The 141,014-nt window shown below is 54.4% G+C and overlaps 7 protein-coding genes, 3 long non-coding RNA genes and 2 other non-coding genes across 19 annotated transcripts in view; 5 read left to right on the forward strand and 7 right to left on the reverse strand.

The window, feature by feature from the left end:
* The first annotated feature begins 2,401 nt into the window (after positions 1 to 2,401).
* Positions 2,402 to 10,888, forward strand: LOC143691933 (uncharacterized). The gene is made up of 10 exons (XM_077170996.1): positions 2,402 to 2,637; positions 2,684 to 2,705; positions 2,762 to 2,814; positions 3,897 to 3,954; positions 5,743 to 5,793; positions 5,910 to 6,071; positions 6,335 to 6,463; positions 6,957 to 7,045; positions 9,414 to 9,513; positions 10,704 to 10,888. The coding sequence occupies exons 4-10, from the start codon at positions 3,904 to 3,906 to the stop codon at positions 10,860 to 10,862; spliced, it is 741 nt and encodes a 246-aa protein (XP_077027111.1). The 5' UTR covers positions 2,402 to 2,637; positions 2,684 to 2,705; positions 2,762 to 2,814; positions 3,897 to 3,903; the 3' UTR covers positions 10,863 to 10,888.
* An 8,195-nt stretch (positions 10,889 to 19,083) lies between these two features.
* LOC129134010 (THAP domain-containing protein 7-like) lies at positions 19,084 to 28,944 on the forward strand. The gene is given in 6 exon segments (XM_077170944.1): positions 19,084 to 19,216; positions 19,544 to 19,623; positions 22,024 to 22,179; positions 24,146 to 24,280; positions 28,375 to 28,634; positions 28,637 to 28,944. Coding segments are annotated over 5 exon segments (876 nt in total). The 5' UTR covers positions 19,084 to 19,216; the 3' UTR covers positions 28,882 to 28,944.
* Positions 28,945 to 30,362: 1,418 nt separating this feature from the next.
* On the reverse strand, positions 30,363 to 51,554 carry SLC27A5 (solute carrier family 27 member 5). The gene is given in 13 exon segments (XM_077170943.1): positions 30,363 to 30,636; positions 31,413 to 31,495; positions 31,498 to 31,555; positions 31,935 to 31,981; positions 31,984 to 32,029; positions 32,854 to 32,857; positions 32,937 to 33,135; positions 34,958 to 35,048; positions 42,753 to 42,947; positions 43,042 to 43,166; positions 44,724 to 44,882; positions 45,879 to 46,088; positions 50,932 to 51,554. Coding segments are annotated over 13 exon segments (1,893 nt in total). The 5' UTR covers positions 51,422 to 51,554; the 3' UTR covers positions 30,363 to 30,450.
* A 1,416-nt stretch (positions 51,555 to 52,970) lies between these two features.
* TRNAQ-CUG (transfer RNA glutamine (anticodon CUG)) lies at positions 52,971 to 53,042 on the reverse strand. The gene has a single exon. It is a non-coding gene; the product is annotated as a tRNA-Gln (tRNA).
* A 180-nt stretch (positions 53,043 to 53,222) lies between these two features.
* TRNAK-UUU (transfer RNA lysine (anticodon UUU)) lies at positions 53,223 to 53,295 on the reverse strand. The gene has a single exon. It is a non-coding gene; the product is annotated as a tRNA-Lys (tRNA).
* A 5,305-nt stretch (positions 53,296 to 58,600) lies between these two features.
* On the reverse strand, positions 58,601 to 93,841 carry LOC129134007 (uncharacterized). The gene is made up of 16 exons (XM_077193255.1): positions 93,727 to 93,841; positions 93,548 to 93,628; positions 93,358 to 93,450; positions 92,300 to 92,423; positions 89,500 to 89,702; positions 86,635 to 87,378; positions 86,260 to 86,352; positions 85,629 to 86,118; positions 79,305 to 79,631; positions 74,258 to 74,284; positions 73,575 to 73,601; positions 71,818 to 71,844; positions 65,450 to 65,470; positions 65,265 to 65,291; positions 62,696 to 62,923; positions 58,601 to 61,519 (listed from the first exon to the last, which is right to left on the reverse strand). Exons 1-16 carry the CDS (start codon positions 93,802 to 93,804, stop codon positions 61,242 to 61,244), a joined length of 2,868 nt encoding a protein of 955 aa, XP_077049370.1. The 5' UTR covers positions 93,805 to 93,841; the 3' UTR covers positions 58,601 to 61,241.
* Positions 93,842 to 106,293: 12,452 nt separating this feature from the next.
* On the reverse strand, positions 106,294 to 112,445 carry LOC129134006 (uncharacterized). The gene is made up of 3 exons (XM_077193283.1): positions 111,974 to 112,445; positions 108,309 to 111,373; positions 106,294 to 107,585 (listed from the first exon to the last, which is right to left on the reverse strand). Exons 2-3 carry the CDS (start codon positions 111,363 to 111,365, stop codon positions 106,545 to 106,547), a joined length of 4,098 nt encoding a protein of 1,365 aa, XP_077049398.1. The 5' UTR covers positions 111,366 to 111,373; positions 111,974 to 112,445; the 3' UTR covers positions 106,294 to 106,544.
* Positions 112,446 to 114,738: 2,293 nt separating this feature from the next.
* On the forward strand, positions 114,739 to 125,872 carry ZBTB45 (zinc finger and BTB domain containing 45). Of its 5 annotated transcripts, none has more exons than XM_077193272.1 (5): positions 114,739 to 114,833; positions 115,069 to 118,126; positions 122,120 to 122,656; positions 123,670 to 124,652; positions 124,719 to 125,872. In XM_077193272.1, the coding sequence occupies exons 2-4, from the start codon at positions 117,040 to 117,042 to the stop codon at positions 123,741 to 123,743; spliced, it is 1,698 nt and encodes a 565-aa protein (XP_077049387.1). In that variant the 5' UTR covers positions 114,739 to 114,833; positions 115,069 to 117,039; the 3' UTR covers positions 123,744 to 124,652; positions 124,719 to 125,872. The 5 variants fall into 5 exon arrangements, with proteins under 5 accessions (XP_077049387.1, XP_077049388.1, XP_077049389.1 ...); XM_077193273.1 differs by having other exon boundaries at positions 123,670 to 124,541; positions 124,697 to 125,872; XM_077193274.1 differs by having other exon boundaries at positions 123,670 to 124,541; positions 124,728 to 125,872.
* A 1,595-nt stretch (positions 125,873 to 127,467) lies between these two features.
* Positions 127,468 to 130,367, reverse strand: LOC143696676 (uncharacterized). Of its 4 annotated transcripts, none has more exons than XR_013186041.1 (3): positions 130,177 to 130,367; positions 127,877 to 130,076; positions 127,468 to 127,784 (listed from the first exon to the last, which is right to left on the reverse strand). It is a non-coding gene; the product is annotated as an uncharacterized LOC143696676 (long non-coding RNA). The 4 variants fall into 4 exon arrangements; XR_013186040.1 differs by having other exon boundaries at positions 130,107 to 130,221; XR_013186039.1 differs by lacking the exon at positions 130,177 to 130,367 and having other exon boundaries at positions 127,900 to 130,170.
* A 2,371-nt stretch (positions 130,368 to 132,738) lies between these two features.
* Positions 132,739 to 136,279, reverse strand: LOC143696677 (uncharacterized). The gene is made up of 3 exons (XR_013186042.1): positions 135,915 to 136,279; positions 134,194 to 134,447; positions 132,739 to 133,230 (listed from the first exon to the last, which is right to left on the reverse strand). It is a non-coding gene; the product is annotated as an uncharacterized LOC143696677 (long non-coding RNA).
* A 280-nt stretch (positions 136,280 to 136,559) lies between these two features.
* On the forward strand, positions 136,560 to 138,623 carry LOC143696678 (uncharacterized). Its single transcript, XR_013186043.1, has 2 exons — positions 136,560 to 136,740; positions 136,852 to 138,623. It is a non-coding gene; the product is annotated as an uncharacterized LOC143696678 (long non-coding RNA).
* A 974-nt stretch (positions 138,624 to 139,597) lies between these two features.
* The window catches only part of TRIM28 (tripartite motif containing 28), a 39,398-nt gene continuing 37,981 nt past the window's right edge, over positions 139,598 to 141,014 (forward strand). Inside the window, 3 exon segments of the mRNA XM_077193256.1 lie at positions 139,598 to 139,836; positions 140,676 to 140,761; positions 140,841 to 140,973. Of these exon segments, the coding sequence (XP_077049371.1) occupies positions 139,638 to 139,836; positions 140,676 to 140,761; positions 140,841 to 140,973 (418 nt within the window). The 5' untranslated portion in view covers positions 139,598 to 139,637.

The raw sequence follows: 141,014 nt of genomic DNA on the forward strand, positions 1-141,014 counted from the left end.
CACCGGTGACGTCACCCGTGTCCCCTCAGGTGAGGGTGACACCCAAATTTTGGGGTCCCTGTGTCACCCCAGGTGAGGGTGACACCCAAATTTTGGGGTGTCCTGTGTCACCTGTGTCCCCTCAGGTGAGGGTGGCACCCAAATTTTGGGGTGTCACCTTTGTCACCTCAGGTGAGGGCGACACTGAAATTTTGGGGTGTCCCCTGTGTCCCCTCAGGTGAGGGCGGCACCCAAATTCTGCTCTGTGCCCCCAGGCGGGGACAGGGGTGGCACCCAAATTCCGGGGTGCCTGTGACACCTGTGTCCCCTCAGGTGAGGGTGGCACCCAAATTCCGGTGTCACCCACATTCCGGTGTCCGCTGGGTGTCACCCAAATTCCGGTGTCACTCCCATTCCGGTGTCACCTGGGTGTCCCCTCGGGTGTCACCTCCATTCTGGTGTCCCTTGGGGTGCGGGTGTCACCCCCATTCCGGTGTCCCCTGGGTGTCCCCCCCATTCCGGTGTCCCCCCCCCATTCCGGTGTCACCCCCATTCCAGTGCCCCCTCAGGTGTCCCGCCCATTCCGGTGTCACCCTCATTCTGGTGTCCCCTGGGGTGTCCCCCTCACTCCGATGTCCCTTGGGTGTCCCGCCCATTCCGGTGTCCCCTCAGGTGTCCCCTCAGATGTGGGTGTCCCCCCCATTCCGGTGTCCCTGAGGCTCGGGTGTCACCCTCATTCCGGTGTCCCTGGGTGTCCCCCCCTCATTCCGGTGTCCCTTGGGTGTCACCCACATTCCAGTGTCCCCTCAGGTGCGGGTGTCCCCCCCATTCTGGTGTCCCTTGGGTGTCACCCCCATTCCGGTGTCCCCCCCATTCCAGTGCCCCCTCAGGTGTCCCCCCCCCCCATTCCAGTGTCCCCTGAGGTGTCCCCCTCACTCCGGTGTCACCCTCATTCTGGTGTCACCTGGGTGTTCCCCCCATTCCGATGTCTCTTGGGGTGCGGGTGTCACCCCCATTCCGGTGTCCCCCCCATTCCGGTGTCCCTGGGGTGTCCCCCTCATTCCGGTGTCCCCTGGGGTGTCCCGCCCATTCCGGTGTCACCCACATTTCCGTGTCCCCTGGGGTGCTGGTGTCACCCTCATTCCGGTGTCCCTTGGGTGTCACCCACATTCCGGTGTCCCCTCAGGTGCGGGTGTCCCCCCCATCCCGGTGTCCCCTTGGGTGTCCCGCCCATTCCGGTGTTCTTGGGGTGCTGGTGTCACCCCCATTCCGGTGTCCCTCAGGTGTCCCCCCCTCATCCCGGTGTCCCCTCAGGTGTGGGTGTCACCCCCATTCCGCTGTCACCCCCCATTCCAGTGTCCCCTGGGTGTCACCCCCATCCCAGTGTCACCCACATTCTGGTGTCACCTGGGTGTCACCCACATTCCGGTGTCCCTTGGGTGCCACCTCCATTCCGGTGTCCCCTCAGGTGTCCCCCTCACTCTGCTGTCCCTCGGGTGTCACCCCCATCCCGGTGTCCCTTGGGGTGCGGGTGTCCCCCCCATTCCAGTGTCACCCCCATTCTGGTGTCCCTGGGGTGTCCCCTGGGTGTCTCCCCCATCCCGGTGTCCCCTGGGTGTCACCTCCATTCCGATGTCCCTTGGGGTGCGGGTGTCACCCACATTCCAGTGTCCCCCCCATTCCAGTGTCCCCTCGGGTGTCCCCCTCACTCCGGTGTCCCCTGGGGTGTCCCCCCCATTCCGGTGTCCCCTCAGGTGTGGGTGTCACCCCCATCCCGGTGTCCCCTGGGGTGTCCCCCCCGTTCCGGTGTCCCCTGGGTGTCCCCCCATTCCGGTGTCCTTGGGGTGCCGGTGTCACCCTCATTCCGGTGTCCCCTTGGGTGTCCCCCCCCCCATCCCGGTGTCCTTGGGGTGCTGGTGTCACCCTCATTCCGGTGTCCCTGGGGTGCTGGTGTCACCCCCATTCCGGTGTCCCCTCAGGTGTCCCCTCAGGTGTGGGTGTCCCCCCCATTCCGGTGTCCCTGGGGCTCGGGTGTCACCCGCATTCCGGTGCCACCCCCATTCCGGTGTCCCTGGGGTGTCACCCCCATCCCCGTGTCCCCTCAGGTGCGGGTGTCCCCCCCATTCCGGTGTAACCCCCATTCTGGTGTCACCCACATTCCAGTGTCCCCTGGGGTGTCACCCGCATTCCGATGTCCCCCCCATCCCGTTGTCCCCTCAGGTGTTCCCCCCATCCCGCTGTCCCCATCCCGGTGTCCCCTGGGTGTCCCCCCCATCCCGCTGTCCCCATCCCGGTGTCCCCTGGGTGTCCCGCCCATCCCGCTGTCCCCATCCCGGTGTCCCCCGGGTGTCCCCAACCCCTCCGGGTCCCCTCGGGCGGGGCCGGAGCCGCTGGAGCCGAACGGAGCCCGGGGGGAGGGGAGGGGCGGGACAGCCCCGGGGGGAGGGGCGCGGTGCCACCGACGGTGACAGTGACGGTGACAGCGACGGTGACAGTGACGGGGCCACTCTCGGGGCCACTCTCGGGGCCATCGGTGCCACTCTCGGTGCCACTTTCGGTGCCACTCGGGTGCCACTCAGGTGTCACTCAGGTGCCACTCTCGGGTGTCACTCAGGTGCCACTCTCGGGGCCATTGGTGCCACTCAGGTGTCACTGACGGTGCTACTCAGGTGTCACTCTCGGGTGCCACTCGGGTGTCACTCAGGTGCCACTCAGGTGCCACTCAGGTGTCACTGACGGTGTCACTCAGGTGCCACTCGGTGTCACTGACGGTGCCACTCAGGTGTCACTCAGGTGTCACTGACGCTGTCACACGGCCGGGACTCGGCAGCTCAGGTGAGTGACAGGTGAGGGACACGGTGAGGGCGGGGAGGGGGGTTCGGAACAGCCCGGGGTGGGGCAGGGGGCACAAAAACCCCAAAACCCCCCGAGGTGGAGCCCCAAAATCCCCAAATCCAGGGTGGGCAGGGGGCACAAAAACCCCAAAACCCCCCAAGGTGGAGCCCCAAAATCCCCAAATCCAGGGTGGGGAGGGGGCACAAAATCCCCAAACCCCCCAGGGTGGAGCCCCAAAATCCCCAAATCCAGGGTGGGCAGGGGGCACAAAAACCCCAAAACTCCCCAGGGTGGAACCCCAAAATCCCCAAATCCAGGGTGGGCAGGGGACACAAAAACCCCAAAACCCCCCAGGGTGGAGCCCCAAAATCCCCAAATCCAGGGTGGGCAGGGGGCTCCAAACCCCCCCAGTTTGGGTCGGGGGCTCCAAACCCCCCCAGTTTGGGTCCCCAAACCCCCTCAGGGTGGGCAGGGGGCTCCAAACCCCCCCAGGATGGCACCAAAATCCCCAAATCCCCCAAGGTGGAGCCCCAAAATCCCCAAATCCAGGGTGGGCAGGGGGCTCCAAAAATCCCATCCAGGGTGGGCAGGGGGCTCCAAACCCCCCCAGTTTGGGTCCCCAAATCCCCCCAGGATGGGGAGGGGGCTCCAAACCCCCCCAGGATGGCACCAAAATCCCAAAATCCCCCAAAGTGGAGCCCCAAAATCCCCCCAGGGTGGGCAGGGGGCACAAAATCCCCAAAACCCCCCAAGGTGGAGCCCCAAAATCCCCAAATCCAGGGTGGGGAGGGGGCACCAAAACCCCAAAACCCCCCAGGGTGGAACCCCAAAATCCCCAAATCCAGGGTGGGGAGGGGGCTTCGAACCCCCCCAGGATGGGGAGGGGGCTCAAAATCCCCCCAGTCTGGGTCCCCAAACCCCCCCAGGATGGGATCCGGGGACCCCCGACCCTTTCCCCCCCTCCCCAAAATAAAAAAGGACCCGGAGATTTTGGATTTTTGGGGGGTCGGGAGGGGTCGGGGGTGGCGGTGCTGATGCGGATTTTGGGGAGGGGTCTCTGGGGGTCTCTGCTGCTGCTCCAGAGCCGTGATGGACACGGGGGACAACGGGGGACAGAGGAGCCCCCCGGGGATGGCACAGGTGAGGGGGGGACCCCCAGATCAATGAGGGGACCCCCAGGTGAATGAGGGACCCCCAGGTAAATGAGGGGACCCCAAGGTGAGGGGGGATCCCCAGGGGACCCCCAGGTGAATGAGGGGACCCCGGGGACCCCCAGATCAATGAGGGGACCCCGAGGTGAGGGGAGGGACCCCCAGGTGAGGGGGAGGGACCCCCGGGGGACCCCCCGATCAATGAGGGGACCCCAAGGTGAGGTAGGGGACCCCGGGGGACCCCCAGATCAATGAGGGACCCCAAGGTGAACGAGGGACCCCAGGGGACCCCCAGATCAATGAGGGAACCCCCAGGTGAGGGTGAGGGACCCCCGGGGACCCCAAGGTGAGGGGAGGGACCCAGGGGACCCCCAGGTAAATGAGGGGACCCCCGATTAATGAGGGACCCCCAGGTGAATGAGGGGACCCCAGGGGACCCCCAGATCAATGAGGGGACCCCGAGGTGAGGGGAGGGACCCCCAGGGACCCCAAGGTGAACGAGGGACCCCAGGGGACCCCCAGGTGAGGGGAGGGACCCCCAGGGACCCCCCGATCAATGAGGGACCCCCAGATCAATGAGGGGACCCCAAGGTGAGGGAGGGACCCCAGGGACCCCCAGGACAATGAGGGGACCCCCAGATCAATGAGGGAACCCCAGGTGAGGGAGGGGAGGAGTCGGGGGAGGCTTTGGGGGGGCTCAGGTGACTTTGGGGGGGGTCCCGGGGGGTGGGGGAGGGGTCCCAGCCCCGCCCCTCCCGCCCCTCCCCCATCCCCCCAGTATTTGGCTCGGGACCCCCGGAGCCCCCAGGGTGGCCCCCGGGTGGAATTGGGACACGGGGCGGGGACAGCGACAGCGACAGCGACACAATGGGGACAGGGACAGGGAGGGGACAGCGACAGGGACAGGGACAGTGGCCCCTCCCCCCACCGTGGGAACGGACATATCCCCTCCCCCCATCCCCCCCCATGCCCAGATTTTGGGACCTCCTGGACATCCCGGGGACCCCCCCAAGATTTTGGGACCCACCCAAAAACCTGGGACCCCCCCCCCCCCCTTAATCTGGGATCCCCCAAACACCTGGGACCCCCCCCAAACACCTGGGACCCCCCCCAAAAAACCTGGGACCCCCCCCCCTTAATCTGGGATCCCCCAAACACCTGGGACCCCCCCCAAACACCTGGGACCCCCCCCCCAAAAAACCTGGGACCCCCCCAAAAAACCTGGGACCCCCCAAAGATCTGGGACCCCCCCCCAAACCTGAGACCCCCCCCAAACACCTGAGACCTCCCAAACTTTGGGGACCCCCCAGAACCTGGGACCCCCCCCCTTAATCTGGGATCCCCCAAAACCTGGGACCCCCCCCAAATACCTGAGCACCCCCAATACCTGGGACGCCCCAAAATTTGGGGACCCCCCAAAACCTGGGACCCCCAAAACCCGGAACCCCCTCAAAGACCCAGGACCCCCCAATACCTGGGCCCCCCCAAACACCTGGGATCCCCCAAATTTTTTGGGACCCCCCCAAACACCTGGGCCCCCCCAAATCTGGGATTCCCCCATAATTTTGGGCGCACCCAAATTTTGGGAGCCTCTGGACAACTCCGAATTCCCGGGGACACACGGGGGTCCCCGGAACCCCCCTGGATTTTGGGACCCCCCCGGATTTTGGGACCCCCCCAGATTTTTGGAATTTTTGGAATTTTTGGGGATTTTTTTTGATTTTTTGGGAATTTTTGGAATTTTGGGATCCCCCAAATTCCCCCCCTTGCCCCGCAGGCTCAGCACCGGCGGGACCTGGAGGCGGAGCTTCGTGACCTCAGCAGCCAGGTGGGCGGGGCTTGCAGAGGAGGGCGGGGCTAGCACCTGTCCGTCACACCCTGCCCCCGCCTCTCACTGAGCAAGGGGCGGGGCCTGCTGCTGTCAATCACCCCCTGCCCAATCAGGTGGCGGCGCTGGGGCGGAGCCTGGCGGCTGAGCGTGGGCGGAGCCTGATGGAGGGCGGGGCCCTGCGGGCGCTGGAGATCGCGGTGGGCGGAGCCAAGGCGCGGGTGGGCGGAGCCTGCCGGGCCCTGGACCGGGCCAAGGAGCGGCTGCGCCTGCAGCAGGTGGGCGGGGCCTGGGGCTGAGGGGGCGGGGCCTCTGAGGGGTGTGGGGGAATGGGGTGTGGTCAGGGGGGTGTGGCCTGTGAGGGGGCGGGGCTGGGTGGGGACATGGGGAGGGGCCTGATGGGGTGGAGCATCTGGAATGGGTGGGGTTAGAGTGGGTGTGGCTGTGATGAGGCTAAAGGGGGCGTGGTCTGAGGGTAGCGGGGAAGAGGGCGGGGCCAGGAGTATGGGCGTGGCCTGTGGCTGACCCCGCCCCTCTGCAGGAGGCGGGGCAGGTGCTGTGGGCGGAGCTGGAGGCCGCTCGCGCTGCCAAGCTGGGGGCGGAGCTCCGGGCTCGGGAGGCGGAGTCTCAGTGCCGGGCCCGGGGGGCGGAGCTGGAGCGGCTGCGACAGGTGGGCGGGGCTAAGGCGAGGGGCGGGGACATTGGCAATGGGCGGGGCTATAACAGCATGTGGGCGGGGCTAAGGTACAAAAGGCGTGGTTATTTTAATTGGGCGGGACTAAGAATCAGTGGGCGGGGCTATAACAACCTATGGGCGGGGCTAAGGACCAGTGGGCGTGGTCACTGTGCTTGGGGTGGGGCTAAGGGCCACTGGGCGGGGCTATAAGGAATGGTGGGCTTGGATAAGGACAAATGGGCGTGGCTATTGTAGTTGGGCGGGGCTAAGACTCAATGGGCAGGTCTATGACAGTGTGTGGGCGGGGCTAATGATAAATGGGCGTGGCCATTGCAGTTGGGGCGGGGCTAAGGACCAAAGGGCGGGGCCCTTGCCGCTGGTGGTGCTGCTATGGAATAATGGGCAGGGCTAAAGCAGCCGGTGGGCGTGGTTGTCGTGGTGGGCGTGGTTGTCGTGGTGGGCGTGTCCATTCTGGCCCCGCCCACAGGCGGTGCAGGCGGCCCAGCGTTCCCGGCGCCGGGCGGAGCAGGAGCGCGACCAGGTGGCGGCCAAGGTTGGCCACGCCCCCCCGCCCAGGTGAGCTCGGCCACGCCCCCTCCCCAGGCCGAGGGGTCCCAGGGGGTCCCCCATAGCCCCCATGTGTCCCCCATAGCCCCCGTAGGTCCCCCAGTGTCCCCCGCAGGTCCCCCAGTGTCCCCTGTAATGTCCCCTGTAATTGTCTCCTGTAATGTCCCCGGTGATGTCCCCCAATGTCCCCTGTAATGTCCCCAATGTCCCCCAATGTCCCCTGTAATTGTCCCCCAGTGTCCCCCAATGTCCCCTGTAATTGTCCCCCAATGTTCCCCAGTGTCCCCCAGTGTCCCCGGTGATGTTCCCCAATGTCCCCGGTAATGTCCCCCAACGCCCCCCAATGTCCCCCAATGTCCCCCTGTAATGTCCCTGGTGATGTCCCCCAATGTCCCCGGTAATGTCCCCCGTAATGGTCCCCAGTGTCCCCGGTAATGTCCCCCTGTAATGTCCCCGGTGATGTCCCCCATTGTCCCCTGTAATTGTCCCCCATTGTCCCCAGTAATGTCGCCCAATATCCCCAGTAATGTCGCCCAATGTCCCCCCGTGTCCCCCAATGTCCCTGGTAATGTCCCCGGTGATGTCCCCGGTGATGTCCCCAGTGATGTCCCCCTGTGTCCCCCTGTGTCCCCTGTAATGTCCCCTGTAATGTCCCCCAATGTCCCCCAATGTCCCCCAGTGTTCCCCAATGTCCCCCTGTAATGTCCCTGGTGATGTCCCCCAGTGTCCCTGGTAATGTCCCCCCAATGTCGCCCAATGTCCCCGGTGATGTCCCCGGTAATGTCCCCCAGTGTCCCCCAATGTCCTCCTGTAAGGTCCCCGGTGATGTCCCCCAGTGTCCCTATTGTCCCTTGTAATGTCCCCCAACGTCCCCCAGTGTCGCCCAATGTCCCCTGTAATGTTCCCAGTAATGTCCCCCAACGTCCCCCAATGTCCCCCAGTGTCCCCCAGTGTCCCCCAGTTCCCCCAATGTCCCCTGTAATTATCCCCCAATGTCGCCCAATGTCCCCGGTGATGCCCCCGGTGATGTCCCCCAATGTCCCCCTGTGTCCCCCAGTGTCCCCTGTAATGTCCCCTGTAATGTCCCCGGTAATGTCCCCCAATGTCCCCCTGTAATGTCCCCTGTAATGTCCCCTGTAATGTCCCCCAATGTCCCCCAATGTCCCCCTGTAATGTCCCCTGTAATGTCCCCGGTAATGTCCCCCAATGTCCCCCGTAATGTCCCCCAGTGTCCCCTGTAATGTCCCCCAATGTCTCCCAATGTCCCCCAGTGTCCCCTGTAATGTCCCCGGTAATGTCCCCTGTAATTATCCCCCAATGTCGCCCAATGTCCCCGGTGATGCCCCCGGTAATGTCCCCTGCAATGTCCCCCAATGTCCCCGGTAATGTCCCCTGTAATGTCCCCCAATGTCCCCAATGTCCCCCTGTAATATCCCCCAATGTCCCCCTGTAATTGTCCCCCAATGTCCCCCAAGTGTCCCCCAATGTCCCCTGTAATTTCCCTGGTGATGTCCCCTGTAATGTCCCCCGTAATGTCCCCCAATGTCCCCCTGTAATGTCCCCCTGTAATATCCCCCAATGTCCCCTGTACTGTCCCCCTGTAATGTCCCCGGTGATGTCCCCCAGTGTGCCCCCAATGTCCCCTGTAATTGTCCCCCAGTGTCCCCCCAGTGTCCCCGGTGATGTCCCCGGTAATGTCCCCTGTAATGTCCCCAGTGATGTCCCCAGTGATGTCCCCCTGTGTCCCCCAGTGTCCCCTGTAATGTCCCCAGTAATGTCCCCCAATGTCCCCCAATGTCCCCCAGTGTCCCCCTGTAATGTCCCCCAATGTCCCCTGTAATTGTCCCCTGTAATGTCCCCCAATGTCCCCGGTAATGTGCCCTGTAATGTCCCCAGTGATGTCCCCAGTGATGTCCCCCAGTGTCCCCCAATGTCCCCCTGTAATGTCCCTGGTGATGTCCCCCAGTGTCCCTGGTGATGTCCCCCCAATGTCGCCCAATGTCGCCCAATGTCCCCCAATGTCCCCAGTGATGTCCCCCAGTGTCCCCCAATGTCCTCCTGTAATGTCCCCCAATGTCCCCTGTAATGTTCCCAGTAATGTCCCCCAATGTCCCCCAATGTCCCCAGTAATGTCCCCCAGTGTCCCCTGTAATGTCCCCCAACGTCCCCCAATGTCGCCCAATGTCCCCGGTGATGTCCCCGGTGATGTCCCCCAATGTCCTCGGTAATGTCCCCCAGTGTCCCCAGTGTCCCCTGTAATGTCCCCCTGTAATGTCCCCAGTGATGTCCCCCAATGTCCCCTTGTAATGTCCCCTGTAATTGTCCCCCAATGTCCCCTGTAATGTCCCCTGTGATGTCCCCGGTGATGTCCCCGCAGCGCCCCCTGCGGTGACCCCGCGGCGCTGCAGGCGGCGCTGGAGGAGCTGCGGGAGCACAACCGGGACCTGCGGGAGCGGCTGCGGCAGCGCCTGGGACAGGTGGGGACACACCTGGGACACACCTGGGGGACATGGGGACACCTGGGGGGACCTGCGGGAGCGGCTGCGGCAGCGCCTGGGAGAGGTGGGGACACACCTGGGACACACCTGGGGGACATGGGGACACCTGAGACACACCTGGGACACACCTGGGGGACATGGGGACACCTGAGACAAACCTGGGACACACCTGGGGGACGTGGGGACACCTGGGGGGACCTGCGGGAGCGGCTGCGGCAGCGCCTGGGACAGGTGGGGACACCTGGGGACACCTGAGACAAACCTGGGGCACCTGGGGGACATGGGGACAGGTGGGGACACACCTGGGACACACCTGGGGGACGTGGGGACACCTGGGGGGACCTGCGGGAGCGGCTGCGGCAGCACCTGGGACATGGGGACACACCTGGGACACACCTGGGACACACCTGGGGGGACCTGCGGGAGCGGCTGCGGCAGCGCCTGGGACAGGTGGGGACACACCTGGGACACACCTGGGGGACATGGGGACACCTGGGGGGACCTGTGGGAGCGGCTGTGGCAGCGCCTGGGACAGGTGGGGACACACCTGGGACACACCTGGGACACACCTGGGGGACATGGGGACACCTGGGGGGACCTGCGGGAGTGGCTGCGGCAGCGCCTGGGACAGGTGGGGACACACCTGGGGACACCTGAGACAAACCAGGGACACCTGGGGGACATGGGGACAGGTGGGGACACCTGGGACACACCTGAGACAAACCGGGGACACCTCTGGGGACATGTGGGGACACCTGGGGGGACACGGGCACAAGTGTAGATGCACCTGTGAGTGCCATGGGCACAGGTGTGGGTGCCATGGGCACAGGTGTGGGTGCCATGGGTGCCAGACTCACCTGTCTCACCTGTGCCAGGTGGAGGAGCTGAGCTGGGCGCTGCTGGTTATGGGTGCCAGGTGTGCCATGGGTGCCATGGGTGCCATGGGTGCCACACTCACCTGTCTCACCTGTGCCAGGTGGAGGAGCTGCGCTGGGTGCTGCTGGTTATGGGTGCCAGGTGTGCCATGGGTGCCATGGGTGCCATGGGTGCCACACTCACCTGTCTCACCTGTGCCAGGTGGAGGAGCTGCGCTGGGCGCTGCTGGTTATGGGTGCCCACAGGTGTGGGTGCCATGGGTGCCACACTCACCTGTCTCACCTGTCTCGCAGGTGGAGGAGCTGCGCCGGGCTCTGGCAGCCGCGGGCTCGCGGGCTCAGGACGCGCAGGTGGCGCGGGCCCGGCTGGCGCAGGAGCAGCGGCGGCTCCGGGAGCGGCTGCGGGACCCCCCCCGGCACCCCCGGGACCACCGGGACCACCGGGACCATTGAGATCCTTGGGACCACCGGGACCCCCGGGACCACCGGGACCATTGAGACCCTCGGGACCCCCGGGACCACCGGGACCATTGAGACCCTTGGGACCACCGAGGCCCCCGAGACCCCTGAGACCCTCGGGATCATGGAGACCCCCGGGACCATCGGGACCATCGAGACCCTCGGGACCCTCGGGACCATCGGGACCCTCGGTGGCCTCGGTGTCCCCGGTGTCCCCGGGGGTCCCGGGGGTCCCGAGCCCGCCCTGCGCGCCCGCTGCGCGCACCTGCAGGAGCTGCTGCGGAGAGAGGCGGGGTCAGCGACAGCGGGGACAGCGCGGGGACAGGGGGGGACATCGGGGGGGACACTGGGGGGGACACTGGGGGGGACATCGGGGGGGACAGGGGGGACATGGGGGGGACATTGGGGGGGACACTGGGGGGGGACATTGGGGGGGACAGGGGGGACATTGGGGGGGACATGGGGGGACATTGGGGGGGACATTGGGGGGACACCGGGTACACGGGGGGGACACTGGGGGGGACATTGGGGGGGACATGGGGGGACATGGGGGGACATTGGGGGGGACATTGGAGGGGACAGGGGGGACATGGGGGGGACATTGCGGGGGACATTGGGGGACATTGGGGGGGACATTGGGGGGGACATGGGGGGACATGGGGGGACAGCGGACACAGGGACACTGGAGGGACATGGGGGGACATGGGGGGGACATTGGGGGGGACAGGGGACACGGGGGATGGGGGACATTGGGGCACGGGGGTGGCAGGGGGGGCACCAGGGACATGGGGGGCACCAGGGACAGGGCGGGACACGGGGGGACAGGGAGGGACACAGGGGACACCGGAGGGACACAGGAGGGGGGACAGAGGGATGGGGGGACATGGTGGCAATGGGGGACAGAGGGGACAGGGGGGACAGGGGGGACATAGGGACAGGGTGGGGACAGGGCGGGACATGGGGGGCATGGGGGGCATGGAGAGATAGGGGGGACACGGGGGGGACATTGGGGGACAGAGGGGACATGGGGGAACACAGGGACGGGGTGGGGGACAGGGCAGGACACGGGGGGACAGGGAGGGACACGGGGACACGGGGGGACATTGGGGGGGACGTGGGGGGGACATTGGGGGGGACAGGGGGGGACAGGGGGGACAGAGGGGGACATGGTGGCAATGGGGGACATGGGGGGACACGGGGACCAGGGGGACAGAGGGGACACAGGGTGGGGACAGGGCGGGGACAGGGGGGGACATGGGGGACATGAAGGGGGACACGGAGAGGGACACGAGGACATGGGGGGGACAGGGGGACATGGGGGGACAGAGGGGGACATTGGGGATCAGGGGGGACATGGGGGACAGGGGGGACACAGGGGGGACATTGGGTATGGGGGACGGGGTGGGGAGTGACATGAGTGACACAGGTGACACAGGTGACACTCAGGGTGACCCAGGTGACTGTGGGTGACACAGGTGACACACAGGTGACACACAGGTGACTCTGTGGGTGACCCAGGTGACTCTGTGGGTGACCCGGGTGACACTCAGGGTGACACAGGTGACTGTGGGTGACACAGGTGACTGTGGGTGACCCAGGTGACCCGGGTGACTCTGTGGGTGACCCAGGTGACCCTCAGGGTGACCCAGGTGCCACCCGGGTGACGGCGCTGTCCCCCGCAGGGCGCGGGTGGCGCTGTCGCGCTGTGCCCGCCTCACCGGGCGCCGCCTGCGGCTCCTGGCGGCCGAGGCCGAGGAGCAGCGGCTGCGGGGGGAGCGGTACCGGGAGCAGGTGAGCGCCACCTGTGGCACACCTGAGTGGCACCTGTGGCACACCTGAGTGGCACCTGTGTCACCTCAGTGTCACCTGTGTCACCTGTGGCACACCTGAGTGGCACCTGTGTCACACCTCAGTGTCACCTGAGTGTCACCTGTGTCACCTGAGTGTCACCTGTGTGTTATCTGTGTGTCACCTGTGTGTCACCTGAGCGCCACCTGTGGCACACCTGAGTGGCACCTGTGTCACCTCAGTGTCATCTGTGTGTCACCTGTGTCAGCTGAGTGTCATCTGTGTGTCACCTGTGTCACCTCAGTGTCATCTGTGTCACCTGTGACACCTGTGTGTGACCTGTGTGTTATCTGTGTGTCACCTGAGTGTCAGCTGTGTGTCACTGTGTGTCACCTGTGTCAGATGAGTGTCACCTGTGTATTACCTGTGTCACCTGAGTGTGACCTGAGTGTCATCTGTGTGTCACCTGTGTGTTATCTGTGTGTCACCTGTGTGTCACCTCAGTGTCACCTGTGTGTCATCAGTGTCACCTGTGGCACACCTGAGTGGCACCTGTGGCACACCTGAGTGGCACCTGTGTCACCTCAGTGTCACCTGAGTGGCACCTGTGTGTCACCTGTGTCACCTGTGTCATCTGTGTGTCACCTGAGTGTCACCTGTGTGTCACCTGAGTGTCACCTGTGTCATCTGTGTGTCACCTGAGTGGCACCTGTGTGTCACCTGAGTGTCACCTGTGTCACCTCAGTGTCACCTGTGTCATCTGTGTGTCACCTGAGTGGCACCTGTGTGTCACCTGTGTGTCACCTGAGTGTCACCTGTGTCACCTCACTGTCATCTGTGTGTCACCTGTGTCCCCTGTGTCACCTGAGCGCCACCTGTGTGTGACCTGTGTCACCTGTGTGTCACCTGTGTGTTATCTGTGTGTCACCTGAGTGTCACCTGTGTGTGACCTGTGTGTTACCTGTGTCACCTGTGCGTCACCTGTGTCAGCTGAGTGTGACCTGAGTGTCATCTGTGTCATCTGTGTGTCACCTGAGTGTCATCTGAGTGTCACCTAAGTGTCACCTGTGTCACCTGTGTGTCAGCTGTGTGTCAGCTGAGTGTCACCTGTGTCACACCTGAGTGTCACCTGTGTCACCTGTGTGTCACCTGTGTCAGATGAGTGTCATCTGTGTCACCTGAGTGTCATCTGTGTGTGACCTGTGTGTCACCTGTGTCACACCTGAGTGTCACCTGTGGCACACCTGAGTGGCACCTGTGTCACCTGAGCGTCATCTGTGTGTCACCTGAGTGTCACCTGTGTCAGCTGTGTGTCACCTGAGTGTCACCTGTGTCACCTGTGGCACACCTGAGTGTCACCTGTGTCACCTCAGTGTCATCTGTGTGTCACCCGTGTCACCTGTGTCACCTGTGTGTCACCTGTGTCACCTGAGCGTCATCTGTGTCACCTGAGTGTCACCTGTGTGTCACCTGTGTGTCACCTGTGTCACCTGTATCACCTGCTGTCACTTACTGTCACTTACTGTCACCTGTGTGTCACCTGCTGCCACCTGCTGTCATTAACTGTCACATTCTGTCACGAGCTGTCACTTCCTGTCACCTCCTGCCCCCTGCTGTGCTGTCCTGTCACTTCTGTCACCTCTGTCACCTCTGTCACCCGCTGTCACCTCCTGTCACCTGCTGTCACCTCTGTCACCCCGCTGTCCCCCACAGCCTCTGTGTCCCACGTGTCCTCCTTGTGTCCCCACGTGCCAACGTCCCCAATGTCCCCAATGTCCCCAATTCCCCCAGTGTCCCCAATGCATCCCCAATGTCCCCATTGTCCCCAGGCCCGTGTCGTGGACGCCGCTGCCCGCCTGGTGGCCCGGCAGGTGGCCCTGGTGTCCCCAATGTCCCCAATGTCCCCAATGTCCCCAATGTCCCCAGGCCCGTGTCGCGGACGCCGCTGCCCGCCTGGTGGCCCCAATGTGTCCCCAATGTGTCCCCAATGTGTCCCAATGTCCCCAATGTGTCCCCATTGTCCCCAGGCCCGTGTCGCGGACGCCGCTGCCCGCCTGGTGGCCCGGCAGGTGTCCCCAATGTGTCCCCAATGTCCCCAATGTGTCCCCAATGTGTCCCCAATGTCCCCAGGCCCGTGTCACCGACGCCACTGCCCACCTGGTGTCCCCAATGTCCCCCCAATGTCCCCAATGTCCCCATTGCTGTCCCCAGGCCCGTGTCACGGACGCCGCTGCCCGCCTGGTGGCCCGGCAGGTGTCCCCAATGTCCCCAATGTCCCCAGTGTCCCCAATGTCCCCAGGCCCGTGTCACCGACGCCGCTGCCCGCCTGGTGTCCCCAATGTCCCCAATGTGTCCCCAATGTCCCCAATGTCCCCAGGCCCGTGTCACCGACACCGCTGCCCGCCTGGTGGCCCGGCAGGTGTCCCCAATGTCCCCAATGTGTCCCCAATGTCCCCAATGTCCCCAATGTCCCCAGGCCCGTGTCGCGGACACCGCTGCCCGTTTGGTGGCCCGGCAGGTGGCCCTGGTGTCCCCAATGTCCCCAATGTCCCCAATGTGTCCCCAATGTCCCCAGGCCCGTGTCACCGACGCCGCTGCCCGCCTGGTGGCCCGGCAGGTGGCCCTGGTGTCCCCAATGTGTCCCCAATGTCCCCAATGTCCCCAGGCCCGTGTCACCGACGCCGCTGCCCGCCTGGTGGCCCGGCAGGTGGCCCTGGTGTCCCCAATGTGTCCCCAATGTCCCCAATGTCCCCAGGCCCGTGTCGCGGACGCCGCTGCCCGCCTGGTGGCCCGGCAGGTGGCCCTGGTGGCCGCGGGCACTGCCCGGCTGCTGGCCCAGGCCGCCTCCTGCGCCGGGAGCTCGAGGACGTCGGGGACGGCGCCCGCCGCCACCGCAGGAATCGCGAATGCGGCGCGGCTCAGGGCGCGGCTCAGGTGGGCGGCGGCCACACAGGGGACCCCATAGAGACCCCATAGAGACCCTATAGAGACCCTATAGACCCTATGGAGACCCTATGGGGTCTATGGACCCTATAGAGACCCTATAGAGACCATATGGGTCTATGGACCCTATAGAGACCCTATGGGGTCTATGGACCCTATAGAGACCCTATGGACCCTATAGAGACCTCATGGACCCTATGAGACCCTATGGGGGCTATGGACCCTATAGAGACCCTATAGAGACCCTATGGAGACCCTATAGAGACCCTATAGAGACCATATGGGGGCTATGGACCCTATAGAGACCCTATAGAGACCCTATAGAGACCCCATGGGCCCTATGGACCCTATGGGCACTATAGAGACCCTATAGACCCTACAGAGACTCCATGGGCCCTATAGAGACCCCATAGAGACCCCATGGACCCTATGGAGACCCTATAGAGATCCTATGGACCCTATAGAGACCATATGGGGGCTATGGACCCTATAGAGACCCTATGGACCCTATGGACCCTATAGAGACACTATGGAGACCCTATAGAGACCCCATAGAGACCCTATGGAGACCCCATAGAGACCCCATGGGCCCTATAGAGACCCCACAGGCCCTACGGACCCTATGGACCCTATAGAGACCCTATGGAGACCCCATGGGCCCTGTAGAGCCCCTATGGGCCCTATAGGGACTCTAGAGGGGCTATAGAGACCCTATGGGCCCTATGGACCCTATGGACCCTATAGAGACCCCATGGACCCTATGGAGACCCTATAGACCCTATAGTGACCATATGGACCCCATGGGCCCTATAGAGACCCTATGGGGGCTATGGACCCTATAGAGACCCTATGGAGACCCTATAGACCCTATTGACCCTATAGAGACCCAATGGGCCCTATGGACCCTATAGAGACCCTATAGAGACCCCATGGGGGCTATGGACCCTATAGAGACCCTATGGAGACCCTATAGACCCTATGGACCCTATAGAGACCCTATGGAGACCCTATAGACCCTATAGAGACCCCATGGACCTATAGAACCACTATGGACCCTACAGACCCTATAGAACCCTATGGGCCCTATGGTATCCGTGGGGTCCCTATGGGGTTTATGGGGTCCCTATGGGGTCTATGGGGTCTCTATGGGGTATTGGGGTCCCTATGGGGTATTGGGGTCCCTATGAGGTCCCTATGAGGTATTGGGGTCCCTCTGGGGTCTGTGGGGTGTCTGTGGGGTCTATGGGGTTTCTGTGGGGTTTCCATGGGATATTGGGGTCCCTATGGGGTCTGTGGGGTTTCCATGGGATATTGGGGTCCCTATGAGGTATTGGGGTCCCTATGGGGTCTGTGGGGTCCCTATGGGGTCCCTATGGGTCTGTGGGGTTTCCATGGGATATTGGGGTCCCTATGGGGTCTGTGGGGTCCCTATGGGGTCCCTATGGGTCTGTGGGGTTTCCATGGGATATTGGGGTCCCTATGGGGTCTGTGGGGTTTCCATGGGATCTATGGGGTTTCTGTGGGGTTTCCATGGGATATTGGGGTCCCTATGGGGTCTGTGGGGTCCCTATGGGGTCTGTGGGGTCCCTTATGGGGTCTATGGGGTTTCTGTGGGGTTTCCATGGGGTCTATGGGGTTTATGGATATTGGGGTTCTCTATGGGGTCTATGGGGTTTATGGGATATTGGGGTTCTCTATGGGGTTTCTGTGGGTCTGTGGGGTCCCTCTGGGGTCTGTGGGGTCCCTGTGGGGTCTGTGGGGTCCCTGTGGGGTCTATGGCGTCTCTGTGGGATATTGGGGCTCCCTATGGGGTCTGTGGGGTCTCTGTGGGGTTTCCATGGGATATTGGGGTCCCTGTGGGGTCTATGGGGTTTATGGATATTGGGGTCCCTATGGGGTCTGTGGGGTCTCTATGGGGTCTGTGAGGTTTATGGGGTCTCTATGGGATATTGGGGTCCCTATGGGGTTTATGGGGTGTCAGTGGGGTCTATGGGGTTTCCATGGGATATTGGGGTCCCTATGGGGTCCCTATGAGGTATTGGGGTCCCTATGGGGTCTGTGGGGTCCCCTATGGGGTCTATGGGGTTTCTGTGGGGTTTCCATGGGATATTGGGGTCCCTATGGGGTCTGTGGGGTTTATGGGATATTGGGGCTCCCTATGGGGTCTGTGGGATCTCTATGGGGTCTGTGAGGTTTATGGGGTCTCTATGGGATATGGGGGTCCTATGGGGTCCCTATGAGGTATTGGGGTCCCTATGGGGTCTGTGGGGTCCCCTATGGGATCTATGGGGTTTCTGTGGGTTTCCATGGGATATTGGGGTCCCTATGGGGTCTGTGGGGTTTCCATGGGATCTATGGGTTTCTGTGGGGTTTCCATGGGATATTGGGGTCCCTATGGGGTCTGTGGGGTCCCTATGGGGTCTGTGGGGTCCCTATGGGGTCTATGGGGTTTCTGTGGGTTTCCATGGGGTCTATGGGGTTTATGGGATATTGGGGTTCTCTATGGGGTCTATGGGGTTTATGGGATATTGGGGTTCTCTATGGGGTTTCTGTTGGTCTGTGGGGTCTCTGTGGGGTCTGTGGGTCCCTGTGGGGTCTATGGGGTCTCTGTGGGATATTGGGGCTCCCTATGGGGTCTGTGGGGTCTCTGTGGGGTTTCCATGGGATATTGGGGTTCTCTATGGGGTCTGTGGGGTTTATGGGATATTGGGGTCCCTATGGGTCTGTGGGGTCCCTCTGGGGTCTGTGGGGTCCCCTATGGGGTCTATGGGGTTTCTGTGGGGTTTCCATGGGATATTGGGGTCCCTATGGGGTCTGTGGGTCCCTCTGGAGTCTGTGGGGTCCCCTATGGGGTCTATGGGGTTTCTGTGGGGTTTCCATGGGATATTGGGGTCCCTATGGGGGTTGTAGGGTTTCTGTGGGATATTGGGGTTCTCTATGGGGTTTCTGTGGGTCTGTGGGTCTCTGTGGGTCTCACCCCGTCCCCCCGCCAGGTGTGACCCCATGAACCTGTCCCGCACGGTCCGGCGGATGCTGCGCGACAGCGACAGCGACAGCAGCGACAGCGACAGCGGCGACAGCGGCGACAGCGACAGCGGCGACAGCGACAGCGGCCACGCCCCCCCAGACCCCGCCCCCGGCGCTGGGGACACCCCTGAACCCAAACCCAATTGGGTTTTTTTTTAATCACAATTGGGGGTTGAAATCCCCCAAAACCCCCCAAAATCCCCCAAAATTTGGGGACACCCCAAAACTTTGTCCTCATTGTGGGGGCTGAAACCCCCCAATAAACCCCCACGATTCCAACAAATCCTCCCCAGTCTGTTCGGGGGGTGGGCGAGACCCTTTTTATCCCAGTTTAGGGGGTTAAATCTCCCCAAAAACCCCAAAAAGCCCCAAAATCTCCCAAAATCTGTCGGGAGGGGGCGCGGCGCGCCCGCGGGGGAGGGGGCGTGGCTCGCATAGCTAATGAGGCGGGGGCGCGGCTCGCCCGACCAATCACAACGCGGCATGCAAATGAGGCGCGGCCTCGGCGGGCGCCGTTCTCGCGGCCCCCGCGAGTTCTCGCGAGACTTCCGGGGAGGCCGCGGCGGCGGCGGCGGGATGGGAGCGCCGAGGTGGGGCCGGGAAAGGGGGGGCGAAAACGGGGCAAAAGCGGGGAAGAACGGGCAAAAAGCGGGAAAAAACGGCGGAACGGGACGGGAGGGGGTGTGGGGAGGCGGGTCAGGCCGTTCTGGGGGGATGTCAGGCCCGTTGAGCGGGGAGAGCGGGGCAGGCCCTGCGTGAGGGGGTGGGGGGGGGCAGGGCCGCGCTGAGGGAGGAGGGGCGGGGGTGACACTGAGGGGGTTTGGGGGTGACACTGAGGGGGTTTGGGGGTGACACTGAGGGGGTTTTGGGGGTGTCCAGGGGTTTTGGGGAGCCCAGTGACACCCCTGTACCCGCAGATGCCCCGGCACTGCTCCGCCGCCGGCTGCTGCACCCGCGACACCCGCGACACTCGCGGCAGAGGCATCTCCTTCCACCGGTGAGGGCAGCGAGGGGACACCCCCAGACCCCCGAGCCTCCCCCGCAACCGTGCCCGCCTTCCTGTCACCGCTGTCACCTCCGTGATCCCCCTCCTGTCACCGCTGTCACCTCGCCCTCTGCAATGGGCTGTCCCAGGTGTCACCTCCCCCCGCCCCAGCTCAGGAATGGGCTGTCCCAGGTGTCAGCCCCCCCCCCTTCCTTTAACAATGGGCTGTCCCAGGTGTCACCTGCCCTTAGCAACGGCTGGCACAGGTGTCACACCGCCCCCCTCAGGAATGGCCTGTCCCAGCTGTCACACCCCCCTTTAACAATGGGCTGTCCCAGGTGTCACCCCCTCCTCAGGAATGGGCTGTCCCAGGTGTGTCTGGGCTGTCCCAGGTGTGTCTGTCCCCCCCCATTTCAGCAATGGGCTGTCCCAGGTGGGTCTGGGCTGTCCCAGGTGTGTCTGTCCCCCCCCATTTCAGCAATGGGCTGTCCCAGGTGTGTCCCAGGTGTGTCTGCCCCCCCCCCCCCCGTTTGAGGGATGGTTCGGCCCTGTCCCCCTGTAAGGGCCCGGCTGGACTGTTCCATTCCCAGGTGCATGGGGGTGGGGGGGAAGGCTCAGTCCTCACGGCTCACCTGTGTCACCTGTGTCACCTACTGTCACCTGTGTGTCACCTACTGTCACCTGTGTCACCTGTGTCACCTGTGTGTCACCATGTCACCTGTGTGCCACCTGTGTGTGATCTGTGTGCCACCTGTGTGCCACCTGCGTCCTTCCTGTGTCTCCCGTGTCCCCATCCTCTTGTGTCCTCTCCCACTCCTGTGTCCCCCTGTCACCGGTGTCACCCCCAGGAATGGCCAGTCTCTGTCCATGTCCCCGTGTCCCCAATGTCCCCTCAGTGTCCCCAGTGTCCCCGTGTCCCCATGTCCCTGTTGCTGTCCCAATGTCCCCATTGATGTCCCCTCAATGTCCCCATTATTGTCCCCATTGGTGTCCCCAGGCTGCTGCAGCGTGACGACCCCTGTCGGGGACAGTCCCCAATGTCCCCATGACATGTCCCCATGCCATGTCCCCTCAGTGTCCCCAATGTCCCCATTGCTGTCCCCAGGCTGCCACAGCAGGACAACCCCCAGCAGGCTCAGTCCCTGATGTCCCCTCAGTGTCCCAGTTTCCCCATTGATGTCCCCGATGTCCCCAATGCTCTCAACATCCCCAATGTCCCCAATGTCCCCTCAGTGTCCCCACGTCCCCATTGATGTCCCCAATGTCCCCATTAATGTCCCCTGTTGTCCCAGGCTGCTGCGGTGGACAGCCCCCATCAGGCGCAGTCCCCGATGTCCCCGTACAATGTCCCCATGCAATGTCCCTGTCCCCATACAATGTCCCCAATGTCCCCTCCGTGTCCCCAATGTCCCCTCCGTGTCCCCAATGTCCCCTCAGTGTCCCCACTGTTGTCCCCAGGCTGCCCTGCCGTGACGACCCCTGTTGGGCGCAGTCCCCAATGTCCCCAATGTCCCCATTAATGTCCCCTCAATGTCCCCAATGTCACCATTAATGTCCTCATTAATGTCCCCATTGCTGTTCCCAATGTCCCCAGTGTCCCCTCAATGTCCCCATTAATGTCCCCATTGCTGTCCCCTCAATGTCCCCAGTGTCCCCTCAGTGTCCCCACTGTTGTCCCCAGGCTGCCCTGCCGTGACGACCCCTGTTGGGTGCAGTCCCCAATGTCCCTGTTGGTGTCCCCGTACAATGTCCCTGTCCCTGTACAGTGTCCCCAATGTCCCCAATGTCCCCATTAATGTCATTGTCCCCAGGCTGCCCCACCGTGATGACCCCCATCGTGTGCAGTGGTTGGAGAACAGCCGGGGGGCACAGTCCCCAATGTCCCCAATGTCCCCAATGTCCCTGTACAATGCCCCCAATGTCCCTAGGCTGCCCCGCCGTGACGACCCGCGCCGTGCTCAGTGGTTGGAGAACAGCCGGGGGTGCTGTCCCCAATGTCCCTGTACAATGTCCCCATTGCTGTCCCATTGCTGTCCCCATTGCTGTCCCAATGTCCCCAATGTCCCCAATGTCCCCATTGTCACTGTCCCCAGGTTACCCCGCCGTGACGATCCCCGCCGTGCCCAGTGGTTGGAGAACAGCCGGGGGGTGCTGTCCCCAATGTCCCTGTACAATGTCCCATTGCTGTCCCCAATGTCCCTGTCCCCAATGTCCCTGTCCCCATACAATGTCCCCAATGTCCCCAATGTCCCCAATGTCCCCAGGTTACCCCGCCGTGACGACCCCCGCCGCGCTCAGTGGTTGGAGAACAGCCGGGGGGCGCAGTCCCCAATGTCCCTGTACAATGTCCCCATTGCTGTCCCCAATGTCCCTGTCCCCATACAATGTCCCCAATGTCCCCATTGTCCCCAGGTTACCCCGCCGTGACGATCCCCGCCGTGCCCAGTGGTTGGAGAACAGCCGTCGCCGGGACCCGTCCGGGGGCGGGCGCTGGGACCCCAGCTCCAAGTACATCTACTTCTGCTCCCAGCACTTCGAGAGCACCTGCTTCGAGCTCGTGGGCTACAGGTGTGTGTGTGCAGGGGGGTACAGGGGTGTGTGTGTACAGGTGTGTGTGTGCGGGGGGGGTGTACAGGTGTGATAACGGGTGTGATAAGAGGTGTGTGTGTGCAGGTGTGTGTGTGCAGGGGGGTACAGGTGTGTTTACATGTGTGCACAGGTGTGTACAGGTGTGTCCCCCTGTTTTCCAGGTGTGTACAGGTGTGTACAGGTGTGTCACAGGTGTCTACAGGTGTGTGTCACAGGTGTGTACAGGTGTGTGTACAGGTGTGTACAGGTGTGTGTGCAGGGGGTGCAGGGGTGTACAGGTGCGTGTACAGGTGTGATAACAGCTGTTTGTGTGCAGGTGTGTGTGCAGCTGTGTACAGGTGTGTGCACAGTTGTGTCATAGGTGTGCACAGGTGTATACAGGTGTGCACAGGTGTGCACAGTTATGTCACAGGTATGTACAGGTGTGCTCGGTGTGCACAGGTCTGTACAGTTATGTCACAGGTGTGTACAGGTGTGATAACAGGTTTGTGCAGGTGTGTCATAGGTGTGCACAGGTGTGTACATGTGTGTACAGGTGTGTGTACAGGTGTGTACAGGTATGTACAGGTGTGCACAGGCGTGTACAGGTGTACAGGTGTGCACAGGTGTGCACAGGTGTGTACAGGTGTGTACAGGTGTGTACAGGTGTCACAGCTGAGTCCTGGGGTCACTGTTGTGTCCTGGGGGCTTCTGGTGAGTTTGGGGGGGCTCCAGGTGAATTTGGGGGGAGCTCCAGGTGAGTTTGGGGGGAGCTCCAGGTGAATTTGGGGGGGCTCCAGGTGAGTTTGGGGAGCTCCAGGTGAATTTGGGGGGGCCCCAGGTGGGGGAAACCCCCAGCGATTTCAGGTTCTCCCCCCAGGTGTTGGGGTCCCCCCCAGGTTTTTGGGGTTCCCCCCCAGGTTTTTGGGGTCCCCCCAGGTATTTTTGGGGTCCCCCCCAGGTTTTTGGGGTCCCCCCCAGGTATTCCAGGACCCCCCCAGGTATTTCAGGGTCTCCTTTAAAAGGTTTTGGGGTCCTCCCAGGTTTTTGGAGTCCTCCCCAGGTTTTTGGGGTCCCCCAGGTGTTGGATCCCCCCAGGTTTTTGGGATCCCCCCAGGTATTTTTGGGGTCCCCCCCAGGTTTTTGGGGTCCCCCCCAGGTATTTCAGGGTCTCCTTTAAAAGATATTGGGGTCCCCCCAGGTTTTTGGGGTCCCCCAGGTTTTTGGGGTCCCCCCAGGTTTTTGGGGTCCCCCCAGGTATTCCAGGACTCTCCCCAAGTATTTCATGGTCTCCCCCCATTTTTAGGAATCCCCTGACCCCCCCCAGGTTTTTGGGGTGCCCCTGATCCCCCATTTTGGGGTCCCCCCAGGTATTTTTGGGGTGTTTTGGGGTGTTTTGGGGTGCCCCTGACCCCGTTTTCCCCCATTTCCCAGTGGTTATCACCGCCTGAAAGAGGGGGCCGTGCCCACCGTGTTCGCCCCCCATTTTGGGGTCTCCCCAGGTATTTTGGGGTCCCCAGGTATTTTGGGGTCCCCCAGGTATTTTTGGGGTATTTTTGGGGTGTTTTGGGGTGCCCCTGACCCCGTTTTCCCCCCGTTTCCCAGTGGTTATCACCGCCTGAAGGAGGGGGCCGTGCCCACCGTGTTCACCCCCATTTTGGGGTCTCCCCAGGTATTTTGGGGTCTCCCCAGGTATTTTAGGGTCTCCCCAGGTATTTTGGGGTCCCCCCCGGTTTTTGGGGTGCCCCTGACCCCGTTTTCCCCCCGTTTCCCAGTGGTTATCACCGCCTGAAGGAGAGTTATCACCGCCTGAAGGAGGGGGCCGTGCCCACCGTGTTCACCCCCATTTTGGGGTCTCCCCAGGTATTTTGGGGTCTCCCCAGGTATTTTAGGGTCTCCCCAGGTATTTTGGGGTCCCCCCCGGTTTTTGGGGTGCCCCTGACCCCGTTTTCCCCCCGTTTCCCAGTGGTTATCACCGCCTGAAGGAGGGGGCCGTGCCCACCGTGTTCGCCCCCGGCCCCTCCCGGCCCCCCCGGCCCCCCAAGCCCCCCCCGGATCGGGACCCCCCGAGACCCCCGCGGGGCGCCCGCAGGTGGAGGTGATCGAGGGGGGGGGTTTTGGGGGGATTTTGGGTGGGATTTTGGGGGGATTTTGGGGAATTTTGGGGGGATTTGGGGAATTTTCGGGGGATTTTGGGAATTTTGGGGGATTTTGGGGGATTTTGGGGGGTTTGGGGCTCCCCCAGTTCATCCAGTACAGCCGGGCCCTGTGGGACCCCCGGACCCCCCCCTCATTTTCCTTGACCCCCCCCCAATTCCCCTTGGCCCCTCCCACCCCCGAGACCCCACCCCCAATTCCCCCTGGCCCCTCCCACCCCTGAGACCCCACCCCCAATTCCCCCTGGCTCCTCCCACTCCGGGACCCCCCATCCCCAATTCCCCCTGACCCCTCCACCACTGGGACCCACCCCCAATTCCCCCTGGCCCCACCCACCCTGAGACCCCACCCCCAATTCCCCCTGGCCCCTCCCACCCCTGAGACCCTCCCCAATTCCCTTGGCCCCTCCCACCCCTGAGACCCCACCCCCAATTCCCCCTGGCCCCTCCCACCCCTGAGACCCTCCCCCCAATTCCCCAACCCCTCCCACCCCTGAGACCCCACCCCCAATTCCCCCTGGCCCCTCCCACCCCTGGGACCCCTCCCCCAATTCCCCCTGGCCCCTCCCACTCCTGAGACCCCACCCCCAATTCCCTTTGGCCCCTTCATGACCCCCCCCCCCTTCCCCAGGACCCCCATTTCCCCCTGGCCCCTCCCACCCCTGAGACCCCTCCCACAATTCCCTTGGCCCCTCCCACCCCTGGGATGCCCCACCCCCAATTCCCCTTGGCCCCTCCCATCCCGGGACCCTCGGGACGCTCTGGGGATGTTTTGGGTCTCTCCAGGGGGATTTTGGGGTCTTTTCAGAGCTTTTTTGGGGTCTTTACGGGAATATTTTTGGGGTCTTTCTGGGGATAATTTTGGGGTCTCTCCAGGGATGTTTTTGGGGCTCTTTCCGTGGGTATTTTGGGGTCTCTCTGTGGCTATTTTGGGGTCTCTCTGGGAATAATTTTGGGGTGTCTCCAGGGCTATTTTGGGGTCTCTCTGGGACTATTTTTGGGGTCTCTCCAGGGTTATTTTGGGGTCTTTCCGGGGCTATTTTAGGGTCTCTCTGGGGATAATTTTGGGGTCTCTCCAGGGGTATTTTGGGGGTCTCTCTGGGGATATTTTGGGGGTCTCTCCAGGGAGATTTTGGGGTTTCTCCATGGGTATTTCGGGGTCTCTCTGGGGATAATTCTGGGGTCACTTCAGGGATGTTTTTGGGGGTGTCTCCGTGGGTATTTCGGGGCTCTCTCCATGGGGTATTTTGGGGTCTCTCCGGGGATATTTTGGGGTCTTTCTGGGGATATTTTTGGGTCTTTCCGGAGCTGTTTTGGGGTCTCTCCGGGGAATATTTTGGGGTCTTTCCGGGTATATTTTTGGGGTCTTTCCGGGGCTATTTTGGGGTCTCTCTGATGCTGTTTTGGGATCTCTCTGGAGCTATTTTGGGGTCTCCCCAGGGATGTTTTTGGGGCTCTCTCCGTGGGTATTTTGGGGTCTCTCTGGGGCTGTTTTTGGGGGGTTTCTCTGGGGCTTTTTGGGGTCTTTCCGGGGCTATTTTGGGGTCGCTCCAGGGATATTTTTGGGGTCTCTCTGGGGGCTATTTTGGGGGTCCTCTCTAGGGGGATTTTGGGGTTTCTCCGGGGCTATTTTGGGGTTTTTCCAGGAATATTTTTGGGGTTTCTCCGGGGGTATTTGGGTTGTCTCCGGAGCTGGTTTTGGGTCTCTCTGGGGCTATTTTGGGGTCTCTCTGGGGATAATTCTGGGGTCTCTCCAGGGGTATTTTGGGGTCTCTCCATGGGTATTTTGGGGTCTTTCTCTGGGGGTATTTTAGGGTCTCTCCGGGGATAATTTTGGGGTCTCTCCAGGGATGTTTTTGGGGGTGTCTCTGGGGCTTTTTTGGGGTCTCTCTCAGGCTATTTTGGGGTCTTTCCGGGAATATTTTTGGGGTCTCTCCGTGGCTATTTTAGGGCCTCTCCAGTGATAATTTGGGGTCTTTCTGGGGATAATTCTGGGGTCTCTCCCGGGATGTTTCTGGGGTGTCTCCAGGGCTATTTCGGGGGTCTCTCCACGGGTATTTTGGGGTCTTTTCAGAGCTTTTTTGGGGTCTTTCAGGAATATTTTGGGGTCTTTCCGGAGCTGTTTTGGGGTCTCTCCAGGGGGATTTTGGGGTCTCTCCGGGGCTATTTTGGGGTCTTTCTGGGAATATTTTTGGGGTCTTTCTGAGGATAATTTGGGGTCTCTCCGGGGATATTTTAGGGTCTCTCCGTGGGCATTTTGGGGTCTCTCTGGGGCTATTTTGGAGTCTCTCCGGAATTTTTTGGGGTCTTTCCGGAGCTGTTTTGGGGTCTCTCCGGTGATAATTTTGGGGTTTTTTCGGGCTATTTTAGGGTCTCTCTGGGGATAATTTTGGGGTCTTTCCAGAGCTATTTTGGGGTCTCTCCGTGGGTATTTTGGGTATTTTGGGGTCTCTCCGTGGGTGTTTTGGGGGGGGTTTCTCCGGGGCTTTTTTGGGGTCTCTCTGGGGCTGTTTTGGGGTCTCTCTGGGGATAATTTTGGGGGTGTCTCCAGGGCTATTTTGGGGTCTCTCTGGGGCTATTTTGGGGGTCTCTCCAGGGAGATTTTGGGGTTTCTCCATGGATATTTTGGGGTCTCTCTGGGGATAATTCTGGGGTCACTTCAGGGATGTTTTTGGGGTGTCTCCGTGGTATTTCGGGGCTCTCTCCGTGGGTATTTTGGGGTCTCTCTGGGGCTATTTTGGGGTCTTTCTGGGAATATTTTGGGGTCTTTCCGGGGCTATTTTGGAGTCTCTCTGATGCTATTTTGGGATCTCTCTGGGGCTATTTTGGGGGTCTCTCCAGGGATGTTTTTGGGGCTCTCTCCGTGGGTATTTTGTGGTCTCTCTGGGCTATTTTGGGGTCTCTCTAGGGCTGTTTTGGGGGGTTTCTCCGGGGCTTTTTTGGGGTCTCTTTGATGCTATTTTGGGGTCTTTCCGGGAATATTTTTGGGGTCTTTCCGGAGCTATTTTAGGGCCTCTCCAGTGATAATTTTGGGGTCTCTCTGGGGATAATTCTGGGGTCTCTCAGGGATGTTTTTGGGGGTCTCTCCACGGTATTTTGGGGTCTCTCCGGTGATAATTTTGGGGTCTCTCTGGGGCTGTTTTGGGGGTTTTCTCTGGGGCTTTTTTGGGGTCTTTCCGGGGCTATTTTGGGGTCTCTCCAGGGATATTTTTGGGGTCTCTCTGGGGCTATTTTGGGGGTCTCTCTAGGGGGATTTTGGGTTTCTCCGGGGCTATTTTGGGGTTTTTCCAGGAATATTTTTGGGGTTTCTCCGGGGGTATTTGGGTTGTCTCCGAGCTGGTTTTGGGTCTCTCTGGGGCTATTTTGGGGTCTCTCTGGGGGTATTTGGGGTCTCTCTGGGGATAATTCTGGGGTCACTTCAGCGATATTTTTGGGGTTGTCCCGGGGCTATTTTGGGGGTCTCTCCGGGAGTATTTTGGGGTCTTTTCAGAGCTTTTTGGGGTCTTTCCAGGAATATTTTTGGGGTCTTTCTGGAGCTTTTTTGGGGTCTCTCCAGGGGGATTTTGGGGTCTCTCCGGGGCTATTTTGGGGTCTTTCTGGGAATATTTTTGGGTCTTTCTGAGGATAATTTGGGGGTCTCTCCAGGGATATTTTAGGGTCTCTCCGTGGGCATTTTGGGGTCTCTCTGGGGCTATTTTGGGGTCTTTCTGGGAATATTTTTGGGGTCTTTCCAGAGCTGTTTTGGGTCTTTCCGGGAATATTTTTGGGGGCTCTCCGATGCTATTTTGGGGGTCTCTCTGATGGTATTTTGGGGGTGTCCCCGGGGCTATTTTGGGGTTTCTCCGGGGCTAATTTGAGAGTCTCTCTGATGGTATTTTTGGGGGTCTCTCCGATGCTATTTTGGGATCTCTCTCTGGGTTATTTGGGGTCTCTCCAGGATTATTTCGGGGCTATTTCCAGGGGCATTTTGGTGTCTCTCCGGGCTATTTTGGGGCTCTCTCTCCGGACTGACCCCCCTCTCCCCCCTCTCCCCACAGACGCGACCCCCCCCCAGCCCCCGCCGCCCCCCCGGTCCCCTCGACGTCTCCTGCTTCCCGCGAGACTCCAAAGACCCCGGCCCGCCCCCGGCCGGCACCCACGGCGGGGTCCCGGCCCTGCCCGGCCCCTCGGGCTCCATCCAGAGACCCCTCCTGGTGGCCAACGGGCGACGGAGCGGCCGCCACCACCCCGGCCCTGCCCGAGGGAGCGCCCCGACCCCCGCGGGACCCCCGGCACCGCCGGCGCCGCCGTCGCCGTCGCTGTCATGCTGCGGCTGCCGCCCCGGGCCGGCTCGTACATCCAGAGCGAGCACAGCTACCAGGTGGGCAGCGCCCTGCTCTGGAAGCGCCGCGCCGAGGCCGCGCTGGACGCGCTGGACAAAGCCCAGAGGCAGCTCCAGGCCGGGAAACGCCGCGAGCAGCGGCTGAGGCTGCGCCTGGCGGAGCTGCAGAGGGAGCGCAGGCCGGCCCCGAGCCGCGGAGGAGCTCCAAGGAGCGCCTGGAGGTGATCGGGGATGGAGGAGGAGGAGGAGGAGGAGTTGGAGGTTTGTAAATAAAGGATTTTACCCTGAGGGTGCGGCTGGTGGAGCTCCAGGGGGGAGGGGAGAGCGGAGGAGCTCCAAGGAGCCCGTGGAGCTCTGCAAGGAGAGGAGAGCAGAGGAGCTCCAAGGAGCCCGTGGAGCTCCAAGGAGCCGTGGAGCTCCGCAAGGAGAGGAGAGCAGAGGAGCTCCAAGGAGCCCGTGGAGCTCCACAAGGAGAAGAGAGCGGAGGAGCTCCAAGGAGCCCGTGGAGCTCCAGGGGGAAGGGAGAGCGGAGGAGCTTCCAAGGAGCCCGTGGGCTCCACAAGGAGAAGAGAGTGGAGGAGCTCCAAGGAGCGCCTGGAGCTCCACAAGGAGAGGAGAGCGAGGAGCTCCAAGGAGCCCGTGGAGCTCCGCAAGGAGACGAGAGTGGAAGAGCTCCAAGGAACCCGTGAGCTCCACAAGGAGATGAGAGCGGAGGAGCTCCAAGGGAGCACCCGGAGCTGCTTGGAGATGGAGGAGGAGGGCGGTGAGGAACTGGAGGAGCTCCGAGGCTCGGAGGCGGCGCGGAGGTTTGGAAATAAAAGATTTCGCCATGAGGGTGCGGGCTGGAGGAGCTCCAGGGGGAAGGGAGAGCGGGCACCGAGCCGTGGAGCTGCGGCCGGTGGAGCTCCACATGGAGGGGAGAGCGGAGGAGCTCCAAGGGCCCCGTGGAGCTGTGGCGTGGAGCTCCAGAGGGAGCACAGAGCCAGCCCCGAGCCGCGGAGGAGCTCTGAGGAGCCCGTGGAGCTCCACAGGGAGGGGGAGAGCGGAGGAGCTCCAAGGAGCAGAGAGGGGAGAGTGGACCCCAAACCACGGAGGAGCTCCAAGGAGCACCTGGAGCTGCTCGGGGATGCTGGAGGAGGAGGAGGAAGAGGAGGAGGAGGAGGAGGAGGGCGGTGAGGAGTTGGAGGTTTGTAATAAAGGATTTTGCCCTGGGGATTTTGCGGCTGGTGGAGCTCCAGAGGAAAGGGATTAAAAGGGATTAACCCTAATTAACCTTTGCTAATTACCCTGCGGCCGTCAGCACCGCAGAGCCACCAGAGGAGCCGCTACAACCCCAAAGAAAATTCAAAAATGGAATGAAGGGTTTAATTTCTATCAACTCTCAAGGTGCTCCAGACCTCCCCAAAGTCCCTAATTAATCCCTAATTAGTCTTTGCTAATTACCCAGGGGCCATCAGCGCCCTGGGGCCACCGCGGAGCCCCCCCCGAGGAGCCTCTGCAACCCCAAAAAGACTCAAAAATGGGAATTCAGGGTTCGGTTCCACCAACTCCGCGGTGCTCCAGACCTCCCCGAAGTGCTTTAATTAACCCCTAATTAACCTTTGCTAATTACCGTGGGGTCATCAGCGCCCTGGAACCACCATGGAGCCGCTACAATCCCCAAAAAGACCCAAATCCCAAAAATCCTCTTTGGCAGCCCGAAAACGGGCGATTCAGGGTTTAATTTCCACCGACTCCGAGGTTCTCCAGCCCCTCCCCGAAGTGCTTAATGAACCCCTAATTAGCCGTCGCTAATTACCGGGCCCTACAGCAGCAGCCTCCCTCCTGGATGTCGCGGAAGGCGGCGGCGCTCAGCGGGACGTAGGAGCGGCGCGCGGCGTCGCGCAGGAACAGCCGGTCCCTGACCAGGCCGGGGTCAAAGCCCTCCTGCACCAGGCGGTTCTTGCACTGCTTGAAGGTGCCCGTGACCTCCAGGGCCTCCTGGGGACAGCGACAGGGACACGCTGGTGGCACCAGGTGGTCACCGTTGGCGCCAGGTGGGCCACTGTTTGGGGCCAGGTGAGCCTGTTGGTGCCAGCTGACCCCCATTGGCACCAGGTGAGCCCTGTTGGATCCAGGTGGCCACCGTTGGGACCAGGTGGGTCACTGTTGGTGCCAGGTGGCCACTGTTGGCGCCAGGTGGTTCACTGGATGAGCTCTAAAGTCCCCTCCAACCCAAACCCTTCCATGATTCCATGAGTTCCAAAGTCCCTTCCAACCCAAACCATTCCATGATTCCACCAGGCCACGATGGAATTGGATAAACTCTAAAGTCTCCTCCAACCCAAACCCTTCCATGGACTCCATGAGTTCCACCATTCCATGAGTTCTAAAGTCCCCTTCAAACCAAACCATTCCATGATTCCATGAGTTCCACCATTCCATGAGTTCCAAAGTCCCCTCCAACCCAAACCATTCCATGATTCCACCTGGCCATGATGGAACTGGAAAAGTTCTGAAGACCCCTCCAACCCAAACTCTCCTGTGACTCCACCAGGCCATGATGGAACTGATAAACTCTAAACTCCCCTCCAACCCAAACCCTTCCATGACTCCACCAGGCCGTGATGGAACTGGATGAGCTCTGAAGTCTTTTCCAACCAAAACCATCCCGTGACTCCACCAGGCCGCGATTGGCCGTTCCAGCGCTGCCCCTCCCCCTCCCCAGTCCGACCCCACCCCCGGGAGCCGCCCCCGGGTGGGCGTGTCCTGCTGACCTGGATGCGGATGAAGCGGGGGGCGGCGTAGGCGGGCAGCGCCTCCTGTGTGAAGGCGAACAGTCGGTCACCGTCGAAGGCGGCCCGTCCTTGAGGCGCACGGCGGCCATGCCACAGCGGCCCTCGCACCCTGCCAACGTCACCTGCGGTCACCTGCGGCCACCTCATCTCCTTGGAGCCCCCTGGGATACTGGGGTGGCCAAACGCGTTTTGGGTGGGTTCGTCCCGCTTTTGGGACGGTGGTGGAGGCACCTCCCATGCCAGGCGCTCATTTTGGGGTGAAAGTTCCCAATTTTCGCCTCCTTTGCGGCCACATGGGCCCAACCCCGGCGCCTGACCCTCCCTCGGGGCAGCCAAGTCCCATCTTCACCATTTTGGGGGATGTTTGTGCTCAAAGCCACTCTGGGTGTCAAAAAAGTCATTTTTGAACCTTCTTGGTGGTGGCTGAGACCACCTGGGGACACCTCGCCCACCCCAAACCCCAAACCCCAGCCAGGTCCTCATTTTTGGTGGGACTCACACCGGCACGGCCACGCCGTAGACGTTGACCTCCTGGATGAAGCTCACCGAGCCAGCGTGGCCTCCACCTCCGTGGTGGCCACGTTCTCCCCCTTCACCTGGGGGAGGAGAAGGGACGGGGCCGTCAGGGGTGTCACGGGCGTTATTTTTGTGAAAAATCCTTTTGCTGGGATCTTTTCTCCTGAGAAGCTGAGAAGCTTCAGCTTCTCCATGTTCTGCTGCTTTGGAATGTGACCTTTGGAATCGTTTACCCCAGCTGTGAAATTGTTTTTGACTCGATGACCAATGACAGCCCCACCTGTGTCGAGGCCGTGAGCAGCCACAAGATTTTATGATCTTTCCTTTCCCTTTCCTTTCCTTTCCTTTCCTTTCCTTTCCTTTCCTTTCCTTTCCTTTCCTTTCCTTTCCTTTCCTTTCCTTTCCTTTCCTTTCCTTTCCTTTCCTTTCCTTTCCTTCCTTCCTTCCCTTCCCTTCCCTTCCCTTCCCTTCCTTCCCTTCCCTTCCTTCCCTTCCCTTCCCTTCCTTCCCTTCCCTTCCTTCCCTTCCCTTCCCTTCCCTTCCCTTCCCTTCCTTCCCTTCCTTCCTTCCCTTCTATTAGTATAATTTTAATATTTAATTTTCTTTTTAATATAATAGATATCATAATATATTCATTTTCTATTTCATTTTCTTTTAATATAATAGATCTCTTAATATATTAATTTTCTATTTCATTTTCTTTTAATATGATAGATATCATAATATATTCCTTTTCTATTTCATTTTCTTTTATATGATAGCTATCATAATATATTCATTTTCTATTTCATTTTCTTTTAATATATCTCATAATATATTCCTTTTCTATTTCATTTTCTTTTAATATATATCATAATATATTCATTTCTATTAATCTAACATCTATCATAAAATAATAAATCACCCATCTGGAACACGGAGCAAGGTTCTCATCCTCCCCTCATCCCATGGACGCCGCCCCGCCCCGACGGAAGGATCTGGAATTACCGGAAGGTGTCTCCGACGCGGTCCTGGAAGTAGACGAACCCCTCGGCGTCCATCACGAGGAGGTCGCCGCTGTTGAAGAAGGCGTCGCCCTTGGCCAGGACGTCCCTCAGGATCTTCTTCTGGGTCTTCTGCTCGTCGCCGGCGTAGCCGTGGAACGGCGCGGTCTTGGTGATCTTCACCACCAGCAGCCCCGTCTCACCTTGGCCGAGGAGGAGGAGGAGGAGGAGGAGGAGGAGGAGGAGGAGGAGGAGGAGAAGGAGGAGGAGGAGGAGGAGGAGGAGGAGGAGGAGGAGGAGGAGGAAGGTTGGAGGTGCCCAACCCCTCCTTTGGTTTCTCCAGGGGGTTCCTGGTGGGCTCCGTGGTGGGGCAGGGTGGTGGTTTGGGTGTGGCTCTGCCCGCCCTTAGGAGGAGGAGGAGGATGAGGATGAGGAGGACGAGGAGGAGGAGGAGGGACGAGGAGAAGGATGAGGAGGACGAGGAGGAGGAGGAGGAGGAGGACGAGGAGGACGAGGAGGACGAGAGGAGGACAGGACGAGGACGAGGAGGAGGAGGAGGAGGAGGACGAGGAGAAGGCATGAGGAGGAGGAGGAGGAGGACGAGGACGAGGAGGAGGAGGAGGACGAGGACGAGGAGGACGAGGAGGAGGACGAGGAGGACGAGGAGGAGGAGGGGGCTCCACCCGCCTGAGGAGGAGGACAAGGAGGACGAGGAGGAGGAGGCTCCGCCTGCCCTTAGGAGGAGGACGAGGAGGAGGACGAGGAGGATGAGGATGAGGAGGACAAGGAGGAGGACAAGGAGGAGGAGGACGAGGAGGATGAGGAGGACGAGGACGAGGAGGACGAGGAGGAGGCTCCACCCACCCTTAGGAGGAGGAGGAGGAGGAGGAGGAGGAGGAGGAGGAGGATGAGGACGAGGAGAAGGATGAGGAGGACGAGGATGAGGAGGACGAGGAGGAGGAGGCTCCACCCGCCCTGAGGAGGAGGAAGAGGAGGAGGACAAGGAGGACGAGGAGGAGGAGGCTCCGCCCGCCCTTAGGAGGAGGACGAGGAGGATGAGGAGGAGGACGAGGAGGATGAGGATGAGGAGGATGAGGAGGAGGACGAGGACGAGGAGGACGAGGACGAGGAGGATGAGGAGGACGAGGAGGACGAGGAGGAGGCTCCACCCGCCCTTAGGAGGAGGAGGAGGAGGAAGAGGAGGAGGAGGACAAGGAGGAGGAGGAGGAGGAGGAGGACAAGGAGGAGGAGGAGGAGGACGAGGAGGAGGAGGAGGAAGAGGAGGAGGAGGAGGAGGACAAGGAGGAGGAGGAGGAGGAGGAGGAGGAAGACGAGGAGGAGGACGAGGAGGAGGACGAGGAGGACGAGGAGGACGAGGAGGAGGACGAGGAGGACGAGGAGGAGGCTCTGCCCACCCTTAGGAGAACGAGGAGGACGAGTACGAGGAGGACGAGGACAAGGAGGACGAGGAGGATGAGGAGGACAAGGAGGACGAGGCTCCGCCCGCCCTTAGGAGGAGGACGAGGAGGGCGAGGAGGACGAGGAGGAGGAGGACGAGGATGAGGAGGACGAGGAGGACGAGGAGGACGAGGAGGAGGAGCAGGAGGAGGCTCCGCCCGCCCTTAGGAGGAGGAGGACGAGGAGGAGGAGGATGAGGACGAGGAAGAGGAGGACGAGGAAGAGGAGGACAAGGACGAGGAGGAGGATGAGGACGAGGAGGATGAGGACGAGGAGGAGGAGGCTCCGCCCGCCCTTAGGAGGAGGAGGAGGAGGAGGAGGAGGCTCCGCCCACCCTTAGGATGAGGACGAGGAGGAGGAGGAGGAGGAGGACGAGGAGGAGGAGGATGAGGACGAGGAGGAGGAGGCTCCGCCCGCCCTTAGGAGGAGGATGAGGAGGAGGAGGAGGAGGAGGAGGAGGCTCCGCCCGCCCTTAGGAGGAGGAGGAGGAGGAGGAGGAGGAGGAGGAGGCTCCGCCCGCCCTTAGGAGGAGGAGGAGGAGGAGGAGGAGGCTCCGCCCGCCCTTACCGGGTTTGGTGGGGACGCAGAGGCCCCGGTGGTCGCGCACGGGCTCCTCCAGCTCCACGTTGTACCTGATGAGCTCGAAGGGAGCGAAGAGCTGCAGGGGAGAGAGGGAGGGGCCCAGGGTGGAAACAGGAAGGAGGATTTCCCCTCCCCATGGAAAGTTCCGGAATTTCCCTCCCCGCGGAAATTTCCGGAATTTTTTACCCCGTTGGAATTTTCCTTCCCGTGGGAATGTCTGAAATTTCCTTCCCATGGAAATTTCCAGAATTTTTTACCCCGTGGAATTTTCCTTCCTGTGGGAATGTCCAAAATTTCCTTCCCGTGGAAATTTCCAGAATTTCCCTCTCGCGGAAATTTCCGGAATTTCTTTCCCTGTTGGAATTTCCCTCCCGTGGAAATTTCCAGAATTCCCTTCCCGCGGAAATTTCCGGAATTTCTTTCCCCGTTGAAATTTTCCTTCCCATGGAAATTTCCGGAATTTCTTTCCTCGTTGGAATTTTCCTTCCCGTGGAAATGTCCAGAATTTCTTTCCCTGTTGGAATTTCCCTCTCGCGGAAATTTCCGGAATTTCTTTCCCCATTGGAATTTTCCTTCCCGTGGAAATTTCCAGAATTTCTTTCCTGTGAGATTTTCCTTCCCGTGGAAATTTCCAGAATTTCCTTCCCGTGGAAATTTCCAGAATTCTCTTCCTGTGGAAATTTCCTTCCCATGGAAATTTCCAGAGTTCATTTCAGTGGAAATTTCCAGAATTTCTTTCCCTGTTGGAATTTTCCTTCCCATGGAAATTTCCAGAATTTCTTTCCCCGTTGGAATTTCCCTCCCATGGAAATTTCCAGAATCTCCCTCCCTGTGGAAATTTCCGGAATTTCCCTCTCGCGGAAATTTCCAGAATTTCTTTCCTGTGAGATTTTCCTTCCCATGGAAATTTCCGGAATTTCTTTCCCTGTTGGAATTTTCCTTCCTGTGGGAATGACTGAAATTTCCTTCCCGTGGAAATTTCTGGAATTCTCTTCCCATGGAAATTTCCAGAATTTCTTTCCCCATTGGAATTTCCCTCCCCATGGAAAGTTCCAGAATTTCTTTCCCCGTGGAATTTTCCTTCCCGTGGAAATATCCAAAATTTCCTTCCCGTGGAAATTTCCAGAATTTCATTCCTGTGGAAATTTCCTTCCCATGGAAATTTCCAGAATTTCTTTCCCCATTGGAATTTTCCTTCCTGTGGGAATGACTGAAATTTCCTTCCCGTGGAAATTTCTGGAATTTCCCTCCCTGCGGAAATTTCCAGAGTTCATTTCAGTGGAAATTTCCAGAATTTCTTTCCCCATTGGAATTTTCCTCCCCGTGGAAATGTCTGAAATTTCCTTCCCGTGGAAATTTCCAGAATTTCTTTCCCCGTTGGAATTTTCCTTCCTGTGGGAATGTGCAAAATTTCCTTCCCGTGGAATTTTCCAGAATTTCCCTTCCCATGGAATTTTCCAGAATTTCCCTCCCATTTCCGGGTGTGCTCTGATGTGATTGGTCGGTTCCAACCCGTGGGAACAACCCCCCCAATCCTGACATTCTGGGCATTAAAAACCGTTTGGTTTTAATTGTCTTTAATTTAATTTTTTTTTTTTTTTTTTTAGATTAAATGGCTAAAATTAAATCGGATTTAAAGTTATTTAAATAAGTTATTTAAATTAGTTATTTTAAATTAGTTATTTAAATTAGTTATTTAAATAAGTTATTTAAATTTGATCTGATCCAATCAAATGGTGAACGAACTCATTGGTGGCATCTTCCAAATCCAGGAGATGTGGGGACAACACGATGGGAAAAAAGGGGGAAAAATCGGATTTTTTAAGCTTTTCCTCCATTCCAGCTTTTGCTCCAAAATTTGATTTTTGAGCTTCTTCTCTCTCCCACTTTTTCCTCAAAAATCTGATTTTTGAGCTTTTGTTCAGTCCCAGCTTTTGCTCAAAAATCTGATTTTTGCAGGTTTTGCTCTTTCCCAGTTTTTGCTCCAAAATCTGATTTTTGTAGTTTTTGTTCTTTCCCAGCTTTTGCTCCAAAATCTGATTTTTGTAGTTTTTGCTCTTTCCCAGTTTTTGCTTAAAAATCTGATTTTTGAGCTTCTGCTCTCTCCCACTTTTTCCTTAAAAATCTGATTTTTGAGCTTTTGTTCCATCCCAGCTTTTGCTCCAAAATCTGATTTTTGAGCTTTTCTTCCGTCCCAGTTTTTGCTCAAAAATCTGATTTTTGTAGCTTTTGTTCCATTCCAGTTTTTGCTCCAAAATCTGATTTTTGAGCTTTTACTCTTTCCCAGCTTTTGCTCCAAAATCTGATTTTTTAAGCTTTTCCTCCATCCCAGCTTTTGCTCAAAAATCTGATTTTTGAGCTTCTGCTCTCTCCCACTTTTTCCTGCAAAATCTGATTTTTGAGCTTTTGTTCCATCCCAGTTTTTGCTCCAAAATCTGATTTTTGAGCTTCTGCTCTCTCCCACTTTTTCCTCAAAAATCTGATTTTTGAGCTTTTGTTCTGTCCCAGCTTTTGCTCCAAAATCTGATTTTTGTAGTTTTTGTTCCATCCCAGCTTTTGCTCCAAAATCTGATTTTTGTAGTTTTTGCTCTTTCCCAGTTTTTGCTCAAAAATCTGATTTTTGTAGTTTTTGCTCTTTCCCATTTTTTGCTCCAAAATCTGATTTTTGCAGCTTTTGCTCCACGGGAAGGAGAAGGCTGAGATGTGGCACCAAAAGAGCCACAGAGGTGACCGGAGATGTCCCCATGGACACCCCAAAACCCATCTGGACATCAACAATGTTGGGTCAGCGTTGGCCAACTCGGAGGGGACTCATTTTGGGTGGGAAAAGGGCGTTTTGGGGACTCTGGTGTTGTGGCAGCCCAAGGTGATGGATGGTGCTGGAGACATCTCTGGAGATGTCAATGTTTGCTCCACCAAAGAGCTTCAACCAAGGTTCAACCAAGAGTTTCATCCAAGGTTCATCCAAGGCTCAACCAAGACCCAACCAAGACTCAACCAAGATTCATCCAAGAGCTCCATCCAAGATTCATCCAAGACTCAACCAAGACCCAACCAAGACTCAACCAAGAGCTCCATCCAAGACTCAACCAAGACTCAACCAAGAGCTCCACACAAGACTCAACCAAGATTCACCCAAATGTTCACTCCACCACCAAGAGCTCCATCCAAGACTCAACCAAGATTCAACCAAGACTCAACCAAGAGCTCCATCCAAGGTTTGACCAAGAGCTCCATCCAAGACTCAACCAAGATTCACCCAAGATTCACCCAAATGTTCACTCCACCACCAAGAGCTTCATCCAAGACCCAACCAAGACCCAACCAAGACTCAACCAAGGTTTAACCAAGACTCAACCAAGATTCATCCAAATGTTCGCTCCACCACCAAGAGCTTCATCCAAGACTCAACCAAGATTCATCCAAGATTCACCCAAATGTTTGCGCCACCACCAAGAGCTTCATCCAAGACTCAACCAAGACTCAACCAAGAGCTTTATCCTAGACTCAACCAAGATTCATCCAAGAGCTCCATCCAAGACTCAACCAAGGTTCAACCAAGACTCAACCAAGAGCTCCATCCAAGACTTAACCAAGGTTCAACCAAGATTCATCCAAATGTTTGCTCCACCAAAGAGCTTCAACCAAGACCCAACCAAGGTTTAACCAAGGCTCAACCAAGACCCAACCAAGACTCATCCAAGATTCACCCAAATGTTCGCTCCACCACCAAGAGCTTCAACCAAGACCCAACCAAGGTTTAACTAAGGCTCAACCAAGAGCTCCATCCAAGACTCAACCAAGGTTCATCCAAGACTCAACCAAGATTCATCCAAGATTCACCCAAATGTTCACTCCACCACCAAGAGCTTCAACCAAGGTTCAACCAAGACTCAACCAAGATTCATCCAAATGTTTGCTCCACCACCAAGAGCTCCATCCAAGGCTCAACCAAGAGCTTTATCCTAGACTCAACCAAGGTTCATCCAAGACTCATCCAAGACTCAACCAAGGTTTAACCAAGACTCAATAAAGATTCAACCAAGATTCACCCAAATGTTCGCTCCACCACCAAGAGCTTCATCCAAGACTCAACCAAGACTCAACCAAGAGCTTCATCCAAGACTCAACCAAGATTCAACCAAGACTCAACCAAGATTCATCCAAGATTCACCCAAATTTTTGCTCCACCACCAAGAGCTTCATCCAAGACTCAACCAAGAGCTTTATCCAAGACTCAACAAAGACTCAACAAAGACTCAACCAAGACTCAACCAAGAGCTCCATCCAAGATTCATCCAAATGTTCACTCCACCACCAAGAGCTCCATCCAAGACTCAGCCAAGACTCAACCAAGACTCATCCAAGGTTCAACCAAGATTCATCCAAATGTTTGCTCCACCACCAAGAGCTTCATCCAAGGCTCAACCAAGATTCATCCAAGACTCAACCAAGAGCTCCATCCAAGATTCACCAAAATGTTCACTCTACCACCAAGAGCTTAATCCAAGACTCAACCAAGACTCAACCAAGAGCTTTATCCTAGACTCAACCAAGATTCATCCAAGACTCAACCAAGACTCATCCAAGATTCATCCAAATGTTTGCTCCACCACCAAGAGCTCCATCCAAGACTCAACAAAGATTCATCCAAGATTCACCAAAATGTTCGCTCCACCACCAAGAGCTTCATCCAAGGCTCAACCAAGATTCATCCAAGACTCAACCAAGCTTTAACCAAGATTCATCCAAATGTTCGCTCCACCACCAAGAGCTTCATCCTAGACTCAACCAAGGCTCAACCAAGAGCTTCATCCAAGAGCTCCATCCAAGGCTCAGCCAAGGTTCAACCAAGACTCAAACCAGGAGTTTCATCCAAGACCCAACCAAGACCCAACCAAGATTCAACCAAGATTCACCCAAATGTTCACTCCACCACCAAGAGCTCCATCCAAGACTCAACCAAGACTCAACCAAGACTCAAACCAGGAGCTTCAACCAAGACTCAACCAAGGTTCACTCCACCACCAAGAGTTTCATCCAAGACCCAACCAAGACCCAACCAAGACTCAACCAAGAGCTCCATCCAAGACTCAACCAAGACTCAACCAAGCTTTAACCAAGACTCAACCAAGATTCATCCAAAATTCACCCAAATGTTTGCTCCACCACCAAGAGCTCCATCCAAGACCCAACCGAGACACAACCAAGACTCAACCAAGAGTTTCATACAAGACTCAACCAAGGTTTAACCAAGACTCAACCAAGATTCATCCAAATGTTCGCTCCACCACCAAGAGCTTCATCCAAGACTCAACCAAGACTCAACCAAGAGCTTTATCCTAGACTCAACTAAGATTCATCCTAGACTCAACCAAGATTCAGCCAAGACTCAACCAAGAGCTCCATCCAAGATTCATCCAAATGTTCGCTCCACCACCAAGAGCTTCAACCAAGATTCATCCAAGGTTCAACCAAGACTCAACCAAGACTCAACCAAGAGCTTCATCCAAGACTCAACAAAGATTCATCCAAGATTCACCCAAATGTTCGCTCCACCACCAAGAGCTTCATCCAAGACTCAACCAAGATTCATCCAAGACTCAACCAAGGTTCAACCAAGACTCAACCAAGATTCATCCAAGATTCATCCAAATGTTTGCTCCACCACCAGAGCTCCATCCAAGACTCAACCAAGATTCATCCAAGACCCATCCAAGACCCAACCAAGAGCTCCATCCAAGATTCACCCAAATGTTCACTCCACCACCAAGAGCTTCATCCAAGACTCAACCAAGACTCAACCAAGACTCAACCAAGAGCTTTATCCTAGACTCAACCAAGATTCATCCAAGACTCAACCAAGACCCAACCAAGACTCAACCAAGATTCATCCAAGAGCTCCATCCAAGATTCATCCAAGACTCAACCAAGACCCAACCAAGACTCAACCAAGACTCAACCAAGACCCAACCAAGACTCAACCAAGACTCAACCAAGAGCTCCATCCAAGACTCAACCAAGGCTCAACCAAGAGCTTTATCCTAGACTCAACCAAGGTTCATCCAAGACTCATCCAAGACTCAACCAAGGTTTAACCAAGACTCAATAAAGATTCATCCAAGATTCACCCAAATGTTCGCTCCACCACCAAGAGCTCCATCCAAGACTCAACCAAGACTCAACCAAGAGCTCCATCCAAGACTCAACCAAGACTCAACCAAGAGCTCCATCCAAGACTCAACCAAGGTTTAACTAAAATTCATCCAAGATTCATCCAAATGTTTGCTCCACCACCAAGAGCTTCATCCAAGACTCAACCAAGATTGTCCCAAATATTCGCTCCACCACCAAGAGCTTCAACCAAGACCCAACCAAGGTTTAACCAAGGCTCAACCAAGGTTTAACCAAGACTCAACCAAGATTCACCCAAATGTTTGCGCCACCACCAAGAGCTTCATCCAAGACTCAACCAAGAGCTTCATCCAAGACTCAACCAAGATTCATCCAAGACTCAACCAAGATTCAACAAAGATTCATCCAAATGTTCGCTCCACCACCAAGAGCTTCATCCAAGGTTCAACCAAGACTCAACCAAGACTCAACCAAGATCTCCATCCAAGACTCAACCAAGATTGTCCCAAATGTTTGCTCCACCACCAAGAGCTCCATCCAAGGCTCAACCAAGAGCTCCATCCAAGAGCTTTATCCAAGACTCAACCAAGGTTTAACCAAGACTCAACCAAGGTACACTCCACCACCAAGAGTTTCATCCAAGACCCAACCAAGACTCAACCAAGAGCTCCATCCAAGACTCAAACCAAGGTTCATCCAAGACTCAACCAAGACTCATCCAAGATTCACCCAAATGTTCGCTCCACCACCAAGAGCTTCATCCAAGACTCAACCAAGACCCAACCAAGACTCAACCAAGAGCTCCATCCAAGACTCAACCAAGGTTTAACCAAGGTTCAACCAAGATTCATCCAAATGTTTGCTCCACCACCAAGAGCTTCATCCAAGACTCAACCAAGAACTCCATCCAAGATTCAACCAAGATTCATCCAAGATTCATCCAAGACTCAACCAAAATTCAACCAAGATTCAACCAAGAGCTCCATCCAAGACTCAACCAAGACTTAACCAAGGCTCAACCAAGGTTTAACCAAGATTCATCCAAGATTCAACCAAATGTTCACTCCACCACCAAGAGCTTCATCCAAGACTCAACCAAGACTCAACCAAGAGCTTCATCCTAGACTCAACCAAGAGCTTCATCCAAGACTCAACAAAGATTCATCCAAGATTCATCCAAGATTCACCCAAATGTTCGCTCTACCACCAAGAGCTTCATCCAAGACTCAACCAAGGCTCAACCAAGAGCTTTATCCTAGACTCAACCAAGATTCATCCAAGACTCATCCAAGACTCAAACAAGGTTTAACCAAGACTCAACCAAGATTCATCCAAGATTCACCCAAATGTTCACTCCACCACCAAGAGCTCCATCCAAGACTCAACCAAGACTCAACCAAGAGCTCCATCCAAGACTCAACCAAGATTCATCCAAATGTTCACTCCACCACCAAGAGTTTCATCCAAGACTCAACCAAGATTCAACCAAGAGCTCCATCCAAGATTCAACCAAGATTCATCCAAGATTCACCAAAATGTTCGCTCCACCACCAAGAGCTCCATCCAAGATTCACCCAAGCCTTTCCTTGGATGAAACCCAACTTGAGGCGCCACGCTGGTGTCACCCCGAGGAGGACGTGCTCACCTTGATGAACCTGTTGGCCCTGCCCACGGCGCCGACCTTGCCGGTGTAGTTGATGAAGCCGGCGTTGCCCTCGGTGGCCCCGTAGAACTCCCAGACGGCCACGGGCCCGAAGCGCCGCAGGAACTCCGCCCACACCTCGGCCCTCATGCCGTTGCCCAGGGCCATGCGCACGCCGTGCTCGCGGTCATCGGCGCGCTGGGGAGGGGACACGGGGACGGGGCCACCTCGGGGGGTGACCGGAGAGGTGGGGACACCTCAGGGGGGGGGTTTGGGGCGGGTGGGGACTCACCTGGGGCGTGTTGCACAGGTAGCGCATGAGCTCGCCCACGTATTGGATGACGGAGACGTTGTAGCGGCGGCAGTCGGGCCAGAACTGGGAGGCCGAGAACTTGGAGCGCAGGACGCAGGTGGCACCTGGGGACACGGCAGGGGGACGGTGACCACGCCCCTCCTCTCTTTACACCTGGCCTCCATCCATCCATGATCCATCATCCATGATCCATCATCCATGATCCATGATCCATCATCCATCATCCATGATCCATCATCCATCCATCCATCATCCATCATCCATCATCCATCCATCATCCATCATCCATCATCCATCATCCATCATCCATCATCCATCCATCCATCCATGATCCATCCATCCATCCATCCATCATCCATCATCCATCCATCATCCATCATCCATCATCCATCCATCATCCATCCATCATCCATCATCCATCCATCATCCATCCATCATCCATCATCCATCATCCATGATCCATCCATCATCCATCCATCATCCATCCATCCATCATCCATCCATCATCCATCATCCATCCATCCATCATCCATCCATCATCCATCCATCATCCATCCATCCATCATCCATCCATCATCCATCATCCATCCATCCATCCATCCATCATCCATCCATCATCCATCCATCCATCCGTCCATCCATCATCCATCCATCCATCCATCCATCATCCATCCATCCATCCATCATCCATCATCCATCCATCATCCATCCATCATCCATCCATCCATCATCCATCCATCCATCCATCCATCCATCCATCCATCATCCATCCATCCATCCATCCATCATCCATCCATCATCCATCCATCCATCCATCATCCATCCATCATCCATCATCCATCATCCATCCATCCATCCATCCATCCATCCATCCATCATCCATCCATCCATCCATCATCCATCATCCATCCATCATCCATCCATCATCCATCCATCATCCATCCATCATCCATCATCCATCATCCATCCATCATCCATCATCCATCCATCCATCATCCATCCATCATCCATCATCCATCCATCCATCATCCATCCACCCATCCATCCATCATCCATCATCCATCATCCATCATCCATCCATCCATCATCCATCATCCATCCATCCATCCATCCATCCATCCATCCATCCATCATCCATCCATCCATCCATCATCCATCCATCATCCATCCATCCATCCATCATCCATCCATCCATCCATCCATCCATCCATCCATCATCCATCCATCATCCATCCATCCATCATCCATCCATCCATCCATCCATCATCCATCATCCATCCATCATCCATCATCCATCCATCATCCATCCATCATCCATCCATCCATCATCCATCCATCCATCCATCCATCCATCCATCATCCATCATCCATCCATCATCCATCATCCATCCATCCATCCATCCATCCATCCATCATCCATCATCCATCCATCCATCATCCATCCATCCATCCATCCATCCATCATCCATCCATCATCCATCATCTATCCATCCATCCATCCATCCATCCATCATCCATCCATCATCCATCCATCATCCATCCATCCATCCATCATCCATCCATCCATCCATCCATCCATCCATCCATCCATCATCCATCCATCATCCATCCATCCATCATCCATCCATCCATCCTGTCCGTCTGTCCCTCCGTGTCCGTACCCACTTCCAGGCACCCTCCCAGTCCCACCAGGAGCCCGGCTGAGTGGTAGAGGGGCAGCGTGGTGTAGACGACGTCGTCGGGCCGCAGCCCGCAGATCCGGGCCAGGCTGGCCACCATCATCATCTTCAGCTCCGTGATCACCGCGGCCTTGGGCAGACCTGCGGGGACAAGGGGCTGGGTGGGACCACACGGGCTCCTGAGGGCTCCTGAGGGCTCCTGAGGGCTCCTGGGGGTTCCTGGAGGACCTAAGGTGGGCACTGGGGGTCTTTGGCCCTCATTGGAGGAACCCTTAGGAACCTCACCCAGGGAGTGATGCCCATGGAGACAGGACACACCTGGCCCAGGTGGACCTGAGATGGTCAGGGCTGGAGGAAGACCCCTGCAAGTGGCCCATGTGTGGACACAGCCAGGACACACCTGGCCCAGGTGGGCCCACCATGGTCCAGGAAGCCCCCAAAGCCCCTCCAAGCTGCCCAGGTGGACACACCTGGCCCAGGTGGACCTGAGATGGTCAGGGCTGGAGGAAGCCCCCAAATCCCTCCAAGCTGCCCATGTGTGGACAGAGCCAGGACACACCTGGCCCAGGTTGACCCACCATGGTCCAGGAAGCCCCCCAAGCCCCTCCAAGCTGCCCATGTGTGGACACACCTGGCCAAGGTGGACCTGAGATGGTCAGGGCTGGATGAAGCCCCCAAGTCCCTCCAAGCTGCCCATGTGAGGACAGAGCTGGGACACACCTGGCCCAGGTGAACCCACCATGGTCCAGGAAGCCCCCCAAGACCCTCCAAGCTGCCCATGTGTGGACACACCTGGCCCAGGTGGACCTGTGATGATCCAGGAAGCCCCTCAAGGTGCCCACACATGGCCCAGGTGGACCTGAGATGGTCCAGGAAGCTCCCCAAGGTGCCCATGTGTGGACACACCTGGCCCAGGTGAGCCCACCATGGTCCAGCAAGCCCCCCAAGCCCCTCCAAGCTGCCCATGTGTGGACACAGCCAGCACACACCTGGGCTCAGGTGGACCCACCATGGTCAGCATTGCAGAAAGCCCCCCAAGCCCCTGCCCATGTGTGGACACACCTGGCCCAGGTGGACCCGCCATGGTCCAGCAAGCCCCCCAAGATGCCCACACCCAGCCAGCCCCCCTGCACTCACCTGTGGTGCCCGAGGTGTAGATGTACATGGCCTTGGAGTCGGCGCTGACCCCGGCGCGGTGCCCGGCGGGCGGGGGCTCCTCAGGTGAGGCCTCGATGTGGGGCAGCAGCGCCTCCACGCCTGCCGTGGGCGAGGCCGCGCTCAGGTAGAAGACGGCGACGCCGGCGCGGCGCAGCTCGGGCAGCACCTCCTCCACGGCCTCGCGGAGCTCTGCGGGACACGCGGACACGCGGTGAGCCCACCTGGGCACAGCTGGAGTGCCACAGGGGCACCTGGGCAGGTGGGCACAGCTGGAATCCCCAAAGGGGCACCTGGGCAGGTGGGCACAGCTGGAAACCCCAATGGGCAGGTGGGCACAGCTGGAAATGCCAATGGGCACCTGGGCAGGTGGGCACAGCTGGAATGCCACATGGGCACCTGGGCAGGTGGGCACAGCTGGAATCCCCAATGGGCACCTGGGCAGGTGGGCACAGCTGGAATCAAGGATGGGGGTCCAAGAGTCCCAGGTGGGCACCTCAAGTATCCCCAAAAGGGCACCTGGGCAGGTGGGCACAGCTGGAAACCCCAATGGGCACCTGGGCAGGTGGGCACAGCTGGAATCCCCAAAGGGGCACCTGGGCAGGTGGGTGCAGCTGGAAACCCCAATGGGCAGGTGGGCACAGCTGGAATCCCCAAAGGGACACCTGGGCAGGTGGGCACAGCTGGAAACCCCAATGGGCAGGTGGGCACAGCTGGAATCCCCAAAGGGACACCTGGGCAGGTGGGTGCAGCTGGAAACCCCAATGGGCAGGTGGGCACAGCTGGAATCCCCAAAGGGACACCTGGGCAGGTGGGCACAGCTGGAATCAAGGATGGGGGTCCAAGAGTCCCAGGTGGGCACCTCAAGTATCCCCAAAGGGGCACCTGGGCAGGTGGGCACAGCTGGAAACACCAATGGGGCACCTGGGCAGGTGGGCACAGCTGGAATCCCCAAAGGGCACCTGGGCAGGTGGGCACCAGACCCAGACCCACCCCAAATGTGAGCCCTGGGGCTGGGGGCACCCCAAAAACCCAGGAAGGGGCACCCAAGGGCCCTGGGCACCCAGTGGGAACTGTGGGCACCCTGAGCACCCCAAAAAGCGCCCCTGATCCCACAAAACCCCCAAAACTCCAAAATATACACAGGGACAGTGACACATGGGGACAGTGACACACAGGGACACACAGGGACACACGGGGACAGTGACACACACAGGGACACGCAGGGACAGCCATGTCCAGACTGTGACACACACACAGGGACACACAGGGACACACGGGGACAGTGACACACACAGGGACACACAGGGACAGCCATGTCCAGGCTGTGACACACACACAGGGACACACAGGGACAGTGACACACACGGGGACAGTGACAGACATGGGGACACACAGGGACACACGGGGACAGTGACACACACACAGGGACACACACAGGGACACACAGGGACACACACGGGGACAGTGACAGACACACAGGGACACACACAGGGACACACACGGGGACAGTGACACACACACAGGGACACACACAGGGACACACAGGGACACACAGGGACACACGGGGACAGTGACAGACATGGGGACACACGGGGACACACGGGGACAGTGACACACACAGGGACAGCCATGTCCAGGCTGTGACATAGAGGAAGGGACCCACAGAGAGGAAGTGACAGACCCAGGGACAGTGACAGGGACACACAGGGACAATGGCAGACCCAGGGACAGTGAGAGGGACACCCAGGGACAGCCATGTCCAGGCTGTGACACACACACAGGGACATGCAGGGACAGTGACACACACAGGGACAGTGACAGACCCCAGGACACACAGGGACACACGGGGACAGTGACAGACATGGGGACAGTGACAGACACACGGGGACACACAGGGACACACGGGGACAGTGACACACACAGGGACAGCCATGTCCAGGCTGTGACACACACACAGGGACACACAGGGACAGTGACACACACGGGGACAGTGACAGACATGGGGACACACAGGGACACACGGGGACAGTGACACACACAGGGACAGCCATGTCCAGGCTGTGACATAGAGGAAGGGACCCACAGAGAGGAAGTGACAGACCCAGGGACAGTGACAGGGACACACAGGGACAATGGCAGACCCAGGGACAGTGAGAGGGACACCCAGGGACAGTGAGAGGGACACACAGGGACAATGGCAGACCCAGGGACAGTGAGAGGGACACCCAGGGACAGTGAGAGGGACACCCAGGGACAGTGACAGGGACACACAGGGACAATGGCAGACCCAGGGACAGTGAGAGGGACACACAGGGACAGCCATGTCCAGGCTGTGACACACACAGGGACAATGACAGGGACACCCAGGGACAGTGACAGTGACACACCCAGGGTCAGTGACACGCTCAGGGACAGTGACAGTGACACACCCAGTGACAGTGACACACCCAGGGTCAGTGACACACTCAGGGACAGTGACAGTGACACACCCAGGGTCAGTGACACACCCAGGGACAGTGACACACCCGGGGACAGTGACACACCTGGGGACAGTGACACTCGTGCAAACTCCCCCACCCCACGGTCACTCACTGGGGCTGGCACAGACCGGGGTGGCTTTGGAGGCCACAACCCCCTCATGTCCCCAAACCCCCTCAAACACCCCACTGTCCCCTCTCACCAGGACTGGCCAGCACCACGGTGGCCTTGGTGGCCCCAAACCCCCATTGTCCCCTCTCACCAGGGCTGGCCAGCACCACGGTGACCCTGGTGGCCCCATACCCCCATTGTCCCCTCTCACCAGGGCTGGCCAGCACCACGGTGGCCTTGGTGGCCCCAAACCCCCCCAAACCTGGTGCTGTCCCCTCTCACCAGGACTGGCCAGCATCAGCCTTGGTGGCCCCAAACCCCCCAGACCCCCCTGAACACCTCATTGTCCCCTCTCACCAGGGCTGGCCAGCACCATGGTGGCCTTGGTGGCCCCAAACCCCCTCAAACACCCCATTGTCCCCTCTCACCAGGACTGGCCAGCACCATGGTGGCCTTGGTGGCCCCATACCCCCACTGTCCCCTCTCACCAGCGCTGGCCAGCATCCGCCTTGGTGGCCCCAAACCCCCCTGAACACCTCGTCCCCTCTCACCAGGGCTGGCCAGCATCACGGTGGCCCTGGTGGCCCCAAACCCCCCCAAACCCTGTGATGTCCCCTCTCACCAGCACTGGCCAGCATCAGTCTTGGTGGCCACAAACCCCCCTGAACACCTCGTTGTCCCCTCTCACCAGCGCTGGCCAGCACCACAGTGGCCTTGGGGACCCCAAACCCCCTCAAACACCCCATTGTCCCCTCTCACCAGGGCTGACCAGCACCATGGTGACCCTGGTGGCCACAAACCCCCATTGTCCCCTCTCACCAGCGCTGGCCAGCATCAGCCTTGGTGGCCCCAAACCCCCCAAACCCCACTGTCCCCTCTCACCAGGGCTGGCCAGCACCATGGTGGCCTTGGTGGCCCCAAACCCCCCCCAAACCCGGTGCTGTCCCCTCTCACCAGGGCTGGCCAGCACCACGGTGACCCTGGTGGCCCCAAACCCCCCCAAACCCTGTGATGTCCCCTCTCACCAGGACTGGCCAGCACCATGGTGACCCTGGTGGCCCCATACCTCCATTGTCCCCTCTCACCAGGGCTGGCCAGCATCAGCCTTGGTGGCCCCAAACCCCCCTGAACACCCCATTGTCCCCTCTCACCAGGGCTGGCCAGCATCACGGTGGCCTTGGTGGCCCCAAACCCCCCCCAAACCCGGTGCTGTCCCCTCTCACCAGGGCTGGCCAGCACCGCGGTGACCCTGGTGGCCACAAGCCCCACATGTCCCCACACACCCCATTGTCCCCTCTCACCAGGACTGGCCAGCACCACAGTGGCCTTGGTGGCCACAAGCCCCTCATGTCCCCAAGCACCCCATTGTCCCCTCTCACCAGGGCTGGCCAGCACCATGGTGACCCTGGTGGCCCCATACCCCCCACTGTCCCCTCTCACGAGGACTGGCCAGCATCAGCCTTGGTGGCCCCAAACCCCCCAAACCCTGTGATGTCCCCTCTCACCAGGGCTGGCCAGCACCACGGTGACCCTGGTGTCCCCAAACCCCCTCAACCCAGTGCTGTCCCCTCTCACCAGGGCTGGCCACCATCATGGTGACCCTGGTGGCCCCATACCTCCATTGTCCCCTCTCACCAGGGCTGGCCAGCATCACGGTGGCCTTGGTGACCCCAAACCCCCCAAACCCCCTCAAACCCCCACTGTCCCCTCTCACCAGGGCTGACCAGCACCATGGTGACCCTGGTGGCCACAAACCCCCATTGTCCCCTCTCACCAGGGCTGGCCAGCATCATGGTGACCCTGGTGGCCCCAAACCCCCCCAAACCCTGTGATGTCCCCTCTCACCAGGACTGGCCAGGATCAGCCTTGGTGGCCCCAAACCCCCCTGAACACCCCACTGTCCCCTCTCACCAGGGCTGGCCAGCACCACGGTGACCCTGGTGGCCACAAACCCCCACTGTCCCCTCTCACCAGGGCTGGCCAGCACCATGGTGGCCTTGGTGGCCATAAATCACCCCAAACCCGGTGTTGTCCCCTCTCACCAGGACTGGCCACCATCATGGTGGCCTTGATGGCCACAAACCCCCTCAACCCCGCACTGTCCCCTCTCCCCAGGGCTGGCCAGCACCATGGTGGCCTTGGTGTCCCCAAACCCCCACTGTCCCCTCTCACCAGGGCTGGCCAGCACCACGGTGACCCTGGTGTCCCCATAACCCCATTGTCCCCTCTCACCAGGGCTGGCCAGCACCACGGTGGCCTTGGTGGCCCCAAACCCCCCTGAACACCCCACTGTCCTCTCTCACCAGGACTGGCCAGCATCACGGTGGCCTTGGTGACCCCAAACCCCCCAAACCCCCTCAAACACCCCACTGTCCCCTCTCACCAGGGCTGACCAGCACCATGGTGACCCTGGTGGCCCCATACCCCCACTGTCCCCTCTCACCAGGGCTGGCCAGCATCACGGTGGCCTCGGCCGCCTCCAGCGCGTGCCGCAGCGCCCGTCCCCGCACGTTGCAGTTGAGGCAAGCCATGGCGCAGCCCAGCTTGGCCAAGGCCAGCCATGTCCACAGGTAGGCCGGCTCGTTGGGCAGGAACACGGCCACGGTCTGGCCCCCGCCGCGCAGCCCCGCGCGCCGCCGCAGCGCCCAGGCCGCGCGGTTGCTGAGGCGCTCGGCGTCCTCGAAGGTCAGCACCTGCTCCTGGAAGAGCAGCAGGGGATGGCGCGGGCGCAGCCGGACGTGCTGCCGGAACACGTCCAGCAGCGTGGTGGCCGGCTTGGCGGCCAGGCGCCGGCGGCAGCGCAGCGATGACCGCGCCATGGTGCCGAAGAAGGCCAGGTCCTGCCACAGGAAGGGCGCCAGGCGGGCAGCGGCCAGAGGGGCCAGGGCCAGCAGCACGGCCAGCAGGGCCAGCAGGGCCGGCAGCACCGCCATGGCCACCGTGGCGGTGGGGACGGTGGCCAAGGTGCGCCGGGTGACCTTTGGGCCGTGGCGGCGGCGGGGCCGGGGCCGGAGGTCGCCGCTCTTGGGTTCGCGCTCTCTGTTTGTTTTCCTTCCTCTTCTCCGGTTGTTTTCTCCCCTTTGGCCTTCCCCGCCCCCGGGAGCGGCTCTGTGGGCACAGCTGTCACAGCCCGCTGGCTCTGCCTGCCCGGCTGGCTGTCTGGCTGTCTGTCTGTCCGGCTGGCTGTCTGTCCAGCTGGCTGGCTGTTAAACTGTCCAGCTGTCCATCTGTCCAGCCTTTGTCCAGCTGTCCGGCCTCTGTCTGTCTGGCTGTCCGGCCTCTGCCACCCTGGCTGTCTGGTTGTCCAGGCTGTCCATCCTCTGCCTGCCCAGCTGTCCATCTGTCCAGCTGTCCATCTGTCCGGCCTCTGCCTGCCCAGCTGTCCGGCTGTCCATCTGTCCAGCCTCTGTCTGGCTGTCCAGCCTCTGCCAGCCTGGCTGTCCATCTGTCCGGCCTCTGTCTGGCTATCCAGCCTCTGCCAGCCTGGCTGTCCATCTGTCCGGCTCTGTCCATCTGTCCGGCCTCTGCCTGCCCAGCTGTCAGGCTGTCCATCTGTCCGGCCTCTGTCTGGCTGTCCGGCCTCTGCCAGCCCGGCTGTCCATCTGTCCTGGCTCTGTCCATCTGTGCAGCTTCTGTCCATCTGTCCGGCCTCTGTCCACCTGTCCGGCCTCTGTCCATCTGTGCAGCTTCTGTCCATCTGTCCGGCCTCTGTCTGGTTGTCCGGCCTCTGCCAGCCCAGCTGTCCATCTCTCCAGTTCTGTCCATCTGTCCAGCTCTGTCTGGCTGTCCAGCCTCTGCCAGCCCGGCTGTCCGGCTGTCCATTTGTCCGGCCTCTGTCTGGCTGTCCGGCCTCTGCCTTCCCAGCTCCCTGGCTGTCCATCTGTCCCGCCTCTGTCCATCTGTCCTGGCTCTGTCCATCTGTCCTGGCTCTGTCCACCTGTGCAGCTTCTGTCCATCTGTCCTGGCTCTGTCCATCTGTCCAGTCTCTGTCCGGCTGTCCGGCCTCTGCCTGCCCAGCTGTCCGGCTGTCCATCTGTCCGGCTGTCCATCTGTCCGGCCATCCAGCATGTGCCACCACTGCTGTCCCTCTGTGCAGCCTCTGCCAGCCCAGCTGTCCATCTTGGACACCTCAGGGACACCTTGGGGACACCCCAGAGACACCCTGGGGACACCTTGGGGACACCTCGAGGACATTCTGGGGACACCTCAGGGACACCCCCGAAGCAGGGACATCCCAGGGGACACATCAGTGACACCCTAGGGACACCCAGGGGACACCCCAGGGACACTCCTGAAGCAGGGACACCTCAGGGACACCTGAGGGACAATTCCAAAGCAGGAACAACCCGGGAGACCTCAGGAACACCCCAGGGACACCCCTGAATTGGGGACACCCCGGGGACACCCCCAAAGTGGGGACACCCCCGGGACTCCTCGGGGCGGGGGTTGTAGGCGGTGCCGCCCAGCAAAAGGGAGGCGCGCAGGTCCCACCGAGATTCGAACTCGGATCGCTGGATTCAGAGTCCAGAGTGCTCACCATTACACCATGGGACCGCCCGGATCCGTCCGCGCCGCTCCCTCCGCCACGAAAAAGAGACCGCGGGGCCGCCCCTGAGGGAGCGGGCGGGAAACCCCCGGGGAGGGCTGGGAAAAGAGGAAAAAAGGGGGAAAAAAAAGGGGGAAAAAAGGGAAAAAATTGGGAAAAAAAGTGGAAAAAGAGAGGAAAAGGAGACTCGCCCGAACAGGGACTTGAACCCTGGACCCTCAGATTAAAAGTCTGATGCTCTACCGACTGAGCTATCCGGGCTCTGCTGCCGTGCCGTGCAGGCCCTGATTAAACTGGATTTGAGGAAAAACTCGCGGTTTTGGGGCGAAATCGAAGGGGTTTGGGGAGAAACCCGAGGATTTGGGGAGAAACTTCGTGATTTTCGGAAAAAGTCCAAGGATTGGGGGAAAAAACTTGCGGTTGTAGAGAAAAATCGAGCGGTTGTTGAGGGGGAAAAAAAAAGGTTTAGGGAGAAAGCCGAGGTTTTGCGTGGGGGGGGGGAAGAGATTCTGGAAAAAAAATTTTAAAAAAAAGGAGGTTTTAGGGAAAAACCAGAGGATATCGGGAGAAAACCTGATATTTTAGGGAGAAACCCGAGGTTTTTGGGAGAAACCCGAGGTTTTAAGGAAAAACACGAGGTTTTGGGGGCAAATCTCGCGGTTTTAGAGAGAAACCCGACGTTTTAGGGAGAAACACAAGATTCTGGGGAAAATCCCGAGGGTTTAGGGAGAAACACGAGATTTTAGGGAAAAAAACTAAAATTCTGGCCTTTCCCCCCCCTCATGTTTCCCGCCCTGTTTCCCCCTCACGTTTCCTGATATTTTCCCCCTCACGTTTCCCATTTTTTACCTCATAATCTCCACCTTCTTTCCCCCTCACATTTCCCAGCATTTTCTCCCCTCATACTTCCCGCCATTTTCACTCTCTTATTTCCCATTTTTACCTCACGTTTTCTGGCCTTTCCCCCCCTCACGTTTCCTGACATTTCCCACTCACATTTCCCGTTTTTTACCTCACATTTTCTGGCCCTTTTCCCCCTCGCTATTCCCAACATTTTCTCCCCTCATGCTTCCCACCATTTTCACTCTCTTATTTCCCATTTTTACCTCACATTTTCTGGCCTTTTCCCCCCTCACGTTTCCTGACATTTTCCCCCTCACGTTTCCCATTTTTTACCTCATAATCTCCACCTTCTTTCCTCCTCACATTTCCCAACATTTTCTCCCCTCATGTTTCCCAACATTTCCTCCCCTTTATGCTTCCTGCCATTTTCAGCCTCTTATTTCCCATTTTTTACCTCACATTTCCCACCTTTTTTCCCCTCATTATTCCCAGCATTTTCTCCCCTCATGCTTCCCACCATTTTCACCCTCTTATTTCTCTTTTTTTACCTCACGTTTTCTGGCCTTTCCCCCTCATGTTTCCCATTTTCTTACCTTATGATTTCTGCCCTTTTTCCTTCATGTTTCCTGCTCTTTTCTCCCCTCACATTTCCCACCATTTTCTCCCCTCACATTTCCCAACATTTTCTCCCCTCACATTTTCCACCATTTTCTCCCCTTGCATTTTCCTCCATTTTCTCCCCTCACATTTCCCCCCGTTTTCTCCCCTCACATTTCCCAACATTTTCTCCCCTCACATTTCCCATTTTCTCCCCTCACATTTTCCACCATTTTCTCCCCTCACATTTCCCACCATTTTCTCCCCTCACATTTCCCACCATTTTCTCCCCTCACATTTCTCACCCTTTTTTCCCTTATCTTTCCCATTTTTTACCTCACCTTTTCTACTCTTTTCCCCCTCACATTTTCCACCATTTCCTCTCCACACATTTTCCACCATTTTCTCCCCTCACATTTCCCCCCATTTTCTCCACTCATGTTTTCCCCCCATTTTCTCCCCTCACATTTCCCCCCATTTTCTCCCCTCACATTTCCCTCCATTTTCTCCCCTCACATTTCTCACCCTTTTTCCCCTTATCTTTCTCATTTTTTACCTCATATTTTCTGCTCTTTTCCCCCTCACATTTCCCACCATTTTCTCCCCTCACATTTCCCCCCATTTTCTCCCATTTCCCACCATTTTCACCCCTCACATTTCCCACCATTTTCTCCCCTTGCATTTCCCACCATTTTCTCCCCTCACATTTTCCACCATTTTCTCCCCTCACATTTCCCACCATTTTCCCCCTCACATTTCCCCACATTTTCTCCCCTCACGTTTCCCTCCATTTTCACCCCTCACATTTCCCATTTTCTCCCCTCACATTTCTCACCCTTTTCCCCCTTATCTTTCTCATTTTTTACCTCATATTTTCTGCTCTTTTCCCCCTCACATTTCCCACCATTTTCTCCCCTCACATTTTCCACCATTTTCTCCCCTCACATTTCTCACCCTTTTTCCCCTTATCTTTCTCATTTTTTACCTCACCTTTTCTGCTCTTTTTCCCCTCACATTTCCCACCATTTTCTCCGCTCACATTTCCCCCCCTCACATATCCCACCATTTTCTCCCCTCACATTTCCCACCATTTTCCCCCCTCACATTTTCCACCATTTTCTCCCCTCACGTTTCCCCCCATTTTCTCCCCTCACATTTCCCTCCATTTTCACCCCTCGCATTTTCCACCATTTTCTCCCCTCACGTTTCCCACCATTTTCTCCCCTCACATTTCCCCCCCTCACATTTTCCACCCTTTTTCCTTTATCTTTCCCATTTTTTACCTCACTTTTTCTGCCCTATTCTCCCCTCATGTTTCCCACCCACAAATTTGGATTTTCCTCTCGATTCCTCCTCTCCTGCTGGGTGTCTCCATGTCCATCCCCCTCACTGTCGCCTAGGGTGAGGTGCTAATTGGTATATTTAAATGAGAAGAATTGAAATTTTTTATTTTTTATAATATTTTAATATAATATTATATTTTATATCATAATTTTTAATTATTTTTTCAAGCAAATAGGGTTAGGGTGAGGGTTAGGGAATATTTGGAATATTAAAATGCAAATAATTTGAATATTTAAATATTAATTTGGGTTAGGTTCAGGTTTAGGGTTAGGGTTTTGGTTGGGATCGGGGTCAGGGTTAGGGGATAATTTGAATATAAAATGTGAATAATTTGAATATTCATATTGGAATTTGGGTTAGGGTTAAGGACACGGTTGCGGTTTGAAAATATTTGGAATATTAAAACGAGAGTAATTTGTATATTTAACAGGGACTTAATTTTTTAAAGCAAATATTCCAAAGTGTTCAGTTTAGGGTTTGGGTTAGGGTATCATTTGAATTGTAAATTTAGAATAATTTGGATATTTTACAGAGAATTTAATTTTTAAAAGTGTATATTCCAAAGGGTCGGGGTTCGGTTTAGGCTTAGGGGATAATCGGAATTTTAAAATGAGAATAATTTGAATATTTAACAGGGAATTTAATTTTAAATGCAAATATTCCATAGGTTTAGGGTTAGGGTCAGGTTTAGGGCTTGGGTTTGGGTCATTGTCAGTATCAGAGTAAGGTTAGGGGATAATTGCAAGATTAAAATGGGAATAATTTGAATGTTTTAAATTTAAATTTGGGTTAGGATAAGGATTAGGGTTAGGCTTAGGGTCATGGCCATATTTAGGGTTAGGATTAGGGTTGGGTTTAGGGTGAGGTTTATGGTCAGTGAATATTTGGCATATTGGAATGAGAATTATTGGAATATTTAACTGGGAATTTAATTTTTGTGATTGATTATTCCAAAGGGTGGGGATTGGTTTTAGGGTTAAGTTTAGGGTAAGGTTTAGTGTTACAAATAATTAAAATCTGGAATATTAAAATGACAATTATTAGAATATTTATAGGAAAATTTAATTTTTAATTGTGATTTTTCCATTTATTTACTCCATTTAATATTTTGGGTTGCATTAGGGTCATCATCAGTGTCATTAGGGTTAGGGGATAATTGTAATATTAAAATAGGAATCATTTGAATATTTAAATTCTAATTTGGGTTAGGGCAAGGATTAGGGTTAGAGTTAGGCTTAGGCTTTGGGTTATTGTTTAGGTCAGTGTCAGTGAATATTTGAAACAATAAAATGAGAATTATTTGAATGTTTAACAGGAAATTTAAATTTCAAATGCAAAAATTTAAAATTTTTAGGGGATAATTGGAATGTTAAAATGAGAATAATTTGAATATGTAAATGTCAGGGTTAGGGCTAGGATTAAGGTCAGGTTTTGGTTATAATTGTAATATTAAAATAGGAATCATTTGAATATTTAAATTCTAATTTGGGCTAGGGTAAGGATTAGGGATAGTGGTATGTTTAGGCTTAGGTTTGATATTTGGGTGAGTGTCAGTGAATATTTGAAATAATTAAAGGAGAATTATTTGAATATTTAACAGGGAATTTAATTTTTAAATGTGACTATTTCAAAGGGTTTGGCCTAGGGTATAACTGGAATTCTAAAATGGGAATAATTTGAATATGTAAATGTCAGGGTTAGGGTTAAGGTCAGGTTTTGGTTATAATTGTAATATTAAAATAGGAATCATTTGAATATTTAAATTCTAATTTGGGTTTGAGTAAGGATTAGGGACAGTGGTAGGTTTAGGCTTAGCTTTAATATTTGGGTGAGTGTCAGTGAATATTTGAAATAATAAAATGAGAATTATTTGAATATTTAACAGGGAATTTAATTTTTAAATGTGAATATTTCAAAGGGTTTGGCCTAGGGTATAAGTGGAATTCTAAAATGGGAATAATTTGAATATGTAAATGTCAGGGTTAGGGTTAGGGTGATAGTGTCAGGCTTAGGGGATAATTGGAATGTTAAAATGAGAATCATTTGAAACTTTAAATTCTAATTTGGTTTTGGGTAAGGATTAGGGTTAGAGTTAGGTTTAGGCTTGGGGTGAGTGTCGGTGAATATTTGAAATAATAAAATGAGAATTATTTGCATATTTAACAGCGAATTTAATTTTTAAATGTGAATATTTCAAAGGGTTTGGCCTAGGGTATAACTGGAATTCTAAAATGGGAATAATTTGAATATATAAATGTCAGGGTTAGGGTTAAGGTCAGGTTTTGGTTATAATTGTAATATTAAAATAGGAATCATTTGAATATTAAAATTCTAATTTGGTTTTGGGTAAGGATTAGGGTTAGAGGTAGGTTTAGGCTTAGGGTGAGTGTCGGTGAATATTTGAAATAATAAAATGAGAATTATTTGAATATTTATCAGGGAATTTAATTTTTAAATGTGAATATTTCAAAGGGTTTGGCCTAGGGTATAATTGGAATTCTAAAATGAGAATAATTTGAATATGTAAATGTCAGGGTTAGGGTTAGGATTAAGGTCAGGTTTTGGTTATAATTGTAACATTAAAATAGGAATCATTTGAATATTTAAATTCTAATTTGGTTTTGGGTAAGGATTAGGGTTAGAGTTAGCCTTAGACTTCGACTTAGTGTTTGTGTTACCATCTGTGAATATTTGAAATAATAAAACGAGAATGATTTGAATATTTAACAGCGAATTTAATTTTTAAATGTAAATATTTCAAAGGGTTTGGCCTAGAGGAATAATTGGAATTCTAAAATGGGAATAATTTGAATATATAAATGTCAGGGTTAGGGTTGGGTTTTGGGTTTGTGTTAGGGTCAGCACCAGTGAATATTTGAAATAACTAATGGAGAATTATTTGAATATTTAACAGCGAATTTCACTTTCATATGCAACCATTTCAAAGGCTTTGTTCTAGGGGATAATTGGAATTCTAAAATGAGAATAATTTGAATATAGAAGTGTAAATATACAAGTCTAAATTTCATTTTTAACCACGAACATTCCCCAGCTCTGTTTCAAGCCCTCACGGGGCGGATCCCCAGCCCGTTCCCGCCAGATCCCGGCCTGAAGAACGGGAACAGATCAGGCTTAGGCTTAGGCTTAGGCTTAGTCTTAGGGTTAATTTTTGGCTTAACATCAGTGAATATTTGAAATTTGAAAATTAAAAAAAATATTTGAGTATTTCTCAGGGAATTTAATTTTTAAATGTGAACATTTCAAAGGGTTTGGACTAGGGGATAATTGGAATTCTAAAATGAGAATAATTTGAATATGCAAATGTCAGGGTTAGGGTTTTGGGTTTGTGTTAGGGTCAGCACCAGTGAATATTTGAAATAATTAATGGAGAATTATTGGAATATTTAACAGGGAATTTCATTTTTAAATGTGAATATTTCAAAGGCTTTGTTCTAGGGGATAATTGGAATTCTAAAATGAGAATAATTTGAATATAGAAGTGTAAATTTCATTTTTAACCACGAACATTCCCCAGCTCTGTTTCAAGCCCTCACGGGGCGGATCCCCAGCCCGTTCCCGCCAGATCTCGGCCTGAAGAACGGGAACAGATCAGGCTTAGGCTTAGGCTTAGTTTTAGGCTGAGGGTTAATTTTTGGCTTAACATCAGTGAATATTTGAAATTTGAAAATTAAAAAAATTATTTGAATATTTCTCAGGGAATTTAATTTTTAAATGTGAACATTTCAAAGGGTTTGGCCTAGGGTATAACTGGAATTTTAAAATGGGAATAATTTGAATATGCAAATGTCAGGGTTAGGGTTGGGTTTTGGGTTTGGGTTTGGGTCATGGTCAGTGTCAGGGTAAGGGGATAATTGTAATATTAAAATAGGAATCATTTGAATATTTAAATTCTAATTTGGATTTGGGTAAGGATTAGGGTTGGAGTTAGGCTTAGGCTTTGGGTTATTGTTTAGGTCAGTGTCAGTGAATATTTGAAATAACTAATGGAGAATTATTTGAATATTTAACAGCGAATTTCACTTTCATATGCAACCATTTCAAAGGCTTTGTTCTAGGGGATAATTGGAATTCTAAAATGAGAATAATTTGAATATAGAAGTGTAAATATACAAGTCTAAATTTCATTTTTAACCACGAACATTCCCCAGCTCTGTTTCAAGCCCTCACGGGGCGGATCCCCAGCCCGTTCCCGCCAGATCCTGGCCTGAAGAACGGGAACAGATCAGGCTTAGGCTTAGGCTTAGTTTTAGGCTGAGGGTTAATTTTTGGCTTAACACCAGTGAATATTTGAAATTTGAAAATTAAAAAAATTATTTGAATATTTCTCAGGGAATTAAATTTTTAAATGTGAATATTTCAAAGGGTTTGGCCTAGGGTATAACTGGAATTCTAAAATGGGAATAATTTAAATATACAAGTCTAAATTTCATTTTTAACCACGAACATTCCCCAGCTCTGTTTCAAGCCCTCACGGGGCGGATCCCCAGCCCGTTCCCGCCAGATCCTGGCCTGAAGAACGGGAACAGATCAGGCTTAGGCTTAGGCTTAGTTTTAGGCTGAGGGTTAATTTTTGGCTTAACATCAGTGAATATTTGAAATTTGAAAATTAAAAAAATTATTTGAATATTTCTCAGGGAATTTAATTTTTAAATGTGAATATTTTAAAGGGTTTGGCCTAGGGGATAATTGGAATTCTAAAATGGGAATAATTTGAATATGTAAATGTTAGGGTTAGGGTTGGGTTTTGGGTTTGGGTTTGGGTTTGGGTCATGGTCAGTGTCAGGGTAAGGGGATAATTGTAATATTAAAATAGGAATCATTTGAATATTTAAATTCTAATTTGGATTTAGGTAAGGATTAGGGTTAGAGTTAGGCTTAGGCTTTGGGTTATTGTTTAGGTCAGTGTCAGTGAATATTTGAAATAACTAATGGAGAATTATTGGAATATTTAACAGGGAATTTCCTTTTCATATGCAACCATTTCAAAGGCTTTGTTCTGGGATAACTGTAATTTGAAAACGAGAATAATTTGAATATAGAAGTGTAAATATACAAGTCTAAATTTCACTTTTAACCACGAACATTCCCCAGCTCTGTTTCAAGCCCTCACGGGGCGGATCCCCAGCCCGTTCCCGCCAGATCCCGGCCTGAAGAACGGGAACAGATCAGGCTTAGGCTTAGGCTTAGTTTTAGGCTGAGGGTTAATTTTTGGCTTAACATCAGTGAATATTTGAAATTTGAAAATTAAAAAATTATTTGAATATTTCTCAGGGAATTTAATTTTTAAATGTGAACATTTCAAAGGGTTTGGCCTAGGGTATAACTGGAATTCTAAAATGGGAATAATTTAAATATACAAGTCTAAATTTCACTTTTAATCACGAACATTCCCCAGCTCTATTTCAAGCCCTCACGGGGCGGATCCCCAGCCCGTTCCCGCCAGATCCCGGCCTGAAGAAGGGGAAGAGAATCCCGGGGATCCTCAGGGGGGTGGATGCCAGCAGCTGCTTCTCCTCGGCGTCGAAGAACTGCAGCAGGCGCCGCTCGTGGTCCAGCAGCAGGCCCAGCACGCGGCAGCGCCCGCGGCGCCGCTCCAGGCGCCCGGCCCGCAGCCGGAACTCACCCCCGGAATAGCCCAGGGCTGCGGCCGCTCCCTCGGGGAGGGACGGCAGGGAATCGCCCCACAGGGGAGCCGGGGTGGGATTCAGGGTGGGAGCCGGGGTGGGATTCAGGGAATCTGGGATGGGATCTGGGGTGGGATTCAGGGAATCTGGGGTGGGATCTGGGATGGGATCCGGGGTGGGATCTGGGGTGGGATTCAGGGAATCTGGGATGGGATCTGGGGTGGGATCCGGGGTGGGATCTGGGGTGGGATCTGGGGTGGGATTCAGGGAATCTGGGATGGGATCTGGGATGGGATCCGGGGTGGGATCTGGGATGGGAACCCTCACGGAATCAGGAGTGGGATCTGGGGTGGGATCTGGGATGGGATCGGGGATGGGATCTGGGATGGGAACCTGCAGGGAATTGGGGACGGGATCCAGGATGGGATCCCTCAGGGAATCTGGGACGGGATCTGGGATGGGATCTGGGGTGGGATCCGGGGTGGGATCCGGGGTGGGATCCGGGGTGGGATCTGGGGTGGGATTCAGGGAACCTGGGATGGGATCTGGGATGGGATCCGGGGTGGGATCTGGGATTGGAACCCTCAGGGAATCGGGGATGGGACCCGGGATGAGATCCAGGGTGGGAACCCTCAGGGAATTGGGGACGGGATTTGGGATGGGATCCGGGGTGGGATCTGGGATGGGATCCGGGATGGGAACCCTCAGGGAATCTGGGGTGGGATCCCACATGGAATTTGGGATGGGATCTGGAATGGGATCTGGGATGGGATCCGGGATGAGAACCCCCAGGGGATCTGGAATGGGATCTGGGATGGGATCCGGGATGGGATCTGGAATGGAATTTGGGATGGGATCTGGGACGGGATCCAGGATGGGATCCGGGATGGAATTTGGGATGGAATTCGGGATGGATTTTGGGATAGGATCTGGGATGGAATTTGGGATGGGATCTGCAATGGGAACCCACAGGGAACCGGGGACGGGATCCGGGATGGAATTTGGGGTGGAATCCTGAATGGAATCCTGCAGGGAATCTGGGATGGGATCCGGGATGGGATCCCTCAGGGAATCCTGGATTGGATCCCTCAGGGAATCCCGGACAGAATCCCGGATTGGATCTCTCAGGGAATCCTGGACTGGATCCCTCAGGGAATCCCGGATGGAATCCCGGATGGAATCGCGGACGGAATCCCGGACGGAATCCCGGACTGGATCCCTCAGGGAATCCCGGATGGAATCGCGGACGGAATCCCGGAGCACGCCCACTTCCCAGTCGCTGCTGTCTCCCAGCTCCACTTCCCAGTAGTGCTTCCCGCAGGAAAATCCCTCCCGAGCCACAGCCAGGGGCCGGGATCCGGGATCGGGGATTCGGGATCCGGGATCGGGGCCGAGGATTCGGGATCGGCCCCGGATCAGCAGGGCCGGGTGGGTGCAGCTCTCATCCAGCGTCAGCGAGACTGGGAAAGAGTGGAGGGGGGCCTTTGATAAGGGTTTGATAGGGCTTGATAGGATTTGATAGGGTTTGATAGGGTTTGATAGGGTTTGATAAGGGTTTGATAGGGTTTGATAGGGTTTGATAGGGGTTTGATAAGGGTTTGATAACATTTGATAGGGTTTGATAGGGTTTGAGAGGGTTTGATAGGGTTTGATAGGGTTTGATAGGGTTTTGTAGGGGTTTGGTAGGGTTTGATAGGGTTTGATAGGGGTTTGATAGTGTTTGATAGCATTTGATAGGGGTTTGATAGGGTTTGTTAAGGGTTTGATAGGTTTGATAGGAGTTTGATATCGTTTGATAGGGCTTGATAGGGGTTTTGATAGGGTTTGATAGGGGTTTGATAGGGTTTGATAAGGGTTTGAGAGGGTTTGATAGGGGTTTGATAGGGTTTGATAGGGTTTGATCAGGGTTTGATAGGGTTTGATAGGGTTTGATAGGGTTTGATAGGGTTTGATAGGATTTGATAGGTTTGATAGGGTTTGATAGGGTTTGATCAGGGTTTGATAACGTTTGATAGGGTTTGATAGGGTTTGATAGGGGTTTGAGAGGGTTTGATAGGGTTTGATAGGGGTTTGATCGTGTTTGATAGGATTTGATAGGGTTTGATAAGGTTTTATAGCATTTGATAGCTTGTGATAGCATTTGATAGGGTTTGATAGGGTTTTGATAAGGTTTGATAGGATTTGATAGCATTTGATAGGGTTTAATATGGTTTGATAGTGTTTGATAAGGTTTGATAAGGTTTGATAAGGTTTGATAGGGATTGATAGGGGAAGAGGAAGAGGAATGGGAATGGGATGAGGAAGAGGAAGAGCATGAAGAAGAGGAATGGGAACAGGAAGAGAAAAAGGATGAGGAAGAGGATGAGGAAGAGGATGAAAAAGAGGATGAGGATGAGGAAGAAGAGAAAGAGGAAGAGGACTGGGAACAGGAAGAGGACAAGGAAGAGGAAGGGGAAGGGGAAGGCAAAAAGGAGGAGGGTGAGGAAGAGGATGAAAAAGGGGAAGAGGAAGAGGAAAGAGGAAGAGGAAGAGGATCAGGAACGGGAGCGTGAATAGGAACAGGAAGAGGATGAGGAAGAGGAAGATGACGAGGAAGAGGAGGAGGAAGAGGAACGGGAATGGGAAGAGGAAGAGGAAGAGGATGAAGAAGAGGAATGGGAACAGGAAGAGAAAAAGGATGAGGATGAGGATGAGGATGAGGATGAGGATGAAGAACAGGAAGAAGAGAAAGAGGACTGGGAACAGGACAAGGAAAAGGAAGAGGAAGGAGAAGGCAAAAAGGAGGAGAGTGAGGAAGAGGAAGAAGACGAAGAGGAAGAGGAAGAGGATGAGGAAGAGGAGGAGGAAGAGAAGGAAGAAGAGGACCAGGAACAGGAACGTGAATAGGAACAGGAAGAGGATGAGGAAGAGGAACGGGAATGGGATGAGGAAGAGGAAGAGGATGAAGAGGAGGAATGGGAACAGGAAGAGAAAAAGGATGAGGATGAGGAAGAGGAAGGCAAACAGGAGGAGGGTGAGGAAGAGGAAGAGGATGAAAAAGAGGATGAGAAAGGGGAAGAGGAAGAGGATGAGAAAGGGGAAGAGGAAGAGGAAGAGGATGAGGAAGATAAATGGGAACAGGAAGAGGACGAGGAAGAGGAAGAGGAAGAGGAAGAGGAAGAAGAGAAAGAGAAAGAGGAAGAGGACTGGGAACAGGAAGAGGATGAGGATGGGGACCAGGAAGAGGACAAGGAAAAGGAGGAAGAGGAGGAGGAAGAGGATGAGGAAGAGGACCAGGAACGGGAATGGGAACATGAACAGGAAGAGGAAGGGGAAGATGACGAGGAAGAGGAGGAGGAAGAGGAACGGGAATGGGATGAGGAAGAGGAAGAGGATGAAGAAGAGGAATGGGAACAGGAAGAGAAAAAGGATGAGGAAGAGGAAGGAGAAGGCAAAAAGGAGGAGGGTGAGGAAGAGGAAAAGGAATGGGAAGGAGAACAGGATGAGGAAGAGGAAGAGGAATGGGAAGAGGAAGTGGAGGAGGAGGGGGAGGAAGAGGAAGGGAAAAAGGAGGAGGGTGAAGAAGAGGAAGAGGATGAAAAAGAGGATGAGAAAGGGGAAGAGGAAGAGGATGAGGAAGATAAATGGGAACAGGAAGAGGATGAGGAAGAGGAAGAAGAGGAAGAGGAGGAGGAACGGGAAGGGGAAAGGGAAGAGGAAGAGGAGGAGGAAGAGGAAGAGGAGGAGGACAAGGAGGAAGAGGAAGAGGAGGAGGAGGAAGAGGAAGAGGAAGAAGAAGATGAAGATTTGGGCCGGACTCACCCGCGTGGCTCTGAGCCCGTCGGAAATCTGTGGGAAAGCAGCGGCGCCAATTAGCAGCAATTAGCGCCAATTAATTAGCGGCAATTAGCGCTATTTAGCACTAATTAACGGTAATTAATTAGCACTAATTATCCGTAATTAGCTCATGAAGGGCAGCTCATTTGCATAGGGCCGGAAGCGCTCACCGAGCTGGGCCTGGATCTGCCCTGGAACGAGAAATGAACGGAGACAGTGAGGGGGGGACACCTGGGGGGGACAATGGGGACACACCTGGGGACACCTGGGGACACCTGGGGGGGCTTGGGGACAATGGAGACAATGGGGACAATGGGGACACACCTGGGACACCTGAGGGACAGCTGGGGACACCTGAGGGACACCTGAGGGGACACCTGGGGACACCTGGGACAACTGGGGACAATGGGGACACCTGGGGGACAATGGGGACACTGGGGACACCTGGGACACCTGAGGGGACACCTGGGGACACCTGGGGACAATGGGGACACCTGGGGACACCTGGGGACAGCTGGGGACAATGGGGACAATGGGGACAATGGGGACACCTGGGGACACCTGGGGACACCTGAGGGACAATGGGGACAGCTGGGGATACCTGGGGACACCTGGGACAGCTGGGGACACCTGGGGACACCTGAGGGACACCTGGGGGGGCTTGGGGACACCTGGGGACAATGGGGACACCTGGGGACACCTGGGGGGGCTTGGGGACAATGGGGACAATGGGGACACACCTGGGACACCTGGGGACAGCTGGGGACACCTGGGACACCTGAGAGACCTGGGGACACCTGAGGGGACACCTGGGGACAGCTGGGGACACCTGGGGACAATGGGGACACCTGGGGACACCTGGGACACCTGAGGGGACACCTGGGGACACCTGGGGACACCTGGGACACCTGAGGGCACACCTGAGGGGACAATGGGGACACCTGGGACACATCTGGGACACCTGGGGACACCGGGGGGGCTTGGGGACAATGAAGACACCTGGGGACACCTGGGGACAATGGGGACACCTGAGGGGACACCTGGGGACAGCTGGGGAGACACCTGGGGACAATGGGGACACCTGGGGACATCTGGGGACACCTGAGGGACAATGGGGACACCTGAGGGGACAATGGGGACACCTGGGACAGCTGGGGACAATGGGGACAATGGGGACACACCTGGGACACTCTGTCATATTAATCATTAATTAGTCTCTAATCAGTTATTAATTAGTCAATGCCTAATCAATAAATATTTGGTCCCTGTCTAATCAATCATTAATGAGTCCTTGTCTAATCAGTCATTAATTAGTCAATGGCTAATCAATCATTAATTAGTCTCTAATCAATCATTAATGAGTGCTTGTCTAATCAATCATTAATTAGTCTCTAATCAATCATTAATGAGTGCTTGTCTAATCAATCATTAATTAGTCTCTAATCAATCATTAATGAGTGCTTGTCTAATCAATCATTAATTAGTCTCTAATCAATCATTAATGAGTGCTTGTCTAATCAATCATTAATTAGTCTCTAATCAATCATTAATGAGTGCTTGTCTAATCAATCATTAATTAGTCTCTAATCAATCATTAATGAGTGCTTGTCTAATCAATCATTAAGTCGCCTATGCCTAATCAATCATTGGTTGGTCCCTGTCTAATCAGTCATTAATTAGTCAATGGCTAATCAATCATTAATTGGTCTGTGTTTAATCAATCGTTAATTACTCCCTGTCTAATCAGTCATTAATCCGTCAATGCCTAATCAATAATTAATTGTTCTGTGTTTAATCAATCGTTAATTAGTCTCTAATCAATCATTAATGAGTCAATGCCTAATCAATCATTAATTAGTCTCTAATCAGTCATTAATTAGTCAATGCCTAATCAATCATTAATTAGTCTATAATCAATCATAAATGAGTTCTTGTCTAATCAGTCATTAATTGGTCCCTGTCTAATCAGTCATTAATTAGTCAATGGCTAAAAACTCATTAATTAGTCTCTATTCAGTCATTAATTAGTCAATGCCTTATCAATCATTAATTGGGCTGTGTTTAATCAATCGTTAATTAGCTGATGTTTAATCAATCATTAATTAGCCAATGGCTAATCAATAATTATTTGGTCCCTGTCTAATAAATCATTAATTAGCCTATGCCTAATCAATCATTAATTAGTCTCTAATCAATCATTAATTAACCTATGCCTAATCAATCATTCATTGGCCTCAATCTAATTAATCATTAATCAATCAATGGCTAATAACTCATTAATTAGTCTCTAAGCAGTCATTAATTAGTCAATGCCTAATCAATAATTATTTGGTCCCTGTCTAATTAATCATTAATTAGTCAATGGCTAATAAGTCATTAATTATTCTCTAATCAATCATTAATGAGTCCCTGTCTAAACAATCATTAATTAACCTATGCCTAATCAATCATTCATTGGTCCCTGTCTAATTAATCATTAATCAATCAATGGCTAATAACTCATTAATTAGACTCTAATCAGTCATTAATTAACGTATACCTAATCAATCATTAATGAGTCTCTAATCAAGCAATAATTAGCTTTTGCCTAACCAATCATTGATTAGTCCCTGTCTAATCAATAATTAATTAGCCAATTTCTAATCAATCATTAATGAGTCTATAATCAATCATTAATGAGTCTATAATCAATCATTAATTAGTCTCTAATCAGTCATTAATGAGTCCTTGTCTAATCAATCATTAATTAGTCAATGCCTAATCAATCATTGATTGGTCCCTGTTTAATCACTCATAAATGAGTCAATGCCTAATCAATCATTAATTAGTCTCTAATCAGTCATTAATTAACGTATACCTAATCAATCATTAATGAGTCTCTCTCTAATCAATTATTAATTTGCCTATGCCTAATCCATCATTAATTGCTCCCTGTCTAATCAGTCATTAATCCGTCAATGCCTAATCAATTATTAATTGGTCCCTGTCTAATCAATCATTAATTAATCACTGGCTAATAACTCATTAATTAGTCTATTATCAATCAATAATTGGTCCCTGTCAAATCAATCATTAATTAGTTAATAGCTAATAACTCATTAATTAGTCTCTAATCAAACATAATTAACCTATGCCTAATCAATCATTAATTGGTCCCTGTCTTATCAGTCATTAATTAGTCTCTAATCAATCATTAATTAGTCCCTGTCTAAACAATCATTAATTACTCACTGGCTAATAATTCATTAATTAATCACTGGCTAATAACTCATTAATTAATCAATGGCTAATAACTCATTAATTAGTCTATAATCAATCATTAATGAGTCCCTATCTAAACAATCATTAATTAATCAATGGCTACTAACTCATTAATTAATCAATGGCTACTAACTCATTAATTAATCAATGGCTAATAACGCATTCATTGGTCCCTGGCTAATCACTCATTAATTAATCCCTGGCTAATCAATCAATAATTAATCACTGGCTACTAATTAATTTATCACTGGCTAATAACTCCTTAATTAATCAATGGCTAATAACTCATTAACTAGTCTATAATCAATCATTAATGAGTCCCTATCTAAACAATCATTAATTAATCCCTGGCTAATAACTCATTAATTAATCAATGGCTAATAACTCATTCATTGGTCCCTGTCTAATCAATCATTAATTAATTACTGGCTACTAACTCATTAATTAATCACTGGCTAATAATTAATTAATTAATCCCTGGCTAATCCCTCATTAATTAATCCCTCATTAATTAGCGCCTCACCCAGCCTCGCCTCCATCTCCAGTTTCTCTGTGGGGGCAGAAAAGGAAATTGGGGAATTGGGGGATTTTAATTAATTTATTTATTAATTATTAGAAATTAATAATTGCTAATAAATCCGGCATAATTATTAATTAATCATTAGAAAATGTAAATGTTATTAAAAATGAATAATTAATTAATATTGTTTATAAAAAAATTGAATTATTAGAAAAATTATTGTTGAAAATAATCATTATTAATGAATAATTTTAATTAATTATAGGATAATTTAATTTATTTTAAGAAATGAGAAGTTATTAATGAATAATTTGTGATTATTAATTTGCTACTAGAAAATGGAATTTCTTATTAGCAATTAATAATTATTAATGAATAATTCATTATTATTTATTTATTAGGACAAAAATAAATTATTAGAAATGAAGAATTATTAATGAATATTTTATTATCATTAATTTACTATTATAAAATTGATTTTATTAGAAATCAATATTAATTATTATTGTATTAATATTATTTTATCTTTAGAACTTAAATTTTATTAGAGATTAATAATTATTAATTAATTTTTCATTATTAATTAATTATTTTACAATGCTGTTATTATTTATTATTTTTATTATTTTTATTATTTATTATTTATTATTAAGAATTATTATTTTATTAATTGATTGTAATTAGAAAACTCAAAATAATTGTTAGAAATTATTAATTACTAATTAATAATTTGTTATTATTAATAATTATTAAAAATTATTGTATTCTAAATTAATAACTATTAATATAATTTATATTAATATTTTAATTATTTAATAAAATTGAATATCTATAATATTAAAATAATAATTTTATTATTATTGACTAAGAGAAAATTACAATTATTAATAAATTAATTATTTTTCTTAGAAAGGTAAAATAATTCTTATTAATTAATGATAATTAATGAATATTCTACTATTAATATTAATAAATTGATTAATAATTAATTTTTAATTGGAATTTTCCCCTTTTTGTGTCCCTCTTCAAAAAAAAAACCCTGAATTATCCCTCGCAGAATTAATTAATAATTGAATTAATTAATTAATTATGTAATTAATGAATTCATAATTGAATTCATTAATTAATTATTGAATTAATTATTAGAGAATTAATGAGCCGAAATCTCAATTTTTACCCCTCTGGAGTTTCTCTGTCACCTCCTCTGAAAGAACCAAAAATGGAAATTATTAATTGGCAATTAATCATTAATTAATGCTGGACAAATTATTATTATTATTATTATTATTATTATTATTATTATTATTATTATTATTATTATTATTATTATTATTATTATATAATTATTAATTGGAAATTAATCATTAATTAATGCTGGACAAATTATTCATTAATAATAATAACAATAACAATAACAATAACAATAACAATAACAATAACAATAATAATAATAATAATAATAATAATAATAATAATAATAATAATAATAATAATAAATTAATTATTAATTGGAAATTAATCATTAATTAATGCTGGACAAATGATTCATGATTGCTGCTATAAATTATTATTATTATTATTATTATTATTATTATTATTATTATTATTATATTAATTATTAATTGGAAATTAATCATTAATTAATGCTGGAGAAATGATTCATGGTTGCTGCTATCAATAAATTATATAATAATAATAATAATAATAATAATAATAATAATAATAATAATAATAATAATAATGTAATATTAACTATTAATTGGCAATTAATCATTAATTAATGCTGCACAAATAATTAATGATTCCTGATATAAAGAAATAATAATAATAATAATAATAATAATAATAATAATAATAATAATAATAATAATAATAATAATAATAATAATAATAATAACTATTGTAATTATTATTAATAACATTAAATGTTATTAATTTATTTATTTCTATTAAATTTAAAATTTAATTTAATTTTATTAATTATTTTTTAATTTATCCTTATAATATTTCTACACTTTTATAATTATTAATAATGCATAATTATTAAGTAATAAATTATATTCAACACCCAATTATTTAATTATTACTCATTATTATGGTATTAATAATTATGTAATTATAATTAACATAATGATTATTATTTATTTATTAATTATCATTAAGATATCACTATAATCCCTTAATTAATAATAATTAATAAAAATAAATTTTTATATTAATCTAAGTTTAATATTCTTAGATTAATTATGTTAATTATAACATAATAATTAATCTAAGAATATTATTAATAACATAATTAATGTCTAATAAATAATCAATATCTAATGAATAATTAATTGATCCCTGCCTAATCAATCATTAATTAATCGATGCCTTATCAATCATTATTTATCTAATTAACCAATGCCTCATAAATCATTAATCTCTGTTTATTAATGAGCTATTTAAATGCTAATAATAATTAATTCGCGGTTATTAAATCCTAATAATAATTAATTCGCGGCTATTAAATCCTAATAATAATTAATTAGTGGCTAATTAAATGCTAATAATAATAATTAGCGGTTATTAAATCCTAATAATAATTAATTCGTGGCTATTAAATTCTAATAATAATTAATTAGCCGCTATTAAATGCTAATAATAATTAATTAGCCGCTAATTAAGTGCTAATAATAATTAATTAGCGGCTAATTAAGTACTAATAAGAATTAATTAGCGGCTATTAATTAATTAATGAATGAGGGCAGCTCTTACCCAGCTCCATCCTCAGCTCCTCCATCTCTGCCGGGATTCGGGGATTTAGGAACCGAAATTTTGGGAATTTTGGGGATTTAGGAACGAAAATTTTGGGATTTAGGGTCGGGAATTTCGGGAATTTGGGGATTTAGGGTCGGGAATTTTTGGGAATTTGAGGATTTAGGGTCGGGAATTTCGGGAATTTGGAGATTTAGGGTCGGGAATTTCGGGAATTTTGGGGATTTAGGGACGGGAATTCAGGGAATTTGGGGATTTAGGAACCGAAATTTCGGGAATTTGGGGATTTAGGGACAAAAATTTTGGGATTTTTGGGGATTTAGGGTCGGAAATTTTTGGGAATTTTGGGGATTTAGGAAGAAAATTTTCGGGAATTCCTGAGAATTTTGGGATTTAGGAACGAAAATTTTGGGATTTAGGGTCGGGAATTCGGGGATTTAGGGACGGGAATTTTGGGGATTTTGGGGATTTAGGGTCGGGAATTTCGGGAATTTGGAGATTTAGGAACAAAAATTTCGGGAATTTGGGGATTTCGGGTCGGGAATTTCGGGAATTTGGGGATTTAGGGACAAAAAATTTGGGGGATTTTTGGGGATTTAGGGTCGGGAATTTCGAGAATTTGGGGATGTAGGAACGAAAATTTTGGGATTTAGGGTCGGGAATTTCAGGACTTTGGGGATTTAGGGACGAAGATTTCGGGAATTTCTGGGATTTAGTGTCGGGAATTTCTGAGAATTTGGGGATTTAGGGTCGGGAATTTCGGGAATTTTGGGGATTTAGGAACAAAAATTTCGGGAATTTGGGGATTTAGGATCCGGAATTTTTGGGAATTTGGGGATTTAGGAACGAAAATTTCTGAAATTTGGGGATTTAGGGTCGGGAATTTCGGGAATTTTGGGGATTTGGGATCGGGAATTTCGGGAATTTGGGGATTTAGGGTCGGGAATTTCGGGAATTTGGGGATTTAGGGTCGGGAATTTCCGGGAATCTTGGGGATTTAGGGACAAAAATTTTGGGGATTTTGGGGTTTTAGGGTCGGGAAATTCGGAATTTTGGGGATTTAGGGACGAAGATTTTTGGGAATTTGGGGATTTAGGAACGAAAATTTTGGGATTTAGGGTCGGGAATTCCGGGAATTTGGGGATTTAGGGTCGGGAATTTGGGGATTTTGGGGATTTAGGGACGAAAATTTCTGAAATTTTGCGATTTAGGGTCGGGAATTTTGGGGATTAAGGGACAAAAATTTTGGGATTTAGGGTCGGGAATTTTTGGGAATTTTGGGGATTTAGGGTCGGGAATTCCAGGAAGTTTTGGGATTTAGGGTCGCGAATTTCGGGAATTCTGGGGATTTAGGAACAAAAATTTCGGGAATTCCTGAGAATTTGGGATTTAGGAACGAAAATTTTGGGATTTAGGGTCGGGAATTTTGGGGATTTGGGGATTTAGGGTCGGGAATTTTGGGGATTTAGGGACAAAAATTTTGGGAATTTTTGGGATTTAGGGACGAAAATTTTGGGAATTTGGGGATTTAGGGTCGGGAATTTTGGGAATTTGGGGATTTAGGAACAAAAATTTTGGGGAATTTGGGGATTTAGGGACAAAAATTCCGGGAATTTTTGGGATTTAGGGTCGGGAATTTCGGGATTTAGGGACGAAAATTTCGGGAATTTGGGGATTTAGGGTCGGGGATTTTGGGGAATTTTTGGGAATTTTTGGGAATTTTGGGGAATTTTCGGGAATTCCGGAGCTGAGCTCACCCTCGCTGATTTCCTGCTGGGATTTCCCTGGGAACGGGAGAGGAAATTGGAATTTAAATTTTATTTTATTTTATTTTATTTTATTTTATTTTATTTTATTTTATTATAAGATTTCATTTAATTTCATTTCATATTTCATTTTATTTTTTTTAAATTAAATTTAATTAATTAAATTAAATTAAAATTATTTAATTTACTTTAATTTAATCTAATCCATTTTTAAAATTTCATTTAATTTAATTTCATATTTTATTCTATGTTTTAAATTAATTTATTATTAATTATTTTTATTTTATTTTATTTTAATTTAATTTAATCTCATCCATTTCATTTCATTTCATATTTTATTCAATTTTTAATTAATTCATTATTAATTATTTTTAATTTAATTTAATTTAATCTCAGCGATTTTATTTCATTTCATTGCAAATTTACTTTTATTTTATTTTATTTTATTTTATTTTATTTTATTTTATTTTACTTTATTTTATTTTATTTTATTTTATTTTATTTTATTTTATTTTATTTTATACTGTAATTAATTTTTACTTTCCTAAAAGAAAATCAAAATTAAAATTAAAATTAATTGAAATCAGGAAAAATTAATTTAAAATCATGAAAAATTAATTAATAATTAATAATAATTAATTAATAATAAATAATTAATTGGTTCATGCACTCACGTTCCTGAGCCAGAATCCGGCGGTCACCTGGGGTAATTAAAAGCAAATTAATGGGTAATTAATGGGTAATTATTGGGGAATTAATGGGTAATTATTGGGGAATTAATGGGGAAATTAATGGGTTATTAATGGGGAATTATTTGGTAATTATTGAATAAATTCTGAGCCATTAATTGGAAATGAACGCGTTAATTAATAATGGGCTATTAATGAGTAAATAATGCATCAATTACAGTTGATTATTGCGGAATTAATGGGTTATTAATGGGTAATTAAATGTGTTAATAATTACGGCTGATTAATGGGCAATTAATGGGTTAATAATGGGCAATTAATGGGTTAATAATGGGGAAATTAATGGGTTATTAATGGGGAAATTAATGGGTTATTAATGGGGAATTATTTGGTAATTATTGAATAAATTCTGAGCCATTAATTGGTAATGAACGGGTTAATTAATAATGGGCTATTAATGAGTAAATAATGCATCAATTACAATCAATTTGATTTTTTGGGGGATTTTTGGGGGATTTTTGGGGGATTTTGGGGGGATTTTTTGGGGGATTTTTGGGGATTTTTGGGGGGATTTTTGGGGGATTTTTGGGGGATTTTTGGGGGATTTTTGGGGGATTTTTGGGGGATTTTTGGGGGATTTTTGGGGGATTTTTGGGGGGATTTTTGGGGGATTTTTGGGGGATTTTTTGGGGGATTTTTGGGGGATTTTTGGGGGATTTTTGGGGGATTTTTGGGGGATTTTTGGGGGATTTTGGGGGGATTTTGGTGCTCACGGCGCAGCCGAAGGGCGGAGACCAGAACCAGGCCCAGGGCGAGGATGAGGAGGAGGACGAAGGCCGGGAGCCACGGGGACGAGGATGGGAAGAAAAGGTCTGGGGAGGAAAATGGGAATTTTGGGGGAAAATAAAGGGAAAATGGTAAAAAACAATGGAATTGTCAGAAAAAATATGGGAATTATTGAGAAAAAATGGGAATTATGGCCAAAAAAATGGGAATTATGGTGAAAAAATGGGAATTATGGTGAAAAAATGGGAATGATGGAAAAAAAAATGGGAATTATTGAGAAAAAATGGGAATTATGGCCAAAAAAATGGGAATTATGGTGAAAAAATGGGAATTATGGCCAAAAAAATGGGAATTATGGAAAATAAAATGGGAATTATTGAGAAAAAATGGGAATTATGGTGAAAAAATGGGAATTATTGAGAAAAAATGGGAATTATGGAAAATAAAATGGGAATTATTGAGAAAAAATGGGAATTATGGCAAAAAATGGGAATTATGGTGAAAAAATGGGAATTATGGCAAAAAAAATGGGAATTATGGCCAGAAAATGGGAATTATGGCAAAAAAATGGGAATTGTTGAGAAAAAATGGGAATTATGGAAAAAAATGGGAATTATGGTGAAAAAAGGGGAATTGTTGAGAAAAAATGGGAATTATTGAGAAAAAAATGGGAATTATTGAGAAAAAATGGGAATTATTGAGAAAAAAATGGGAATTATTGAGAAAAAATGGGGATTATGGGGAAAAAATGGGAATTGTGGTAAAAAAATGGGAATTATTGAGAAAAAAATGGGAATTATTGAGAAAAAATGGGAATTATTGAGAAAAAATGGGAATTATGGCAAAAAAATGGGAATTATTGGGGAAAAATGGGAATTATTGAGAAAAAATGGGAAATATTGAGAAAAAATGGGAATTATGGTGAAAAAATGGGAATTATGGAAAAAAAATGGGAATTATGGCAAAAAAATGGGAATTATTGAGAAAAAATGGGAATTATGGCAAAAAAATGGGAATTATTGAGAAAAAATGGGAATTATGGCAAAAAAATGGGAATTATGGAAAAAAATGGGAATTATGGCAAATAAATGGGAATTATTGAGAAAAATGGGAATAATTGAGAAAAAATGGGAATTATGGCCAAAAAATGGGAATTATGGAAAAGAATGGGAATTATGGTGAAAAAATGGGAATTATGGGAAAAAAATGGGAATTATTGAGAAAAAATGGGAATTATGGCCAAAAAATTGGGAATTATGGTGAAAAAATGGGAATTATTGGGAAAAAATGGGAATTATGGGGAAAAAATGGGAATTATGGTAAAAAAAATGGGAATTATGGTGAAAAAATGGGAATTAAGGAAAAAAAATGGGAATTATTGAGAAAAAAATTGGAATTATGGCAAAAAAATGGGAATTATGGTGAAAAAATGGGAATTATGGTGAAAAAATGGGAATTATTGGGAAAAAATGGGAATTATGGTGAAAAAATGGGAATTATTGAGAAAAAATGGGAATTATGGCAAAAAAATGGGAAATATTGAGAAAAAATGGGAATTATTGAGAAAAAATTGGAATTATGGTGAAAAAATGGGAATTATGGTGAAAAAATGGGAATTGTTGAGAAAAAAATGGGAATTATGGTGAAAAAAATGGGAATTATGGAAAATAAAATGGGAATTATGGTGAAAAAATGGGAATTGTTGAGAAAAAATGGGAATTATTGAGAAAAAAATGGGAATTATTGAGAAAAAATGGGAATTATTGAGAAAAAAATGGGAATTATGGCAAAAAAAATGGGAATTATGGTGAAAAAATGGGAATTATGGCAAAAAAATGGGAATTATGGCAAAAAATCCGGGAATTCTGTTAAAAATGAGAATTATGGCAAAGAAATGGGAAATTCTGTTAAAAATGGGAATTATGGGGAAAAACCACGGGAATTTCATTAAAAAAATGGGAATTATCGAAAAAAAACCCATAGGAATTCTGTAAAAAATGGGAATTATGGCCAAAACCCCAGGAAATTCCATTAAAAACGGGAATTTTGCTGAAAAATTCGAATTTCGTCAGAAATAGGGAATTGCACCAAAAAAAATGGGAATTTTGTCAAGAAATTGGAATTCTGTCAAAACCCAGCAATTCTGTCCCAAACTGGGGGGTTTGGATCCCGAAATTCGGAATTTCCCATTCCCAAACTGGGAATTCAATTTCCAAACTGGGAATTCCCCAATTTCCCATTCCCAAACTGGGAATTCCCATCCCAGCCAATTTGGGACCTTCTGGAACCCACAGAAAACCCCAGAAAAACCCTGGAAAAACCCAGAAAATCCCAGAAAATCCCAGAAAACTCCTGGAAATTTTAAAAACCCATGGAAAATCCAAGAAAACCCAAGAAAATTTTTAAAACCCCATGGAAAATCCCTGAAAACCCAAGAAAACCCAAGAAAACCCCAGAAAACCCCAGAAAAAGCCCAGAAAACCCCGGAAAATCCCAGAAAATTTTAAAACCCCATGGAAAATCCCGGAAAACCCCGAAAAATTTTTAAAATCCATGGAAAATCCCGGAAAACCCCAGAAAAGCCCAGAAAACCCTGGAAAACCCAAGGAAATTTTAAAAACCCCTGGAAAATCCTTGAAAACCCCAGAAAACCCCAGAAAACCCCAGAAAACCCAAGAAAACCCCAGGAAATCCCAGAAAACCCCAGAAAAACCCAAGAAAAATCCCAGAAAAATCCCAGAAAACCCAAGAAAATCCCAGAAAATCCCAGAAAACCCCAGAAAACTCCAGAAAAATCCCAGAAAAATCCCAGAAAACCCAAGAAAATCCCAGAAAATCCCAGAAAACCCCAGAAAAACCCAAGAAAACCCTAGAAAATCCCAGAAAATTTAAAAAACTCATGGAAAACCCAAGAAAACCCAAAAAAACCAAGAAAAACCAAGAAAAATTCCCCAAAAACCCCAGAAAAAACCCAGAAAATTTTAAAAACCCATTGAAAACCCAGAAAACCCAAGAAAACCCTGGAAAATCCAAGAAAAATCCCCGAAAACCCCGGAAAACCCCAGAAAATTTTCAAAACCCATGGAAAATCCCGAAAAACCCAAGAAAACCCCAGAGAACCCCGGAAAACCAAAGAAAACCCAAGAAAACCCCAGGAAATGCCAGGAGAATTTTAAAACCCCATGGAAAATCCCGAAAAACCCAAGAAAACCCAAGAAAAACCCCAGAAAACCCCAGAAAATGCCAAAAAAACCCCGAACCCCACTGGATTTGCCATGGGGTGCAGAATTCCCGATTTATTCCCGATTTATTCCTGATTAATTCCCGCTTTATTCCCGCTTTATTCCCGATTTATTCCCGCTTTATTCCCGCTTTATTCCCAATTTATTCCCGATTCATTCCCGATTCATTCCCGCTTTATTCCCGCTTTATTCCCGATTTATTCCCGCTTTATTCCCGCTTTATTCCCAATTTATTCCCGATTCATTCCCGATTCATTCCCGCTTTATTCCCGATTAATTCCCGCTTTATTCCCGCTTTATTCCCGCTTCATTCCCGATTCATTCCCGCTTCATTCCCGTTTTATTCCCGATTTATCCCCGCTTTATTCCCGCTTCATTCCCGCTTTATTCCCGCTTTATTCCCGATTTATCCCCGCTTCATTCCTGCTTTATTCCCGCTTCATTCCCGCTTCATTCCCAATTCATTCCCGCTTCATTCCCGCTTTATCCCCGCTTTATTCCCAATTTATCCCCGCTTTATTCCCGATTTATTCCCGCTTCATTCCCGCTTTATCCCCGCTTTATTCCCGCTTTATTCCCGATTCATTCCCGATTTATTCCCGCTTTATTCCCGCTTTATTCCCGGTTCATTCCCGATTCATTCCCGCTTTATTCCCGCTTTATTCCCGCTTTATTCCCGATTTATTCCCAATTTATTCCCGCTTTATTCCCGCTTTATTCCCGCTTTATTCCCGCTTTATCCCCGCTTTATCCCGCTTTATTCCCGGTTTTATTCCCGGTTCATTCCCGCTTTATTCCCGATTCATTCCCGCTTTATTCCCGCTTTATTCCCGATTTATTCCCGTTTTATTCCCGCTTTACTCCCGATTCATTCCCGGTTTATTCCCTCTTTATTCCCGCTTTATTCCCGCTTTATTCCCGCTTTATTCCCAATTTATTCCCGCTTTATTCCCGCTTTATCCCCGCTTTATCCCCGCTTTATTCCCGGTTTTCCAGCCCCTCACCGGCGATGACCACGGCGGACTCGGCGGCCGATCCCGGAGCCAGCGCGCGGCAAACGGCGCCGGCGGCACCGGAGCTCGGGCGGGGCAGCAGCAGCGAGATCCCGGAATTATTCCCGGAAATATCCCCGGAATTCCCGGAATTGTCCCCGGAATTATTCCCGGAAATATCCCCGGAATTCCCGGAATTATTCCCGGAATTGTTCCCGGGCCGGTTCCCGGAGCTCCAGAGCAGCCGCAGCCCCGGCAGAGGCGGCTCCGGGACGCAGCGCAGGCGGAGCCCGCCCGGCCCCGGCCCCTCCAGCAGCAGCAGCGGCTCCCGGAGCTGCCCTGAGGAGACGGAGGGAAAATGGCCCCGGGTGAGGGGCGGGGCAGGGGGCGGGGCAATGATCGGCCGGTAATTTGGGTCGATAATCCCGGATTGATTTGGATTGATAATCCTGAATTGATTGGGGTCGATTATCCTGGATTGATTGGGATCGATAATCCTGAATGGATTTGGATCGATAACCCTGAATGGATTTTGATTGATAATCCTGAATTGATTGGGATCAATAATCCTGGATTGATTGGTATTGACAATCCCTGATTGATTGGGATCGATTATCCTTGATTGATTGGGATTGATAATCCTGAACTGATTGGGATCGATAATTCTGAATCGATTTGGATTGATAATCCCTGATTGATTGGGATCGATAACCCTGAATTGATTGGGATTGATAATCCTGGATTGATTGGGATCAATAATCCCTGATTGATTGGGATCGATAATCCTGAATTGATTGGGATTGATAAACCTGAATTGATTGGGATTGATAATCCTGAATTGATTGGGATCAATTATCCTGAATTTATTTGGATCGATAATCCTGAATTGATTGGGGTCAATAATACCTGATTGATTGGGATCGATAATCCTGGATTGATTTGGGTCAATAATCCTGAACTGATTCGGGTCAATAATCCCTGATTGATTTGGGGTCAATAATCCTGAATGGATTTGGATCGATAACCCTGAATTGATTTGGGATCGATAATCCCTGATTGATTGGGATCGATAATCCTGAATTGATTTGGGATCAATAATCCCTGATTGATTTGGAATTGATAATCCTGAATTGATTGGGATCGATAATCCTGAACGGATTGGGATCAATAATCCTGGACTGATTTGGATCGATAATCCCTGATTGATTTGGGTCGATAATCCTGAACTGATTGGGATCAATAATCCTGAATTGATTGGGATTGATAATCCTGAATTGATTGGGATCATTGATTGGGATCGATAATTCTGGATTGATTTGGATTGATAATCCTGAACTGATTGGGATCGATAATTCTGAATCGATTTGGATTGATAATCCTGAATTGATTGGGGTCGATTATCCTGGATTGATTGGGATCAATATTCCCGAATGGATTGGGATCAATAATCCTGAATTGATTGGGGTCGATAATCATGGATTGATTTGGGTCAATAATCCTGAATGGATTGGGATCAATATTCCCAAATTGTTTGGGATCGATAATCCTGAATTGATTGGGATCAATATTCCCTGATTGATTGGGATCGATAATCCTGAATGGATTGGGATTGATAATTCTGGATTGATTTGGGTCGATAATCCTGAATGGATTTGGATCAATAATCCTGAACTGATTGGGATCAATAATCCTGGATTGATTGGGATTGATAATCCCTGATTGATTTGGAATTGATAATCCTGAATTGATTGGGATCGATAATCCTGAACTGATTGGGATCGATAATCCTGAACTGATTGGGATCAATAATCCTGGACTGATTGGGATCGATTATCCCAGATTGATTGGGATTGATAATCCTGAATGGATTTGGATCGATAATCCTGAACTGATTGGGATCGATAATCCCGGATTGATTGTTATTGATAATCCTGAATGGATTGGGATTGATAAATCCGGATTGATTGGGATTGATAATCCTGAATTGATTTGGATCAATTATCCCTGATTGATTTGGATCGATAATCCTGAATTGATTTGGATCGATAATCCCGAATTGATTGGGATCGATAATCCCTGATTGATTGGGATCGATAATCCTGAATGGATTGGGGTCGATAATCCTGAATCCATTGGGATCAATAATCCTGAATTGATTTGGATCATTGATTTGGATCGATAATCCCTGATTGATTGGGATCGATAATCCTGAATTTATTTGGATTGATAATCCTGAATGGATTGGGATTGATTATCCTGAATTGATTGGGATTGATAATCCCTGATTGATTTGGATCGATTATCCCGAATTGATTGGAATTGATTATCCCTGATTGATTTGGGTCGATAATCCTGAACTGATTGGGATCGATAATCCGGAATTGATTGGGGTCAATAATCCTGAATTGATTGGGATCGATAATCCCTGATTGATTGGGATCGATAATCCTGAACTGATTGGGGTCAATAATCCCTGAATTGATTTGGATCGATAATACTGAACTGATTGGGATTGATAATCCTGAATCCATTGGGATCGATTATCCCTGATTGATTGGGGTCGATAATCCTGAATTGATTTGGATCATTGATTGGGATCGATAATCCCTGATTGATTTGGATTGATAATCCTGAACTGATTTGGATCGATACTCCTGGATTGATTGGTATTGATTATCCTGAACTGATTGGGAACGATAATCCTGGGATTGATTGGGGTCGATAATCCTGAATCGATTTGGATTGATAATCCTGAATTGATTTGGATCGATAATCCCGGATTGATTGGGGTCAATAATCCTGAACTGATTGGGATCGATAATCCCTGATTGATTGGGATCGATAATCCTGAATTGATTGGGGTCAATAATCCTGAATGGACTGGGATCAATATTCCCAAATTGATTGGGATCGACATTCCCAAATTGTTTGGGACCAATATTCTCAAATTCATTGGGATCAATAATTCCCGATGGATTGGGGTCAATAATCCCTGATTGATTTGGGATCAATAATCCTGGGAATGGATTTGGGTCAATAATCCCTGATTGATTGGGATCAATAGTCCCTGATTGATTTGGGTCAATAATCCTGGATTGATTGGGATCATTGATTTGGGGTCAATAATCCTGAATCGATTGGGATCAATATTCCCAAATTCATTGGGATCAATAATCCCCAACTGATTGGGGTCAATAATCCCTGATTGATTTGGGATCAATAATTGGGGGTCAATTGATTGGGGTCAATAATCCTGAATGGATTGGGGTCAATATTCCCAGACTGATCATTGATCCCAAGCAATTGATTGGGATTGATATCCTGGGATTGATTGGGATCAATAATCCTGAATTGATTGGGATCGATATCCTGGCATTCTTTGGGATCAATATCCCAGAATTCTTTGGGATCAATCCTCCCAAATTCTTTGGGATCGATATCCCGGGATTGATTGGGATGAATATTCCCAAATCTTTGGGGTTCAATATCCCGGGATTTCTGGGGTTCCATATCCCAGGAATTTTGGGGTTCCCGGGGTTTTTGGGGTTTCCCATTCCCGGGGTTTTTGGGGTTCCCGGGGTTTTTGGGGTTTCCCATTCCTGGGAATTTTTGGGGTTTCCCGTTCCCGGGATTTTTGGGGTTCCCGGGATTTTTTTGGGGTTCCTGGGGTTTTTGGTGTTTCCCATTCCCGGGATTTGTGGAGCTCCCAGGGTTTTTGGGGGTTTCCCATTCCCGGGGTTTTTGGGGTTCCCGGGGTTTTTGGGGTTCCCCATTCCCGGGGTTTCCCATTCCCGGGGTTTCCCATTCCCGGGATTTTCGGGGTTCCCAGGGTTTTTGGGGTTTCCCATTCCCAGGATTTTCGGGGTTCCCAGGATTTTCGGGGTTCCCCATTCCCGGGACGGGATCCCGAAGTTCCCGATCCCACAGACTCACCCACTGTGGGATGGAGCACGGAGAGCACCAGGAGCAGCAGCGGGGTCGGGACTCCTGACCCCATTCCTGACCCCATTCCCGATCCCATTCCTGACCCCATTCCTGGTCCCGTTCCTGATCCTGTTCCCGATCCTGTTCCTGATCCTATTCTTGATCCTGATCCTATTCCTGATCCCGATCCCAATGCTGATCCCAATGCAATCCTGATCCCGATCCCGGTCCCAATCCCAATCCTATTCCCAATCCCAATCCTAATCTAATCCCTGATCCTGATCCTAATCCTGATCCCAATCCCAATCCCAATCCAATCCTGATCCTGGTGCTGATCCCGATGTTGATCCCAATCCTAATCCCGATCCCAATCTCAATCTAATCCCTGATCCCGATCCTGATCCTGATCCTATTCCTGATTCTGATCCCGATCCCGATCCCAATCCCAATCTAATCCCTGATCCTGATCCTGATCCTATTCCTGATTCTGATCCCAATCCTGATCCCAATCTCAATCTAATCCCTGATCCCGATCCTAATCCTGATCCCAATCCTGGTCCTGATCCTAATCCCAATCCTGATCCAAATCCAGTCCCAATCCTGATCCTAGTCCCGATCCCAGTCCCAGTCCTGATCCTGATCCCAATCCCAATCCCAGTCCTGGTCCTGATCCTGATCCCGATTCTGATCCCAATCCCGATCCCAATCCCAATCCCAATCCAATCCTGATCCTGGTGCTGATCCCGATCCCGATCCCGATCCTGATCCTGATCCTATTCCCGATTCTGGTCCCGATCCCGATCCCAATCCCAATCTAATCCCTGATCCTGATCCTAATCCCAATCCCGATCCCAGTCCCAATCCCGATCCCAGTCCCAATCCAATCCTGATCCCGATGTTGATCCCGATGTTGATCCCGATCCCGATCCCGATTCCGATCCCGGTCCCGATCCTGATCCCGATCCCGGTCCCGATCCCGATCCCAATCCCGGTCCAGGCCCCACCTGCGGCCGCGGCCCCGGAGCCGCTCCCGGAACTTCGGCCCCGGAACCGCCCGGATCCAAAGGGCGGCGGGAAAAGGGCGGGGCCGGGAGGGGCCTGGGGGGATTTGGGGACATTTGGGGACATTTGGGGACATTTGGGGGATTTGGGGGATTTTGGGGGGGGATTTGGGGGATTTTGGGGGATTTGGGGGATTTTGGGGTTTTGGGGGGATTTGGGGGGATTTTGGGGGTTTTCCCATTTCCCCTCCTTTTCTCCCATGTTTTCCTCCAATTTCCCCACTTTTTCCCAATTTTTCCCATTTCCCCAATTTCCCCCCATTTTTTCCCCCATTTTTCCCATTTTTTCCCAAAAATTCCAATTTTCCAATTTTCCCTTTCCCCTCCATTTTCCCCCATTTTCCCCAAAAATTCCATTTCTTCAAATTTTCACCATTTTCCCCCATTTTCCCCAATTTTCCCCATTTCCTCCCATTTTCCCCCATTTCCCCCCATTTTTCCACTTTCCCCATTTTCCCCAAAATTCCGATTTTCCCCTTTTTTCCCTTTTTTCCCAATTTTTCCCATTTTCCCCCCAATTTCCCCACCCCTCCCCCACCCACCAGACCCAACCAGGTAAAAAAAAAAAAAAAAAAAAAAAAAGCAAAAAAAAAAGAGGCAAAAAAAATCCAAAATCCGGGAATTTTATTGAATTTGGGATCCCCAGGTGAGCCCAGGTGACTCCAGGTGTTCCCTGCCCATTCCAGATGTGTCCATCACCTCTCCAGGTGTCTCTATCCCATCTCCAGGTGTTTCCATCTCATTCCAGGTGTTCCCAGCCCATCTCCAAATGTTCCCCTCACCTGTCCAGGTGTTCCCCTCACCTGTCCAGGTGTCTCTATCCCACATCCAGGTGTCTCTATCCCACATCCAGGTGTTCCCCTCACCTGTCCAGGTGTCTCTATCCCACATCCAGGTGTTCCCCTCACCTGTCCAGGTGTCTCTATCCCATCTCCAGGTGTTTCTATCCCATCTCCAGGTGTTCCCCTCACCTGTCCAGGTGTTTCTATCCCATCTCCAGGTGTTCCCCTCACCTGTCCAGGTGTCTCTATCCCACATCCAGGTGTTCCCCTCACCTGTCCAGGTGTCTCTATCCCATCTCCAGGTGTTTCTATCCCATCTCCATGTGTTTCTCTCACCTGTCCAGGTGTTCCCCTCACCTGTCCAGGTGTTTCTATGCCATCTCCAGGTGTTTCTCTCACCTGCCCAGGTGTCTCTATCCCATCTCCAGGTGTTCCCCTCACCTGTCCAGGTGTCTCTATCCCACATCCAGGTGTTTCTATCCCACATCCAGGTGTTTCTCTCACCTGTCCAGGTGTTTCTATCCCACATCCAGGTGTTCCCCTCACCTGTCCAGGTGTCTCTAGCCCACATCCAGGTGTCTCTATCCCATTTCCAGGTGTTCCCCTCACCTGTCCAGGTGTCTCTATCCCATCTCCAGGTGTTTCTCTCACCTGTCCAGGTGTCTCTATCCCATCTCCAGGTGTTTCTCTCACCTGTCCAGGTGTCTCTATCCCATCTCCAGGTGTTCCCCTCACCTGTCCAGGTGTCCTCACCTCACTACTGGGGGACCCGGAGCCACCTGTGGGGCTCACCTGGCCACTCCCACTCCCACCTGCAGAGCTCACCTGGCCCGCCTCACCTGCAGAGCTCACCTGTCCCTCCTCCCCTATGGAGCTCACCTGGCCGCTCTCAGCAGCAGAGCTCACCTGTCCCCCCTCACCTGCAGAGCTCACCTGGCTGGTCCCACTCCCACCTGCAGAGCTCACCTGTCCCTCCTCACCTGTCGGGCTCACTTGGCCACTCCCACTCTCACCTGTGGGGCTCACCTGACTGGTCCCACTCCCACCTGCAGAGCTCACCTGTCCCCCCTGCTCTATGGAGCTCACCTGGCTGCTCTCACCTGTTGGGCTCACCTGGCTGCTCCCATTCTCACCTGCAGAGCTCACCTGTCCCTCCTCCCCTATGGAGCTCACCTGGCTTCTCTCATCTGCAGAGCTCACCTGGCCACTCCCACTCTCACCTGCAGAGCTCACCTGGCCACTCCCACTGTCACCTGCAGAGTTCACCTGTTCCCCCTCCTCTATGGAGCTCACCTGTCCCGCCTCACCTGTTGGGCTCACCTGGCTGCGCCCCCCTTCACCTGCAGAGCTCACCTGTCCCCCCTCACCTGCAGAGCTCACCTGACTGGTCCCACTCCCACCAGCAGAGCTCACCTGTCCCCCCTCACCTGCTGCGCCCACCTGTTCCCCCTGCTCTATGGAGCTCACCTGGCTGCTCCCACCAGCAGAGCTCACCTGGCCACTCCCACCTGCTGGGCTCACCTGTCCCTCCTGCTCTATAGAGCTCACCTGTCCCCCCTCACCTGTTGGGCTCACCTGGCCGCTCCCACCTGCAGAGCTCACCTGACTGGTCCCACTCCCATCTGCAGAGCTCACCTGCTCCTCCTCACCTGCAGAGCTCACCTGGCCACTCCCACTCTCACCTGTTGGGCTCACCTGTCCCCCCTGCTCTATGGAGCTCACCTGTCCCCCCTCACCTGCTGCGCCCCCCTGTGCCCCGTGCCGCCGCCAGGCCCCGCCCAGGTACCTGAGCACCTCCCCAGGTGGGCTCCTCCTCCCTGCCTGGGGGTGGAGCAGCCCCCGCAGCATCTCCAGCCCCGCCCCCGCCAGGCCCCTCCAGCTGCGCCCGGGAGGCCCCGCCCCCTCCCCGCCCCCCTCTGCGCAGGCGCGGCCGTGCCAGGCGCGGAAGCGGCGGAAGGCGGGGTCGGAGCGCGCAGGCGCGGCCCAGGGGAAGCTGCCGGTGAGCAGCGCGAACAGCAGCACCCCCAGCGCCCAGGTGTCCACGGGCGGCGCCAGGTGGGGCTCACCTGGGCGCGGGCGGGCGCGCGGCAGCAGCTCCGGGGCGGCGTAGGGGGCGTGGCCGGGGGCGGGGCGCACCTGCGCGCCCTGCACGCGCGTCAGGCCGAAGTCGCCGAGCTTGACCAGGTGGCACTCGGGGTCAAAGGCCAGCACGTTGTCCAGCTTCAGGTCGGCGTGCACCAGGGCGTGGCCGTGCAGGTAACAGAGCGCCGAGCACACCTGGGCGGCGCAGCGCTTCACCTGCGGCTCCGGGAGGCCCACCTGGGGACGGGGCAGGGGACACCTGGGGTTACACCTAGGACAGGTGACACACCTGGGGACACAGCTGGGGTCACCTGGGGACACACTTGGGGGCATACCTGGGGACAGGTAACACACCTGGGGTCACCTGGGGACACACCTGGGGACACCCCTGGGGACAGGGGACACACCTGGTGTCACCTGGGGACACACCTGGGGATAGGTGACACACCTGGGGACGGGGGACACACCTGGGGGCACACCTGGGGACACACCTGGGGACACACCTGGGAGGGGCAGTGATTCACCTGCGGCTCCGGGAGGCCCACCTGGGGACGGGGGAGGGGACACCTGGGGTTACACCTGGGACAGGGGACACACCTGGGGACAGGGGACACACCTGGGGACAGGTAACACAGCTGGGGGCACACCTGGGGACAGGTAACACACCTGGGAGGGGCAGTGATTCACCTGCGGCTCTGGGATGCCCACCTGGGGATGGGGGGGACACACCTGGGGACACCTGGGACAGGGGACACACCTGGGGACGGGGGGGACACACCTGAGGTCACACCTGGGACACACCTGGGGACGGGGGACACAGCTGGGGTCACCTGGGGACACAGCTGGGGTCACCTGTGAGGGTTCACCTGTGACTCAGGGAGACCCACCTGGGGACAGGTAACACACCTGGGGACACCTGGGGACACCTGGGGACACCTGAGGATGGGGTACACACCTGGGGACACCTGGGGCACACCTATGGGGTCACTCAGTGCCACCTGGGGACAGGTAACACACCTGGGGACACCTGGGGACACCTGGGGATGGGGTGCACACCTGGGGACACTCAGTTGTGTCACTCAGCCAGTGCTGGGAGATCACCTGAGCACACCTGTTCTGCCAGCCAGGTGCAAAACTGTTCCCTGGTCCCACTCACCTGTCCCTCACCTGTGACTCACCTGTCCCTCACCTGTCTCACCTGTGTCACCTGTTTCACCTGTGACTCACCTGTCTCACCTGTGTCACCTGTCCCTCACCTGTCCCTCACCTGTCCCTCACCTGTCCCTCACCTGTGACTCACCTGTGACTCACCTGTGACTCACCTGTGTCTCACCTGTGACTCACCTGTCCCTCACCTGTCCCACCTGTGTCACCTGTGACTCACCTGTCCCTCACCTGTCCCTCACCTGTGTTTCACCTGTCCCACCTGTGTCACCTTTCCCTCACCTGTGACTCACCTGTGTCACCTGTCCCTCACCTGTGTTTCACCTGTGACTCACCTGTCTCACCTGTCCCTCACCTGTCCCTCACCTGTCTCACCTGTCCCACCTGTGACTCACCTGTGACTCACCTGTCCCTCACCTGTGTCACCTGTGACTCACCTGTCTCACCTGTCTCCCACCTGTCCCTCACCTGTCTCACCTGTCCCTCACCTGTGTTTCACCTGTGACTCACCTGTGCCCCACCTGTCCCTCACCTGTCCCTCACCTGTCCCTCACCTGTCCCTCACCTGTGACTCACCTGTCTCACCTGTCCCTCACCTGTCCCTCACCTGTTACTCACCTGTCCCTCACCTGTCCCTCACCTGTGTCTCACCTGTGACTCACCTGTCCCTCACCTGTCCCTCACCTGTCCCTCACCTGTGACTCACCTGTGACTCACCTGTCCCTCACCTGTCCCTCACCTGTCCCTCACCTGTGACTCACCTGTGACTCACCTGTCCCTCACCTGTGTCACCTGTCCCTCACCTGTCCCTCACCTGTGTTTCACCTGTGACTCACCTGTCTCACCTGTGACTCACCTGTCCCACACCTGTCCCCCACCTGTCCCTCACCTGTGACTCACCTGTGTCTCACCTGTCCCTCACCTGTCCCTCACCTGTGTTTCACCTGTGACTCACCTGTGTCACCTGTCCCTCACCTGTCCCTCACCTGTCTCACCTGTCTCCCACCTGTCCCTCACCTGTCCCACCTGTCCCTCACCTGTCCCACACCTGTGTTTCACCTGTCCCCCACCTGTGTCACCTTTCACCTGTCCCTCACCTGTGATTCACCTGTCCCACCTGTCCCTCACCTGTGTTTCACCTGTCCCTCACCTGTGACTCACCTGTCCCCCACCTGTCCCTCACCTGTGACTCACCCCAGGTGTGAGCAGCCCGCACAGGTCCCCCGCAGGTGCGAGCTCCTGGGCGAAGCCGAACTCAGTGGGGGTCTCGAAGGCGAGCGGCAGCACCTGGACGCAGGTGAGCGCCCCCCGCAGGCACAGGTGAGTGCAGAACTCCCGCAGGAAGCGGCACCTGGGCGTGCGCGCCTTGGAGAGCAGCTTCAGAGCCACCTGCGCACCTGGGACAGGTAACGGCACAGGTGGGACAGGTGACAACACAGCTGGGACAGGTAATGACACACCTGGGTGAGGGTGACACACCTGGGACAGGTAACGGCACACCTGGGTCAGGGGACACACCTGGGACAGGTAACGGCACACCTGGGTCAGGGACAGACACAGCTGGGACAGGTGACACACCTGGGACAGGTAACGGCACACCTGGGTCAGGGATGGACACAGCTGGGACAGGTAATGACACACCTGGGTCAGGTAATGACACAGCTGGGACAGGGGACACACCTGGGTGAGGGACAGGGGACACACCTGGGACAGGTAACGACACACCTGGGACAGGGGACACAGTTGGGTGAGGGATGGACACACCTGGGTCAGGGGACACACCTGGGTTAGGGATGGACACACCCGGGTGAGGGGACACACCTGGGACAGGGACAGACACCACACCTGGGCGTGCGCGCCTTGGGGAGCAGCTTCAGAGCCACCTGCGCACCTGGGACAGGTAACGGCACAGGTGGGACAGGTGACAACACAGCTGGGACAGGGGACACACCTGGGACAGGTAATGACACACCTGGGACAGGGACAGACACAGCTGGGACAGGTAACGGCACACCTGGGTCAGGTAATGACACAGCTGGGTGAGGGGACAACACACCTGGGTCAGGGATGGAAACACCTGGGTGAGGGTGACACACCTGGGACAGGTAACGACACACCTGGGTCAGGGGACACACCTGGGACAGGTAACGACACACCTGGGACAGGGGACACAGTTGGGTGAGGGATGGACACACCTGGGACAGGGACAGACACACCTGGGTCAGGGACAGACACACCTGGGACAGGTGACACACCTGGGTCAGGGACAGACACCACACCTGGGCGTGCGCCCCTTGGAGAGCAGCTCCAGAGCCACCTGCGCACCTGGGACAGGTAACGGCACACCTGGGTCAGGGGACAACACACCTGGGACAGGGATGGACACACCTGGGACAGGTGACACAGCACACCTGGGTCAGGGGACAACACACGTGGGACAGGTAACAGCACACCTGGGGGAGGGATGGACACACCTGGATCAGGGGACACACCTGGGACAGGTAACGACACACCTGGGTCAGGGGACACACCTGGGTGAAAGATGGACACACCTGGGGGAGGGATGGACACACCTGGGACAGGTAACGGCACACCTGGGTGAGGGACAGACACACCTGGGACAGGTAACAGCACACCTGGGTGAGGGGACAACACACCTGGGACAGGGATGGAAACACCTGGGTGAGGGTGACACACCTGGGACAGGGACAGACACACCTGGGACAGGGACAGACACACCTGTGCCCGCAGGTGTCCCCAGGTGCGCTCACCTCCACACTGGGGCCGCTACCCAGGTGTGCGCAGATGTGCCCAGGTGTGCCCAGGTGTGTCTGTGGATATCCCCAGGTGTCCCCAGGTGTATCCCAGGTGTCCCCAGGTGTATCCCAGGTGTATCTCAGGTGTATCCCAGGTGTATCTCCAGCGTATCCCAGGTGTCCCCAGGTGTCCCCAGGTGTATCCCCAAGTGTCCCCAGGTGTGTCCCCAGGTGTGTCTGTGGATATCCCCAGGTGTATCCCCAGGTGTCCCCAGGTGTGTCCCCAGCTGTCCCCCCAGGTATCCCCAGGTGTCCCCAGGTATCCCCGGGTATCTCCCATGTGTGTCCCCAGGTGTCCCCAGGTGTCCCCAGGTGTATCCCGTGTATCCCCAGGTGTCCCCAGGTGTATCCCCAGTGTATCCCAGGTGTCCCCAGCTGTCCCCCCAGGTATCTCAGGTGTGTCCCCAGGTATCCCCAGGTGTATCCCAGGTGTCCCCCAGGTGTCCCCATGTGTGTCCCCAGGTATCCCAGGTGTGTCCCCAGCTGTCTCCAGCTGTCCCCAGGTGTATCCCAGGTGTCCCCAGGTGTATCTCAGGTGTATCCTGGGTGTATCCCCAGCTGTCCCCAGGTGTCCCCAAGTGTCTCCCAGGTGTGACTCCCAGGTGTCCCCCCAGGTGTCCCCAGGTGTATCCCCAGGTGTCCCCAGGTGCCCCCGGCTGTCCCCAGGTGTATCCCAGGTGTCCCCAGGTGTCCCCAGGTGTCCCCCCAGGTATCCCAAGTGTCCCCAGGTGTGTCCCCAGGTGTCCCCAGGTGTCCCCAGGTGTATCTCAGGTGTATCCCTGGTGTCCCCAGGTGTATCCCCAGCTGTGTCCCCAGGTGTCCCCAGGTGTCCCCAGGTGTATCCCAGGTGTATCCCCGGTGTCCCCAGGTGTCCCCCCAGGTGTCCCCAGGTATCCCAGGTGTCCCCAGCTGTCCCCCCAGGTGTCCTCCCAGGTGCCCCCAGCTGTCCCCAGGTGTGTCCCCAGCTGTCCCCAGGTGTATCCCCAGGTGTATCCCAGGGGTGTCCCCAGCTGTCCCCAGGTGTCCCAGGTGTATCCCAGGTGTGTCCCCAGGTGTATCCCCGGTGTCCCCAGGTGTGTCCCCAGCTGTCCCCAGGTGTGTCCCCAGCTGTCCCCAGGTGTGTCTCCAGCTGTCCCCCCAGGTGTCCCCCCCCAGGTGTGTCCCAGGTGCTCTCTCACCTCCGCGCCGGGGCCGTGCCAGCAGCACCCGCCCATAGGAGCCGCTCCCCAGCTCTCCCAGTATGGACCAGTCCCGCTCCAGCGCCCGCCGGGGCAGCGCCCGGTCAGCGCGGGCCATCAGCGCCTGCCGGACCAGTATGGACCAGTATGGACCAGTACGGACCAGTACAGACCAGTATAAACCAATATAAACCAGTATGGACCAGTATAAACCGGTATAGACCAGTTTGGACTGGTATAAACCAGTACACTGGTCCATACTGGTTTATACTGGTTTATACCAGTCCACAGTGCAGACCAGTATAAACCAGTATAGACCAGTATGGACCAGTATAAACTAGTTTGGACGGCTATAAACCAGTATAAACCAGTATAGATCAGTACAGACCAGTATGGACCAGTACAGACCAGTATAAACCAGTATAGACCAGTACGGACCGGTATGGATCAGTATAAACCGGTATGGACTGGTATAAACCAGTATAGACCAGTAGAGACCAGTATAAACCAGTTTGGACCGGTACAGACCAGTATAAACCAGTATAGATCAGTATGGACCAGCATAAACCAGTATGGACCGGTATAAACCTGTTTGGACTGGTATAAACCAGAATAGACCAGTATGGACTGGTATAAACCAGTATAAGCCAGTATAGACCAGTAAGGACCGGTATGGACCAGTACAGAGCAGTATAGACCAGAATGGACCAGTTTGGGCCAGTATAAACCAGTATGGACCATTACAGACCAGTATAAACCAGTAAGGACCGGTATGGACCAGTATAAACCAATATGGACCAGTATGTGCCAGTATAAACCAGTATGGACCAGTTTGGGCCAGTATGGACCATTACAGACCAGTATAAACCAGTAAGAACCGGTATGGACCAGTACGGACCAGTATGGAGTGGTATAAACCAGTATAGACCAGTACAGGCCACTATAAACCAGTATGGGCCAGTACAGGCCAGTATAGACCAGTACAAACCAGTATAAACCAGTACAGATCATTATAAACCAGTTTGGACCAGTATAAACCAGTACAAACCAGTACAGACCTGCAGGAGCCGCTCCTGAGCCTGAGCCACCGACTCCTCATCGTCATCATCGTCACCTTCATCAGCAGCGGCCTCCACGGGGACATCCATGATCTGCCACCAGTACAGACCAGTACAAACCAGTACAGACCAGTACAGACCAGTATAGACCAATATGAACCAGTATAACCCAGTACAAACCAGTACAGACCTGCAGGGGGCACTCCTGAGCCTGCTCATCATCATCATCATCGTCACCTTCAGCAGCGGCCTCTGAGGGGGCGTCTGTGGCCTGCAGACCAGTATAAACCAGTATGGACCAGTATAAACCAGTACAGACCGGTATAAACCAGTACAAACCAGTATAACCCAGTACAAACCAGTACAGACCTGCAGGAGGCGCTCCCGAGCCTGCTCTTCATCATCGTCACCTTCATCATCATCAGTGGCCTCCACGGGGACGTCCATGATCTGCCACCAGTACAGACCAGTACAGACCAGTATAACCCAGTATAAACCAGTATAACCCAGTACAGACCAGTATAAACCAGTATAACCCAGTACAAACCAGTACAGACCTGCAGGGGGTGCTCCTGAGCCTGCTCATCATCATCATCATCACCTTCATCCGAGGGGGCGTCCATGGCCTGAACCAGTACGAACCAGTATAAACCAGTATGGACCAGTATAAACCAGTATGGACCAGTATAGCCAGTACAGACCAGTATAACCCAGTATAAACCAGTACAGACCAGTATAACCCAGTACAGACCAGTATAACCCAGTGTAAGCCAGTATGGACCAATATAAGCCAGCATGAACCAGTTTAAACCAGTATGACCCAGTATGGACCAGTATAACCAATATAACCCAGTACAAACCAGTCTAACCAGTATAACCAGTACAACACAGGATAACCCAGTACAAACCAGTATAACCAGTATGAATCAGTCTAACCAGTACAAACCAATATAACCCAGTTCTGGCCAGTATGGACCAGTATATCCCAGTATAACCAGTATACCCCAGTATAACCCAGTATCTCCCAGTATAACCCAGTATCCCCCAGTATCCCCCAGTATAACCAGTATAACCCAGTGTAACCCAGTATATCCCAGTATCTCCCAGTATAACCAGTATAACCCAGTGTAACCCAGTATATCCCAGTCTATCCCAGTATCCCCCAGTCTATCCCAGTCTATCCCAGTATCACCCAGTATATCCCAGTATCTCCCAGTATATCCCAGTATTACCCAGTATATCCCAGTATATCCCAGTATCCCCCAGTCTATCCCAGTATCTCCCAGTATCCCCCAGTATCCCCCAGTATCCCCCAGTATCTCCCAGTCTATCCCAGTATCCCCCAGTATATCCCAGTCTATCCCAGTATCCCCCAGTCTATCCCAGTCTATCCCAGTCTATCCCAGTATAACCCAGTATAACCAGTATATCCCAGTCTATCCCAGTCTATCCCAGTATCTCCCAGTATCCCCCAATATATCCCAGTATCCCCCAGTCTATCCCGGTATCTCCCAGTATAATCCAGTATATCCCAGTATACCCCAGTATGGACCAGTATATCCCAGTATAACCCAGTATATCCCAGTTATCCCAGTCTATCCCAGTATATCCCAGTATCTCCCAGTATCCCCCAGTCCCTCCCAGTATCCCCCAGTTTATCCCAGTCTATCCCAGTCCAACCACTCCAGTTCCCCTCCCCCCTCCCCTCCCCCCCAGCACCTGTTCCCCTCCCCCCCCCCGGTGTCCCCAGGGCCACCTGTCCGAGTGCCACCGGTGTCACCAATGCCACCAGGGCCACCAGGGCCACCTGTTCCCGTGTCACCCGTATCACCCGTGTCACCCGTGTCACCCGTGTCACCCGTGTCACCAGGTGGCCCCGAGGGGGCCCAGGTGTCCCCAGGGGGGGCCCAGATGGCCCCGAGTGTCCCCGAGTGTCACCAAGGGTCCCCCAGCTGTCCCCAGGGTGTCCCCAGGGTGGCCCAGCTGTCCCCAAGGCTCCCCCAGCTGTCCCCAGGGTGTCACCGAGGGTGGCCCAGCTGTCCCCAAGAGGCCCCAGGGGTGGCCCAGGTGTCCCCAAGGGGGGCTCAGCTGTCCCCAGGGTCCCCCCGCTGTCCCCAAGTGGGGCCCAGATGGCCCCGAGTGTCCCCAGGTGTCACTGAGGGGGGCCCAGCTGTCCCCAGGGTGTCACCAGGGGTCCCCCCACTGTCCCCAAGCGGGGCCCACATGGTCCCAGGGTCCCCCCGCTGTCCCCAAGGGGACACAGATGGCCCCGAGTGTCCCCAGTTGGCCCCAGGGTGGCCCCAGGGTGGCCCAACTGTCCCCAGGGTGTCCCCAAGGCTCCCCCCGCTGTCCCCAAGGGGGCCCACATGGCCCCAAGTGTCCCCAAGTGTCCCCGAGAGTGCCCCAAGGGTCCCCCCACTGTCCCCAGGGTGGCCCAGATGGCCCCGAGTGTCCCCAGGTATCCCCAGGGTGTCCCCAAGGGTCCCCCACTGTCCCCAAGGGGGCCCAGATGGCCCCGAGTGTCCCCAGGTGTCACTGAGGGTGGCCCAGATGTCCCCGAGAGTGCCCCAAGGGTCCCCCCAGCTGTCCCCAGGGTGGCCCAGATGGCCCCGAGTGTCCCCAAGTGTCGCCGAGGGTGGCCCCGCTGTCCCCAAGGGTGGCCCGGGGGGTGGCCCCGCTGTCCCCAGGGTGGCCCCGCTGTCCCCAGGGTGGCCCAGCTGTCCCCAGGGTGGCCCAGCTGTCCCCGCGGTGTCGCAGGTGCCCCACCTGTGTCCGGGCGCTGTGGCTGTCCCCAGGTGTCCCCGCTGTCCCCTTGGGCCGTGTCCCCCCCGGTGGCCCCGCGGTTGTGACTCAGAGTTTCCCGTGCCCGCGGTGCCACCGCCCCGCCGGGATTGTCACCTGCGCCGCGACAGCGCGGGGACAGCGCGGGGACAGAGAGAGACGGGAGGGGACAGCGAGGGGACAGGGGGGGACAGAGAGAGACAGGGGGGGACAGAGCGGGGACAGCGCGGGGAGAGGGGGGACAGAGGGAGACGGGGGGGGACAGCGAGGGGACAGGAGGGGACAGCGAGGGGACAGGAGGGGACAGCGCGGGGACAGCGCGGGGAGAGGGGGGGACAGAGCGGGGACAGGGGGGGACAGAGCGGGGACAGAGCGGGGAGAGGGGGGGACGGGGGGGGGGGGGGACAGGAGGGGACAGGGGGGGACAGCGAGGGGACAGCGCGGGGAGAGGGGGGGACAGAGAGAGACAGGGGGGGACAGAGCGGGGACAGGGGGGGACACGGGGGACAGAGCGGGGAGAGGAGGGGACAGAGAGAGACCGGGGGGACAGAGCGGGGACAGCGCGGGGAGAGGGGGGACAGAGAGAGACAGGGGGGGACAGCGAGGGGACAGGGGGGGACAGCGAGGGGACAGCGCGGGGAGAGGGGGGGACAGAGAGAGACGGGAGGGGACAGCGAGGGGACAGGGGGGGACACGGGGGACAGAGCGGGGACAGGGGGGGACAGCGCGGGGAGAGGGGGGACAGAGAGAGACGGGAGGGGGGACAGCGAGGGGACAGGGGGGGACACGGGGGACAGAGCGGGGAGAGGGGGGGACAGCGAGAGAAAGGGGGGGACAGAGCAGGGACAGGGGGGGACACGGAGGGGGGGGACACGGGGAATCAGCGAGAGACGGGGGGGACACCGCGGGGACAGGGGGGGACACGGGGGGACATCGGGGGGGACACGGGGAACAGCGAGAGATGGGGGGGACAGGGCAGGGACAGTGCGGGGACACAGGGGGAAACGAGGGACACAGGGGGGGACACAGAAGGGACACAGGGGGGACACAGAAGGGACACAGAAGGGACACAGGGGGGACACAGGGGACAGAGTGGGGACAGCGGGGGACACGAGGAGGGACAGTGCGGGGACAAGGGAGAAACGGGGGACACAGGGGACAGGGTGGGGACAGGGGGGGACACAAGGGGGGGACAGCGCGGGGAGAGGGGGGACAGCACGAGGGACAGAGGGGACAGAGGGGACAGCGAGAGACGGAGGGGACAGTGGGGGACAGAGGGGACAGAGCAGGGGACAGGGAGGGACACGGGGGGGGAGCAACGGGGGGACAGAGGGACGGGGGGGATGGGGGACAGGGACAAGAAGGGGACAGGGGGACAGGAGAGGGACAGAGAGGGACAGAGAGAGACAGAGGGGATGGGGGACACGGGGGGGACAAGGGGGACAGGAGGGGATGGGGGACGGGGACAAAAAGGGGACAGGGAGGGGACAGAGGGATGAAAGGGGGGGTGGGGGACAAGAAGGGGACAGGGAGGGGACAGAGGGACAGGGGGACAGGGAGACAGGGGACAGAGAGAAGGGAACAGGAGGGGAGGGGGGACAGGGGGACAGGGACAGGAGGGGACAGAGGGACAAAAGGAGAGGGGGGCGGATGGGGGACACAGGGGGACAGGGGGAGGGCAGGGGGACAAGAAGGGGACAGGAGGGGACAGGAGGGGACAGGGGGACAGGGACAGGAGAGGGACAGGGGGGATGGGGGACACGGAGGGACAGGAGGGGACAGGAGAGGACAGAGGGACAGGGACAGGGGGGATGGGGGACACGGAGGGACAGGGGGAGGGCAGGGGGACAAGAAGGGGACAGAGGGACAGGGGGATTGCGGATGGGGACACGGAGGGACAAGGGGGACAGGAGGGGACAGAGGGGACAGGGGGGATGGGGGACACGGAGGGACAGGAGGGGACAGGGGGACAGGGAGACGGGGGACAGGAGGGGACAGAGAGAAGGGAACAGGAGGGGATGGGGGACAGGGGGACAGGGACAGGAGGGGACAGAGGGACAAAAGGAGAGAGGGGCGGATGGGGGACACAGGGGGACAGGGGGAGGGCAGGGGGACAAGAAGGGGACAGGAGGGGACAGGGGGACAGGGACAGGAGAGGGACAGGGGGGATGGGGGACACGGAGGGACAGGAGGGGACAGGAGGGGACAGAGGGACAGGGGGGATGGGGGACACGGAGGGGACAGAGAGAAGGGAACAGGAGGGGATGGGGGACAGGGGGACAGGGACAGGAGGGGACAGAGGGACAAAAGGAGAGAGGGGGGGATGGGGGACACAGGGGGACAAGAAGGGGACAGGAGGGGACAGGGACAGGAGAGGGGGACAGAGGGGTGGGGGACAAGAGTGGGACAGGGGACAGAAGGAGAGAGGGGGGACAAGGGGGGGGACAGGGGGGGTTGGGGGACAGGAGGGGACAGGGGGACAGGGACAGGAGGGGACAGGAGGGGACAGGAGGGGACAGGGGGACAAAAGGGGAGGGGGACAGGAGGGGACAAGGGGGGGACACGGAGGGGGACAGGAGGGGACAAAGGGGGATGGGGGAATGGGGGGGGACAAGGAGGGGACAAGGGGGGACAGGACACAGGGACAGGGACAGGAGGGGACAGGAGGGGACAAGGGGGAGACATGGAGGGGGACAGGACACAGGGACAGGGATGGGGGTGGCACAGGGACAGGAGGGGACAGGAGGGGACAGGAGGGCAGGGGGGACAAGGGGACGCAAAGGGACAAGGCAGGGACAGGGGGAGACTGGGACGGGCTGGGAGGGGGTTTGGGGGCACTGGGATGTACTGGGATATACTGGGATGTACTGGGATATACTGGGATGTACTGGAAGGGCACTGGGACAGTGAACCTGGGTGTATGGAGCTGTACTGGGGCATACTGGAGTCATACTGGGCCATACTGGGACCATACTGGGACCATACTGGGCCATACTGGGACCATACTGGGCCATACTGGAGTCATACTGGGCCATACTGGGACCATACTGGGCCATACTGGGGCATACTGGGGCATACTGGAGTCATACTGGGCCATACTGGAGTCATACTGGGGCATACTGGGGCATACTGGGACCATACTGGGCCATACTGGGCCATACTGGAGTCATACTGGGACCATACTGGGCCATACTGGGACCATACTGGGCCATACTGGGCCATACTGGGACCATACTGGGGCATAATGGGACCATACTGGGCCATACTGGTGTCCCCAAACCCTGCACCAAGGACTGGGCCCAGTGCTGCCCAGTCCCTCCCAGTCCCTCCCAGTTTATCCCAGTCCCTCCCAGTATATCCCAGTTTATCCCAGTGTATCCCAGTTTGTCCCAGTGTATCCCAGTGTCTCCCAGTTTATCCCAGTCCCTCCCAGTTTGTCCCAGTTTATCCCAGTCTATCCCAGTTTATCCCAGTTTATCCCAGTCCCTCCCAGTATATCCCAGTTTATCCCAGTGTATCCCAGTTTATCCCAGTATATCCCAGTCCCTCCCAGTTTATCCCAGTCCCTCCCAGTTTATCCCAGTTTATCCCAGTCTATCCCAGTTTATCCCAGTTTATCCCAGTCCCTCCCAGTTTACCCCAGTCCATCCCAGTTTATCCCAGTCCCTCCCAGTCCCCCCCAGTTTATCCCAGTCCCTCCCAGTCCTTTCCAGTTTATCCCAGTATCTCCCAGTTTCTCCCAGTGTATCCCAGTTTATCCCAGTTTATCCCAGTCGCTCCCAGTGTATCCCAGTTTGTCCCAGTTTATCCCAGTCCCTCCCAGTTTATCCCAGTCCCTCCCAGTTTACCCCAGTCCCTCCCAGTCCCTCCCAGTCTCTCCCAGTATCTCCCAGTCTCTCCCAGTTTATCCCAGTCCATCCCAGTCCCCCCCGCTGTTCCCCCTGCCCCTCCCCCCCGCACCTGTCGCTGTCTCTGCCCTTCCCCGGTAATTAATCCCTGCCCTAATTAACCCCTGCCCTAATTAACCCCTGCAATTAACCCCTGCGGCAGCCCAACCCGCTCATTAATCAGTCCCGGTAATTAATCCCTGCCCTAATTAACCCCTGCAATTAACCCCTGCGGCAGCCCAACCCGCTCATTAATCACACACGGTAATTAATCCCTGCCCTAATTAACCCCTGCAATTAACCCCTGCGGCAGCTCAACCCGCTCATTAATCAGTCCCGGTAATTAATCCCTGCCCTAATTAACCCCTGCGGCAGCCCCGCTCATTAATCACACACGGTCATTAATCATCCAGCTCATTAATCATCCCGCTCATTAATCATCCCGCTCATTAATCATCCTGGTCATTAATCATCCCGGTAATTAACCATCCTGGTCATTAATTATTCTGGTAATCAATAATTCCGGTAATTAATCATTCCGGTAATTAATAATCCCGGTAATTAATCATCCTAGTCATTAATCATCCTGGTCATTAATCATTCCGGTAATTAACCATCCTGGTCATTTATCATCCCGCTAATTAATCATTCCGGTAATTAATAATCCCGGTAATTAATCATCCTGGTCATTAATCATCCTGGTCATTAATAATTCCGGTAATTAATCATTTCCCAGTAATTAATAATTTCCCGGTAATTAATCACACCCGGTAATTAATAATTCAGCCCAGTGCTCCCAGTCCATCCCAGTTAATCCCAGTTCAGCGCTCCCAGTTAATCCCAGTTCAGCCCAGTCCATCCCAGTGCTCCCAGTTCAGCCCAGTTCAACCCAGTGAATCCCAGTTCAGCGCTCCCAGTGAATCCCAGTCCATCCCAGTGAATCCCAGTCCATCCCAGTTCCCTCCCAGTCCATCCCAGTCCATCCCAGTTCCCTCCCAGTCCCTCCCACTCCATCCCAGTCCCTCCCAGTCCATCCCAGTTCCCTCCCAGTCCCTCCCAGTGCTCCCAGTTCAGTACTCCCAGTTAATCCCACTCCATCCCAGTTCCTCCCCCCCGCACCTGTAGGGGCTCATTAACAGCGCCCGCTAATTAACGCCTGCCGCTAATTAACCCCTGCCCTGCCGCCACAGACCATCCCCGGTAATTAATCATTCCCTGGTAATTAATCATTCCTTGGTAATTAATAATTCCTTGGTAATTAATTATTCCCTGGTAATTAATAATTCCGTGATAATTAATCATTCCTCTCGGTCATTAATCATTCCTTGGTAATTAATCATTCCGTGGTAATTAATCATTCCTCCCGGTCATTAATAATTCCCTGGTAATTAATCATTCCCTGGTAATTAATCATTCCTTGGTAATTAATAATTCCCTGGTAATTAATAATTCCTTGGTAATTAATAATTCCCTGGTAATTAATCATTCCTCCCGGTCATTAATCATTCCTTGGTAATTAATCATTCCTTGGTAATTAATAATTCCCTGGTAATTAATCATTCCCTGGTAATTAATCATTCCTTGGTAATTAATCATTCCTCGGTAATTAATCATTCCCTGGTAATTAATCATTCCCTGGTAATTAATCATTCCGTGGTAATTAATAATTCCCTGGTAATTAATAATTCCTTGGTAATTAATCATTCCCTGGTAATTAATCACTCCTCCAGGACATTAATAATTCCCTGGTAATTAATCATTCCTCTCGGTAATTAATCATTCCTCCTGGTAATTAATCATTCCCTGGTAATTAATCATTCCTTGGTAATTAATAATTCCCTGGTAATTAATCACGCCTCCCGGTAATTAAACATGCCCGGTAGTTAATCAATTCCCCCTGGTAATTAATCATTCCTCGGTAATTAATCATTCCCCAGGGTAATTAATCATCCCTCCCGGTCATTAATCACCCCTCTGTAATCAACCCAGGGTAATTAATCATTCCCCAGGGTAATTAATCATTCCTCGGTAATTAATCATTCCCCAGGGTAATTAATCATCCCTCCCGGTCATTAATCACCCCTCTGTAATCAACCCAGGGTAATTAATCATTCCTCCTGGTAATTAATCATTCCTTGGTAATTAATCATTCCTTGGTAATTAATAATTCCCTGGTAATTAATCATTCCTTGGTAATTAATCATTCCCTGGTAATTAATCACTCCTCCCGCTAATTAATCGTCCCGGTAATTATTCATTCCCAGTAATTAAACATGCCCGGTACTTAATCAATTCCCCCGGGTAATTAATCATTCCCCAGGGTAATTAATCACTCCTCCCGGTAATTAATCATTCCCCAGGGTAATTAATCATCCCTCCCGGTCATTAATCACCCCTGTGTAATCAACCCAGGGTAATTAATCATTCCCCAGGGTAATTAATCATTCCCCAGGGTAATTAATCATTTCTCCTGGTAATTAATCATTCCCCAGGGTAATTAATCACCCCTCCCGGTCATTAATCACCGTCTGTAATCAATCCCGGCCATTAATCACCGCTAATTAGCGCAGGCACAGGTGGCCGGGCTGGGGGCAGGGGCGGCCTCGAATTCCTCCCGGGTCAGAGCGGGGAGCGAACGGAGCTCCCAGTATGGACCAGTACGGACCAGTATAAACCAGTATGGACCGGTATAAACCAGTATGGACCAGTATAAACCAGTATGGACCGGTATAAACCAGTATGGACCGGTATAAACCAGTACGGACCAGTACAGACCAGTATAAACCAGTACAGAGCAGTCCCTCCTCGTATAAACCAGTATGGGCCAGTATGGGCCAGTATAAACCAGTATGGGCCAGTATAAACCAGTAGGGACCAGTACAGACCAGTTCAGTGCTCCCAGTCCAGCCCAGTTCCCCCCAGTCCCTCCCAGTTTGTCCCAGTCCCTCCCAGTTTGTCCCAGTTTGTCCCAGTCCCTCCTGGTCCGTCCCAGTTTGTCCCAGTCCCTCCCAGTTTGTCCCAGTATGGCCCAGTCCCTCCCAGTTTGTCCCAGTCCCTCCCAGTTTGTCCCAGTCACCCCCAATCCCCTCCCAGTCCCTCCCAGTTTGTCCCAGTTTGTCCCAGTCCCTCCCAGTTTGTCCCAATCCCTCCCAGTCCCTCCCAGTTTGTCCCAGTCCCTCCCAGTTTGTCCCAGTTTGTCCCAGTTTGTCCCAGTCCCTCCCAGTCCCTCCCAGTTTGTCCCAATCCCTCCCAGTTTGTCCCAGTTTGTCCCAGTCCCTCCCAGTTTGTCCCAGTCCCTCCCAGTTTGTCCCAGTTTGTCCCAGTTCCCCCGGCCGTGCCCGGGTGGGGGAGGGGCGCTGGCGCGGGGCCCGGTGGGGGAGGGGCAGGGCCAGGGACAGGTGCGGGGGGACCGAAATAACCGGGGGGGGAGGGGAGGGAACTGGGAGGGACTGGGGGGAACTGGGAGAGACTGGGAGGGAACTGGGATGGACTGGGGGGAACTGGGAGGGACTGGGAGGGAACTGGGATGGACTGGGGGGAACTGGGAGGGACTGGGGGGAACTGGGATGGACTGGGAGGGAACTGGGATGGACTGGGAGGGACTGGGGGGAACTGGGAGGGACTGGGATGGACTGGGAGAGACTGGGATGGACTGGGATGGACTGGGAGGGACTGGGAGGGACTGGGATGGACTGGGAGGGACTGGGGGGAACTGGGAGGGAACTGGGAAGGGACTGGGATGGACTGGGAGGGACTGGGAGGGACTGGGGGGGACTGGGATGGACTGGGAGGGACTGGGATGGACTGGGAGGGACTGGGGGGAGGGGAGGGGACTGGGATGGACTGGGATGGACTGGGAGGGACTGGAAGAGACTGGGATGGACTGGGAGGGAACTGGGAATACTGGAGGGGAACTTGGGGGGGAACTGGGAGGGACTGGGATGGACTGGGAGGGACTGGGATGGACTGGGACAGACTGTGAGTAAACTGGGGGGCACTGGGATGGACTGGGAGAGACTGGGGGGGAACTGGGAGGGACCGGGGGGGAACTGGGAGAGACTGGGGCGAAACTGGGAGGAACTGGGAGGGGACTGGGGAGCACTGAGCCATACTGTGGGATACTGGGACCAGACTGGGACCATACTGGGACCATACTGGGAGGTGGCAGGGTGATACTGGGCTATACTGGGGCTGTACTGGGGCCATACTGGGAATCACTGGGGCCATACTGGGATGGACTGGGGCCATACTGGGATGAACTGGGCCATACTGGGAATGACTGGGGCCATACTGGGATGAACTGGGGCCATATTGGGAATGACTGGGGCCATATTGGGAATGACTGGGCCATACTGGGATGGACTGGGGCCATACTGGGATGGACTGGGGCCATACTGGGATGGACTGGGCCATACTGGGAATGACTGGGGCCATACTGGGGATGACTGGGGCCATACTGGGAATCACTGGGGCCATACTGGGACGGACTGGGGCCATACTGGGATGGACTGGGCCATACTGGGATGGACTGGGCCATACTGGGATGGACTGGGGCCATACTGGGCCATACTGGGATGGACTGGGGCCATACTGGGACGGACTGGGGCCATACTGGGATGGACTGGGGCCATACTGGGAATGACTGGGGCCATACTGGGGATCACTGGGGCCATACTGGGATGGACTGGGGCCATACTGGGATGGACTGGGGCCATACTGGTCCATACTGGGAGCTAAAACAGCCCAGCCCCCTCTCCCAGTAACCCCTTGGCCCCGCCCCCTCCATTGGCCCCTCCCATTTTTTACATCTTGGCCCCGCCCCAATTGCCCCCACCCCATCCTCCCCCTTGGCCCCTCCCCTTCTTTTAGCCCCCCCTCCTCATTGGCCCCACCCCCTCCCTTGGCCATGGCCCCGCCCCTTCCCTTGGCCCCGCCCCTCCCGGAAGCACAAACCGCACTGAGGGGGGGGGGGAGGGGCGCCTTTATTGACACGGGGGGAACGCGGGAACGGCCTCACCTGGGCAGGTGAGCTCAGGTACCCCCCCAGGTACCCCCGGGCACCCCCCAGGTACCCCCCAGGTACCCCCTGGCACCCCTCAGGTACCCCCTGGCACCCCCCAGGTACCCCCCAGGTACCCCCTGGCACCTCTCACCTGGGCAGGTGAGCTCAGGAACCCCCAGGTACTCCCTGGCACCCCTCAGGTACCTCCTGGCACCCCTCACCTGGGCAGGTGAGCTCAGGTACCCCTCAGGTACCCCCTGGCACCTCTCAGGTACCCCCAGGTACCCCCTGGCACCTCTCAGGTACCCCCCAGGTACCCCCTGGCACCCCTCAGGTACCCCCTGGCACCCCCCAGTTACCCCCCAGGTACCCCTCACCTGGGCAGGTGAGCTCAGGTACCCCTCAGGTACCCCCTGGCACCCCTCAGGTACCCCCTGGCACCCCTCACCTGGGCAGGTGAGCTCAGGTACCCCCAGGTACCCCCTGGCACCCCTCAGGTACCCCCTGGCACCCCTCACCTGGGCAGGTGAGCTCAGGTACCCCCAGGTACCCCCTGGCACCCCTCACCTGGGCAGGTGAGCTCAGGTACCCCCAGGTACCCCCGGGCACCCCCCAGGTACCCCCTGGCACCCCTCACCTGGGCAGGTGAGCTCAGGTACCCCCAGGTACCCCCGGGCACCCCCCAGGTACCCCCTGGCACCCCTCACCTGGGCAGGTGAGCTCAGGTACCCCCTGGCACCCCTCAGGTACCCCCTGGCACCCCTCACCTGGGCAGGTGAGCTCAGGTACCCCCAGGTACCCCCTGGCACCTCTCAGGTACCCCTCAGGTACCCCCTGGCACCCCCCTCACCTGCGGGCACAGGTGTGCACAGGGTGGGGCACGGGGTCCCCCAGGCCAGGAGCACCTGGGGAGTTCCAGGTGGGCACTGGGCACCTCCAAGGTGTGTCCAGGTGGGCATTGATGTGTCCAGGTGGGCACTGGGCACCTGCTTGGTCTTCAGGTGAACACTGGGCACTTTCTCAGTGGGTTCCAGGTGGGCACTGGGCACCTCCAAGGTGTGTCCAGGTGGGCAGAGGGCACCTCTGACATGTCCAGGTGGGCATTGATGTGTCCAGGTGGGCACTGGGCACCTCCAGGTGAGCGCTGGGCACCTCCCAGGTGTCTCCAGGTGGGCACTGGGCACCTCCAGGTGAGCACTGGGCACCTCCCAGGTGTCTCCAGGTGGGCACTGGGCACCTCCAAGGTGTGTCCAGGTGGGCATTGGGAATGTCCATGGTCTCCAGGTGAGCACCGGGCACCTCTGAAATGCCCAGGTGGACATTGGGCACCTCCAGGTGAGCACTGGGCACCTCTGACATGCCCAGGTGGACATTGGGCACCTCCAGGTGAGCACTGGGCACCTCCAGGTGAGCACTGGGCACCTCCCAGGTGTCTCCAGGTGGGCACTGGGCACCTCTGTGGTCTCCAGGTGGGCACTGGGCAGCTCCAAGGTCTCCAGGTGGGCACCGGGCACTTCCTAGGGGGGTTCCAGGTGCACCTCTGTGGGCTCCAGGTGAGCACCTGGCACCTTTGACGTGTCCAGGTGGGCACCGGGCACCTCCTCAGGGGTCTCCAGGTGGGCACTGGGCACTTCCAGGTGGGCACTGGGCACCTCTGACATGTCCAGGTGGGCACTGGGCACTTCCAGGTGGGCATTGGGCACCTCTGACACGTCCAGGTGGGCACTGGGCACTTCCAGGTGGGCACTGGGCACCTCTGACATGTCCAGGTGGGCACTGGGCACTTCCAGGTGGGCACTGGGCACCTCTGACATGTCCAGGTGGGCACTGGGCAGTTCTGAGGTGTCCAGGTGGGCACTGGGCACCTCCTCCATGGTCTCCAGGTGGACATTGGGCACCTCTGAGGTCTCCAGGTGAACGCTGGGCAGTTCTGAGGTTGCCAGGTGGACATCGGTCACCTCCGTGGTGTCCAGGTGGACATCGGTCATCTGGGTGGGTTCCAGGTGGCCATCGGTCATCTCTGAGGTCTCCAGGTGGACATCGGTCACCTCCATGGTGTCCAGGTGGGCATCGGTCATCTCATTGGTGTCCAGGTGGACATCGGTCACTTCCCTGGTGTCCAGGTGGCCTTTGGTCACCTCTGAGGTCTCCAGGTGGACATCGGTAACTTCCATGGTGTCCAGGTGGACATCGTTCACTTCTGTGGTGTCCAGGTGGACATCGGTCACCTCCGTGGTCTGCTGGTGGACATCGGTCACCTCTGAGGTCTCCAGGTAGACATCGGTCACCTCGGACACGTCCACGTGGCCATTGGTCACCTCTGTGGGTTCCAGGTGGACATTGGTCACTTCCATGGTCTCCAGGTGGACATCGGTCACTTCCGTGGTGTCCAGGTGGCCATTGGTCATCTCTGAGGTCTTCAGGTGAACACTGGGCAGTTCTGTGGTGTCCAGGTGGCCGTTGGTCACCCCCGATGTCTCCAGGTGGACATCGGTCACCTCCGTGGTCCCCAGGTGGACATCGGTCATCTGGGTGGGTTCCAGGTGTGCACTGGGCACCTCTGAGGTCTCCAGGTGGACATTGGTCATTTCCATGGTGTCCAGGTGGCCATTGGTCACCTCTGAGGTCTCCAGGTGGACATCGGTCACTTCCATGGTGTCCAGGTGGGCATCGGTCATCTCATTGGTGTCCAGGTGGACATCGGTCACCTCCGTGGTCTGCTGGTGGACATCGGTCACCTCTGAGGTCTCCAGGTGGACATCGGTCACATGGGTGGTCTCCAGGTGGACACTGGTCACTTCCGTGGTGTCCAGGTGGACATCGGTCATCTCTGAGGTCTCCAGGTGGATACTGGGCAGCTCTGAGGTGTCCAGGTGGACATCAGTCACCTCAGTGGTCTCCAGGTGGACATCGGTCATCTCACTCATCTCCAGGTGGTCTGAGGGCACCTCTGAGGTCTCCAGGTGGACACTGGGCACCTTTGTGGGTTCCAGGTGGGCACTGGTCATCTGGGTGGTCTGCAGGTGGACATCGGTCATGTCATTGGCCTCCAGGTGGGCATCGGTCACTTCTGAGGTGTCCAGGTGGACATCGGTCACCTCTGAGGTGTCCAGGTGGACACTGGTCATCTCAGTGGGTTCCAGGTGGGCACTGGGCAGCTGTGACATGTCCAGGTGGGCACGGTTCATCTCAGTGGGTTCCAGGTGGACATCGGTCACCTCTGAGGTCTCCAGGTGGGCACTGGGCACCTCCTCCACGGTCTCCAGGTGGACATCGGTCACCTCTGAGATGTCCAGGTGGACATCGGTCACCTCTGTGGTCTCCAGGTGGACACTGGGCAGCTCAGTGGCCTGGAGCTGGACACCTGTGCCACCTGCAAGTGGTGGCAACACCTGGAGCTGGACATTGGCCACCTCACCTGTCTGGAGCTGGACATTGGTGCCACCCGCAGGTGGTGGCAACACCTGGAGCTGCACGTTGGTGACACCTGAGGACAGCGGCAGCGCCTGGAGCTGGACATTGGTCACCTCACCTGCCTGCAGCTGCACACCTGTGCCACCTGGGGGTGGTGGCAACACCTGGAGCTGCACGTTGGCCACCTCAGGTGGTGGTGGCAACACCTGGAGCTGGACATTGGTCACCTCACCTGCCTGGAGCTGCACACCTGTGCCACCTGGGGGTGGTGGTGGCAACACCTGGAGCTGGACATTGGCCACCTCACCTGTGCAGAGCTGGACGTTGGTGACCTCAGGTGGTGCCGGCAGCACCTGGAGCTGGACATTGGTGGCACCAGGAGGTGGCGGTGGCAACACCTGGAGCTGGACGTTGGTGACCTCACCTGCCTGGAGCTGGACGCTGGTGACTTCTGAAGGCACTGGGAGCACCTGGAGCTGCACCCCTGTCACACCTGTCACACCTGTGAGACCTGTCACACCTGTCACACCTGTGAGACCTGTCACACCTGCATTTGTCACACCTGTCACACCTGCCACACCTACACCTCTCACACCTGCATTTGTCACGCCTGTCACACCTGTCATACCTACACCTGTCACACTTGTTACACCTACACCTGGGACCCCTGTTACACCTACACCTGTCACACCTGGGACCCCTGTTACACCTGTCACCCCTGTCACCCCTGTCACACCTACACCTGTCACACCTGTCAGCTCCCCACCTTGCACACTGGTGACCTCTGTGGCCACTGGCAGCACCTGGAGCTGGACACCTGTCACACCTGTCACACCTGCCACACCTACACCTGCCACACCTGTAAGCCCTGTGACACCTGTGACCCCTGTCACACCTACACCTGTCACACCTGGGACACCAACACCTGTCATACCTGTCACACCAGGACTTGTAACACCTGTCATACCTGTAAGCCCTGCCACACCTGGGACCCCTGTGACACCTGTGACACCAACACCTGTCATACCTGTCACACCTGCACCTGTCACACCTGTCACCCCTACACCTGTCACACCTGTCACCCCTGTCACACCTGTCACCCCTGTCACACCTGTCACACCTGTCACACCTGTCACACCTGTCACACCTGCCACCCCTGCCACCTCAGCCACCTGTAGCCGCAGCCCCGCTGCCGTCCCCTCCCTCCCCGCCCCAGGTAGGAGCAGGACGCTCTGCCAGGTGCGCTGCCCCCTGCCCACCTGCGCCAGGTGCGGCCGGGCGTGCCCGGGCGTGGCCGCCACCAGCAGCACCTTGCGCGGGGAGGCGCCGCCGGGGCCGGGCAGCACCAGGTAAGCGCCGGCGGGCACAGGTGCGGCGGCGCCAGGCGTGGCGCCGCCAGGTGCGCGGCGCGGGGCGGGGCCGTGCGTGCGCAGGTGTCTCTGCAGGTAGGCGGCCATGACGAAGGCCTTGGGACAGGTGGGGCAGCGGAAGGGCCGCGCCGCCGAGTGCGTGCGCCGGTGCAGGTGCAGGTTGGACGAGTGCGTGAAGCTCTTGCCACAGGTGGCGCAGGTGTACGGCCGCTCGCCCGTGTGCACCCGCAGGTGCTGCCGCAGGTTGGTGGCCTGGGCGAAGCCCTTGCCGCAGGTGTCGCAGGTGTGCGGGCGCTCGCCCGTGTGGGTGTGGCGGTGGCGCCGCAGGCTGGAGGAGTTCTTGAAGGCCTTGGGGCAGGTGGGGCAGCGGTAGGGCCGCTCACCTGAGTGCTGCCGCAGGTGGTACTGGTAGTGCGACGCCCACTTGAAGGTGAGGCCGCACTGGGCGCACCTGAAGGCGCGCAGCCCCGTGTGCACGCGCAGGTGAGTCTGCAGCAGCGAGGAGCGCTTGAAGCTCTTGCCGCAGGTGGCGCAGGTGTAGGGGCGCTCACCTGTGTGGTCGCGCAGGTGGTAGCGCAGCCCCGAGGAGCCCTTGAAGGCCTTGCCGCACTCGCCGCACCTGTACGGCCGCTCGGGCGGGGCCGGCGCCTCGGCCTCACCTGGCGCGGGCGGGGCTCTGGGCCGCTCGTGGCCGGGCAGGTGTCGCGCCAGCCCCGAGCCGTTCTTGAAGCTCTTGCCGCAGGTGAGGCAGCGGTGGGGCGGAGCCGGGGGCGTGGCCGGCGTCGCCGTCGCCTCCTGCTCGGCACAGGTGAGCCCCAGCGGCCTCCAGAGCGGCTCAGGTGAGGCGGCGCCGGGCGGGGCGGGGCCCTGCAGGTGCCGCTGCGGGCAGGCGCGCGAGGCCAAGGGCGTGGCGCAGGCGGGGCATTGCGGGGCGGGGCCGTGCGTGCGCCGGTGCAGGTGCAGGTTGGACGAGTGCGTGAAGCTCTTGCCGCAGGTGGCGCAGGTGTACGGCCGCTCGCCCGTGTGCACCCGCAGGTGCTGCCGCAGGTTGGTGGCCTGGGCGAAGCCCTTGCCGCAGGTGTCGCAGGTGTGCGGGCGCTCACCTGTGTGCGTGTGGCGGTGGCGCCGCAGGCTGGAGGAGTTCTTGAAGGCCTTGGGGCAGGTGGGGCAGCGGTAGGGCCGCTCACCTGAGTGCTGCCGCAGGTGGTACTGGTAGTGCGACGCCCACTTGAAGGTGAGGCCGCACTGGGCGCACCTGAAGGCGCGCAGCCCCGTGTGCACGCGCAGGTGAGTCTGCAGCAGCGAGGAGCGCTTGAAGCTCTTGCCGCAGGTGGAGCAGGTGTAGGGGCGCTCACCTGTGTGGCCCCGCAGGTGATAGAGGAGGGCGGAGGAGCCCTTGAAGGCCTTGGGGCACTCGGGGCACTTGTAGGGGCGCTCACCTGTGTGGCTGCGCAGGTGATGCGCCAGGCGCGAGGACCAGCGGAAGGATTTGCCGCACTCCCGGCAGGTGAAGGGGTGCTCGGGGGCACCTGCGGGGGGCGCCGCGCCCGCCATGGCCGCACCTGGGGGGGACACGGCTGCAGGTGAGAGCCCAGACCTGGGACAGGTGAGAGCCCAGACCTGGGACAGGTGAGAGCCTGCATCTGATTCACATGAGAGCCCAGACCCAAACACGGGGACAGGTGAGAGCCCACACCTGACACAGCTGAAAGCCCAAACCTGAGACAGGTGAGAGCCCAGACATGAAACACAGGAACAGGTGAGACCCCAAAACATGGGGACAGGTGAGAGCCCAATCCCAGCACAGGTGAGACCCCACACCCAGTGCAGTTGGGCAGGTAAAAACCTGGACATGAGAGACACAGGTGAGACCCCAAACCTGACATGGGGGGACACGTGAGACCCCAGCCCCATCCCAGGTGTGCAGGTGAGACCCCAAAGCCGATCTGGAGGGCGTGGCCAAACCGGGGGCGTGGCCAGATCGCACTAGGCCCCGCCCCTTTCTATAGGCCCTGTCCCGCCCCTCACCGCTCTCAGGCCCCGCCCCTTTCCCCTCAGCCCCTTCAGGCCCCGCCTCCTCCAGGCCGCCCCGCGCAGGCGCCGCCGCCGCGGCTCCGCCGCTTCCTCCTCCTCCTCTTCCTCCTGCCCCGCTCCCCGCTCACCTGCGGGGCTCGCGGGGGCTCTGCCGGGGCCGGAGCCGGGTTAGGACCGGGTTGAAACCGGGTTAGAATCGGGCCAGAACCGGGCCCGGCGCTGCCGCCGCCGCCGCGCAACGCCCGGGCCGCGCCGCCTCACGAGGCCACGCCCCCTCCGCCTCACGAGGCCACGCCCCCTCCGCCTTCCCGCCTTCGCCGCTGTCAATTAGGCCGCGTCTCACTGGGCCAGGCCACGCCCCTCCTTCCCCCCGGAAACGCGCGCGGTGCACGCTGGGTAATGTAGTACCCAGCCCGAGCCTGGTCTAGCGGCTTTTACTGGGTTGTACTGGTCTGTACTGGTTTGTATTAATTTATACTGGTATGCACTGGTCTGTACTGGGTTGTACTGGTCTTGACTGGTTTGTACTGGTCTGTACTGGTTTGTATTAGTTTATAATGGTATATACTGGTTTCTACTGGCCCATACAGGTTTATATTGGTCCATACTGGTTTGTCTACTCATTATACTGGTTTATACTGGTCTGTACTGGTCCATACTGCTTTATACTGGGTTTTACTGGGTTTTATTGAGTTTTTACTGTAACGTCACTGATGTCACAGTGGTGGGTGTGACGTCACTGTGCTGGGTGTGATGTCATGGTGCTGGGTCTGACGTCACCGTGGTGAAAGCTCTGGGTGATGTCACAGGGGTCACTGACCCCTGGCATGGGCTGGGGTTGGGTGGAACAGAGGGGACAGCTGGGGGTCGTGGGGTCACACAAGGGTCATCGCTGGGGTCACCTGTATGGTGGGGACAACCTGGAGAGACACAGGGTGACACTAGGGTCACCAGGGGTCAACAGGGGTCACTATGGGTCACCACAGGTCAATGTGGGTCAACATGGGTGGAGACCCTGATCAAGATGGACCAGGAGGAGTCACCGTGGGTCAGCATGGATGGACGTGGACCAAGATGAGTCAACGTGGATCACCATGGATGGACAGCGGTCAACGAGCCAGTGTGAGTCCACACGGATGGAGATGAATCAAGATGGGCCTAGAGGAGTCAATGTGGGTCAACTGGAAGGACGTGGGTCAAGATGGGCCAAGAGGAGTCAATGTGGGTCAACTGGAAGGACGTGGGTCAAGATGGGCCAAGAGGAGTCAATGTGGGTCAAGATGGACCAAGAGGAATCAGTGTAGATCACCATAGATCAAGAGGGGTCCACAGGAATCAATGTGGGTCACTATGGATGGACGTGGACCATCATGGGCCAAGAGGAGTCAACATGGATCACCATGGATTGATAGGGGTCAACGAATTGACATGGGTCAACATGGATGGACATGGATCAAGATGGACCAAGAGGAGTCACCATGGGTCACCATGGAACAACAGGAGTCAACATGGGTCAACATGGGTCAACATGGGTCAACATGGATGGAGATGGATCAAGAGGAGTCAATGTGGGTCACCATGGATCAACAGGAGTCAATGAATCAATGTGGGTCACCATGGATGGACACGGGTCAAAATGGGCCCAAGAGGAGTCAGCGAGGGTCACCACGGATCAACAGGAATTGACTTTGGTCAACATGGATGGACATGGACCATCATGGGCCAAGAGGAGTCAGCGTGGGTCACCATGGGTCAAAATGGACCATGAGGAGTCAACATGGGTCACCACGGATGGACAGGGGTCAACGAGTCACCGTGGGTCACCATGGATGGACAGGGGTCAACGAGTCAATGTGGGTCACCACGGATGGACAGGGGTCAACGAGTCAGTGTGGGTCACCATGGATGGACAGGGGTCAACGAGTCAATGTGGGTCACCATGGATGGACAGGGGTCAACGAGTCACCGTGGGTCACCATGGGTGGAGATGGACCAGGAGTAGTCAATGTGGGTCACCATGGACCAACAGGAGTCTACAGGAACCAACATGGGTCACCATGGATGGACAGGGACCACCATGGGGTCCCTATGAGGGTGTGCAGGGGGTCCAGCTCTGTGGGGGTCTATGGGGACATTGGGGTCCCCATGGGGTCCCTTTGGGGACATTGGGGTCCTCATGAGGATCCCTTTGGGGACACAGGAGACATTGGGGCGGGTCCCTTTGGGGACGTTGGAGACATTGTGGGGAGTCCCTTTGGGGACATTGGGGTCCCCATGGAAATCCCTGTGGTGTCTGTGGGGACATTGGGGTCCCTTTGGGGACACTGGGGACATTGGGGACATTGGGGTCCCTTTGAGGACATTGGGGACATTGTGATCCCCCATGGGGATCCCTGTGGGGTCTGTAGGGACATTGGGGGCCCTTTGGGGACACTGGGGACATTGGGGTCCCTTTGAGGACATTGGGGACATTGGGGTCCCCCATGGGGATCCCTGTGGGGTCTGTAGGGACATTGGGGGCCCTTTGGGGACATTGGGGTCCCTTTGAGGACATTGGGGACATTGGGGACATTGGTGTCCCTTTGGGGACATTGGGGTCCCTTTGGGAACATTGGGGTCTCCATGAGGATCCCTATGGTGTCTGTGGGGACATTGGGGGATCCCTTTGGGGATACTGGGGACATTGGGGCCCCCATGTGGATCCCTGTGGGGTGTGTGGGGACATTGGGGTCCCCACTGGGGTCCCTCTGGGGACATTTGGGTCCCTCTGGGGACATTTGGGTCCCCATTGGGGTCCCTCTGGGGACACTGGGGTCCCCCTGTGGCTCCATAAGAGCCGCCACACCCCCGGTCCGCCAGGGGGCGCCCCCGCCGCTCGCCCGTCTCTATGGCGGGCGGGGGCGCTCTGGGCCCCTCTCTATGATCCACTTCCGGTCCGCTGCGGCGGAAGTGACGTCAGAGAGCGGCGGCGGCGGGAGCCGGAGCGAGGTGTGGGGGAGGGGTCCTGGGGGGGTTTTGGGGGTGGGGGAGGGGCAGGGTCGGGCCGGGAGGTCCCGAGGGGTCCCGGGGGGGGGGCGGGAACCGGCTCGGGCGGTTCCGGCTGCGGGGACAGCTCGGGGACATCGCGCTGTCCCTCGGCGTGATGTCACCAGCGCGCCGTGACGTCACACGGGCTGTCCCCAGGTCCCCGGTGACGTCACCAGCCCCGTGTCTCTGTCCCCAGGTCCCGCCAGCCTCGCCGCTGTCCCCACGTGTGTCCCCATCACCGCCAGCCCGGTGTCCCCATTGTCCCCTGTGTCCCCTCTAACCCCACCATCCCCCAGTGTCCCTGCTGTCCCCTCTGCCTGCTGTCCCCAGTGTCCCCTCTGTCCCCTGTATCACCCTAGTCCTCAGTATCCCAGTGTCCCCTCTATTCCCTGTGTCCTCCCCGTGTCCCTGTGTCCCCTCTGTCCACCTCTATCCCAAGTGTCCCTGTGTCCCCTCTACCCCCAGTGTCCCAGTGTCTTTGTGTCCCCAGTGTCCCCTCCATCCCCGTGTCCCCGTGTCCCTTCTGTCCCCTGTGTCCACCCTCTATCTCCAGTGTCCCCTCCATCCCCATCATCCCCGTGTCCCCCCATGTCCCTCTGTCCCCCAGTGTCCCCTCTATCCCAGTGTCCCCAGTGTCCCCTCTAACCTCACTGTCCCTGTGTCCCCTCTATCCCAGTGCCCCCCAGTGTCCCCTCTAACCCCACCATCCCCCTGAGTCCCCAGTGTCCCCCCTGTGTCCCAGTGTCCCTTCTATCCCCACCATCCCCGTGTCCCAGTGTCCCCAGTGTCCCCTCTAACCCCACCATCCCTGTGTCCCAGTGTCCCCTCTATCCCCAGTGTCCACCCGTGTCCCCAGTGTCCCTCCATCCCTGTGTCCTCCGTGTCTCCTCAGTCCCCTCTATCCCAGTGTCCCCCCTGTGTCCCAGTGTCCCCTCTATCCCTCTGTCCCCCCTGTCCCAGTGTCCCCTCTATCCCAGTGTCCCCCCTGTGTCCCAGTGTCCCCTCTATCCCCACCATCCCCGTGTCCCAGTGTCCCTCCATCCCTGTGTCCTCCGTGTCCCCACCATCCCCTCTATCTATCCCCCAGTGTCCCCTGATTCCCCAGTGTCCCCTGTCCCCGCAGTGTCCCCTGTCCCCTCTAACCCCACCATCCCCCTGAGTCCCCAGTGTCCCCTGATTCCCCAGTGTCCCCTGTACCCGCAGTGTCCCCACCATCCCCTCTATCCCCCAGTATCCCCTGATTCCCCAGTGTCCCCTGATTCCTCAGTGTCCCCTGTCCCCACAGTGTCCCCACCATCCCTGTACCCCCATTGTCCCCTGATTCCCCAGTGTCCCCTGTCTCCCATTGTCCCCCTGTCGCCTCTAACCCCACCATCCCTCTGATTCCCCAGTGTCCCCTGATTCCTCAGTGTCCCCTGTCCCCGCAGTGTCCCCACCATCCCCTCTATCCCCCATTGTCCCGTCCCCGCAGTGTCCCCTGTCTCCCATTGTCCCCCTGTCCCCTCTAACCCCACCATCCCTCTGATTCCTCAGTGTCCCCTGATTCCCCAGTGTCCCCTGTACCCGCAGCGTCCCCACCATCCCTGTACCCCCAGTGTCCCCTGATTCCCCAGTGTCCCCTGTCCCCGCAGTGTCCCCACCATCCCCTCTATCCCCCAGTGTCCCCTGTCCCCGCAGTGTCCCCCTGTCGCCTCTAACCCCACCATCCCTCTGAGTCCCCAGTGTTCCCTGATTCCCCAGTGTCCCCTCTATCCCCACTATCCCCGTGTCCCCAGTGTCCCCTCTATCCCTGTGTCCTCCGTGTCTCCTCTGTCCCCTCTATTCCAGTGTCCCCCCTGTGTCCCAGTGTCCCCAGTGCCCCTCTGTCCCCCAAGTCCCCTGTGTCCCCTCTGTCCCCTGTCCCCCCTACATCCCCATTGTCCCCTCTATCCCAGTGTCCCCACCATCCCCTCTATCCCCCAGTGTCCCCTGTCCCCGCAGTGTCCCCCATCCCCTCTAACCCCACCATCCCTCTGAGTCCCCAGTGTCCCCTGTCTCCCAGTGTCCCCCCCGTGTCCCAGTGTCCCCAGTGTCCCCTATACCCCAGTGTCCCTGTGTCCCCACCATCCCTCTACCCCCATTGTCCCCTCTACCCCCATTGTCCCCCCCGGTCCCCGTCGTCCCAGCCATGCCGGACGCCGTCCACTACATCCACCTGCACAACTTCAGCCGCTCGCTGCTGCGGACGCTCAACGGGCAGCGCGCCCGCGGCCACTTCTGCGACGTGACGGTGCGGGCCCGCGGCGCCTCGCTGCGCGCCCACCGCTGCGTGCTGGCCGCCGGCAGCCCCTTCTTCCACGACAAGCTCAGCCTGGGCCACTCGGCCATCGAGGTGCCGCCCGTGGTGCCCTGGGCGGCTGTGCGCCAGCTGGTGGAGTTCCTGTACAGCGGGAGCCTGGTGGTGGCGCGCTCCGAGGCGCTGCACATCCTCACCGCCGCCTCCGTGCTGCAGATCGAGGCCGTCATCGGCGAGTGCACGCAGATCATCTCGCAGGCGCGGGTGGTGACGCCGGCGCTGAGCGCCGAGATGGCCACAGAAGTGACCGCAGAGATGACCACAGAGATGACCACAGAAATGACCACAGAGATGACCACAAAGCTGGCCACACCGCTGACCAGAGAACTGAGCACAGAGCTGGCCACACCACTGTCCACACCACTGTCCACACCACTGACCCCATCCCTGACCACTGAACTCTCCACACCACTGTCCACACCACTGACCACAGAACTGACCACGGAAGTGCCCACGGAGATGCCCACGGAGATGCCCACGGACGGCCCCAGCGGGCACAGCCGCAAGCAGCGGCAGCCGCTGCGCCTGGCGCCCGTCCCTCTCAAAGAGGAGCGCCTGGAGGAGGATGAGGATGATGAGGAGGAGGATGAGGAGGAAGCGGAGGATGAAGGAGCCCCCCAGGAAGGCGTCGTGGCTTCGCTGTCCCTCCCCTGTTTTGGAGCTGCTGCAGCCATTGAGGCGCCGTCGGTGCCGCCCTGGGAGGCGCCCGGGGGGGACGGGGTCGGATTCGGGGCCCCCCCCGTGGTGGCGCCGCCCTGGCGGGGGGGGGGGCTGGAGGGGGGCGGGGCTCTCAGAGCCCCCCCGGCGCCCCCCGGAGCCCCCCGGAGCCGGGCACAGCCCCCCCCGTACCAGTGCGGGCACTGCCAGAAGAGCTTCAGCTCCCGCAAGAACTACAGCAAGCACATGTTCATCCACTCAGGTGAGCGCACCTGGGGACAGCTGGGGACATGGGGACACACCTGGGGACACACCTGGGACATGGGGACACACCTGGGGACATGGGGACACACCCACAAGAACTACAGCAAGCACATGTTCATCCACTCAGGTGAGCGCACCTGGGGACACAGCTGGGGACACCTGGGGACACACCTGGGGACACAGCTGGGACATGGGGACACACCTGGGGACATGGGGACACAGCTGGGGACACACCCGCAAGAACTACAGCAAGCACATGTTCATCCACTCAGGTGAGCGCACCTGGGGACACACCTGGGGACATGGAGACACACCTGGGGACACAGCTGGGGACATGGGGACACACCCGCAGGAACTACAGCAAGCACATGTTCATCCACTCAGGTGAGCGCACCTGGGGACACACCTGGGGACACACCTGGGGACACACCTGGGGACATGGGGACACACCTGGGGACAGACACAGACACACCTGGGGCATGGGGACACAGCTGGGGACATGGGGACACACCCACAAGAACTACAGCAAGCACATGTTCATCCACTCAGGTGAGCGCACCTGGGGACACACCTGGGACATGGGGACACACCTGGGGACACACTTGGGGGTCCTAGGGCCCCGTTTTGGCCCATGTTGACCTGGTACAGTCCACATTGACCCACACTGACCCACATTGACCCACACTGACCCACACTGACCCACACTGACCCACATTGACCCGTATTGATCCACATTGACCCAGTTTGGCCCATGTTGACCCACATTGACCCACATTGGTTCCTATTGACCCACATTGACCTGGATCAATCTATGCTGACCAGTACTGACCACACTGACCAGTACTGACCCACACTGACCCACACTGACCACACTGCCCCACACTGACCCACACTGACCCACACTGACCCACACCGACCAGTACTGACCACACTGACCAGTACTGCCCCACACCGACCAGTACTGACCACACTCACCAGTACTGACCCACACTCACCAGTACTGACCCACACTGACCCACACTGACCAGTACTGACCACACTGACCAGTACTGACCCATGCTGACCAGTACTGCCCCACACTGACCAGTACTGCCCCACACTGACCCACACTGACCAGTACTGACCACACTGACCAGTACTGACCCACACTGACCCACACTGACCAGTACTGCCCCACACTGCCCCACACTGACCAGTACTGACCCACACTGACCCACACTGACCCACACTGACCAGTACTGACCACACTGACCAGTACTGCCCCACACTGACCCACACTGACCAGTACTGACCCACACTGACCCACACTGACCAGTACTGACCACACTGACCAGTACTGCCCCACACTGACCAGTACTGACCACACTGACCACACTGACCCACACTGACCAGTACTGCCCCACACTGACCCACACTGACTAGTACTGACCACACTGACCAGTACTGACCACACTGACCCACACTGACCAGTACTGACCCACACTGACCCACACTGACTAGTACTGACCACACTGACCAGTACTGACCACACTGACCCACACTGACCAGTACTGACCCACACTGACCAGTACTGACCACACTGACCAGTACTGACCCACACTGACCCACACTGACCAGTACTGTCCACACTGACCACACTGACCCACACTGACCTGTACTGACCCACACTGACCAGTACTGACCCACACTGCCCCACACTGACCAGTACTGACCACACTGACCACACTGACCACACTGACCCACACTGACCAGTACTGACCACACTGACCAGTACTGCCCCACACTGCCCCACACTGACCAGTACTGCCCCACACTGACCCACACTGACCAGTACTGACCACACTGACCAGTACTGCCCCACACTGACCAGTACTGCCCCACACTGACCCACACTGACCAGTACTGCCCCACACTGACCAGTACTGCCCCACACTGCCCCACAATGACCAGTACTGCCCCACACTGACCCACACTGACCAGTACTGCCCCACACTGACCAGTACTGACCACACTGACCAGTACTGACCAACACTGACCCACACTGACCAGTACTGCCCCACACTGCCCCACACTGACCAGTACTGACCCACACTGACCAGTACTGACCACACTGACCAGTACTGACCCACACTGACCGCACTGCCCCACACTGACCATTACTGACCCACACTGACCAGTACTGCCCCACACTGACCATTACTGCCCCACAGTGACCCCAGCTCACCCGTTCCCCTCCCCACAGGTGAGAAGCCCCACCAGTGCTCCATCTGCTGGCGCTCCTTCTCGCTCCGGGACTACCTGCTCAAGCACATGGTGACCACACTGACCAGTACTGACCACACTGACCACACTGCCCCACACTGACCAGTACTGACCCACACTGACCAGTACTGACCCACACCGACCAGTACTGACCACACTGACCAGTACTGACCATTACTGACCCACACTGTCCCACACTGACCAGTACTGACCCACACTGACCAGTACTGACCACACTGACCAGTACTGCCCCACACTGCCCCACACTGACCAGTACTGCCCCACACTGACCAGTACTGACCACACTGACCCACACTGACCAGTACTGCCCCACACTGACCAGTACTGACCAGTACTGACCCACACTGACCACACTGCTCCACACTGACCAGTACTGACCATGCTGACCAGTACTGACCCACACTGACCACACTGACCAGTACTGCCCCACACTGACCAGTACTGACCACACTGCCCAGTACTGCCCCACAGTGACCCCAGCTCCCCCGTTCCCCTCCCTACAGGTGAGAAGCCCCACCAGTGCTCCATCTGCTGGCGCTCCTTCTCGCTCCGGGACTACCTGCTCAAGCACATGGTGACCACACTGACCAGTACTGACCACACTGACCAGTACTGACCCACACTGACCCACACTGACCAGTACTGACCCACACTGACCAGTACTGACCACACTGACCAGTACTGACCCACACTGACCCACACTGACCAGTACTTACCCACATTGACCAGTACTGACCACACTGACCAGTACTGACCACACTGACCCACACTGACCAGTACTGACCCACACTGACCAGTACTGACCACACTGACCAGTACTGACCCACACTGACCCACACTGACCAGTACTTACCCACATTGACCAGTACTGACCACACTGACCAGTACTGACCCACACTGACCAGTACTGACCACACTGACCAGTACTGACCACACTGACCACACTGACCAGTACTGACCCACACTGACCAGTACTGACCCACATTGACCAGTACTGACCACACTGACCAGTACTGACCACACTGACCACACTGACCAGTACTGACCCACACTGACCAGTACTGACCCACACTGACCCACACTGACCAGTACTGACCACACTGACCAGTACTGCCCCACACTGACCAGTACTGACCCCAGCTGCCCATTCCCCTCCCCACAGGTGAGAAGCCCCACCAGTGCTCCATCTGCTGGCGCTCCTTCTCGCTCCGGGACTACCTGCTCAAGCACATGGTGACCACACTGACCAGTACTGACCACACTGACCAGTACTGACCCACACTGACCAGTACTGACCACACTGACCAGTACTGACCCACACTGACCAGTACTGACCACACTGACCCACACTGACCAGTACTGCCCCACACTGACCAGTACTGACCAACACTGACCCACACTGACCAGTACTGACCACACTGCCCCACACTGACCAGTACTGACCACACTGCCCCACACTGACCAGTACTGACCCACACTGACCATTACTGACCCACACTGACCAGTACTGCCCCACACTGACCAGTACTGCCCCACACTGACCCACACTGCCCCACACTGACCAGTACTGCCCCACACTGCCCCACACTGACCAGTACTGCCCCACACTGCCTCACACTGACCCACACTGACCACACTGACCAGTACTGCCCCACACTGACCAGTACTGCCCCACAGTGACCCCAGCTGCCCATTTCCCTCCCCACAGGTGAGAAGCCCCACCAGTGCTCCATCTGCTGGCGCTCCTTCTCGCTCCGGGACTACCTGCTCAAGCACATGGTGACGCACACGGGCGTCCGCGCCTTCCAGTGCTCCGTGTGCTGCAAGCGCTTCACGCAGAAGAGCTCCCTGAACGTGCACATGCGCACGCACCGCCCCGAGCGCTTCCAGTGCCGCCTCTGCCGCCGCGGGTTCTCGCACCGCACCCTCCTGGAGCGCCACGCCGCCACCGCGCACGCGGGGACACCGGGGACAGCAGTGGGGACAGCGCTGGCGCTGCCACCAGGGCCACCGTCTGTGCTGGCGCTAGGGCCGTCACCCGGGCTGCCACCAAGGCCACCGCTGGGGCCGCCACCAGGGCCACCATCGGGGCCATCACCGGGGCTGCCACCAGGGCAATCTCTGGGATTGTCACCAGGGCCACCATCTGGGCCGCCACCGGGGCTGCCACCAGGGCCACCACCGGGGCTGCCACCGGGGCCATCGCTGGGACTGCCGCCACTGGGACTGCCACCAGGGCCACCATCTGGGCTGCCACCAGGGCCGCCTGCACTGGGGCCATCACCAGGGCCACCATCTGTGATGCCACCAGGGCCACCAGCAGGGCCATCACCAGGGCCACCACCAGGGCTGCCACCAGGGCCATCACTGGGACTGCCACCACTGGGACTGCCACCAGGGCCAACACCGGGGCCATCAGCAGGGACACCACCCAGGCTGACGTTGGGGCCACCATCGGGGCCACCAGCAGGACCATCACCTGGGCTACCACCAGGGCCACCATCAGGACTACAACCAGGGCCACCACCGGGGCCACCACCAGGGCTGCCACCAGGGCTGCCACCAGGGCCACCACCGGGCTGCCACCAGGGCCAGCATCAGGACTACCACCAGGACCTTCACTAGGACTGCCACCAGGGCCACCACCAGGGCCACCATCTGGGCTGCCACCGGGGCCACCACTGCCAGCAGGGCCACTGGAACTGCCAGCAGGGCCACCACTGGAACTGCCTCCAGGGCCACCATCTGGGCCACCACCGGGGCCACCACCAGGACCATCACCAGCGCCACCACTGGGGCCAGCGCTAGGACCGCCACCAGGGCAACCAGCAGGGCCAACATCTGGGCTGGCACCGGGGCCACCACCGGGGCCATCACCAGGGCCATCACCGGGGCCATCACCAGGGCCACCACCAGGGCCACCACCTGGGCTGCCACCAGGGCCACCACCGCCAGCACTGCCACCGGGACTGCCACCCAGGCTGCCACCAGGGCCACCAGCTGGGCTGAAACTGGGGTCACCACCAGGGCCATCACCAGGGCCACCATCTGGGCTGCCACCAGGGCCACCACTGGGACTGCCACCAGGGCCACCACCATCTGGGCTGGCGCTGGGGCCACCACCAGGGCCACCAACTGCGATGCCACTGGGGCCACCATCCGGACTGCCACCAGGGCCACCACCAGGGTCATCACCAGGGCCACCACCAGGGCTGCCCCCAGGGCCATCACTGGGACTGCCACCACTGGGACTGCCACCAGGGCCACCATTGGAGCCCGTGCTGGGCACGTGGCAGGGCATGGCAGGTGCTGGCCCTGCTCGCCCGGCCTGAGGAGGGGGCCCAGCCCCTGGCAGGGCTGTGAGGGGGCCCTGGGGGCCCCTCAGTGGAGCAGCCGGGGTGAGGGGATCTCCATGGGGTTCCGGAGGTTGTGGGGACGTTCCTGGTGACAGGAGAAGGGCACGGGGATGTGGGGGACGCCTGGGGGTCCAGGCAGAAGCGGGATCAGGGACAGATCCTGATGGGACCCCCGGAATGTTCTGGAACTCTGCTGGGCACAGGGATTGGATGGATGGACCATGAGGATGATGATGTCATTGATCTGGTGGGACCCCCGGAATGTTCTGGAACTCTGCTGGGCACTGGGATTGGATGGATGGACCATGAAGGTGATGATGTCATTGATCTGATGGGACCCCCGGAATGTTCTGGAACTCTGCTGGGCACTGGGATTGGATGGATGGACCATGAGTGGCCATGGAGATGATTGGATGGATGGACCACGCCGTGATTGGCCATGGAGATGCTCAGAGGGCTGGACATTGAGGGTGATGATGTCATTGACCTGATGGGATCCCTGGAATGTTCTAGAACAGGGATTGGACAGATGGACCATGAGTGGCCATGGAGATGCTTGGATGGATGGACAATGAGGGTGATGATCTGATGGGACCCCTGGAATGTTCTGGAACTCTGCTGGGCACTGGGATTGGACAGATGGACCACGCTGTGATTGGCCATGGAGATGCTCGGTGGGCTGGACATTGACGGTGATGATGTCATTGACCTGGTGGGACCCCTGGAATGTTCTAGAACAGGGATTGGACAGATGGACCATGAGAGGCCATCGAGGTTGATTGGATGGATGGACAATGAGGTTGGTGATGTCATTGACCTGATGGGACCCCCAGAATGTTCTGGGACTGAGTTGGGCACCGGGATTGGATGGATGGAGAATGAGTGGCCATGGAGATGATTGGACGGATGGACCATGAGTGGCCATGGAGATGATTGGATGGACCATGAGAGGCCATGGAGATGATTGGACGGATGGACCATGAGGGTGGTGATGTCATTGACCTGATGGGACCCCTGGAATGTTCTGGAACTCTGCTGGGCACCGGGATTGGATGGATGGAGAATGAGTGGCCATGGAGATGATTGGATGGATGGACCATGACGGTGATGATGTCATTGACCTGGTGGGACCCCTGGAATGTTCTAGAACAGGGATTGGACGGATGGACCATGAGAGGCCATGGAGATGATTGGATGGACCATGAGAGGCCATGGAGATGATTGGATGGACCATGAGAGGCCATGGAGATGATTGGACGGATGGACCATGAGTGGCCATGGAGATGCTCAGAGGGCTGGATGGAGTTGAGGTGTCGCACCTGGAGAAGGATCCAGGGACACCTGAGAGTGACCCAGGAGCTGGGGATGGACCTGGGACTGGCTTGGGGAAAGGTCCTGGTGTCCCATCCAGGTGTCCCCATCCAGGTGTCCCATCCAGGTGTCCCATCCAGGTGTCCCAGCCTGGTGTCCCACCTGGAGAAGGATCCAGGGACACCTGAGAGCCCACGGAGGAGCTGGAGAGGGACTTGGGACGAGGTCCTGGAGCTCCAGGACACGAGGAGGGGTTTCCTGCTGGGGAAGGGCAGGTGGAGCTGGATTTTGGGGACAAATCCCTGGAATGGCGTCCCCAGAGCAGCTGGCTTGGGGACAGGCCCCTCCCCCACCCACTCCATGGCTCTGTGACCCCGCCCTGGCCAGGGATGGACACTGGGGGGACACAGGGTCCCACCTGTCCCCTCCACACCTGGGGGGACACAGGGCCCCACCTGTCCCCTCCACACCTGGGGGGACACCTGGGGGACACAGGGTCCCACCTGTCCCCTCCACACCTGGGGGACAGGGGGTCCCACCTGTCCCCTCCACACCTGGGGGGACACCTGGGGGGACACAGGGTCCCACCTGTCCCCTCCACACCTGGGGGGGACACAGGGTCCCTCCTGTCCCCTCCACACCTGGGGGACACAGGGTCCCACCTGTCCCCTCCACACCTGGGGGGACACAGGGTCCCACCTGTGCCCCCGATGGTGACAATGACCCCGGGGGGGTTTAGGGACACTTTTGGTGCTGTTTTTGCCGTTTTTTACATTAAAATTGATGTCACCTGTGCTGTGTCACCTGTGCTGTGTCCCAGCATCTCCCAGTGATCCCAGTAACTCCCAGTAACCCCCAGTGCTCCCAGTATTCCCAGTGATTCCATTAATCCCCAGTAATTCCCAGAACATCTCCCAGTGCTCCCAGTGACTCCCAGGGGGAGCACTGGGGGTTACTGGGATCATGGGGGATTACTGGGACTGACTGGGAGTTACTGGGAGTTACTGGGATCACTGGAGGTTACTGGGAGCACTGGGAGTTACTGGGAGATATTGGAAGTTACTGGGAGATTCTGGGAGCACTGAGGGTTACTGGGAGCACCGGGAGTTACTGGGACTTACTGGAGATTACTGGGAGTTACTGGAAATTACTGGGGGTTACTGGGATCACTGGAGGCTACTGGGAGATTCTGGGAGCACTGGGGGTTACTGGGATCATGGGGGATTACTGGGACTTACTGGAAATTACTGGGAGTTACTGGGATCACTGGAGGTTACTGGGGGTTACTGGGAGCACTGGGAGATACTGGGAGATATTGGAAGTTACTGGGAGATTCTGGGAGCACTGGGGGTTACTGGGATCATGGGGGATTACTGGGACTTACTGGAAATTACTGGGAGTTACTGGGATCACTGGAGTTTACTGGGGGTTACTGGGAGCACTGGGAGATACTGGGAGATATTGGAAGTTACTGGGAGATTCTGGGATCACTGTGGGTTACTGGGAGCACTGGGGGTTACTGGGATCACTGTGGGTTACTGGGAGCACTGGGAGATACTGGAAGTTACTGGGACATTCTGGGAGCACTGGGGGTTACTGGGGATGCTCAGGTGCTACTGGGATCACTGTGGGTTATTGGGAGCACTGTGGGTTACTGGGAGCACTGTGGGTTACTGGGATCACTGTGGGTTACTGGGAGCACTGGGGGTTACTGGGATCACTGTGGGTTATTGGGATCACTGTGGGTTATTGGGAGCACTGGGGGTTACTGGGAGCACTGGGAGTTACTGGGATCACTGTGGGTTACTGGGAGCACTGTGGGTTATTGGGATCACTGTGGGTTACTGGGATCACTGTGGGTTACTGGGAGCACTGGGGATTACTGTGGGTTACTGAGATCACTGGGGTTTACTGGGATCACTGGGGGTTACTGGGAGCACTGGGAGTTACTGGGATCACTGTGGGTTACTGGGAGCACTGTGGGTTACTGGGAGCACTGTGGGTTACTGGGATCACTGGGGGTTACTGGGAGCACTGGGAGTTACTGGGAGCACTGTGGGTTACTGGGAGCACTGGGGGTTACTGGGAGCACTGGGGGTTACTGGGAGCACTGTGGGTTACTGGGATCACTGTGGGTTACTGGGAGCACTGGGGGTTACTGGGATCACTGTGGGTTATTGGGATCACTGTGGGTTACTGGGAGCACTGGGAGTTACTGGGGCAGCACATGGGGTGCTCCAATGGGGAAGCTCAGAGCAGAGAACTTTCTGGAACGGACGCTGTCATTTACCACCAGCCCCCCTCCCCTCCATGGGATCTCAGCTCCGTCATCTCCGCCCTCTCCCTCCACATCTCCCCCTTTTCTGTTTATTAAAAAGGCCTCTCCGAGTGTCTTTAAAAGAGCTTTTTTGAGGCAAAATACAACAATTCCAACAATCCCTGTTAGGATGGTGACCCACAGCAGCTCTCTTGAGACAGAGGGGACCCACTCAGGAACTCCCCATCGTTTGAACAGCCTGTCCAGCCACTCTGCCGCCGCCTTCTCCTCAGCCTTAACGTAATTTCACCTGATTTAACAGCCCCGTTACGTTCGCCTGTATCGAGCTGCTGTGCCAAGACAGGTTTCCTTCGAAGTCCTCGCATCCACGGCTGTGGGAGAGCAGCAGAAAATTCGATTGCTGCCCTATCTTGAATTCGATTGCTGCCCTATCTTGAATTCGTTTGCTGCCCTATCTTGAAATCGATTGCTGCCCCTATCTTGAATTCGATTGCTGCTCTATCTTGAAATCAATTGCAGCCCTATCTTGAAATTGATTGCTGCCCTATCTTGAATTCGATTGCTGCCCCTATCTTGAAATCGATTCCTGCCCTATCTTGAATTCGATTGCTGCCCTATCTTGAATTCGATTGCTGCCCCTATCTTGAAATCGATTGCTGCCCTATCTTGGAATCGATTGCTGCCCTATCTTGAATTCGATTGCTGCCCCTATCTTGAATTCGATTGCTGCCCTCTCTTGAATTCGATTCCTGCCCCATCTTGCAACGTGGCGAGCCCGGTGGCCTCTTCGTCCACGAACATCGCCTTGGCCTCCTCACCGAGCCAGCAGCCCAGCTGAGAAATCTCCCCCAGGGCCTTCGCAGCGGTGACCCAAGGATGGAAAAATGGAAACCACGACCCTCTTGGGTCGTTCCCCAAGTGTGAATTTGGCCGTCACAATCTGGAGCAAATTCTTCCAAGATCTTTTCTGGTGGGATAATTTGGTGTTCTGCTTGCAATTCTGCAATTGGGAGGTATTTGGGGTGAGGGTATTCAGCTGGCCCAGGCTGCAGGGACCCCCCTTTTATCGTTTGGTGAGGCATCTTTGCTTGGAGGTCTCATCTGCCGATTCGGTCTCGCTGTGTGCGCAAAATTAACGCCGCGCTTCGCTCTGGATGGGCCAAACAGCTCCAGCTCGTGGGGCTCTGGTGAGGCACGTGAAGAATCCTTGTACATCCATGCCGGGAGTCCACAGGGTTGGGTTTCTCACCCATGAACGAATCATCTTTTTCTGTCAGGGGTCTCCCACCAGGCACAGAGATATCGGATTGTCCACGCTTCCTGTGGCCACACCAAAGTTGTGCTGCTGGAGGGACTTGGCCAAGGTGACCCAGGTGTTCTGTTTGGGCTGGAGGTCACCTGGATGGAAGCGAGGGTGGCTGCAAGGCTGGGAATGCCCCGAGTTTGGCATCAAGAAGCTCGTTCCTCTCTCCCTCGGTCGTTCCTCTCTCCCTCGGTCGTTCCTCTCTCCCTTGGTCGTTCCTCTCTCCCTTGTCTGCACCAGCGCACCCGATCCCTTCTCAGGGAAACGAAGAATTATTAGAACCAGTCTCCTTTTTCATGGCCCCCTTGCAAAGACACCAGCCTTGTGAACCGCCTCTAAACCCCAGGCTATGCTGAGCTCATAGTGGAATTCCTCGATGCCTCGATTGACACACGCGTGCCCGGCAGGTGTAAGGCCCCGCTGGGAGCACGGAGCTGCCTCATGCATGAAAAAAACCCCACGGGATTTCCAAATTTGCCTTTCATGTGAAAAACACGTGAGCTCAAAGGTGCCTTTCACATGGAACCACGCGACCCCCTTGAAAAACATGCAACCTCAGCTCGTACGCGGGGCAAGCGCGTTGACTTTCAAAAACACCGCTTACAGAAGACGCACAACGTCGCCGTGCCCTGCAGCCTCAACCCGTCTCGAACTTTCGCGAGCCTCCGATTGTTGGAAAGGTTTCCTAATCAAAACAAGGAGCCTAAACAATCCCAACCTATCCTAAACCTTTTAATGGGTAAAGGGGGCTGTGGAGCCGCGCCGCGGAACGCCGAGTGCTCAGCGGGGCCACTTTTGGCAAACGAGACAAAACCGGCGCTGCGGGATGAGCCCAACGCCGAGTCAAGGCGCCCGATGCCGACGCTCATCAGACCCCAAAAGGATTCGGGATCTTGGGGCCAAAACACTCTCAACCGTAACTCAAACTTCCTCTGTTTTCTCTTTGCCTGTTCCCCTGTTCTCACGGGGAACGGTCTCTTCCCGTTCGACATCAACCCGTACTCAAACTCTCTCTGCTACCTCCCCCTTCTCCGTGGGTTGAAGGAGGAGAAGGAAGGAGGAAAGGAAGAGAAGGAGAAGCAGCAGAAGCGCCACAAGGAGGAAGAAGGGAAGGAGGATGGCAAAGAATGGGGGAGGGAGAAAGGGGCGGAACCCGAGGCGCGTTAACGTCGGCAGCCGGGAGGAGGCAATGACTTCTTGCTAATAACAGAACTTTGGGAAGGGTGGGAGGACATTTCTGTGCGAAACATTTGTCTGCTCCATCGAGGGGGTGAATCTGCGTGTGTGATGAGCACCCTTGCAACCAGGTTTGGGTTATGTCCCCTTCCTCCTTCTCCTTTTCCATGGGAAGGGCGGATTCCGGGGCAGGAGGGGCGACGCGGTGGGTTTGTCCCTTGGCAGGTGAATCTTCCTGTGCCTGCCATCACTGAATGGTGTAAAGGTGAACCTGCCATCATTGAAAGGTGTAAAGGTGAATCTTCCTGTGCCTGCCATCATCAGAAGGTGTAAAGGTGAACCTGCCATCATTGAAAGGTGTAAAGGTGAATCTTCCTGTGCCTGCCATCACTGAAAGGTGTAAAGGTGAACCTGCCATCATCGAAAGGTGTAAAGGTGAATCTTCCTGTGGTGTAAAGGTGAATCTTCCTGTGCCTGCCATCACTGAAAGGTGTAAAGGTGAATATTCCTGTGTCTGCCATAATTGAATGGTGTAAAGGTGAACCTGCCACCATTGAAAGGTGTAAAGGTGAATCTTCCTGTGCCTGCCATAATTGAATGGTGTAAAGGTGAACCTGCCATCACTGAAAGGTGTAAAGGTGAATCTTCCTGTGGTGTAAAGGTGAATCTTCCTGTGCCTGCCATCATTGAAAGGTGTAAAGGTGAATCTTCCTGTGCCTGCCATCACTGAAAGGTGTAAAGGTGAACCTGCCATCACTGAAAGGTGTAAAAGTGAATCTTCCTGTGTCTGCCATCACTGAAAGGTGTAAAGGTGAATTTTCCTGTGCCTGCCATCACTGAAAGGTGTAAAGGTGAATCTTCCTGTGGTGTAAAGGTGAATCTTCCTGTGCCTGCCATCATTGAAAGGTGTAAAGGTGAACCTGCCATCATTGAAAGGTGTAAAGGTGAATCTTCCTGTGCCTGCCATCATCAGAAGGCGTAAAGGTGAATCTTCCTGTGTCTGCCATCACTGAAAGGTGTAAAGGTGAATCTTCCTGTGGTGTAAAGGTGAATCTTCCTGTGCCTGCCATCAGTGAAAGGTGTAAAGGTGAATCTTCCTGTGCCTGCCATCACTGAAAGGTGTAAAGGTGAATCTTCCTGTGGTGTAAAGGTGAATCTGCCTGTGCCTGCCATCATTGAAAGGTGTAAAGGTGAATCTTCCTGTGGTGTAAAGGTGAATCTGCCTGTGCCTGCCATCACTGAAAGGTGTAAAGGTGAACCCGCCATCATTGAAAGGTGTAAAGGTGAACCTGCCATCACTGAAAGGTGTAAAGGTGAACCTGCCATCAGTGAAAGGTGTAAAGGTGAACCTGCCATCAGTGAAAGGTGTAAAGGTGAACCTGCCATCACTGAAAGGTGTAAAGGTGAATCTTCCTGTGCCTGCCATCATTGAAAGGTGTAAAGGTGAACCTGCCATCACTGAAAGGTGTAAAGGTGAATCTTCCTGTGCCTGCCATCATTGAAAGGTGTAAAGGTGAATCTTCCTGTGGTGTAAAGGTGAATCTTCCTGTGCCTGCCATCACTGAAAGGTGTAAAGGTGAACCTGCCATCACTGAAAGGTGTAAAAGTGAATCTTCCTGTGTCTGCCATCACTGGAAGGTGTAAAGGTGAACCTGCCATCATTGAAAGGTGTAAAGGTGAATCTTCCTGTGCCTGCCATCACTGAAAGGTGTAAAGGTGAACCTGCCATCACTGAAAGGTGTAAAGGTGAATCTTCCTGTGTCTGCCATCACTGAAAGGTGTAAAGGTGAATCTTCCTGTGTCTGCCATCACTGAAAGGTGTAAAGGTGAATCTGCCATCATTGAAAGGTGTAAAGGTGAACCTGCCATCATCAAAAGGTGTAAAGGTGAATCTTCCTGTGCCTGCCATCACTGGAAGGTGTAAAGGTGAACCTGCCATCATTGAAAGGTGTAAAGGTGAATCTTCCTGTGTCTGCCATCAGTGAAAGGTGTAAAGGTGAATCTTCCTGTGCCTGCCATCATTGAATGGTGTAAAGGTGAATCTTCCTGTGGTGTAAAGGTGAATCTTCCTGTGTCTGCCATCACTGAAAGGTGTAAAGGTGAACCTGCCATCATCGAAAGGTGTAAAGGTGAATCTTCCTGTGGTGTAAAGGTGAATCTTCCTGTGCCTGCCATCACTGAAAGGTGTAAAGGTGAATATTCCTGTGTCTGCCATAATTGAATGGTGTAAAGGTGAACCTGCCACCATTGAAAGGTGTAAAGGTGAATCTTCCTGTGCCTGCCATAATTGAATGGTGTAAAGGTGAACCTGCCATCACTGAAAGGTGTAAAGGTGAATCTTCCTGTGGTGTAAAGGTGAATCTTCCTGTGCCTGCCATCATTGAAAGGTGTAAAGGTGAATCTTCCTGTGCCTGCCATCACTGAAAGGTGTAAAGGTGAACCTGCCATCACTGAAAGGTGTAAAAGTGAATCTTCCTGTGTCTGCCATCACTGAAAGGTGTAAAGGTGAATTTTCCTGTGCCTGCCATCACTGAAAGGTGTAAAGGTGAATCTTCCTGTGGTGTAAAGGTGAATCTTCCTGTGCCTGCCATCATTGAAAGGTGTAAAGGTGAACCTGCCATCATTGAAAGGTGTAAAGGTGAATCTTCCTGTGCCTGCCATCATCAGAAGGCGTAAAGGTGAATCTTCCTGTGTCTGCCATCACTGAAAGGTGTAAAGGTGAATCTTCCTGTGGTGTAAAGGTGAATCTTCCTGTGCCTGCCATCAGTGAAAGGTGTAAAGGTGAATCTTCCTGTGCCTGCCATCACTGAAAGGTGTAAAGGTGAATCTTCCTGTGGTGTAAAGGTGAATCTGCCTGTGCCTGCCATCATTGAAAGGTGTAAAGGTGAATCTTCCTGTGGTGTAAAGGTGAATCTGCCTGTGCCTGCCATCACTGAAAGGTGTAAAGGTGAACCCGCCATCATTGAAAGGTGTAAAGGTGAACCTGCCATCACTGAAAGGTGTAAAGGTGAACCTGCCATCAGTGAAAGGTGTAAAGGTGAACCTGCCATCAGTGAAAGGTGTAAAGGTGAACCTGCCATCACTGAAAGGTGTAAAGGTGAATCTTCCTGTGCCTGCCATCATTGAAAGGTGTAAAGGTGAACCTGCCATCACTGAAAGGTGTAAAGGTGAATCTTCCTGTGCCTGCCATCATTGAATGGTGTAAAGGTGAATCTTCCTGTGGTGTAAAGGTGAATCTTCCTGTGCCTGCCATCATTGAAAGGTGTAAAGGTGAACCTGCCATCATTGAAAGGTGTAAAGGTGAATCTTCCTGTGCCTGCCATCATTGGAAGGTATAAATTCTTCTCTTTCTAGAAGATGGTGGCTGATGTGTTAGGTCTTTCCCTGGATGGTTTCTGTGGAAAATAAACACCACAATTAGACTCATCAGGGTCCTGTCCTGGAAGCACACACATCTGTGCAAAACGAGCGTGCCTGCACTAAGTGTACGGCGGTGAGGTACAGGAAACGGTCACAGTTATTTTATTGGAAGGGTGAACAGTCACAACCTCTGGGATCACAATAATTCCAAAAGGAACCTGTTTGTTGTCCCCAACCATCAGCACCTCCATGGTCCTGGCGTGGAAGGGAGGCTCCAAGAAGCCAGCTGGAACCCTGGCAAAGCCCTCATCCTGTACCATGACTGTGACTGAGCTGGGGAGGGCTCTGCAAAGGCTCGAGTCTACCTGCCCTGTTCGATGGAAGGACCTGAAACCTCCCTCGGGGCACCGAGCCTCGGAAATGACCCATCTGGGAATTGGGTTTTGCTGCCCACCTGGAACCGCTGAGGCCTGGACTTGGTGTAATCGTGTGGGGCTGAGGTGGGCTGAAAAAACCATTTCCCAGAAAAAAATATTTCTCAGAAAAAAAACCATTTCTCAGAAAAAAAACCATTTTCCAGAAAAAAAAAACATTTCCCAGAAAAAACCATTTTCCAGAAAAAACCATTTCCCAGAAAAACAAAACATTTCCCAAAAAAAACCCATTTCCCAGAAAAAACCATTTTCCACAAAAAAACATTTCCCAGAAAAAACCATTTTCCAGAAAAAAAACATTTTCCAGAAAAAACCATTTCCCAGAAAAAAAAAAATTTCCCAGAAAAAAAAAATTCCCAGAAAAAAAAACCATTTCCCAGAAAAAACCATTTTCCAGAAAAAACCATTTCCCAGATCTGAGGAAGCTGCTGGAGCCATGGTGGAATCAATGCATCCATGGGACAGGGCGTAGGCACATTTGACATAATTATGCCCATACTGCTTACAATTAAAATATTGAATATTATTTCAAGTGACCACTGCCTCCCCGACACCCTTGCTTACCGCAGCCACAATTGGCTGTTCCAGGGTGACCATTTGGGCGATTTGAGGCTCAGGATCCTGTGGAAGAGCTCTGAGGATCTTCTTGGTGGCTCAGTTGAGGTTACTCATGACCATTTTTTGGAGCAGCTCACCCCTGGCTTCCACGTTGTTGTTCTGTCTTTTAATGGTTTCTCAGAGTTGGTCCATGAACTTGAGGAAGGGCTCATCCCCTCCCTGGTGGGTGGCTGAGCAGCTTTGCAAGGCGGTGGCATCGTCTGGGATATTTAAAAAGTGCAGTTTTAGCAGCTAGTTTAATTTCATTAATCACATCAATTACTAAAATTAATTTCATTTATTTCATCAGGCAAAATGGCCTGATCTTCAGGCCTGATAAAATCTCCTTCACCCACAAATGCATCCATAGCACCATCACCTAATCCTTGTATTTGATGTGTCTCAATCAAGGCCTGCCTTTAACAGTTTTTTCCAATTGGCTTCCCAGAGAAGAAACTCAGTGGGGATCAACAAGGCTGTCACAATGTACTTTAAGTCACGGGCTACTGGAATATGTGCAGTAATTGTCAGTTCTAGTAAATTTTTAAAATAGGGTGAACCTCTCCCACAGTGTTTCGCTGCTTTCCACACCTCTTTGATCTCTGAGCATGGAATTTGCTCCCACCTCGCGTTCCCATTCGGATTAAGAATGACTGGAGCAGCCACCAGCCCCAGGCCCTCTGCCAGCTCAAGATTCCCATCCCTGATTGCTCCTCCCGGATCTTTGCCCAGCTGCTCCCTGGCCTGGTGTTGTGGCCCGGGGTGCAGCCAAATCTCCGCCCCTGAGGTGGTGACCGGACACGCTAAACCGCAGGGTTTCCGGCAAGCCAAGATGGCGGCCTTCCGGTTTAAACCACGCCCACTTCCGGTCTCGTTGCCGTGGGAACCGGAAGGCACAAACGGGGGCGCGGCTTTAAACTGACGTCACGCCTCTGGGCGGGGCCTTCTGGGGAGCACCGCCCACAGGAGGACCCAGCCCGGAAAGGGGCGGGCCCGACGCGGGGGGAGCGGCCAGAGGAGGGAAATGGCGGCGCCCTGCGCTGCCACGAGGCCGCCGCCATCTTGTGCCGCCGCCATTTTGTAAACAAGAACCCCCGAACTACAAACAGAGATTTTTACGATGGGAACCCCCAAACTACAAACAGAGATTTCTAGGATGGGGGTTAAGGGTAAATTCCCAGGCGGGGAGAGGCGCTGGTGGATGCAGGAGACGGCAGCGGGACAGGGCGTGTGTCCCGCATCCTCCACGGGGGCAGAGGGTTTAAAAAAGCAGGCGGGGGGGACACGGGGAAGGAGGACCGGGATCCTGGGCTTTTTCTATTTTTTTATCAACTTAAAAATCGAATCAAACAAAGCAGTGAATTTTCCTAAAATTCCCCTTAACTTGCTCTAAAGAAATGCATTTCCCCACTTTTTCCCATAACGAAACGGACAAAACATCTTCCCGAGAAATCTCGGGAAAACCCTCGAACACAAACCGAACGAACACCTTAACATCCCTTTTTAAAAACACATTTTTTTTCCCGAAACAAGACGACTTCGAATTTGGAGATAAAACTCCCTCCGAGCGCGGGATAGGCGACATCCCATCGCTAAAAAACACATTGACGAGGCAAATAAATTAAAATAAAAGCAGATTCGTTCGGGTGGGGGGGTGCGTGCTGCGATGAGCACTGAATTCTGCTTACCGAAGTTCTCTCAAAGTCCCGGACGGACGGACAGACAGACAGACAGACAGACAGACAGACGCCTCACAGCGGCTTGGCTGCGTTCCTGCCGCTCCTTCTCAGCTTCGCAGCGGCTCCCCCGGGGCCGGATTTGTCGTGAAACCGAAACAATTCGGAGCAGGGTAAAGAAACCGAGCCCCGAAACCGGGCGGGACCCGGGTTTAAGAAGGGGAGCGGAGGGGCGGGCACAGCGGGGCTCTCCGGCCATTGGGACGGGGGAACCGGGGTGCGGGGGAGGTGTTTTTGTGGGGTGCTCCAATGGGGAAGTTTAGAGCAGAGAACTTTCTGGAACAGATGTTATAATTTACCAACTGCTCCCCGCCTCCCATGGGATCTCAGCTCCGTAATTTTTGTCCCTTTCCCACATAGGGAGGTACTGGGGGAAACTGGGAGATACTGGGAGCACTGGGAGTTACTGGGAGCTCTGTGGGGAGGGGACACCCCTGTCCCCCCACCCATGGGGACACCGTGACCCTGCTGTGACTCTGTCCCCTCTGTGTCCCCTCCGTGTCCCCTCAGCGTTCGTGTGTCCCGTGTGCCACCAGCAGTGTCCCCTTGGTTGATATCATGGAGAACCTGTTCCTGCAGCCCAGCGGGCAGGTAGGGCTTAATTAATTAATTAATGCTAATTAACACTAATTGGGGCCAAACGGATGTGTCCCCCCGGGCGTGTCCCTTGTCCCCAGAGCTGCACCAGCTGCGAGGACAACGCCAGGGCCACCAGCTTCTGTCTGGAGTGCTCGGAGCCGCTGTGCGCCACCTGCGTCGGGGCTCACCTGAGGGTCAGGTACTACACCGGGTGCAGCCCCTGGGTGGGTGATGCCACCTCATTGAGGGTGATGATCTGATGGGACCCATGGAATGTTCTGGAACTGAGTTGGACACCGGGATTGGACAGATGGACCATGGAGATGATTGCAAGGATGGACCATGAGTGGCCATGGAGATGATTGGATGGATGGAGCATGAGGGTGATGATGTCATTGACCTGGTGGGACCCCTGGAATGTTCTAGAACAGGGATTGGACAGATGGACCATGAATGGCCATGGAGATGATTGGATGGATGGACCATGAGGGTGATGATGTCATTGACCTGGTGGGACCCCTGGAATGTTCTGGAACTGAGTTGGGCACCGGGATTGGACAGATGGACCATGAGAGGCCATGGAGATGATTGGACGGATGGATCATGAATGGCCATGGAGATGATTGGATGGACCATGAGAGGCCATGGAGATGATTGGAGGGATGGACCATGAGGGTGATGATGTCATTGACCTGGTGGGACCCCTGGAATGTTCTAGAACAGAGATTGGACAGATGGACCATGAGAGGCCATGGAGATGATTGGATGGATGGGCCATGAGAGACCATGGAGATGCTCAGAGGGCTGGACATCGAGGGTGGTGATGTCATTGACATGATGGGACCCCTGGAATGTTCTGGAACTGAGTTGGGCACCGGGATTGGATGGATGGACCATGGAGATGATTGGAGGGATGGACCATGAGAGGCCATGGAGATGATTGGATGGATGGACCATGAGGGTGATGATGTCATTGACCTGGTGGGACCCCTGGAATGTTCTAGAACAGGGATTGGACAGATGGACCATGAGTGACCATGGAGATGATTGGACAGATGGACCATGAGTGGCCATGGAGATGATTGGATGGATGGACCATGAATGGCCATGGAGATGATTGGATGGACCATGAGAGGCCATGGAGATGATTGGATGGATGGACCATGAAGGTGATGATGTCTTTGACCTGGTGGGACCCTTGGAATGTTCTAGAACAGGGATTGGACAGATGGACCATGAGAGGCCATGGAGATGATTGGACAAATGGACCATGAGTGGCCATGGAGATGATTGGACGGATGGACCATGAGAGGCCATGGAGATGATTGGATGGATGGACCATGAAGGTGATGATGTCATTGACCTGGTGGGACCCCTGGAATGTTCTAGAACAGGGATTGGACAGATGGACCATGAATGGCCATGGAGATGATTGGATGGATGGACCATGAAGGTGATGATGTCATTGACCTGGTGGGACCCCTAGAATGTTCTGGAACTGAGTTGGGCATTGGGATTGGATGGATGGACCATGAGTGGCCATGGAGATGATTGGACGGATGGGCCATGAGTGGCCATGGAGATGATTGGATGGACCATGAGAGGCCATGGAGATGATTGGACGGATGGACCATGAGGGTGATGATGTCATTGACCTGGTGGGACCCCTGGAATGTTCTAGAACAGGGATTGGACAGGTGGACCATGAATGGCCATGGAGATGATTGGATGGATGGACCATGAATGGCCATGGAGATGATTGGACGGATGGACCATGAATGGCCATGGAGATGATTGGACAGATGGACCATGAATGGCCATGGAGATGATTGGACGGATGGACCATGAATGGCCATGGAGATGCTCGGAGGGCTGGATGGAGTTGAGGTGTCGCACCTGGAGAAGGATCCAGGGACACCTGAGAATGACCCAGGAGCTGGGGATGACCTGGGACTGGGCTCCCTCCTGTCCCCCCGATGGTGACAATGACCCCGGGGGGTTTAGGGACGCTTTTGGTGCTGTTTTTGCCGTTTTTTACATTAAAATTGATGTCACCTGTGCTGTGTCACCTGTGTTGTGTCACCTGCTCAGCTCTGTCCCAGTATCTCCCAGTGATCCCAGTAACTCCCAGATACATCCAGTAACCCCCAGTGCTCCCAGTATTCCCAGTATCTCCCAGTGACCCCCAGTAACCTCCAGTGATCTCAGTAATTTCCAGTAACTCCCAGTAATCCCCATTAATCTCCAGTACCTCCCAGTGCTCCCAGTAATTTCCATTAATCCCCAGTAACCCCCAGTGATCCCAGTAACTCTTAATGATCCCCAGTAACTCCCAGTAGTCCCAGTGATCCCAGTAATTCCCAGTTCTCCCAGTAATTTCCAGTAAGTCCCAGTAATTCCCTGTGATCCCAGTATCTCCCAGTGCTCCCAGTAACTCCCATCAATCCCATTTACCCCCAGTGTTCCCAGTATCTCCCAGTGATCCCCAGTGCTCCCAGTAATTCCCAGTGATCCAAGTAACCCCAGTAACTCCCAGTAATTCCCAGTAACTCCCAGTAACCCCCAGTAACCCCCAGTAACTCCCAGTGCTCCCAGTAACCCCCAGTAATTCCCAGTAACCCCCTGTGCCTCCCCAGTGCTCCGAGCTCGCAGTGATCCCAGTAATTCCCAGTAACCCCCAGTACCTCCCAGTATTCCCAGTCCCTCCCCAGTTCTGCTTCCCATTGGTTTGTTCAGCTGTCCATCACATCATCCGCCCCGCCTCCTCGCAGCGCGCCGATTCCGATTGGCCACTCCGTCCAAGAAGTCCCCGCCTTCCCCAGGGCTCTCCGGCCGCTGATTGGCTGAGCTCCGCCCGCTCTGCGCGCTGATTGGCCCGTTCGCCTTCACGTGCCGGAGGCCTCTTCCTGCCCTTTCCTTCCCGCCTTCTCCTCTCTCATTGCTCCCGCGCGCTGTCAATCTCCGTAATCCCCTCCCTGCCTTCCTTCTATTGGTTCTTCACAACGTCAATCAGCCAGCGCGGGCAGTGATTGGTCGCGGGGCGGTGCGGGGGCGGGAGCAGGAGGCCGTGCCCAGCGTGAGGGGGACGCGGCCACCATGGCGGCGCCTCAGGCGGCGGCAGCGCTCGGGAGCGGTCCCGGGGCCACCGGAGCGGAGCTGCCCGAGCCGCTGGGGCTGCTGGAGCTCTGCGGGGCCTGCAGAAAACGCCTGAGCCCGCAGCGGGAACCGCGGCTGCTGCCCTGCCTGCACTCCGTGTGCCGGGGCTGCATCGGGAGCGAGCATGGAGACAAGAACGGTGAGGGGAGATGGGGATACTGGGGGATACTGGGGGATACTGGGGGATACTGGGAGCACTGGGAGGCGCGGGTGCTGCCCTGGCTGCACTCCGTGTGCCGGGGCTGCATCGGGAGCGAGCACGGGAACGGTGAGGGGAGATGAGGGACTGGGGATACTGGGAGCACTGGGGGTTACTGGGAATACTGGGAGCCACTGGGAGATACTGGGAGCCACTGGGAGATGCTGAGAGTTATTGGGATTGCTGGAGTTTACTGGAGATTACTGGGAAGCGCTGGGGTTTACTGGGAGCACTGGGGGTTACTGGGGGTTGCTGGGAGCACTGGGGGTTACTGGGAGGTACTGGGAGCACTGGGGGTTACTGGGATCGCTGGAGTTTACTGGTGATTACTGGGGAGGTACTGGGGATTAGTGGGAGCACTGGGGGCTACTGGGAGCACTGGGAGCCACGCCTGGAGCCCACCTAAGGGACGGGAATGGTGGGAGGGACTGGGGATACTGGGAGGTACTGGGAGGTATGGGGAGATAGTGGGGGATACTGGGAGTTACTGGGAGATACTGGGGGTCACTGGGGGATACTGGGAGCACTGGGAGTTACTGGGGGTCACTGGGGGATACTGGGAGCACTGGGAGTTACTGGGAGCACTGGGTTGTGCTCAGGGTCACTGGGAACACTGGGGGCTACTGGGAGCACTGGGGAGGCATTGGGGCTTTACTGGGGTCACTGGGGGATACTGGGAGCTCTGTGGGGAGGGGACACCGACCCCTCTGTGTGGCACTGTCCCCTCCTTGGGGACACCGTGACCCTGCTGTGACTCTGTCCCCTCCGTGTCCCCTCAGCGTTCGAGTGTCCCGTGTGCCACCAGCAGTGTCCCCTGGGTGACATCATGGAGAACCTGTTCCTGCAGCCCAGCCCCAGCGGGCAGGTAGGGCTTAATTAATTAATTAATGCTAATTAACCCTAATTAACTGATGGGGTCTGAGGGACTTGTCCCTTGTCCCCAGAGCTGCACCAGCTGCGAGGACAACGCCAGGGCCACCAGCTTCTGTCTGGAGTGCTCGGAGCCGCTGTGCGCCACCTGCGTGGGGGCTCACCTGAGGGTCAGGTACACCCGGGAGCACCGCGTGCAGCCCCTGGGTGAGTGAGGTCACCTCATTGTCACCTCATTGTCACCTCAT

This window comes from Agelaius phoeniceus, chromosome 37, assembly GCF_051311805.1.
Source record: "Agelaius phoeniceus isolate bAgePho1 chromosome 37, bAgePho1.hap1, whole genome shotgun sequence".
NCBI lineage: Eukaryota > Metazoa > Chordata > Aves > Passeriformes > Icteridae > Agelaius > Agelaius phoeniceus.

Coding starts and splice junctions, on each gene's coding strand:
- LOC143691933 (XM_077170996.1), top strand. CDS start 3,904: ATGGACACGGGGGACAACGGGGGACAGAGGAGCCCCCCGGGGATGGCA. Junction 7,046..9,413: donor GGCCACGCCCCCCCGCCCAG/GTGAGCTCGGCC, acceptor ATGTCCCCGCAG/CGCCCCCTGCGGTGACCCCG. Junction 9,514..10,703: donor TGCGGCAGCGCCTGGGACAG/GTGGGGACACAC, acceptor CCTGTCTCGCAG/GTGGAGGAGCTGCGCCGGGC.
- LOC129134007 (XM_077193255.1), bottom strand. CDS start 93,804: ATGGACGTCCCCGTGGAGGCCACTGATGATGATGAAGGTGACGATGAT. Junction 92,424..93,357: donor CTCAGGAGCGGCTCCTGCAG/GTCTGTACTGGT, acceptor CTGGTCCGGCAG/GCGCTGATGGCCCGCGCTGA. Junction 74,285..79,304: donor GTCCGCCGTGGTCATCGCCG/GTGAGGGGCTGG, acceptor TAATTACCCCAG/GTGACCGCCGGATTCTGGCT.
- LOC129134006 (XM_077193283.1), bottom strand. CDS start 111,365: ATGGCGGGCGCGGCGCCCCCCGCAGGTGCCCCCGAGCACCCCTTCACC. Junction 107,586..108,308: donor TCCACCTGGACATCTCAGAG/GTGACCGATGTC, acceptor GAGACCTCAGAG/GTGCCCAGTGCACACCTGGA.
- ZBTB45 (XM_077193271.1), top strand. CDS start 117,040: ATGCCGGACGCCGTCCACTACATCCACCTGCACAACTTCAGCCGCTCG. Junction 118,127..122,119: donor GCACATGTTCATCCACTCAG/GTGAGCGCACCT, acceptor CCCTCCCCACAG/GTGAGAAGCCCCACCAGTGC.